General features: G+C 43.6%; 1 protein-coding gene, 1 long non-coding RNA gene and 1 other non-coding gene across 6 annotated transcripts; 1 reads left to right on the top strand and 2 right to left on the bottom strand.

Moving 5' to 3' along the window:
- Nucleotides 1-30,170: 30,170 nt before the first annotated feature.
- On the bottom strand, nucleotides 30,171-115,645 carry NETO1 (neuropilin and tolloid like 1). Of its 4 annotated transcripts, none has more exons than XM_037508410.2 (11): nucleotides 115,526-115,645; nucleotides 113,565-113,618; nucleotides 113,190-113,327; nucleotides 106,407-106,655; nucleotides 65,286-65,327; nucleotides 65,040-65,167; nucleotides 54,898-55,126; nucleotides 37,178-37,291; nucleotides 35,782-36,340; nucleotides 34,761-34,835; nucleotides 30,171-33,905 (listed from the first exon to the last, which is right to left on the bottom strand). In XM_037508410.2, exons 1-10 carry the CDS (start codon nucleotides 115,551-115,553, stop codon nucleotides 34,775-34,777), a joined length of 1,602 nt encoding a protein of 533 aa, XP_037364307.1. In that variant the 5' UTR covers nucleotides 115,554-115,645; the 3' UTR covers nucleotides 30,171-33,905; nucleotides 34,761-34,774. The 4 variants fall into 4 exon arrangements, with proteins under 4 accessions (XP_037364307.1, XP_037364308.1, XP_054549965.1 ...); XM_037508411.2 differs by having other exon boundaries at nucleotides 30,171-33,490; XM_054693990.1 differs by lacking the exons at nucleotides 113,190-113,327; nucleotides 113,565-113,618; nucleotides 115,526-115,645 and adding an exon at nucleotides 69,277-69,367 and having other exon boundaries at nucleotides 106,407-106,491.
- On the bottom strand, nucleotides 41,507-41,612 carry LOC119243920 (U6 spliceosomal RNA). The gene has a single exon (XR_005124901.1). It is a non-coding gene; the product is annotated as a U6 spliceosomal RNA (small nuclear RNA).
- Nucleotides 115,646-117,362: 1,717 nt separating the features above from the next.
- On the top strand, nucleotides 117,363-124,211 carry LOC129145665 (uncharacterized). The gene is made up of 3 exons (XR_008551584.1): nucleotides 117,363-117,486; nucleotides 122,788-122,857; nucleotides 124,010-124,211. It is a non-coding gene; the product is annotated as an uncharacterized LOC129145665 (long non-coding RNA).
- The last annotated feature ends 19,968 nt before the right edge of the window (nucleotides 124,212-144,179 follow it).

Below are 144,179 nucleotides of genomic sequence, written 5' to 3'. Positions count from 1 at the left end.
CCTGAATTCCCCCATTTTGTTGTAGATGGCAGTGTTAAATCTTCCCTTATGGCTAAACAATGTTCCATTGGGTAGCTAGACCACATTTCATCCAACCCCCTATCAGAGGGTACCTGGGATGTTTCCATGTGATTGTAAGTAATGTTGCAGTAAACACTGGACAGCATGAGCTTTTTGATGGTTTTATGTTCTTTGAATAGATGCCCAGGAGTGAGATTTCTGGATCATAAGGTATCTCCATCTTTAGTTTGTTAAGGTAAATATGAGCTTCTTTTAATTGCAAATATAACTGGTGGCCATATCTGAGCATTTGTAATTTTATATTACTATTAATATAGAAAAGATGCATTTCCTCTCTTTCTAAATACAAAGGATATGGATCCTTTCATCCCTTCTCTGCTGCAGGCCAGGGAAGAATGCCCCACAAGGTTTTTGAATTGTCACTGAACAGGACATTTTGCCTTTCCATTAAATCAATGGAATGACATGTTTGTAGACATATTTTTAAATAACCCTTAGAGGACTTCAGCTTTAGTGAAGCTACTGCAGAAGTTTATTTTTCCCCCTTTTCTACTACTAACCACTAATAAAACTCTGGATATTATAAAACTCTGAAGACTCTGAAAGGTGACGAGACAATAGTAGACCAGCTAGTGATCTTGAAATGCAAGGAAGGAATTAACTGAGTTCCTGAGCTTTCTTTTTCCTTGTGTGTTGCAGATGTGGAACTGGAGAGTTCTACCAACATCCAGAAACGTGAATGGGTACAGTCAAACAAACAAACAAACAAAAAAAAAAAACTTTTAAAAGTATGCATTCTGGCCAAATGTCTGGAATGGCCGGGAGCTCTGAGAGATAACATTTTAGTATTTTAGACAATAATCTCTCTATTCTAAACAATTATACAGTAAAAAAGGAGGTCCCATTTCACCACTGCATCACAAGAGAGTGAGGAGTTAAGACTCCACAGTTGACAGACCTTGACAGACAGGTCTTAACAGACGCCACAACCTTCCCTCTGGACAGAGCCATCCAGCTGGATAATAAATAATAAAGCTCCCCACACAGGAAGTCTGGATGTCCACAACACCCCACTGTGCTCTATCTAACCATTATAAGTTCCATTTTCTAGATGGAGAACTGGACTCAATAATAAAACTGAAGATTCCCAGGGAAGTTATTTTCAAGCCTAGCTTGAATTTTGGGCTGACTAACTTTGTGATGTTATTAGATTGGAAAACCCCAAATCGTCCATTGGAACAGATGCAGGATGTGGGTGACTCACTATGCACATAGGCAGTTAATGGCTCTTAAGTCAGAGAAGGCGAGTTCTGACCACAGACCTCCTGTCCTGGAATTTCGGCCCAGCCAGATTCTCATGGGGTTAAGGTAGACATGCCAGTGTGATCAGGTGGAGAACTCCATGGTATCCTTCCTACAGAGCTTGGCATTTGAACACAAAGTCAATGCTGTGTCTCCATTAGGAATATGTTGAGCCAAGACAAGCACTTCTAAATGCCAGAGTCTTATCATAAGCATTTCAGAAATCATTTTAAAAATACTAAAGAAGATTATTAGCCAGACACACAGAGATAAAAGACTTGTATTAAAGAAAATAATAAGGAAATTGGCAGGATATTTGCAAGCAAGCATGCCTTTGTTAAGAATATGAGCTCTGCAATTAAAAGAAGGCAAGACAATTCCCAGTGAAGTGACCCTCAACCTTTCAAATTCTCAGGACTCTTAGCTTTAAAATGGGCACATTAATAATATTCATTTCATAGGGGAGCTGTGGGTGTTGGATAGAAATGCCTGTTTGCTGAGTATGGTTCCTGGCAGATAGAAATCACTTAATAAACAGTAGCTATTAAAAAAATTCAAATGCCTACACTATTATGTACATTTAAGCAATAAGCTATATTAGAGTCTATTTCAATCCTCTTTCTGGATTTGTGGTGGTAATCTCATTGGAGTAAGTACAGATGCCAACTCATAATACAACTGGAAACCTCTGTAATGTTACAGATCCTTGGTACTTCAATTTACAGAAATGTGGCTATTTCCAAGATCTATGAGAATATCTCCAAGTGAGTTAATAAAGTCTTTTAATGTATTTTCTGGTATTGTATAATGTAGGTTTTATATATTATAAAATATTCTTAGTAAAGTTCCATTCATGAGGAATTCCTGCTTCTGAGGAGTGGATGAAGTCTGCACAACATTGAACAACCTGCTTCTGCCTAACCCTCAACCATGAAGTATGCCTTTCAGGAAATAGATGATGGAAGAAAACATTTTTTTAAAAATTTCAGCTCCCTTTTCTGTATGTCATTGTTGCCAAGTGTCACTGGGATGAGAAAATCATTCTATATGATGAGAAAACATTGATATGCCTGCAGCATACATTCTATTTTTACTAGAGACCTTTTAAATGCAAAATTGTGTCCCAAAGCAATGTACACCCCTCTATATGATCGCTCTGTATCTCCTGCCAAAACAATCGAGTAGTAAAGGAAAAAGAATAACTTACCAATTCAGAGGGATAGATAAGAATTTCAAGATAAAATGGAGTTTCCTTTCTTGAAGAAATTTAAAAGCATGAGAAATATTTATCTATTTTATCTACTAGATGGTAGACTATTATTTGTAGTAAGTAAACAGACAAAGCCTATGCATTTGTCCTGTTTGCATTCTAAACAAAATCTTGACACTGATTCTAAGATAGAAAAGCTCAGTTCTTCCAGAGGGATGGAGCCATAGGTATTCCTAGCACAGGGTTGTAAAAACTCTGAAATCCGAACAGGAAAACTGCCTAGTTTTAGCAGCTCAGTGTTTCTGGGGTGGGCGGGTGCTAATTTAGGTTAATGATCATCAGCTGAGTTGCACCGGCCCTCCCTAACCACCTCTTCCCTTTTTAACTATCTGCAGATGCTTACCCTCGCAGAAAAGGGGAGTGCTTCCAATGAGTCATGCCGGGGTTACTAATGTTGGGGTGCTAGTGGGGGTGCCTGGTGTCAGGCACTCACTACCCAAGACAACTGTAACTGCTGCCCTTGCTTTGTGGTTTAGCAGAAGTCACTACCAGTCACATGTCACCCGCGGGCATGACAGTCTCTCCCTGAGACAAGAAGCTCATCTCTTGAATTACACACCATGGAATAGACACGGATAACTGAAATGTCAGGCAAACCACAATGACCGACATTCAGAATGAGTTTTGCCTAAAAATCAGCCCACACATCAAAATCTAACTTATCACGTTTCTCCACAGAAAATCAATGCAACAAACCTAACCTTTGACAGCAGTTCCTTCTTGTTTCCAGAGCTTTGAACTTTTTAGTCTCCTACCATCTTTGAAGTCAGGTAATAAGCACAGTGTTATTATTTCTGTTTAAAAGAGAAGAAATCAGAGCGATGCAGAGATATCAAGACACAGCCACGAAGTGGCCATTCTCACTTTCTCACTGTGCAACGCTTAGCCAACCCTGCAAAATCTCCTGAGAATCTCTTGCTATTTTAGGAGGTGTTTATAAAGACGATGTCTGCCCTTTGATGTAGAAATTTAATTACCAAGGCCCATAAAATAAGTAGACAGTTTTAGAAATCTGGAAGTGGACAGAAATTCACGTTGTATGTATACATAGCGTTGTTTTACTTATAAAAAAGTGTGAACAGTCTATGTTAATAACTAGAACCAATGTTGTCTTTGGCAAAACAATAATAAAAGTTTTCTGAAAACTATAAAGACACAAATGCAGTCCTTTAAGATACGGCTGGTGCGGCTTGTGCTGCTATGATGGCTTCAGGAAAAGCATTGCTCGCGAGATAAAGCAGCATGGGCACCAGCTTACGTGCCCTCAAGCTTTCAAAAAGAAGGTGTGGCAAATGTAAAAGTGATTGAGCGGAACAGGTTCACACTTCCTCAGGTGTGTCTTCAGGCTCCCCACCCTCTGAGCACCCCTAGTTCTTTAACAAAGATCCTCTGTGGTCCCTCTCGCCCCTCCCTCTGTGGTCCCCACCACCCCTCCCCAGCAGCCTGGATTCCACAGTCACACTTCTAGGGTTAATTTGTTTTCATTTTTTCACTTCCTTTGTGCTTTTTTTGTTTGTTTGTTTGTGTGTTTGTTTTCTCTATTTCCCACCTACGAGTGAATCATTCGGTGTCTTCGCTCTGGACTTAATTCACTCAGGATCATCCCCTCCAGTTCCACTCATTTTCTCATACAGAGTATTGTAAACCAATGTTGCCTCAATAAAGGAAAACATACAGAAATAAGTGACTTACAGCATTATCCTAAGTTCCCCTTTGGGACAAACTTTTTGTTTTCTACCAGAGGGGGAGAGAAATAACACAGTAAGTCTAATTTGCCAAGGGAGCATAGTAGCTTCCACGTTGGTTCTGAAAACCAAGGCCTGTTGGGGAAAAAATCCCCTCTAAATATTAGGATTCTGTCAGCAGGAAAAGTACAATACTTGTGAGTCCCCTTGACACTATAATAAAGTAAACTTAAAACAAGCCCATAGAAGTGAGTGTTGAGAGTTGGAGAGAAGGAGGAGCCAGGGAAAAGCAGGATCCTCTCATTTCATGGAAAATTGTCAAGAAAAACTCCCATTTTGTGGTGTCCGAAAGGCAACAGTAAAAAACTCTACCATGTGAGTTTGGATGTCAATGGGGATTCAACAATACAGGTATTTCCCATGATCCTCAAGTGTTCAGTCAAGTCTTCTTGACCCACCTCTGCATTGGTGGGTGATGGCAGCAGTGCAGAGGGGAAAGTGAGAGCCTGAGGTGTTTCACTTGTATTTTCAAGCTCCTTCAGGACAAACCTTGTTACAAGCAAGCAAAGAAGCCCTTAAAACACAGGACTTTCTTTCATTTAACTGACAAAGTTATTTCAAGGACAACTTGAACCCTCTTGGATGTGGGGTATCAAGGAGTAGCTTATTAGGAAAATGGGGAGTTGTGTCTTCAGGCAGAGACCAGTCCAATGTGCTGCTGCTTGGGCCTCTTGACCCTCTGTCCACCACCCTTCTCTGGGGGTTTTATCCTTATAAAATCAAAGCAATCACTCCCACTTCAAGCACCATATCTACCGCCCAAGTGGGTAGAAGGAAAGTTAAAATTATAGGCTGCTTGAGTCTTATTTTTTTAATCTATTTATTTATTTATTTATTTATTTATTTATTTATTTATTTATCCATTTATTTATTTATTTATTTATACAAGAACCAGGGTACAGGCCAGAGCCGCTGGAGGGTGAGAGGATTCACTAGAGACAGAGAGGGGAACAGAACAGGCAGACCAACAAAATCTACTGCTGAGGGGAGCAGCGGTTGAGACAGGAAAAGTCTGCTGCTCCATGTAGGACCCTCCCTGGGGGCCCAGGATCCAACCACTGCTGCAGAGGCTGCTGACAGCTTCACTGCACTGCGCTCAACCACCTGCACCACCAGGGGAGGCCCTTGAGTCCTATTCTTTTTGGTCAAAACTCAGATGACTTTTACTCACTTACACATCTGCCACTGAGTCAAGCTGGCTCATGTGGCCATGCCTCGCTGGGGATGAACAGGATGGAGCACAGTGATGCTCTCCACAGAGGTGAGATTTAGGAGGAAAATCCTGGAATTGTGGCAACACTCTTCTAGAGGCTGAGGGCTTGGGGGTAGCTTCCTTCTTTTAAAACAGAGTTCTTAATTTGGACAGTCGAAAGGTGCAGAGAATTGAGAGTATCATTCTCCCCTTCATTTTAACAACCCTCTAAATTTTGCTCCCTTTCTTCATAGCAGAGAGTTAATTAATGCAAATGGTGGCTTCCTGGAATAGATTCTTTAGGTAAATCCCAAATGGATCTCAGGCTGCCAGTTAGGAATAAAAAGAAGGTTGTGTATAGTTACTGCATTCATTAGAATCCATCTGGTTACATGAAAGAATGCCAAAGAGTCCAGGAGCCTAAAGGATGTGTTTTATCTGCTGTGACAATAGCAACACGGAGGGCTCTGTGTCAAGGCACGTGATAAGCAGGATGCCAAATGGCTCACCAGACATTTCCTCCGGGCCTCCCAAGCCCTCCAACTCACCTTATTTCAAGAGATTATTAAATTCCATAACATCATGACTAGCATTCCTTTTTTTCTCTTTAAAGAGATGATGTTTTCTCCTGTTGGATTTGTTAGTGCTGAATAAAACACAGTCTTGCAATTGCAATCTGCTTTGCAGATGCTTTGGAATCTGTCTTATTTCTTCCACACATCCTTTGCTTTGTAGTCTTTATTGTACATTATGTAAATAGTACCAAACCAGCAATTAGAAAAAATGAAATTATATTCTCTGATATCTTGAAAGTCCTTGGAAAGTCATTTGAATTTTGCAGCCTTTCCTTTCTTATCTGTCGCGCCAGTGGTCTGCATTGCGTGGTCCTCAGGTTACTTTCTGCTCGTACCTCCTCCATGAGCCAGACCTTGGCTCCACAGGCTCCAAGCAGTTTTTTTTTAATTGTAAATCACTGATTATATCGTGCTAATGTAGACCACTGATTATAGTTTCCTCATTTTAGAGGGCAAAAAAGTTCTTCCCTTCACTTCCAGTCATTATCATTCATAAAGAAGACTGAGGAGGCAGATTTCTGCAAAGATTAAAAGCAAAAGTGATATAAAAATGTCAGCGATATAAAAACGTGGACTTGACACCTCGCACAACCTTGACGAGTGACTATTCCAGTTACTCAGCAGCAACTTTCCATTTTAGCAATTGGATCACCACAGTTCAATTTATAAATACACACAAACAATTAAATATTTATGCCTGAAGACAAATCACTGAAGACAAATATCACTGAAGACAAAATAACCGGGTTGCAGTATAAACAGGAAGGCGTTTATGCCAGACGGAAGCACGACCGGGCCCAGGCCCAAGAGGGCGGCGTGAAGCTCCGGGGCCCGGGGCCGGAAGTGCCCGTCAGGGACGCGACCTGACGGGCTGCAGCCGCTTCCTGCGACACCTTTGTCTGCTGCTTATGCCCGTGGGTCTGACCATGACGGGTGGGCATGTCTCCAGACAGAGGCTGCTTTGTGGGGGCCGCTATCGTTGCCTGCAGGCCTCCCGTTTTTATGGGGTCTGGGGGAGGCCGAGCCAGACCATCACTTCCGCCTAGAAGCTCAAGATGGCCGCGGAAAAACAAGATGGAGTCGGCCCAACGCCAAACAGGCTCCACGCTGATAAGGGACACAAAAATGTGCTCTGTACAAAAATGTGTGATGTGCCAAATTTATACATGCCAAATATGTATAACAGTGCCTCTGGGAAGCCCGAGGAGGTCTCCTGGAAAGCAGGATTTCTCTCAACCAATATCCACAGTAAACACTATTACCCTGACGATGGTGGTAACCAAAGCCCTGATTTTCCTTTTTTTTTTTTTGTTTGCTGAAGAAGAAGCAGCATTGGGTAGACATGATGAGATCTGGTCACTATAAGTGCTCTGTATTTAGTAATTTCATTTGAAAAATGAAATGATCACTGCTTTTCCTTCTGAAAGAATCATCCTTTATACCTAATACTTCTTCATTTTTCCGTGAATAAGTTGCCACAAAAATAATGATCTTAGTAAGTCAAGGAGTTGAAAATAGAAGTAAATAAGGACCTTCACTTAAATAGGCCAATGTTTATGTTAAAGTTTTACTATTTTGTCTCCTCCTCCCCTTAAATCTGCATAGTTCAAAACTATATTTTAATGAGCATGTCTAAGACCCTAATCATCTTTATATAAAGGAACGTGACTATAATTATTAATATTGTTAAACACTTTGGTTTTTACTGGAACATTTTAAATTTATTTATTTATTTATTTATTTAATTTTTTTTTTAGGTCTCTTGCCTCAATATTCATTGTTCTATTGCTGTATAATAATGCCTTTAGGTTTTCCTTCATTTGTGGCTTGGTGTTGATGAATTCTTTTAGTTTTTGCTTTTCAATGAAGCTCCTATATCCTTCTATCATTTTTTTTTATTAAATAATAAATTTTATTTTTATATTCCCCCATACAACTGCACATGGCCCCTTCTGACCCCAATCCCTCCCCTCCCGGCCCCCACCCCCCAAAAAGTGTCTCTGGTTCATAGTTTTTTGTTGATTTTGATTTTCACTTTCTTATAGTTATTCTTTTTCCTGATCCCTTATTTAAGTTTTCTAGATTCCTGCTATGAGTGAGACCATCCGGTATTTTTCTTTTTCTTTTGGCTTATTTCGCTGAGCATGATCCCTTCCAGCGCCATCCATGTTGCTGCGAATTGCATGTGTTTATCTTTTTGAATTCTGAGTAATATTCCATGGTATATATGTACCACATCTTCTTGATCCAGTCATCTATTTTTGGGCATTTGGGCTGTCTCCAAAGCTTAGCTATTGTAAATAGTGCTGCTATAAACATAGGGGTGCAGGTGTTCTTTGGAATGGATGTTTCTGTGTCCTTTGGGTAAATACCTAGGAGTGGAATTGCTGGATCATATGGAAGCTCTATGTTTAGTAGGTCCAGAAATCTCCACACAGCTCTCCATAGTGGTTGGACCAGTTTGCATTCCCACCAACAGTGCAGAAGAGTTCCTTTTTCTCCACAACCTCGCCAACATTTGTTGTTGCTAGTTTTTTTAATATGTGCCATTCTCACTGGTGTAAGATGGTATCTCATGGTAGTTTTGATTTGCATTTCCCTGATGACAAGTGATGTTGAACATTTTTTCATATGTCTGTTGGCCATTTGCATTTCCTCTTCAGAGAAGTTTCTTTTCAGCTCTTCTGCCCATTTTTTGACTGGAGTATTTTCTTTGTTGTTGTTGAGTTTCATCAGCTCTTTGCAGATTTTTGTGATCAGTCCTTTATCATTAGTGTTGGGTGCAAAAATGTTCTCCCAGTTGGTGGGGTTTCTCTTTGTTTTTGTTATTGTCTCTTTTGCTGTGCAGAAGCTCTTTAATTTGATGTAGTCCCATCTGTTTATCTTTGCCTTCACTATCACTGCTTTGGGTGATGTGTCTGTAAAGATGTCTTTGATATGCAAATCACGTAGTGTTTCACCTATATTTCCTTCTATGTATTTTATGGTTTCAGGTCTTATGTCTAGTTCTTTAATCCATTTTGAGTTGATTTTTGTGTATGGTGTGAGGTAGTGGTCAAGCTTCATTCTTTTGCATGTAGCAACCCAGTTTTCCCAGCACCATTTATTGAACAAACTTTCTTTGCTCCAATGCATAGTCTTTGCTCCTTTGTCAAAGATTAGTTGACCATAAATCTGTGGGTTTATTCTGGATTTTCTATTCGATTCCATTGGTCTGCATGTCTGTTCTTGTTCCAATACCATGCAGTTTTGATGATTATGGCTTTGTAGTATAGTTTGAAGTCTGGGAGTGTGATGCCTCCATTCCCTTCTTTTTTTTTCAGTAGAGCTTTGGCTATTCAGGGTTTTTGGTGATTCCATATGAATTTCATCAATAATTGTTCTATTTCTTTGAAGAATGACATTGAAATTTTGATTGGAAAAGCATTGAATCAGTATATTGCTTTTGGTAGGATGGCCATTTTAATAATGTTTATTCTTCCAATCCATGAGCAGGGGATGTCTTTCCATTTCTTTGTGTCTTCTTCTATTTCTTTTAACAGTGTTTTATAATTTTCTTTGTATAGGTCCTTTACCTCTTTTGTTAGATTTATTACCAAATATTTGTTTTTTTTTGTTTCAATAATAAAAGGGATGGTTTTTTTGATTTCTTCTTCTTCAGATTTATTGTTTGTGTATAGGAAGGCTACTGACTTTTGCGTGTTGATTTTGTATCCTGCCACTTTACTGAATTGATTGATAAGTTGAATTAGTTTTTCTGTGGAGTTTTTGGGGTTCTCTATGTATATTATCATATCATCTGCAAATAGTGATAGTTTGACTTCTTCTTTTCCTATTTGGATTCCTTGTATGTCTTTCTCTTGTCTTATTGCTCTGGCTAGGACTTCCAGTATTATATTGAAAAGCAGTGGTGAGAGTGGACATCCTTGTCTTGTTCCAGATCTTAATGGAATTGCTTTCAGCTTTTCACCATTGAGGATGATACTGGCTGTTGGCTTGTCATAGATGGCCTTTATGATGTTGAGGTATGTTCCTTGTATCCAAAGAATTTCAAGGGCTTTTATCATGAATGGGTGTTGCACTTTGTCGAAAGCTTTCTCAGCATCTATTGATATTATCATATGGTTTTTATATTTCTTTTTGTTTATGTGTTGGATAACGTTGATTGATTTTCGTATGTTAAACCATCCTTGTGTCCCTGGAATGAATCCTACTTGGTCGTGGTGAATTATCTTATGGATACATTGTTGGATTCTGATAGCTAAAATTTTATTGAGGATTTTTGCATCAGTGTTCATTAGGAAGATTGGCCTGTAGTTTTCCTTTTTTGTGTTGTCCTTATTCGGTTTTGGTATTAGTGTAATGTTGGCTTCATAGAACGTGTTTGGTATTGTCCCTTCCTTCTCAATTTTTTTGGAAGAGTTTGTGAAGGATAGGCACTAATTCGTCTCTGAATCTTTGGTAGAATTCATTTGTAAATCCATCAGGTCCTGGGCTTTTGTTTTTGGGAAGGTTTTTGATTACCATTTCAATTTCGCTGCTTGTAATTGGTCTGTTTAGGTGTTCTATTTCTTCTTTATCTAGCTTTGGGTGATTGTAGAGTTGTAGGAATTTGTCCATCTCCTCTAGATTGTTGAACTTGTTTCCATATAACTGTTCATAGTAGTTACTGATTATTCTTTTGATTTCTGCTGTGTCCGTTGTGATTTCTCCTCTTTCATTTATGATCCTGTTTATTTGTGCTTTCTCCCTTTTTTCCTTTGTGAGCCTGGCTAGGGGTTTGTCTATTTTATTGATTTTTTCAAAGAACCAGCTCTTGGTTTCATTGATCTTTTGGATTGTTTTTTTAGTTTCAATTTCATTTATTTCTGCTTTGGTTTTTATTATTTCTTTTCTTCTACTGGTTTTGGGTTTTTTGTTGTTCTTTTTGTAGATTTCTGAGCTTCGAGATTAGGTTGTTTCTTTGAGTTCTTTCTTGTTTTTTGATGTGAGCTTCTATTGCTATATATTTTCCTCTTATTACTGCTTTTGCTGCATCCCATACATTTAGGATATTAGTGTCCTCCTTGTCATTCAATTCAAAGAATTTTTTAATTTCTTCTTTGATCTCCTCGTTAGTCCAATGGTCTTCCAGTAGTGTGGTTTTTAATCTCCATGAGGTAGGATAGTTCCTTGCCTTCTTTTTATGGTTTATTTCTAGTTTGATTCCTTCATGGTCAGAAAAAATGGTTGGTATGATTTCAATCTTGGTGTATCTGTTGATGTTTGTCTTGTGCCCCAGTATGTGATCGATCTTGGAGAATGATCCATGTGCGCTTGAGAAAAATGTGTACTCCGTTTTTTTTGGGTTTAGTGTTCTATAGATGTCTGTTAAGCCCAAATGCTCTAGGTCCTTATTTAGAGCTTTAGTTTCTTTACTTATTTTTTGTCTTGTTGATCTATCCATTGTTGATAGTGGTGTGTTGAAGTCTCCCACTACGTATGTGTTTTCTCTGATGTCTGTTTTCAGAGAGGACAACAGTTGTCTGATATATTTTGGTGCTCCTTCGTTTGGTGAGTATATGTTAATGAGTGTTATTTCTTCTTGAAGTATTGTCCCCTTGATCATAATGTAGTGACCACTGGGGTCTCTTTTTATTTTTTTGAGTTTGAAGTCTGTTTTATCTGATACAAGTATAGCTGTTCCTGCTTTCTTTTTTGGTCCATTTGCTTGTAGGATTGTTTTCCATCCTTTAACTTTAAGCCTATTTTTATCTTTTGTAGCTAAATGTGTTTCCTGGAGACAGCAAAAGGTTGGGTTTTGTTTCTTAATCCAGGCTGCAACTCTGTGTCTTTTTATTGAAGAGTTTAGTCCATTTACATTTAGAGTTAATATTGATATGTTAGCATCTGTATTTGCCATTGTGTTTGTCTTTCCTTTGATTTTATTTATTTATTCTTTTAATAACTTTTTTTTTTTGGGGTCTTCTTTCGTTGTTATTCATCCCTCTGAGGTTCTGGCTTTAGGATTCCTTGTAGTATTTTTTGGAGTGGGGGTTTAGTCGTAATGAAATTCTGGAGTTTCTCTTTGTCTGGGAAGGTCCATATTCTTTCTTCAAAGAGGAAGGAGAGCTTTGCGGGATAGAGTATTCTTGGTTGGCATCTGTTTTCTTGGAGTCTGTTGACTATGTCACTCCACTCTCTCCTTGCCCGTAGTGTTTCTTCAGAGAAGTCTGATGTCAGCCTGATTGGTTTTCCTTTGAATGTTATCTGTCTCTTCCCTCTTGTCAGCTTCATTATTTTTTCCTTGTCCTGGATTCTTGGGAGCTTTACTATTATGTGTCTTGCTGTGTTTTTCCTTTCGTCGTGGAAGTTTGGTGTTCTTGCTTCTTGTATATCAATTTTCAGCTCCTTCTTCGCATTTGGGAAGTTCTCTTCAATTATCTCCTGGAATATTTTCTCTGTTCCTACATCTCTCTCCTCTCCTTCTGGAATTCCTATAACTCTTATATTTCCTTTCCTCATGGAGTCAGATAGTTCCCGAAGTCTTTCTTCGTTCTTTTTCCTTCGTACTTCTCTTTCCTTTTCTGTTTTGGTTCTTTTTATTTCTGTGTCTTCAAGAGTATTTATTCGTTCTTCCATTTCATCTATTCTGCTTTCATTGCTTTTCCCAGAGTTCTTTAGTTCCTCCATTAATTCTTTGATCTCTTGCATTTCTTTTACTTCCCTCTTTAGGGACTCAATTTCATTCTTCTGACCATTGTTTTCCCTTTTTAGGGACTCAATTTCATTCTTCTGACCATTGTTTTCCCTCTTTAGGGACTCAATTTCCTTCTTCTGATCATTGTTTTCCTTTATGACTTCTGCCACTTTTTTAATCAGGGCAATTTTAAATTCTCTTTCTGGAAGGCTCAGAAGTTCTTCCATGTTACTGTCGTTGCAATCTGGAGGGTGGTTTTCTTTTTGTGGTGTGCTTCTTTCCTGAGGCGTTGTTAGGTTGCGTGTGGTTCTTCTACTCCCTACTGTCTGTTTTCTAATTTGTCGTATGCATTGGGACACTGTGTTGCTCGGACTGGCCATCATCTTGGGTGAACTTCTCCGCTCCCCTCTGGCTCCTCCAGGAACCATTTCTGGCTTCTGGGGGGGCTTTCTGCTGGTTTCAGGAAGTCTTTACTGAAGAAATGTCCCTTTTCTAAACTGGCGAAGCGGGACGCAGTCCCTGTACATCCGGTCTCAGGCACACACTTCTGTGTGCCCGGTCTGCCCCGGACGTGGGTGCCTGCTCCCTCTGTGGGCTCCGACTGCTGGTTGGAAGGGGCCTGGCGTGGGCTAACTTCCCAGCTGGCCACTGGGTCCTCCAGAAGCCTTCTGCCCTTTTCAAGAAGTCTTAAGAAATTTCCCTGCTCTATGGGGTGTTAGTGACTTTTTTTCTGGTCGCTAGGTGGCACCAGAGATCTCTCCTATTGTCCTTGGGGGGCTGTTTTTCAACCCCCCCACCCCCGTGAGACAGGGAACAGAGAGCGAGAATGGTAGGGTACACCTCAACGGCTTTGGGGTGCTGTGTCTGCCTTGTGCCCCACCGTCGTGGAGAACCCATGCCCCGAATTTTCGTGCCCCGGGTCTCAGTTCAAAGCCCTCAGGTCCAGGACGCGGGCTGTAGCCCAGTTCAGTGGCGTGGGAATGGCGCCTTTTGCACCCCGCTCCCGTGCCTGGGCGCCTGGTTCCTGCTCACTCAGGGAGGGACCTTCACGTCAGTGAGGGCCTCTGCGCGTCTCCCCGCAAGCCTAGGTCGTCTCCCCGCAAGCCTAGGTCGCAGGCGCGGGGACCTGGGCATCCGGGATCCCGGTCCGCGTTTGCTTTTCAAGCGCGCCAAGCGCGCCGCTTTCCGCACCAGCTTACCGGCAGCCCGGGCTGTGTGCGCGTCTCCCGGGGTCTTTGTTCTTCTCTAATGGCGCCCGGAGCCGTTCGCTCACCGCCGCAGCGGATCCTGCAGGGTTCGCCTCAGCTCCCGTTCACGGGGTGTGGTGGCTGCAATAGTTCCTTTCCACTCCCAGTCCCGCTTGCTGCGTCGTTTGTTCTTGTGGGCCGTTTTGGTTTGTTGTTTCCTCCTCTCTGCTGGTCGGAGAGTGCCGCCTCTGTGGGCGGGGGAGGGGAGCAGGGTTCTGCGCTTCCCTCCCTTCTGGTCCTCTTTTATGGCCACTTTCTTCTTCGGGCAGTTCGCTGGCGTCACCCGTTTATCTTCCGTGTCCCACTTTTCACTGGGACCTGCCACTTTTCCTCCCTATTAACTTTTTTTTAATGGGAGATCTTACTCGCAGCGTCTCCTCGCCGCCATGTTGCTCCGCCCCCAACATTTTAAATTTAAATTCACTCTGCTATCCCTCCTGAAGGGTATAGCTCTAGTCCCAAGGTTCCAAAAGGGATTAATAAAAAAAGACAAGAAACCCCAAACATCCACCTCATTCTTGGGAACTTTTATGATGTAAAATCATATGGACCCAAGTCTCTCAAAGCAGTGCAATTCAGCTGGGTTAATTGGTAAAAAGTGTCTATTCATACATAATGCATGTTAATTATCAATAAATAAAGAATAATTTTTGAAGAAGAATATGGGAAGTCATGACTGGAATAATGGTGAAATTATAAGGCTGGGGTGAAGGAGTTTACTCTCTCAGTATATAATCATTATGCTCATAAATTCTGCAAGCACTTACTGGGTATAACCCGCATTAGAAATTTCACTGGGTTCTTGTGATAAAACATAGATAGAATCATCTCTCGTCTCAAATATTCAAATACAATACAGAGACATAACTGAGGGGAACCTGTCACCCTGATGTTATGGTAAATGAACTTATGTCCATGGGAGCAGCACATGGCTGAGAAAACCGGGTATATTCTAGGGTGCAAGGAAAGACACTGATCCTCTTAAGTGGCTGCCCAGGGTCAGTCTCACAGAAGGAGGTGGAGGATATTGAGAATCTTGGGTTAAAACAGAAGTTATTGCAATGAAAAGGGAGGCTCTGAAATGCCAGTTTGGCACCCAAGAAACAATGATGCCAGAATGTTCTTCATCAAAAGAAAGACGGGTTCATCAAGAATGTCAGACTGGAAGATGTAGCTGTCTAAATGTCAGTAGCAGCAACGAGGAGAAACAATATATTTGTGATTCAGCAAGGACGCGCTCAAGTAACAGCAAAGGTGCTTGAAGAGAAATTCATTGTGCTGCATGTTGTTCCACAGTGGCCTGAACAGACTGAAGCTAAAGGAAGCAGCAAGTAACCCTGGAGATCATAGAACAAGAGATAGTGGAGATGGCAAGGGTGGGGGTGGCTGTCTCAGTGACATGTGGGCAATTTGAAAATAGACCCAAAGCAGCACCTGGCAACAGTGACAGAAATTTAGATAATTTCCAGATGCACGCATAGCCTTGGACTTACCTCTGCTCTGACAGAGCAGTTGGAAGATACTAACCTTCTAGAAATCTGAACTTGTCTTCTCTCTAACCTGGTCCCACTGGTGCCAGTTCTTGGCTTTCCTCTCCTCTTCTGGTGACTACAGTCTCTCGAAGTCAGAGGCCATTCTTTATCTGCTCACTGTTGTCTTTCCACACCTAGCATGGGGCTAGCAACATTTGAGTTGCAGGAGTGAGTGGCAAGGAGATATTTTTGTTTACAAGAAATAAAATTGAACAAGACTATCACAGTGAAAATTAAATAACCTGGCTTCTGCTTACTGTCTGGCCCAGGTCCCAGCAGAGAGTGGAGAACACACCTCTCCCTTCATAACCCCAGCAGCAGCGCCCCCTCCTGGGAAGGCCCTGGGCAGGCCTCCTTACCTGGAGAATGCATTCACCTGGAGAACTCATTCACCCAACTCAAGAGTCACCTGAGAGGTGCAAACACAGTCAGGACACCTGCCAGCCTTCATCTGAGATGATAACGGTTGTCCCAGTGAGGTCACAGGAGGTGTACAGATGAGCAGATCTACAGCAGACGAGAGAACTGACTCGAGTTTCCCTAGGACGTCAACTGCCTTCACGATATTTGGTCTATACTTATCATTAATACTTAGATATGCTCAGGCAGCTCGAATCTGTGGAACCATAATTATCATTTACTTGTCTTCCTCATGAGGAAATGTTCGTATTTAAGTTTCTAGGTCCCAAGAGAGGTGTCTGACATGCAGCCTGCACTCATAAGCGTTGATTTAATGTACGGATCCGTGACTGAGGGGCTAAGCAGACGTGCAAGTATGTTCTGAAATATAAAAATGAAGAGCATTTACAGAGCACCCTTACTGCAATCTTCATTGTGTGTATAATGCAAAAATATATAATTACATATAAATGATAATACTTTATTTACCAAAAAGATTTGTTTTCTTGTCTTGTTAGTCAAAAGTGAGATAAACAAACACGCTTGATTTTTACCAAGAGCCCGAGAGCCAGTGTAGCAAACACTCAAATTGTCGAAGCGCTGAGAGAAAATCTATGTTCTAGCATTACTTATGTTTGTTAATTAAAGTTTTATATTTTTATTTAAGTTGAGATTCATTTCAGAAGCAATCTGTCAAATTATTTCTGGTTGGAAGACGGTACAAACAGTGACTTTATTCTGAGACACTCTGAGAGCAGGTGGGCGGGAGAGAAGTTTCCGCTTTAAGGACGAAATTGAAAAGTTGAGTTTCTTGTTGCCAGCAAGGAGACTCTTACATAAGGATCTTACTACCTTTCTTGTAAAGGATGCAGGAAAAGGCAGAAGGAATGACAGGCTACCAGATCTCTAGGGTGAAAAGGAAAAAACAGAACCGCTGCTTCATGTCTAGCTCACTTGGTTGGGCAAACAGCGTCTGCGGAACGACAGAGCCATCAGCTGGAGCCCATCGCGGGGAGAGGAACAGCGCGCAGGCCTCGGCAGCAGGGCCAGCTGGTGATCAGGCTAAGGTGGGGCGGGGGGGGGGGTGTCTTTTCAAAAATGCTAAGAAAAGATCCATTTCAGAAAGCAGCGCTAGGGGCAAAGCGATGAAACTAAGTTTTCATTCCAGCGCGCAGATGTTGCAGAGAAAGAGCAGGGGCTGGGGGAGGCCTGGAGACCGGGGAGGGAAGGGCCAGGAGCAGGTGCTACTCTAACCGCAGACCTGTCTGACTTGTTATCATTTGCACAAACCCTGCAGGTGGGCACTTCGGTTGGATGAATTACACAGATCGCCACGGACTCCGGACTCCGGGGGCGGGAAACTGAAGCTTTAACATGCCACGGACATCTTCAAGGTGAGGTTGAAATTCCATGTGTGGGATGCAAAGACCATTCTGATTCGCTAGGAATTTAATGGGAGTACTTGGAATAGCAAGGCGGGTCCTGGGCCTTCACACCTCACATGAGGATGCCTTTCCGAAGCCGCCTGGGCCGGCTCCGCTTTCCAAGGCCATGAGATGTTCTCCCAGCAGGGCAGGGGTCACAGCCTGCCAGCCAAGCTGAGCTGCACCGCAGAAGAACGCCTGGTGTCTGAAACCACAAGGCTAACGTTAACCACTGATGTCATTCCCGGGGTTTACCAGGCTTACAAGCCACCTGGTAGGAAAGTAAATTGATGTGTACAGCAAACATAATATACTCTCTTCACACAACACCCCGATGTCACTTGTATGTTCATTCACTAAGCATCCCCAGGCGTCTGCTCCGGTCCGGGGCCAGTACCAGAGCCTGTGTCTGGAGACAGCATTAAAATCGACTTTGCAGGGCCTCCCCGGTGGCGCAGCGGTTGAGCGCTGGGTTGCGAAGCTGCCCGCAGCCTCTGCAGCGTCGGTTCGATCCCCGGCTGCTCCCCGGCCACCTGCGAGGGTCCCACATGGCGCGCAGACCTCTCCTGCCGCCCGCTGCTCCCCTCAGCAGTGTGCTTCGGTCCTTCTGCCTGCTCTGCTCCCCGCTCTGGCTCTGGTGGATTCTCTCACCCTCCCGCGCTTCTGACTGTACCCAGTGCTTGTATGTATGTATGTATGTATGAATGTATAAATAAATAAATATTTTAAAAAACAAATAAAATAAAATCGACTTTGCAAAGCCCTTGGAGCTTTCCCTGCAAGGTTGGTCTTGGTAGGGAGCTGAGGAAGAACACGGGAATGAAACATTTTTTTTTTATTCTTTAAATTTCTACATGAAAACTTGGCAGGCCCCCAAGGAGCATATGTGCAGGCAAACACCCCCAGGTAGCTTCCGTCCTGGGTGCCGTTCGTCACTCGTGGGCACAAGAGCAGGGCAGCCGGCATGCCAGGCAGAGGAGAAACGAGGCATGACGGTTGCCACTGCAAGCGATGCTTGTGTCTGGGAGGAGGTCTCAGCCCACTGTCCTTGGCACTGCGAGAAAGTCCCCTACCCTGACCACCGCCACTGTCCATGCCCCACCTGGTTCTTTCGACCCTTTTCTTGGGAATATTATAACCGTGACAGCGTATCTTAACCAAGATCACTATCACTCATTTCCAACAACACACTCTCTGCGACCCGTGATGATCCACAGATTGGCCGGATGACCAGAGCGGGTTTGGTCACTTTATTGTAGGTCAAATGATCTGTGTCTCTCCTGACAGTAATTCCACCAATAACCTCTTCACATCAGTCTTAGGAATAGTCTTTTACCCCCCCCCCCGAGGCCCAGAAAGGACAGGAATAAGTAACCCTGCAGCCGAAGCCAGGCCGATGGTCGTTATTTTGTGCATCTTGAGAGATGGCAGAGTCTCATCACGTAACAGCATACGCTGTCATAGGAGGCTTCCTCTTCAGAAGACTTCCTCCGCATTAATGCCTGCGACAGTGGCCATGACTGTGCCTTCATTTTTTTTCAAAGATGTATTAATCTATGCATTTAAGAGCTGGGGTACAGGCCAGGGGTGTGGTGGTGAGAGGATTCACCCAAGACAAAGCGGGGAGCAGAACAGGCAGATTGACAGAAGTACACTGCTGAGGGGAGCAGCAGGTGAGTCAGGAGAGGTCTGCTGCACCATGTGGGTATCTCCCTGGCTGGGGATCAAACTCGAGCTGCAGAGGCTGTGGTTAGCTTCATAGGTTGTGTCTTAACCCCTTGAGCCATCAGGGAGACCGTGTGCTTTCATTTTTATGTTTATATTTCTTTACTCTGTGCACTAGAAGCTCAGTCACCTCCCCTGCCATGAAAAGTTTAACTTTTGGCCACTTGGTCCACAATGAGACCTTATCTTTATGATCTGTGATCCTGTTCAGGCTTCTTCAGTGCTTCGCTGAAGATGTTATTTTCATATTTTTGCACCATATCACCTATTACAAATAATACATCATTTCTTATAAACTCGGGGTTCAAGCTTTCAACTCAATAAATGGTAGTATTAAAAAGTAAAATACCTTGTCTGTAGTACATAGTTTGAAAAATGTGGTCAACATGTACTGGAGTCATATCATTGTCGACAGAGGTTAAATCCTTAGTCTCATTCCTAGGTATTAATAAGAAAATCTTTACTATTTCTGTTTATATGAGGTTAACACTCTTTCACATCCACCTCTTATCCAAAAAATACATGCAATTACTCTTTTCCCAAGAGCACTACTTGCTCTATGGATAAAATTAATTAAAGCTTTTTCTCCTGTCATTTCCACAGGCTCCTTTGCATAGGTTAATAATTTTTCTGATGCTTACCCCCAACACACAATCAACTAAGTAGAATTATGTGAACTTAAATCATCTTCAATTATGTTGTGGGTAAACATAGACATATATATGCCAGACTTCTAGCTTGTTCCACCCAGTGATCATTTTTTCATCTTTCAGAAAAGAATCATGGCAGCAATACCACAATTGGCTTTTTATTGTATCAATTTTTATTGAGGCAATGTTGTTTGACAGCACTGCCTATGACTTGGGGATAAAGGACTATCTCTCAAGATCATGATGTTGGTTAAGCCACACAGCAAATCTTCCACCTGTGTTTGGATTTCTTCAGGAAAACAGAATTTCTGTGGCATTGCAAGAATATGGAATTATATTTGGGAATTAAGGATTCCACGAGTGCAAGAGGCAGTGGGGTAGTGGGAGTCTGAAAGAAGCCAGTCTCTCGAATGTGCTGATGGTGCACGGGAGCCTGGGGGAAGGAAATTCTATGGGGACTCAACCTGAGAGGGTGGGGGAAGAAAATATTGTTTAAAAAAATAAATAAATATATTTTTTTTAAAAAGCCAGCATCTCGAGGTGTCGGCTCCGTCCAGTCTGCAGAACCCAGAACTTGTGAGTGCAGCTGGGGAGCCGCTGGCTCTGCCTGCAGTAGCTGGGGAGATGAACAATTGCCATCACCTTCCTCTTCCCTGGCCCTATGTGAGCCCCCATCAGTGACACCCTCTAACCCAGAGCCGACGGGGAATGGATCTCGTGAAATCTAGTTTCTCGTCCTACTAGAGTGTTGATGATGTTTCACTAAAAACATGTAATCCAACATAATTCCTATAAAGAGAAACAAATAACTCACTGTTGATGGAAAATGAATTTGTCGTAGGGAGCCTGACGCAGGCAGGGCTCTGAGAACTGGACAAGCCAGTAGACTGCTTCAAGGCTCCGTGGACCTGCCTGCGAGATGGAGAACATGGGCCTATCTTCCATCAGATTTGCAGTCAACACACATTAGATAAAACAACGTGTTTTCAAAAATCTTTTTTACCATTCACCTTATCTTATGCTGTGGCAAGCTGTCATCTTTCACCGTGAACCTTCTCTCTGAGACATTCAAGCCCTGGGTGTCTGCTGTTGAAAAACAAGCCTCTCCTGACATGTCTGTGTGTCCTGCCTTTGCTGTGAGTGATCCGCCCCCTCCATCCAGCTCCAGACCTGCCTGGAGCTACTGGGTCAATGGAGTCCGTGTCTTGAAAAGAAATGATGTCAAGTCAGGTTCTACAGGGGTCTTGTGACTGCGGACACCACCTCACGTCATTCCATAGAGAAAGCTCTAAGAACACAAGTGGTTATTTTTTTTTTTTTGTCCCGCAACTCCCATCAGGAAATTCTCATTGCATGTTTTCAAGGAGAATTGGTATGTTCCATCTCTCTGTGTGCCTGTTTCTCCTCTCTCTTGGCTCCCTGAGTTAGGAAGAGTGGGTTCCAGAGCAGCCGTTAACACTTTCTTTCCCACCCATGAAAACGTCTACAGGGTAATCAATGAGAAGTAATGTGATGCCTGTTTGAGATGTTTGAGATAATAGAGTCTGTGTCCAAAGTTTAAATTCAGCCCCCAAAATTTCCTAGTTACATGATTTTTTTAAGACTTATTTATGCATACAAGAGCTGAGGTACAGGCCAGAGATGTGGGGGGTGAGAGGATTCACCAGAGACAGAGCGGGGAACAGAACAGGTAGATAGACTGAAGTACACTGCTGAGGGGAGCAGCAGGCGAGCCAGGAGAGGTCTGCTGTGCCATGTGGGTAGCTCCCTGGCCAACCGGGGATTGAACTCGTGCTGCAGAAGCTGTGGATTGCTTCATAGTGCGGTGCTTAACCACTTGGGCCACCAGGGAGGCCCCCTAGTTACATGATTTGGGGAAAGTTCCTTAACTTCTTTGGATATCATTTTTTTCATCTGTAAAATAGAGTTAATAATTACTTTACATGGTCATCATGAGGATTCATTGGACAAAGCCTTGTAAAATCTTAGAACATGGCCGCTCACAAACTGAATATTCAATGTATTTTAATACTTCAGCTCAGGGCTGGCTGTTTTGTTGGTTATCACTCTTTTGAGATCAAGCCCAATCTTCTTTTTGTGTCTTCACAATTGCCTAAATTTACTAGAAAAACAGTGTTCTCATAAAACCCCAATTGAAGAGTATCAAGAGTATTTTTGTCTGCTGTGCATGTATCATAACAGGCTATGGTTTATCTGATTAAGCCAGAAAAATGGATCTGTCTCCCTGTGTCATCATGAACTGCAGGGAATCACAATTCAAACAGGCCACAGACTAGGTCAAAATTATTCAGTTCACTTTATCAGCCTCATGGAGTCATCTCCCTTTTTCCATGGGATAAAAATTTGATGGTTGAGTTTAAAAAGCTTAAAATTCTTATCACCAGGTGTTTAGATTTGAAGTCACTCCCTGTGGAAAACTGAAGTTGTAAAATTTTAACTTTCTGAGTTCTAGGACTGATTAGTTAGCATTGGTTGCTAACCGTCATCAGACATGCTGGGAAACGCCTAGAACCAGGGCAGAGTGTCTGGACCCTCTTGAAGCTATCAGGGGACCCACCTGGGTCAACTGTTTGACAAGGACAGCATTCCCAAAGAATTATAAAGCGTGTTTTATAGTCATATAGAATTTAATACCTTATGCTATAGAATTAATATTCCAGAAATAACCTAGCCAAATTCTTTTGCTCTTGTGTGACAGTTCATGAGGCAACGATGTCATAAGTTCAACAAAAGAATCTCAAGGAAGTATTTTAAAGTGTCCTTGGCAATGAAAGAGTTCCAGTTAAAACCCACCACAGTTCTCCAGTCTGTAAAGCAAAAATCCTACTAGGCACATCAGTGGTGGGATTTGGTAAAGGGCCTCTGCGCCGCAGGTTGGAAGGTGTCACAACAAGACAGGGGAAGGTGGTCACAGGGAGGGAAGCAGCCCCGGGAAGCCTTGCCAGCCCCAGGACTGAGGCACCAAGGGGGCTTTTCAGAACCCAGGAGTTTGGGGAAGCTCCTGCGGGGTTGTGTGTGTGTGTGTGTGTGTGTTGGGGGTATTGCAGGAAGCCACACTTCACGAAGAACAGCCTCTGTGCTCAGGGGTTGGGAGGGCATAGCCTCTCAGCTCGTCTCTTCTCCCCAGCGCCTGGAGTCTCAGCTGGGAAAACCCTCTGTGTCTGGAATCAGCTGGTGACGTTTTCATTCACGTGCTGGTGGCCGGTTCTGTTTGGAGGGGGCCCCGCACAGCGTGGTGGTCTTGGAGGCTTCTAGAGAAGCTGAGGACACAAAGCCAAGTGTCCCAAGAGAGCCAGGTGGAAGTTTTGCCACCTCTTGTCATCTCGTCCTGGAGGCCCCCAGGGACTGTGGGCGAGGACATGACATCTTCTCTCAATGAAAGGAGCTTCAAAGACACTTCGTAAGAACAGTTGGGAGGCACAGCCCACGATGAGGATCACGATGCTCATCTTCAGGCTAATGGGAAAGCGCTGTCAAGGCTTAAGCCACAACACGACATCAACAAACTTAGAAAACTTATGATTCTTATTTCAGCTTGAAAACAGATGACACGGGAAGAGAATGGACGAAGAACAGTGTGAAGAGTGCTATTGTATGGATCAAGAGAAATGGATTTTTGAGAGAAATTATGGAGACAAAATCCATCGGGCAGCCTGGCCTGCTACTTGCACAGGTCATAAAAGATGCCTCCTGTGAAACCCAGGTGCCAGGTGGAGAAATTTATGAGTCATGGTGCCATTCATTGACATAGAGAACACCCGGGGAGAAATCAATATGAAGGAAAAGGTGATAAGTTTAATTATGAAGTTCTTGGATGAAAATTGTTTGAGACATTGATTATAAAACCCATTGTGTGGAATTAACATTCAAGTACCTGAAGTTCAGAAGAGAATTACAGTATAGAAAAAAGCTAAAAGTATTAATGTCATAAAGATCAATGTTTTTGTTCCTCAATTTTCATGATGTTATCTAGAATTAGAAATGTATCTTACAGGGCCTCCCCGGTGGCGCAGCGGTTGAGCTCTGGGTTGCGAAGCTGCCCGCAGCCTCTGCTGCACCGGTTTGACCCCCAGTTGCTCCCCGGCCACCGGAGGAGGGTCCCACATGGCACGTGGACCTCTCCTGCCGCCCGCTGCTCCCCTCAGCAGTGTCCTTCGGTCCTTCTGCCTGCTCTGCAGCCTGCTCTGACTCTGGTGAATTCTCTCACCCTCCCCCACATCTGACTGTACCAGGTGCTTGTATAAATAAATAAATTAATTTAAAAAAAAAAAAAGAAATGTATCTTACCATACTACCCAGCAACAGAAGCATGATAATTACCCCACATCGTCTTCACGCTGCTGAATGTGCTGATATTTTCTCTTCTAGTTGACTCACATGCACATAGTCCCATATGATGATTGCAACAATTTTAATTGAAAACCACTTCCATAGATGATCACCAGAATTCACCTTCACAGAGAATAGATTAAGAAGAAAACAGGACTTGAACAAATTCCAGGACAGAACCCCATAGTTAGATAGAGTAAGAGAATTTCAAAGAGTGAAGACAGGGCAGATATGATAGAAGGGAAAAAAAAGAAAAATCATTTTAATGCCAAGTATGGATGATCTTTTCTTATTTAATTAGTATTAATTTTGATGGAGTAGTGACATGAACTTCCCGATGGGTGAGATATAAGATGATGATTTGAATTGCATATGAAATGAATTAGACGTTTTCTACAGTAGTTGAGAACTAAATAAAATTTAAAAATCCAGTAAATGAATTAACTGTACAAGTTTTTCTGATGGTTGCTATGGCTAAATAAATGCATTTTCATTTATCGATCTGTCTTTCTACTTATCGATCCATTGATCCATAATTATTATACTCTTCTCTAGTTTTCATCAGCCTTTCCAATGAAACATAGGCTAAGGTAGGCTGGTAGGAGATGAGAATCTTTGTACAGAAATTGCTGTAGAGATCAGAAACTTCAAAACTGAATAGCTTTGATGGACAATAGGTAGAAATTGAGATTAATTAATATTGTGATCATACAACAATACTCACATCCTGTAGTGCATAACTATATAAATGCATATAACCATTCACTAATCTTTTCTATCTCTCAGTAGAAATCATGGAATTTTTATCATCTATGAGAACCATTACTTTCAAAAGCAATTTTATACTTCAATGAAATTAGAAAGTCTTAAAGGCCTGTTGCTATATTCTACACTACTGGCATGTCCTATATTTTATTACTTATGACTCAAATTGTCAATTTAATTAAAATGATTAAATTATGAATATGAAAGCAAATCAATTATGTATTTCATTTATTTGAACAGATACTCATTTTTCTAAGAATTGCCAGTGGAAAGGTACACATTTACAATGTTACAGATTATAAAGAGCACTTATAAGAGTTAGAAAAATGCTGACACAATAATACTCAGTTTCTTTTATTTTTTAATTTTAGTAGCATTGCAATCTAACCAGTGTGCATCCTTGAAAATCAACATGTGTATATACCACAGTAAATTCACCATCAAAAGTCAAGTTCTATCTCAGCAGTACAGGATGATTTATTTTATTGTTTTTCAATATGATGTAAATAGGTGAATTTATTGGGGATTTTCTTTTAATCACTGGAGTAGGCTCTGCATTTAGGAAGAGGCTTGTCCTTGCACTCATCTCATTGTCTTTCAAATTTAGAATCAGAGAGACATAATTTAACTTACACACATATCAACATTTTAAATAAAACACACCTCGTATTAGTTCAAAGTTTGCATTAAGGAATACTTGGCTCTTACCTTGAATACTTACAAGTAGGTCCAAGGGTGCAATTGACTATGTGGCAGTGACCAATAGATGCATTCAGTGCTTCTGGACCAGTTGGCTGAAAATTGAGTCTGAATAACTATAGTCTGTGTTCAAAGCACCAAATCAAGAGACACAATTTCCCCTTTTAAAGACATGCATTGGTACTTTTTCTCTTACATTTATTAGAAAGTAAATAGGACTTCCCATCTTTATTCAATAGTTTCAAGTCTCTTAAATTCAAAAATACTTTTCTTTTTATATAAATAATTACTAGTATTTATTATGAGTTTTAAAGAAGTATAAAAATAAAACATTTGGTTAAACATGCAAAACACAGCATTAGAAGCAGAATTGATTTGTTAGATGCATTTTAAATATTATTTTTTAGAATATTAAATTTTTGGCTATCATCTGACATTCATAGGAAGAAAGTTATTCTTTAGTAGGCAAGAGCACGAAATAAAGGTATCTACATTTTAAAATTTATATCCCTTTTCCAATTTACCTGTCATCTAACACTTTGGGGGAAAAGAGATAAAAGCAAAATCAAACTTTGCCTATCTGAACATAAAATACAAAACCCACGTTTTCATTATTGTGCATGGAACTAGATGCCATGGGCTAAAAGACAAAAAAAGTATATTTTGTGAAATTTTATTTTTATCCTTAAAGGGAAAGAAATGACCTAGTCAAATGAAATAGGGATCACTTAAATTTTATGAGGAAGAAAATATATACCACACTTTAGTGAGAAGACTCTGTTACAAGTGTAATGTGATTCCATTGTCTACTGACTACATAATGTTGCAGAATTGTGTATCATATTCCCTCAGGTAACTATTTATATAAATTGGTACAGTTCCCGAGCACAGAGAATAAGAGGTTGAGGAGTATTGCAGGCAAATGAGTGGATCTCAATCAAATCTGCCACCAAAACATAATTTTCTTTAAAACCAGAACACCTGTACTTCAGAACTAAACTTAAAATCAAATTAGAAACTCTTATTCTAACAGTGCTTCCAAATAACGGAACACTTGAAATATATCCCTTTAATCTCCATGAGTGGTCTGTTATTATCCAACAATAGTGCTATAAAAAGTACACGTGGATTATGAAGAAATTAAACCTTTATTAAAAAACAATTACAACACTTAATAGATAAACAGCTTGCTTCAGGGAGAAAGTGAACTCTTCCAGGCTTATTTACCTTTTCATCTATACAATTCACATCCAAACTAAGCATAAAATTGGTACTAGAAAGAAATTATGTTATTGCATAGTTAGTAATAACACCAAGGAAAATATAACCATCTTTCTTCCCCAGTTTTCAAAGTTAAAAATTAATTGTACAAATGTTCCTGCTGTGTAAAAAAACCATCAACATCTCCTGACAGGAAAGGAGAATTGATGTAATTGATGAGATTAAGAAAAACAGGTGTTACATTAAAAAACTAGCAACAACAAATGTTGGCGAGGGTGTGGAGAAAAAGGAACTCTTCTGCACTGTTGGTGGGAGTGCAAACTGGTCCAGCCACTAAGGAAAGCTGTGTGGAGATTACTCGACCTGCTAAAGATGGATCTTCCATGTGATCCAGCAATTCCACTCCTAGGTATCTACCCAAAGGACACAGAAACATCAATTCCAAAGAGCACCTGCACCCCTATGTTTATAGCAGCACTGTTTACAATAGCTAAGCTTTGGAAACAGCCCAAATGCCCAAAAATAGATGACTGGATCAAGAAGATGTGGTACATATACACCGTGGAATATTACTCAGCATTCAAAAAAGATAAACACATGCATTTGCAGCAACATGGATGGCGCTGGAAGGGATCATGCTCAGCGAAATAAGCCAGAAAGAAAAAGAAAAATACCGGATGGTCTCACTCATAGCAGGAATCCAGAAAACTTAAATAAGGGACCAGGAAAAAGAATAACTATAAGAAAGTGAAAATCAAAATCAACAAAAAACTATGAACCAGAGACACTTTATGGGGGGTGGGGGGCGGGGAGGGGAGGGATTGGGGTCAAAATAAGGGGATTTCAATTCTATGGGGAATATAAAAATAAAATTTATTTAAAAAAAGAAAAAACAGGTGTTAAAGACTCAAAATAAACAATATGGGAGGTTGGGGAGGGGACGGAGGAAAGAGAGGAGAGATTTGCTTTAGTTTGAGTATCATTAATGCAGGCTCACTGGCATCCACATCAAGCTGAATATATTTTCTTTTCTATCAAATAAGAAAAAGTCCTCAATCCATAAGCAAGTAACATAATTAGCTGTTATGTCTTTCATTCCACTTTAGCCAAGAAGTATTTTTATTTACTTTTCCCTTTTAATCTAGGTGCAGTTATCTAAAATTGGTTCATGAAAGGGACAGAAGACATGACTGTCTCTGGGGAACTTCAAATACATCTACTGCACGCAGGGGATGGGAACGTGAAATGAAGAATCTGCGCACACGTTGAGCCATTTAAAACTTTTTCATGTAACTTTAAAATCTAAACTTTAATTAAATGCTGCCCAGAAACCAGCATTCTTTTCTTCAGTTATGGCAACCTATTGTTAATGAAAATACACACTTTATACTTTTCTAAAAAGTGTGCGCAGAAAATGGCACGCGCCATGGCAGCCGCTCTGGGCACCTTTTCTGCGCTCAACACCGTGGGCTGCTCCGCCACGTGGAAGATTTTCAACCCGGGAGCAGGGTTTGCATACCCTGGGCTACATTTTGAATAACGCATTTGTCCAGATTTCCCCTCCACGTCGTATCTCTTCAACCAACCAAACCAGACACGTCCACGCCGTCCCGAGGCGGCGGGAGGCGGCCAGGATGCGGGGCGTCCACACCCGCGCCGCCGGCGGGTTCAGGCCGGCGCGCGCCTTGGCACCAGCACATGAAATGGTTTATTATTTAAGTGTAATTTTCTTGACTCGCCTGCCTGTGACCCACCTGCGCCGGCTGCCCTCGGGGGACACGCTGGGTCCGCGGAGTCCCAGCGCCCGCCGGTGCGTACTTACAGTCTCCAGGCAGCAGATCCCCCCACGGGGCTCCCCCATCCTCAGCCTCACTGATGCCGGCGGAGGCGCTTCCCGGCTGCTGGACAGAGTCCCCCGGCCACTCCCCGGCCCCGGCCCCGCTCTCCTCGCGGGGGGCGCGGTGGCCACCGCAGGCGCGCAGGGAGGGCGGGAGCTGCTCGCTGTGCTGTGCACGAGGCCCTCCTGGAGACGCCTGAGGTGCCCCCCAGGAGGCGCCCGGTCCAGGAGGGCCCCCTTGGGGAGCAGGAACGCACCGTGGTGCCCGGCTCCTGGCGCGTCCTCGAGCACCCGCGCCCCGCAGCTACCCGCGGGCCGCGCCCCAGCAGGTGCGCAAGGGCCGTGTCTGCAGCCCCGGCTGCAAGTGGGCCTGGAAGCAGGACCCGGCCAGGCCGCGGGCAGCGATGCTCAGGGCAGCCCGCGGGGCTGACCCCAGCCGCGGTCTGGGCTTGGAAACCTGATTTGTCTTTCAAGTGTGGGGGTTTCCGACTGACTAGGGCTGTGGGGGCCGCGGGGTTCCGTGTTGCTCGCTAAGTTGATGAAATAAAATAAATAGGCCAGAGATGGGGCCGGTCCAGGGGGAACGAGTCAGGGGCCTGGAAGCCAGACACGCCCCAGCGCGGAGAGAAACCTGGACACCGGGCCCCACCATGGCTCCTGCAGAGGCTGTGCGTGCTCCGGGGCCATTAAAAATTAATTTGCACGTGAGTTATTGATAAACGATTTATTTATAATGCGTTCTAGACTATCAGTAACCTTCCAAGTCATTGCCATTGGGTCCTCCACCAGCGCAGGCTGGGGCAGAGGTGCGGCTGCCACCAAGGACCAGCTTCCTCTGGGAGGCACACTGCGGGGACCTGCTGCCCCTGGGGGCGCCCCTGGCTGGCTGGGGCCGGTCAGCTTGGGGCCAGAGCTGGGGTTTTCACTCCTTGTCATGCACTGTTCAAAAAGGACTGCAACACTCTCCCCCTGTCTACATGGAGACCATCCACCATGCAGCGTGTCCTTACCTCTCCCCGAGCTGCCAGGGGACAGGACATGCTCATGGGTTGACCTGGGATGCACCGACATTCCTGTCGACGCATGAGGGCGAATATAGAATAAACGTTTCATAATGTGATATGACAGGAATATTTTCTTTTAAATAATGTACACATTTTCTGGTCCTTTTTACATTTTGTGTCCATATATGTGACTATTAAAAAGAGGTCAAAAAACATTCCCTAAAAATGAACCATGGAGCTAGACAATTACACAGGCAGGAATAAGAACCTTCTGGAAAACAACCTTAGTGAATGGCAGAAGTCTGAAGCACGCTGAGTTTATTATTCATACCTTTGAGGAATTAAAGGCATATGAAGGGGGCTTTTCTTCATAACTGAGCACAGGGAAACACAGAACCAGAGACCACAGTGAAAAATGAGATATTGAATGCCTGACATCAGTTACCTAGATTTACTTTTATTACCTTGTCTGACTTAGGTGAATAATATAATTCAGTTAAAGGAATCTGTAGTATAACCTAAGAGACTCATTAACAAAATTACTCAGGATAATTCTATATGAACAAAGGACTTCAGATTTATTGAATAAGATTATTTATAAAAACATATTTCTGGCAATTTTAACATTGCATTTCATTTTGTTACTTTCTTTAGCTCTTAGGAGGGGTATTGGAAATACTAATTAAATGGATAAGAGGTTTATAGGTAAGTCTAATTTTTGAATTCTTTCATCTTCTTAACAATTTCTTGGCGGGGAATCTTTGCCATGAGTGTGAGCACAGCAATGACCAAAAAGCAAATATGCAGTAGACAGGACACAGAAGCCAGCTCACTCCCTGGCCTTAGGCAACCCTAAAACGCTTCAAATCATGTACATTGAGGATTCAGATAATTTAAAAAATTTATTTCCAGGGGAATCTGACAGAATTCATTGTCATCACTGAAACATACAAACTCCAAAATAAGGTAAAATCTATCATTTATTTTACCACCAAAACGTCAATCATTTGTCATTACTCTAGTAAAGAAAATAGGAACCAGTATCACATTTTGAAATTGATTATGATATTCTAAGGTCGAGAAAAACTCACTTGTGGAATTTTTTAAAAAGCTATCAAATTTGAGGAAAACCCACATTTTAAGGAAAATGATAGAAAAGCTCGATATATAGTTTAAGAGAACATTCAAGTAAGTTCGAAGACCAAACTTCATTAAGCACTGAGAACAGAAGTTTATGGAGTCAGACACGCTCAGACATTTGTACTGGAAAAAAATCATGTGAGACAGAAAAGCCAGTCTCTCCACTAGATGTGCTGCTCTCCATTTAAAGTCCAAAGACACTGACCTCCTGTTCTGTTTATAGCCACATTTTGATTAGCTAATCAAATGGAAGTTAATTATGACAACTTAAATATTATATATGTTGATTTTGAAATCTGATGTATAAAAATTGAATGTTTATAAAATCAGGTACAAAAAAATCACCTTCCCAAATCAGCGTGCCAGGCTTGAATTGAACAATGAACAAGCACTTGGATGAAAGTAAAATGCTTAATTTAGGGCTTCCTAAGTGCTGTGTTGGATGATGTGCCTCCCAGATTTTTGGAAGTAAATTCTAACACAGAAAGAAAACAAAAACAGCTATTTTCAAATTAACTTACATAGTATTTATACATTATTGAAAAACATCTTATGGAATTAATAAAGCACTTGTGTACGTTTGGAATTCACTTTATCAAAAAATATAATTATTTATCAAAATAACATGAAACATCTTGAAATCTTGAAACATTTCATTCCTTACCTACTCAGGTCTCCCCATTTGAATGTAAACCACAAATTGACATGGAGTCGGTCAATAGAAGTTTTTAATGCGTTGATTGATTTCAGTCTCATGGAGCCAAACTTCCCCAACATCCAGTGTCGAGACCTACTGTCAACAAGGTGCCTCCCTGCCCCAGCATGGCCACTATTTTGTCTTCTGATTTGCCAGTGTCCACTGTTAGCTACCCTTGGTGCTGTCACTGAGACCACCCGAATGAAGACATTTGAAATAGTTTTGTTTTCCCATCGAGCTATTGCACGGTAGATATATGTAAGCTCTCTACTTTTGTCATTATAGTTTGATGTTTTAAGAGTCTCCATTAGAGGATTTCTGGTGCAATTTGCAATGAACCAACAGGTCAGAAGAACCAGTCGGAAGCCCTGTCGATAGCTCTAGGACAGTGAAGGTTCAGGCGTCTCTAATTTATTTTCCCTGTTTCTTTTGTTCTTCTAAGCCATGTAGATCACACTTTTTGGTGATTATTAATTCAAGGTGTAAAGATTTCTGTATATAGAGAAAATAATTAAACAAATGGCGAATCACTTCAAAACATAATCTTTGACTACATTAACTTTGAATTAAAGGGCGATCAAGGCAGTATGGTAATGAATAAACCACTCAAATAAAAAAGTCTCCATTTTAACAGAAGCAACGTGTATAAAAATATGTAGCAAAACAATGAAAATAATCTTTACCATGTTCAAAATTTTGTTCTTCAGTTGATCAAAATTATGGAAGTAGTTATTTCAGTGGATTGACAATTGCTTCAATATAGATTATTCAGAATTGCTATAATAAATCTTTAAATTTTCTATCATCAAATTTTATTTTCTTTCCCTTTTGTTTCTACAATACATGTGAAACTGAATTCTTAACAAAGAGGTATGTGAGGACACAACTGTAGAGTAAGGTCTGGCAAGCCTGGGCAAGTCACAGGTTTGAACTCTCATCCGCTGGACGGCTTTGCTGTCAGAACGACAAAATGCCGTAGAACTCAGCAGAGTTTTGGAAACACAGGGAGGCAGATTTACAGTCCTTCTGGTTTGAAAAATTTATTTTCTAAGAATATACACTCAAAGTTTTAAAAGTTCTCCCTCCTAAATCAAACTGTATAGAGTCTGTGTACAACTCGATAGCAAAGATAGGATGTGATTTTACTTTCATTAATTAAACCATAACTGGTGAGCTTTTGGGGAGCATATGTGTGCGTGAGTGTTAGTACAACTCAGAACTGTGTAATGGGCTCATCCAAGAGACTGAATTTCAAGCACTTAAAAAGACTTTCCCATCCTAAAAGGAGAATCTATTTCATAAAATCTTAGAAATCAAATTTTTGGAGAAGTAAGCCTCAACAGGAAGGGACAACCTCTACCCTCACAGGTGGGAAGAGTTGATACAAAGTGTGTACGCAGGTAAGCCAGTTTTCTCTCTCTCTCTCTAATGGAAGAAAACATGTCTCTTTACTCAAGTTAGGAAATTATTATACATTTTTATATATCTTTATATAAAAAGTTACAAGTAGCAAGCATAGGACACAAGAAATGGAAGAGTAACAGCAGTATTGGGGAATGCATGCTTTGTACAATGTGTCTAATAAAAAGGGCATTTTTTTCCCAACTCAAATATCCATTACTGACATGCAGGGTGTTTTCTCAAACTGTCAATTCAGTCATATTGCTAAATGCTTAACCAAAACCAAAACAAAACAAAACAAAAACATTTCTATTGAAGGGTCGGGATGGTTAAATACCTGATTTCAAAAACTATTTCTGAAACTCAGTATCTTCCTTTGATGTAAAACAGAAAGGAAACTGGGGGAATACAGGAAAGACCCCAAATGAGATTTTTTTTTTCTTATTGCCATCCAGTCCCTTTCCTCATTACTTCTGGTTGCATTTAATCATGACACAACGACAGATGTTTATAGTCCATAAAACCTCGAGCTGGTGTTTCCAAGGTCCATAGATTCACCTTTCCCGTGGCATGTTCAAGATCCCTCAGGAACCACCACTGTTCCCAATATATAGTCTATATAATGAAAACAACGCACATGTAATGCACAGCTCATCCAAAGTCCTGTCTGCTCACATATCACACCAGGTACAATTATCGAACAAAGACATGAAACAACATAGAAGCCATGTGAAACCGACAGTAAAGAGAAAGTTGGGATAGTCTTAATCAGGAACTAATTTCTTCTTCAAGTTTCCAGTAAATCTCAAAATGTATTTAAAAACTAAGGAGCACTTGGTGGCCAGCAACCAAATTACGAAATGAACATATCATTGTGCAGCAGGAATGTCTTGCCGAAGGAATAACAAATGTCTGTGATTCTTAAGTTTGGATAAAGGCAGTGGAATGAATTTAGAAATACGTCCACTTTTCACAACTCACTATAGAATTTTCTTTTCACAGTCCCCATGTTTGAATAAATAGTTCTTCTCTGAAAATAAAACACAGTTAAAACATTTTCTCGCAATGAAAAACGCATACAAATACACCAGTTAGTCAAGATTATATAGAGCATGGAAAAGCATTCACCTAATTCAAGAATAGTTGATAGGCTTGCAGAGTTTTGCAGAGATTAGCTGTCAAGCAAATTTAATTGGAGACAAATGAGTCTAACAGATTTTATCAAGCGCTAAAAGTAAGTCATTATGGTATCTGATGACAGATAGATGTGCACACACACACATACACACACACGACTGGCACTGACAGAACATTTTATATTCTCAAGCATTCAAATTTTATATCATAAAATTTGACATAACATGCTGAATTTAATTTTGGAGAAAGAAGCTGTAATTCATGCAAAAATAAAGAGCACCTGAACCATGTGTAACTATCAACAGTACTTAGTGTTTGAGTTTTGAGTTAAGTCAATAAAATTATTACCATTTTATATACTGCCTTCAGCTATATTAAGAAAATGCTCATTTTTTACTATGAAAATCTTGGATTTCTTCTGGTATTTCCTTGAAGAGTTCACTAATTTTTGTGTTTTTACCTTAAAACATAAAATTTAATAGAATAACATCCTCTTTAACAACATTGTAGCACAATGCTTGATGGCAAGAATATTAGTGTTTGTTTCAAAGCTATGGATGGTAAGAATCATCCTTCCATCAGCATTGCATCATTATATTTCTAATTACAAGATGCTATGAAACCCATGACCTCAAGAGATGATGAATAAATACCATGGTCCCTAAAAAAAATTACAAGACAGTTGCAACAGAACAAAACAAAACAGAAAACAACAAGGCGGGAGAAGGAACCAAGGGCATCGGCTTACCTGGAATTTTCTCTCTAGACCCTAGTTGTGTTGTATTCAGATTCGTGTTTGCTTAGAGACCCAATGAGGCAGAACCTGGAATGTTATGGCTATTTCATTCAACAAAGTCATATTTTGCACATAAAATAAATATGCACACATATATTTACTGAAAAGCATTCTTAAAAATTCATCAAACTGTGGAAGTGGATTGTTTCCATTCACATGCAGAAAAAATATTAAATCAGCTAAGAATATTTAAGGTTTTGAAGAGGTAAAATGAATTGAGAACGAAAGTATGTTTATAAAACAAATAAACGCTAATAAGCATGCAAAACAAGACATTAGTGGACTGGGTTTGGAATTTAGAACAAATTTATTTCTAACGTTAAAATATCCTTCCTCAAAGTTTTTACTGACTTAGGACTAATAATAATAATACTCTACAGATAATATATTGTCTTGTATGAAAAGGGAAATGAACCAAATGCTTCTACGAATCCTTGCTTCATTTAAATATAAAGGTTTAGTATTGTAGCAAAGCATGCTGTCCTATGCAATTGGTAGTATAAATATTATGTGAAATGTGGAAAAAGTATTTTCATTTTCATACCAAAAATATGCTATGTTGCAAAATATGTCATCTTTACATGACATTGCTCAGCAGGATGGGTTAACCATCATGGTAAGGCAGCTGTCCCCAAATGTCATTTCATATCTTAAGTATATAAATATTGTTGGGAGCCACCTTCATGAGCATGTGTAAAAAAGTGCCATGGACATTAAAATCATGTTTTTGGTAGAAATAAATATTGCCTATGTGTGGTAGTAAATGAGGTGTGTCTTTGGTCTGCCTGAGCGCACATCCCTCTGCAGGTAGGCGGGACTTAGCAAGAGGATGGCTGGTGCCAGGGAGGACACGGTGAGCCACCATGCTTTCAATCATTAAGAAGAAACTGAACTATGAAGACACAATGGAACATTCTGGAAGCATTTCAGTCCTCAGGTTATAGTTGTCATCAAAAACCCTAGGGATACTGACCGCTGGACGGCTTTGTCGTGTCGGGACAGCCTGTGGCTGGTGGTGGGCACCTCTTCAATCTCATCAATGTCACAGGCGTCGGCCGCGTCCTGCGAGTAGTTGTGTTTCATGACGAGAATGTTCCTTCGGTTCATGGGTGGGATGAGGGGCTTGACGGGCTGAGGGGGCATCTCAGTCAAGACAGAAGCATCTCTTGTGCTGAGGTTGCTGCGGCTGCCTTTCGTGCTGGACAGCTGGGATCCACAGTGATGGTCGTGAACGCATTTGGAGGAAGACCTGCGCAGTTTATGGTAGCTCTCCAAGTCGTCGGGCACGTCGGCGAAGTCGGCCGCGGCTCCCGGGCCTCTGAGCGTGCACAGCTCGTAGTGTGGAGGCTCGAACACCTCCTGGAAAACTGTCTGGTCAAAGTCCGATTTCCTTTGGACGTATTTTTTACGAGGCTGTTTTATCTGCACGATGACAGAAATGATAATAAGGATGATGACAATGCAGGAGGTCACGCCGATGACAGTCCCGCTGGTGTTGGTCAGCTGGTCCAGCAGGCTGGTTTTCCTCTTCTCTACAGGCGGGGGAGTGCAGAGAAGAGACAGAAGAGATACACCCGAGTTAACGGTCCGCTCAGAACACAGGTGGACAGCTTTAACATGAAGGTGGAGGTGCGGAGCATTTTTACAGGCTCAAAGGAATCGAAACAGGTATGTTAAAATGAAGCACAAAGATTCCATTTTCACAAGGGCCAGGTCTCCTAGCCTAGCCGTGACCCTCCAGGGCCCCGCAGCCCTACTTTAAAGGTTCATGTGTGTTTGCAAAAGGGTTCCTAAGACACCTCGCATGACACCTGGGGATCCACTGGTTAGAAACACTGAATTCAAGTTTGCTACTGCTGTGATCTGCCAAAGTGCTTAATATGATTTCAGCCTCTTGAACTTACTGCTATTTGCTCAACATCACTTATCATCAGGGAAATGCGAATCAAACCCCAGCGAGATGCCACCTCACAGCCACGAGAAGGGGCGATAGCAAAAGGACCAGAAACAAGGGCTGGTGAGGATATGGGGGAACAGGGGACAGAGGCAGGTGTGGCAGGAAGCAAAGCTGCCTCAAGCGGCCCATTCTCCTCCCCGTGGGCCTGCAGGTCCTGTTAGGCGACATGCTTCACAGGCATTCAAGTGTTCGGGTGACCCGCTGCAGTCATGGATGGGGACACTTCTGGTCTGGTCACAGCCCGGCTGAAGGCAGAGAAAGGCTTCCAAACCGATTCCAAAACAGGCCCGAAAGTTCATAAAAGCCTCTAACGCCTCTACCTTTAAAACTGAAATATAATAATCACTGGCATAAATTTCCATCCCACCCTACAGACACAGGGATTTGGCAAATTTTACGGACTAATCTTTACCTTTACAATGATTTTCATCCCAAGGATACACACAGTTCTGGAGTCCATTGCACACCAGCGTGTTGTTAATACACATGTTACTATGGCAGAAAAACGTATTGCCCTCACAGGGAGCTGGAACCAAGAAGAAAGAGACAAAAAAGTTATAACTGATGCTAGGTAGCAAATGACATTACAAAGAGGCTAGAATGATAATTTGTCCTCATGCTGAGATGAACAACCCAGTCTTTTCCCAGATGTGTTGCCGTAGTGATGATTATTTCCTGGGGGATGAACAGAGCTGGCTGGCCTGGGGTTTTCGTTTGCAAAAGTGAAGTGCATTGTCAATACTGCTGCTTCTTTTACTTTGCTACATTCATTTGGCAGAACTTAAGTGACTACATGGATAATGTTATGCTTCATGCATAAATTTTGTATGTATAAATTCAGTTTTATTGTGCAAAAAGAACTTTGAAAAGGACATGCTTTCAACATATTAATGAAGGTTATATTAACTAAGCTATACAATAAACAAACTCTGAAACAGTATTTAAGCATGTGGGAAAAAAGCTAAGAACCTAAATTTTTTGGGGAAAGCTAACCTCGAACAACATAAAAAAGAAATGTATTATGCTCATCAACATTTAACATCTACCCGGTGATGAAATTAGCCTACTTTGCATATTATTTACACATTGTAATCAGTTTAGGTCTAGTGGACTGTGATAGCTTTCAATGTATGTTTCTGGCTCTAGGAGGTAAAATAAGGAAGGCATGAAATTTGGTTATGTAAATATGAGAAATAGTGGCTAGCTTAAAGTAGCAAAGTAAAATGATAGGTATGACTTCAATATTAGGAAAATACATTTCTTTTTCAGAGTAATAGAATATTTATGATAATCATGAGGGATTATCGTTTATAGACAGTGCTTTAAAGGTATTTTTTGTTTTTACCTTTCTAATCATCCCATGGATCTCATAAAATGCAATTTTATTGATTTTTTTTAATAATAGTTCTGTGACCCTTTAAAGGATAGATATTCTAAAAGAGCATTATTATATGCAAAGCACATCATTTACAGTGGTTAATCAACCAGGAAAGATTTAATGGTCAAGAGCATCTACACATTGCATGCATTTGTAATGAATTTTTCACCTTAAAAACTATATGCTGCAGGTATTTTAGAAAGTTACCATTTTTAGTGTATTTAATATATTAATCTGAGCTGGCAAGAAAATACCCTGCAGAAAGCCTTTTGGTATAATTTAACATGGCGAAAGAAGTTCTTTTCCAAAGAAACCATAACAATCAAGTCTTGAACACCCATATTAGGGCAAAGATTAGCTCAAGCAAAGTAATTCCTTCTGGTCTTCAAGTTCCCTCCCCACCCCCCCACCTCCACCCTCTTTTCCCAAGAGAACAGTTTCTTCTTCCCTCTGGGTCCCTGGTTAAAGAGTAAAACAAACAAACAAACATGTAATTGTTGTTTAAAAGTAGGACAAAAGGTTGAAAATATGTGTCAGTCATGATGAAAATGATCATGTTCAACACTTTACTGGGCTGGTGACCTTAAGCGTGTGTAAACCACTTTTACTGTAAACTGTGATGATGGATCTGTTACTGCAAACTTCTGCTTTTTAGGAAGTACCCAAATTTGAATCTCTGTGGTCAACCGTAATAGTTTTTGTAGAACTGATATGGTCTGTTAAGCGGATAATAAGTGTTGTCAAAAAATGTGTATACAGGCCAAAAGGGGAGTTTTTGACAAATGGATGAGAATGGCTACAAAACGCTTTAATAAAAGCTAGGGAGAAAAAAAAAAAAGCCCTTCAATTACCTAGTAAATTGTGGTGATTTTGAAAAATACAATTATCCATCAAGTAAAGACTATCTTTAAAGAATCATAAATATTTATCAACTTTCCCAAAAGTTGGAAAAATCATTATAATTAATGTTAAACAGGATGGGTTAGTAGAAAATTAAATAATGTGAAGTGTAATACCAGTAGTAAGATGGTAAGAGCACAGGGATTTGAATTCTAAATACTCTGATTATAATTTATTTTTGTTTCAACTGCTGAGTGGTTGTGAAAATGTCTACACTCAATCAACATGTGAGTCTCCATATCATTAAATCCTGGCGGTTTAACCAGCAAACAAATCTGGCCATGGTTGAGGAACAAATGTGGAGACACTTAAACATTCTGAACATAAATGCATTTAGTTTCATGGACACCAAAAGTAAAACACACTGAATTCTGGATTTCCTTGATTTTGTGTCTAGCTATTTCTCAGAAATGCACATATGCCATGGCTCAATTAAAGATTCTGATTTCTCTTTCCTACAGAGGCTTCCAGGCGCTATTGAAACCACATCACAACAGTATTGTGTATGCAGTTTTGAAATATTATTCCGATATACCAGAAAATTCTTTTTCTTAAATCCTGTTTGAACGTACAACTTTAAAAGAGTTTAACCCTTAGTAAACTACCATTATCTTTTCTTACAAGTTCTTTTAATTTTTAATCTCTCAGGTGGCTCAGCAATCTAAGGCTTAGAGAAATATCCAACTGATATTTTTAACTGATTAAAATGTCTTAATCAAAGGTTCACCCTGGCCAGGCTAGCTACTAGCCTATCCCAGGGAGCAGGTGTGTTTATTTGTGGAGAATTAGCAATCCAAGCCACGGCCTCCAAACACATTACATAGTGCGCGAGTCCCAGAAATGAAATCTCAGCATTATTTCTTTGGCTCTTTTACTCTTGCTGAGAAAGCACATACTCCACTAATTTGTAGAGGATTTGTTCCACTTAAAAATTCAATACAAATTGTCAAAGACTATTACCTCTTAAAACCAGTCTCCTTATATCCTAAAGTTACCTAAAAGAGAGTCAAGCAGAGTGAAGATTTGCTTACAATAAAGTGGCAGCGAAGAAATACTCAGAATTCAGAGCACTTCTCAGGCCTTCCACAACCAGAAGCACCAACTTCTCCCTGGAATTGGTCTTCAGTTGCTCTCAGAACAGCCCAGCCTCACAGCAATACCAACCCCGAAGTACGCAGGGAGGGCTAATGGTCAGCGCTTTTTGTGTCGAATATTTGTGTCTGTAGACAAAGGGCTCTGAACTTATGTGTGGAAAGAAAAACCTGCAGCAAGTGTCCATTTTTTTTTTTATACCAAGTACATAGTAAACACACCTTTCTCTCTAAGAGGCTTCCTGAAATGAAGACTTCCTAAGTTAATTTTCTAAAAAACAGAAAACAGAGCTTACGCATATTAAACACATGGAAATGCAGACCTTCATACGTGCTCTATTACCTGGTGGGATACTTAGATGTAAAAGCTGTGATTTTCCTACATTCATGGGTTAAGAAGACCATGAAGACAGCATGTGTGTTCCAACACTACATTGTAAAGAGGGATATTCAGACCCCAACTTGGAGAACCAAATCCAGGGAGTAGAGAATAGATCTTGGGCTCCATTAGAAAGGCAGGAGTTTTTCTGAAGTTTTTAGTGATTCTATAAAATTGAGACTTGGGTAAAAGTGGCACGTTTTCCTACAGCTGTAGTGAAATTTTCAAAACAGAGAAATAGAATACACAGATCCAGAGCTTGAGATTATAGATAAGTGGCAGAGGCTCAATTTTAACTTTTAATTTGAAATATCTTCAGTGACTGTCCAAATACTTCAGAAAAGTCTTTGGTAACTCACAACTTAATGCAACATTTTCCTCTGGTGTATCACACCCATAAAACTCAATTTTCTCTTTCATATTCTAACTACTAAAATAATACTTTTGTGCAACACTTATACTTTATTTTTTTTTTACTATTTTTTAAATAATAACTGAACTTAGTGTTCATGGAATATCACTTTTCTATCGGATTCTACGTTTAAATCTTTACATGTTCCCATGCTGACCACTAGGTGGTGGGCTTGCACTGCTTGTCCGTGAAGCTGGAACCCTACAGGCACCTGGTATCAGGGAATTTTATGTATATTTATTGTTGATTCTTAAGAAATAAAAAAAAATTAGCAGCGATAATCAAAAGCGTTTTTAGTAAACATGAGTTAGATAAGAGAGAAAGCATAGCAACCACAACAAAGTTTTATTTAAAATTTTAATTAAAAAAAAAATCATAGACCATGCTACAATGTTAAAGGTCCGATCTTAACCATCTTCAGGATTGTGTCACAGGTTGTACAGATGATTGCTTGGGGCTTAATTCCAATTCTGCAATTAAGAGGTTTTTAGTTTATAATTCTAAAGTCACTAATGCTCCTTCTAACTACTGTGTGATCTCCTTTCTCCCTCCACCCCATTTTATTTATTTTTTATTATTTTTTTAATATGGAACACATCACGAAGTCATGTGTTATCCTTGCTCAGGGCCAAGCTCATCTGGTCTATGTCATTCCAATTTTAGTGCATGTGCTACTGAGGCGAGCACCCCATTCCATTTGAAATCCAGAACTCCACTAAATAAGACTCAGGAAACATTATAAAATGGAAATAAGAGCCAGCATTTTTCTCTCTGATGCACTGACACTCAGATGCCTGTGGTCTGGTTCCCCAGCAGCCACTGCAGAGCAGCGCAAAGTCAAAGAACATCACACTTCATCAAGAACTCTGGAAATAAAAGTGGGTCTTGAGTCTGTTTTCTATTTTAAAACTCAATATATTATCTAAATAGCTGCCTGGGGCCAAGTTCAGGTGCTGCCCTCAGGCCCTCCAGCTCTACCCAGACTCTGCTTTTTCCACACATCCTCCTGGCGGCCCTCAAATTCCTTTAATGTCTTTGATTCAAGATTTGTCAGAAGCTCAACCTCCCCTTGCTCCATGCTGGCCTGTGTGGGCACATCTCTCTCTCTCTCTCTCTCTCTCTCTCTCTCTCACACACACACACACATACACACACTCACATGATCACACACTCAGATCCCCACAGTCTCACAGACACACTCATACTCATGCACACTCAAGCGCACGCCCGGTGTCTTTGGGTCTTCTGCTTCTTTTTTATTGCTGGAATTTCCTCAGCCTTAAATGGACTGGAAAGTGTCACACACGTGCAGAGAAGAGGCTTTGACACGGAGCCTCCCATTACCTGCCCTCACTTCATGCCTCAAATTCAGGTTTTTTTTTTTTGTTTTTTTTTTTTTTTTTTTTGTGGGGCCCTCGCCGGTGGCTGGGGATTGAACCAGCGCTGCAGGGGCTGCGGGCAGCTTCGCAACCCAGCGCTCAACTGCTGCGCTATCAGGGTGGCCCCGAATTCAGCTTTTATCAGCCTGAAGGCGCTGATTATTTCAAATTTCCTGACACTCAAGATGCTCTCCTGTCTGCTAGTTTCTTTGCCTGAGAGATGGAACAAAACTTAAATAATTACATAAATAATTACAAATATGTAAATATAACACTTATCTAGAGTGCAAATGCCTGACAGCAGAACCCAGCATATTTGAAAACTCAGTCACTTAGACGTGTGATAACTGGGTCCACCCGGGGGGATAAAATGGGCATCCCCTGCCCGCTCAGGCCCCTCAGCCCACGTGTGCGGACCCTGTCCTCAGCCCTAAGAGGCCCTTCTCTCTGCCCACCCCCTCTCCTGGGGGAGCTTGGCCAGACCCAGAGTTTCTACACCGTCTTCTTAGGGGCTGCGCTGCCCGGGACTCCTGCCCGGCTGGCATTTATACCACACAGACCAATTCCCCCGAGGGCCCACTAGGCTTCCAGCTGCCACCTCAGGGGGAACACGGCTGAACAGGCTGACTGGGACGGCGATCACCCCAGCACCCTAATTTGTAAGGAATATCTATACTTCTCTCAATGAACTTCATGGGAAAAATGTCTTTACATCAGCTGTCAATGCTGAGCAAGCATCCGCAGATGCAAAGACTTCCCAACTGGATTTAAAAACGTATCGTCTGCAGCTGAATGTATTTTAACAGTGGTTTTCTAATCACAGAAAAAGACGCAAGAAAAATATCAAATGCGTTTGACCATCAGAACTGCTTCCAAAATAAATGTTTTGTTTTGTTTCATTTTTCCTAAAATCAATGGGAAAACTGCCCCTCGCCAAACTACGCCTCCCACGACCCTCCAGTAGCAACGGAGGGAATGACATTTGATATGAAAAATGTCGACCAGATTTGAGGCCAGAAATAGATTTTTCCATCTCCTTTATCATCTTCACACACTTTTTTGAAAAATCAATATCTGCTCCCAAAACCTGTGTCCCGGAGTGACTGAGTTATCTGTCAAAATATCCAGCATTGTCAAGTGAGATAGTCCCTCTTTTTATCATGCAAGATATTGTATTCACAGCCTCAATTTGATCTCATTCATATTCATTAGATGCCCTAAACTTTCTCTTAACATTGCATATTCTTCCTGTTCCTAGGACATCATACTAAGGAAAGAGAAACAGCTTCAGGAGAAAATTCTATTCCTTCTATACAGGCTGTTTCCTTCATAGGACATGAACCACTTCATGATTTATCCATTCCAAGAAATTACTATACAGTTTTATACTATGATTAGATCTGTCTTGGATCAGCTAAGAGGTGATTTATTCATTGTATGTACTGAGACGTGACCTTAATTACAAAAGGATACTTCATTTCTTTGGGGTCTGACTCCAATTATTAGCAGGACTTGACCAGGTGGCCCAGAGTTTGTTTTCATGGCCGATGCACACATATCTGCTAGAATTGGATATTTGAAACCTTAACCCAACTCCTGTTCTGGAAATGACTATATTTGGTTTCATGATTGAACATTCCAACTCCGCAAGTAAGGACCTGGCAATAAATAAAGACTAGAGTCAGCACATACAGACCCCATGACCTCCTCATGTGTGGTTGCTAGTTTGAAGGCTCACAATTCGTAGTGAGAGTCCCTTTCCAAACAGTAAACACAGCCTGCCCATTTTCAGTGACAGGGACAGACTATAGTAGCTACGAAGCCAGAATAAGCACATCAATATCTACTAGATCCGAGGGGGCTATCAAATATTAGAAGCTTGTTGCCTTCATGCTTATCCACTGGATCCCTGGGAAATGCACACTTTAGCGAGACAATGTGGATCTAAAATTTTGAAGGAAAAGTATACGAAATTGTCTAAATAATTCAACACATAAAAACAGTAGCCAATTATTTAAATTGAGACTTTAGTGTAAAACATTACGTATGGAAGCTGATCTTCAATTTTAATTTTTCCACCCACCTATGTATCTATATGCATGACATTGCTTTAGCGACTTGGTAATGACCAGGCCAGCAACATGTGTCCACCAATACTTGTTGACAGTTGTTAGCCTTTGGGTATATTTGGATTCAACCATGTTGAAAGAGAGGGAAATGCAGGGGGAAGTGGGGGAGTGAGAATCCCTGGCCGACAACACAATTTTGTATGATTGTCTTTTGTTCAAAAGCTTCATTGCTACCAGCTGTAAAGCTTCCTCGATTTTATGGAAAAGGAATTGAGGCTTAAAGATAAAGTGTTACAGGTAAGAAAGTGGTAGAATAAATTGACCAGATGTTCCTACACATTTTTCATCCTATTTCAGATTTTTCAAACAAAAAAATCAATTTTCAAATGACCATTTGTGATGTTATTTCTGAACATGCTTAACAATAACTTTCAAATTCTGAATACATTTTTTCCTTTCCGAAGTAACATATTTATATTGTAATGATACATTTGCTTCTTTCATATTTTTCCTACAGTAATAATTTAATTTTTAAATAATTTCTTCCTAAGGAAGAATATTTTTCTTTGTTTAAGGTTTATTTATTTATACAAGAACTGGGGTATAGGCCAGAGGCACAGGAGGGTGAGAGGATTCACCGGATACACAGTGGGAAGCAGAACAGGCAGACTGACTGAAATACACTGTTGAGCGGAGCAGCGGGGAGATAGCAGAGGTCTGCCCCGCCATGTGGGAATCTCCCTGGCCGGCCGGGAAATGAACCAGCGCTGAGGAGGCTGCGGACAGCTTCACAGTGCTGCACTCAACGGCCTGTGCCACCAGGGAGGCCTGGAAGAATATTTTTCAATAGTGGACTATGAAACAGCCGTTTAGATACGCTATTCCATTTGGCACGTGGACCTCTGGCCTTTAACTCAGCTATTTTTCTTTCCTTTCTTTTTTTTTTTTTAAGATTTATTTATTTATTTATGCATACAAGAACTGGGGTATAAGCCAGAGGTACAGGGGGTGAGAGGATTCACTAGAGAGTGGGGAACAGAACAGGCAGATGTACTGAGTCCACTGCTGAGGGGAGCAGCGGGCGAGCCAGGAGAGGTCTGCTGTGCCATGTGGGTCAGCTCCCTGGCCGGGGATGGAACTCATTCTGCACTGGCTGGCAACAGCTTGATAGCTCTGTCTTTAACCCCTGTGCCCCCAGGGAGGTCCCTATGTTATTTTTCATAATTCATGCTGAAGAGTTTATCAGTATAATAACGACAAAGAGGCAAAAACAAAGGGAAACTGTCAGACGAGTTGTGGCAAGCTCAATAATGCTCCCCCAAGTCCTCACTATTCCCAGAGCTTGTTACTCTATATGGCAAAAGGGAACTTCAGAGATGTGATTAAATTAAGGGTTTCATGATGGGGAGATTGATCTGGATCACCCAGGTGTGGCCAGTATAACCCAAAGTCCTGATCAGAGAGAGGCAGGACACCATGGACAAGGGGAAGTGACAAGAGCAGAGAAAGATGTGGAGGCGTGACCTTGCTCGTGCTGAATAAGAAGCTCCGAGTCAAAGAAAATCAGGGGGGACCGCTCCAGACACGTGGGAAGGTGAGGAAGTGTGTTCTTCCTGGGAGTCTTCCCAGAGAAAGGGGCCTGCTGACCCCCTGGTTTCAGCCCAATGAAACCCATTTTAGATCATAAGTTTGTGTAGTTTTAATCACTGTATTTGTGGTAACCCGTTATCACAGCACTAGGAAATGCACATGGCCGTTTCTACGTGGTGGCTGATGTCGGGGGTCACCAGAACTCTGTAGCCGCCCAGTGCGCTGTGAGGGTGTGGAAACACAGCATGGGAAACACAGCGAGACATCTGAGGTTGGGAAGCAACAGCCTTCAACAGAGTCCTCAACCTCACAACTTACGAGTCAGAATTTTCTGAGAAGTAGGTGAAGAGCAAGTTTTGTAATTATCTACATTGTAGACATTACCGTAGGATGATAAACATGTCTCAAAGTGAAAGCTTACTGATGACGAGGTTAACAGAACAGCACTAGATACTTAACATTCAGGGTCAAGCTGATGTTGAAGTTTTTTGTTTTTTGGGGTTTTTTTTTTTTTTTGGCACTGGCTACAATTTTATCACATCTCCTGAAGAACAAAATTTAGGAATAGAAATAGTCAATGCTGGTCAACAGAGTTAAGTCATATGTGAAGTAGCATTGACTGAAGTAAGACTGACATTTGGATCAGCCCCTGTGTTGACAATGGCACATCAGGGCCTTCCTGGTGGTGCAAGGGGTTAAGCACAGCACTATGAAGCAATCCGCGGCCTCTGCAGCACGAGTTCGATCCCCGGCTGGCCAGGGAGCAACCCACATGGCGCAGCAGACCTCTCCTGTCTGCCTGCTGTTCCCCTCAGCAGTGTGTTTTGGTTGGTCTGCCTGTTCTGCTCCCCACTCTGTCTCTGGTGAATCCTCTCACCCTCCACATCTCTGGCCTGTACCCCAGCTCTTATACACATAAATAAATAAATCTTAAAAAAAAAAGGTACATCACTACTTTGCAGGTATAGTCTGAAAGTGTGCGGTGGTTGTTGGGTTCATTCAGTTGCTTTACTGCTTTATGGGAGGGGAGAAAGGGCTGTGTAAAAAGTGCCAAGTGAGGGAGAGAACGGACCCTGGACTTCTGGTGATGACAGGATGCAGTATCTACAGATGACGCAGAGGCTGCCCTGAGACCCCTATGATGCCATAAACCAGTGTGACTTCAAAAACAAATCACACAGCATAACACCAGGCCTGTGTTTTTCTGTTGGGTAACAAATGACGACAAACTCTGATTCAAGTAACACCCATTTGTTACCTCACAGTTCTGTGGGCCAGAGCTCTGAGGAGGCTGGTTTTCTCGTCAGCTCTCAGGAGGCTAAAATCCAGGTGCGCAGCCTGGACTGGGTTCCCACGGCAGCACACAGAGGCTCACCCATGTTGTGCGAAGAACTTAGTGCCACAGGACGTGGGACCGAGGCTCTTGCTTCCTCACCAGCTGTCCACTGGGGTCATTCCCGGCTCCTAAGGAGCACCCCCATTCTCCACCTCATGACCCTCTCCTACAACGCAACAGCGTTTTCTTTTCAGGCCAGAGGGTTTACTTGCTACAACTAACAGTCTTTCTCCTTAATTTACCCCTGGCCTGTAAACCTTCTTTTAATAGAGTATAAAGACTATCATCAATATTTTTCTGGTATAATCAGACCAACCAGAACAATCTTCTTTTGATTAATCCAGAGTCAACTGGCTAGGGCCCTCACTACTTATGCAAAATCCTTTTGCCATAGAATGTGACAAGATTGTGGAGACATGAGCCCCGGCAGCTCCTGACTCACAGGAAAAGGGAGACAGGGCTGGTGCCAGCAGATGGCAGGATCAGGCTCGTCACACAGCCCTGCCTATCAGGGTCCGCCTGCTGCCCCCAAATGCTTCATTTTCCTTATCGATGCAAAATGCACTCGCCCTCCCCAGGGTTCGTCAAAGTAGCATCTCATTACAACAATTCCAAGTTCAAAATCTCACCATGTAAATCATCCAAATGTGGTGCCTGAGACTGCTGAATGCTGAGCTCCCATCCCTGCATCCTTGGGTTGAAGGGGTGCAGCTCCTCTCCTTCAAGCCTTGGAGGCAGGTTACCCTCCTCATCACACCAAGAAGGGCTGGGGATAGGACTGCTCAGCATTACAGAGATTCTGGTTCAAAACAGGGGGAACAGAGAGAACATGGAAGTCCCGGGTTCAGTTCATAAACATTTTGCACTCCAGTAGGATAAATGGATTTCTCTTGACTATGTTTCAAGTTTTAGGAAGAATCCTCTGTAGCTGCAGAGGTTACCCTCCTGGCTCTAGGGAGGTTCTGTTCTCCTAGTCAACTTTCCTTTGCCAGGAAAAGTGACAGTCAGCAGTTGAGTTGTTTTGTAAGATTGCCTCATGCCATTAGAAACTTGGGGTTCCAATAACCTCTTTTCATGCGGTGCACTTGTCTCTTTCATTCCAAGCTCACAGCGTTTCTGTTGAAAAGTCCTCCTCAAGAACCCTGTGGGCCTTGCTTGAAATTCACTCATCGGTTACTGAGATAAGCTCTTCACTCTCCTAAGCGCCTGCTGAGACGGTTGAGGGTCACGTCTTCCTGGAGGCGCCATGGTTCAAGGTAGAGGGTCTGCAGGGCACAACCCTGACCTCTCGAAAGCACCTTTGAGCTTCTGAACACTGTGATTCGGTGCTGTTCGGGTGGTTTAGCGAGTCTGTGCAGTCACACACTCAGCCTTTTCTCTCTACCACACTTTGCACCATCATGTCTGATTTTTAACATATTTGCCAGCCGGAGAGGTGGGAAATTTTCAAAGTCATCCAGTTCTAATTCCATTTTGTTTAATAGTTCTTCCTTCGGTTTATTTCTCCCCTCTCACACGTTACTATAAACGGCAAGAGGCGCAGGGCTGCGCTGCCCACGCTTCCTCGGTGCTTACTTAGCTGTACAGCAATGTGTGTCACTTGCAAGTCCGCTGGTGCAGCCCTGCAGGACGTGATTTCACTGAGCTTCCTGCCACTACAACCAAGGCTCGCCCCTCCCCCAGTTTCTAATAACAAGTGCCGCCTTCTAGCTGAGCTCTCGGCAGCCCGCCAAGTGCAGGTTTATTTTAACCATCTGTCTAAGGCATTTTGGGCTTCTTCTATCATGCTTCTCATCATTCAGCCAACCTCTAACCGTGGCTTGATCTTAAAACTGCTTTGACATTTTTGCTATCTGACACGGCAGCACTTTCTTCACCAAGACCCACTAGGGATTTCTAGGGCTCTGTGACAAAACTTAGCACCCTAAAACACACAGTTCCTATCCCACAGGATCAGAAGCCCAAGCACCGGCTCTTCTGCTAGGATCAATCAAAGGTTGGCGGGGGCTGTGGTTTTCAGCTGGTTCTCAGGGTGCTGTTCCTGCTGATTCAGGTTTTGGCAGAGGCAGAATTCGGCTCTTTGTGGATAAATGACTGAGTGTTCACCCCATGTTCTTGTTGACAGTTGGCCCCAGGTGCTCTCAGTTCCTAGCTTTGCCCCTCTTAGAGGCAGGCAGTGCACAACATGCCTGTTGGCTTCTTCCCCCAGCAGTCTCACCTTATTTTAGAGAGCTCACCTGATGAGGTCAGGCCAGCCACGATTCTCACCGGATGAGGCCATGCCCACCCAAGATAATCTCTCCTTCAGTAAACTCAAAGTCTGTGGATTAAGGACCTTATTGACATCTGCAGAAAAACTTTTGCCATGGAATATAACTTAATTATTGAACAACAGCCCACGTGATTCACAAGCTTTGCCTTTCTCAAGGGGAAGGCTTGGCAAGAGGCTTCTATACCAAGAGTAGGAATCTTCTGGTTCATCTCAGCACTCTGCTCTCCACTCAATTCCTCTTGAAGCTTAAATTTTATGGCATGTATATTTCTTCATTGTAAGTAGACGTGTAGTTTATACTCTGTATCATTTTGCCACAAATTAAGATGAAATGAAATCCATTATCTCACTTCTGCATATTATTGTGAACAACAGTCCCAGGAAGTAGACAATTTGCTTTCATCTCTTGCATGTTTGTGTTTAACAGAAGCATGCTACTCATTAATCAAGTATTAAGTGATTGATATTTTACTGGGCAAAAGCTCTAAATGAAAGCAGAAAAAACTAAGGTGGAACTGCAGAAATCAAAACAAGATACTAGTTATGTTATTATTATGTTATTAATTACTAGTTTTGTTAACTGATTGTGATTACTACAAATTCATGCAACACTGGAAAATATTGAGCAGGTAAGTCAGTTTGAACAGGCACATTTCACTAATGTTCCCATACCTCTTCCATACTTAAATAAACAATGCCCTCAAAATTGGCCAAGAATGTTCATAGAAAATAAATACAGTCAAATTGAAATGATGATAATTATTGAAATAATCAATTTATTTTTTAAATTGTTTGATACTTTGAAGCAAGATTGACGACACTGTACCGTGAATAACTAAAATAAAATGTGACATACTTTTAATAATCAATGTGATCATTATCCAATCTACTGCCTATTTGTCTCCAATTGGATTCTTTTTCTTTATCTGCAGTCTGCTCTCATTAATATTTGTTGATTTTTGACCCAAGAAAGACAATTCATTACAAAGACTAAAAACTTTAGTCTCAGAACACACTCACATGTTAAGTCCTCTTTCTTAGAGAATATCAGCTAAAACTAATACTGAACACATTGAAGGTCTTTCTCGGGCATGCCTCACTGCCACAGAACACCTAGCTTAGGAGTGGTCCGAGGCTGCGGAGTAACGCAAGAGCCACTCACCACTCAGGTTTTTAAAGAGGCTCTGATTGAATTACGCAAGCGAGGACCCTTCAGCAACAAAACTGACTTTCTCCCAGGTCCTCAGCCTTCAAATCTATTTCATAGGATCAAGTCCAGATACCATTCCTCCAAAAAAGAAAAAAGAATCAGTGGCAACCAATAAAGTTCATTAATCAGGCAACAGCATCTGACGAAGTAGAGAAAAGACAGAACGGAAGAGTTAGCAAGTCAGTAGAAGCAGAAGTGTGATGTTTATGTTGCCATTAGGGGAAGTTTTAAACCAGGGCTATTTTTCAAATTTCATTGGGGAGTAAAATAATCCTATTCCATGATTTTATTCCTCTCCATTAGCAGTATTAGAGAATTTTGTCATCGCACTCATTAACATTAAATTCAGATTTTATGAAATGCTCCCACTATGGAAGTAAAACCTAAAAGGCTGATGACTTGTGATAAGTTCTAGACCTCTCTTGTACAATCACACTCACTCTTCTGGAATTCATTCAGATGCGAGTGTAAAAATAGGAAGATTTAAAACTATTCCTATTTGCATTCATGAATCCCCAGATGAGGCCGCGCCAGAACAGAAGCCCCTAGCTGTGATTTTACTTCATTCCGAAGCTTGCAGACACATGAAGGTCCGCACTGCGTGACTACAGTGGGCTTGGTTTGCCCACACATGCAGCAGGGATGAGGGACAGACATCGCAAGGCGCTTAACTCCTAGGGGATGAGTTCCAACTACGTGAATGATTCCTAAGCGCTACCTACCCCAAGCATTCCTTCTCATTTTTCTTCCACTTTAGTTCATCATCCTCATCACCTTTGAGATGGTGGGAGAGCTGCTCATTCCCGCAAAAGTTGCAAAGTTGTGCACAAGAGGCTTAATGATTTTTGCAGGCTGGTCTTAGCTTCCCCCCATCGCGGTTACCAAGTCACAAAGCATGTGGATAAGAGGGATCTGGGAAAATTGGTTAAATCCCCTGGGTCTCTGCTATTTGTCTGAATTCATAAAATGGTTGGGAATGGAATGTATGATCTCCAAACTCTCTGCTAAGCCCTACAAACACCCTCTGACTCCAACATAAGCCATTTTGACAGATATTGGAATGTTGGGGGCGTGCTAATCACTCTCAACGCTGCACAAGGACACTAGTGTATAAATGCAGGAAGCAAGAAAAACATCAAGGTAATTTCTTATTTTCAGAGTAAGGCAAAGATGTTCATGGATTTCACATCTCTAATATTTACTCCATCCATGTGTGGTAATGTAAGGGGTGTAAGGTTAGAACTAGCCACTGAGTGGTAGCACTGGTAGGATGAAGTTCACTTATTGTCTTTAAATTTTCATCTATTATCTATAATACCTGGAATTCAATGCAAAAAGACCTAGTCTACACTCACCTACTTTATCATGTGATGGTTTTGATCTTAGGCACGTAAGAGAATTCTGCAAAGTTTTAGCCTATGCAGATAAAACAAAATATCATAGCAAAACTTCATAGGCTACATGACAAAGATAAATTTCTTTCAATTGAAGCTTATCATAAATTCATGAGATAATCATAGAGTGTGTCACTGTCGCACATTTCATGCCAAGGAGCATGCCATTCACCCACCACGTAGGGACACAAAGGGTTGGTGCCTCCATCCTATGGAGGAAGAATGTTCCATTTCTCCTGAATTTGTCATCAAAAAGTGAATGACTTGAATGACTTCTAGAGATGATTTAATTACATGCATGGAATCTTTATCTTTTAGCACAAATAAAAATAATAAAAATGTTTCTATTGATATATGCACATTAGGACATAATTCATCTTTTCCTAGGTACGTAAACTATTAAAGACTCACTGTTCTTCAACCCATTTTAGGGTTGAAAGGGGCCTTAAAAATTAGGCAGCCCATCCCCCTACCCAACATAGATGACTCCACACCATTCGCAGCTAATCAGCCCTCCATCCAGAGTCTATCTTTTATGGAAATCCACTAAAGTTTGAAATACAACAGATCCTATGAGGTAGACAGACATTTTCCTCTAGAGTGTACTCAAATGTTTTCCTATAATTCACCTGAAAAACACTAATCTTACCTTTCAGATATTAATCCACATCATTCAACATCAGTTATCACATTTTGAATTGAAAAACTTCTACTATAGACATCTCTGCCCCTCTGACCTTTTCTCAGGATACTAGATGCTTCTGCTTCCTGGTCAACTTCTACCAATTGATTACTCTCCTCACTGATGACAGCTAGACAAGAACGCTGGGTTGGCTGGGACAGAGAGAGACCACAGGGAAGGATGAGTGATGAGGTGATCACACACATACTCTGAGCCTGGGTGACTGGGGTGGAGGAGCTTAGAGAGCAGAAGAAAGGTAGAAGACGTGCCACATAAGGTCAAGGAGGGGAACACGTGGCATATTCTATGGGATTTGAGGAGAGGTGGATAAAAGGGCTTTTATCAGATGTGACTCTGCAGTGTCGGGAGGAGGGGCGAACCATAAGGGGTAACTGTGCAGCTCTTTGGACTTATTATAGCCCCAGGCCGTGTGATTTGCATTTTGACCAGAACAGCTTCCCACAAGGCTATCTTCTTTGGGTTGTTCACTGGACATTCCATAATAGAAACTAAGTAAGATATTTTTCTCTATCATTTAAAAACGTTTGGCTTATACTGAGTTTGAAAAAAAAATAAAACCTTAGAGAGAGTAAGGGACCAGAGTTTTCTATCTTATTGTTTTCTATCTTATTGTTTTTCACCTGAGATTTGAAACATAAGACTATATGTTTTAATTTATCCCTATTACACTTATGGTATAATTTTGATCCAAATTGCAGATTTGTGATATTTTTAAAAACTTGGGTATATGATTGAACATATTAGCTTGCTCCTCCATAGCTGTATCTGTTAAATTAGATGGTTCTCATGAGGTATGTTATTATCAAGAAGATAAGAATGTTGAATCAAGTACCTTTTAAGCCCTCACCACAGGCAGGAATTACTGCATAGGAGGAGCAATCAGCACTAAGATGCTGTATTGTGAAAACACTAAATGTTCTACTGTGTAACCTGAATTTCCTCCTATTCCAGTCAAGAAAATCAGGATTTGTTTTGGACCAAATACCTCGCTGAAATAAAGCCACACTACATTTTGATCAGCTACTGAAATGAAAGCATAATAGCATGCTGTTTAAATCTGCAACAGTGCTGGGCGAGATATTTAACACACTCAACAACGGTATCAAGATTTAGAAAGACTGAGTGACATTGAGTCCGACAGTGCCCTTGAAACCCAGCTGGGTAATTAGAGGGGAACTTAAAGCCAAAACTTTTTGTTCATGATAAAAAAGAATTTCCTAATACTTTTAGCATTTGTGAATTGAAAAAAAAAAAAACATTGAATGTTGTGTCTATAATTAAGAAATCCTTGAAATTTCAAAAACATTACATTGTCTCTATTCAAAATGTCTAACTTCAAAATACAAGGTCCTGAAAGCTGAATTTCTCAGGGTTACTTTTCATTGGTATAAATTTATTAAACATGAATTATTCAGGGTTTTTAGAGAACATTCCAAATATATCTATTAATATGAGTCATTATTTGTTAGAACATAAGTTTCTGAAATTGCTGGGCTTTGCATATATCTCTGCATATCACCCTTCGTGGCATTTTAAATGTTTTCTGAATTTTTTTCGGTTGACTCTCTTCCCAAACATCTCTCTTAGCCAACTGTAATTGGAACTCTGCAGGCACAGAGCTATTTGAAATAAATAGAACTGCAAGAGAAACTTAAAAAAGAAAACCTACCAAATACCTTCATGCAGCTTTTTAAGATTGAAACTCAAACTTCATCACAAGCTGCTGCCTCAGTTCCCAAAGCTTGGTGAGAGCTAACCCAAAACCAAAGTCAACAGCATCCGGCTGAACAGGGGGCCCTGTCTTAGATTCCCAGGCATGTGCAGGAATCAGGAATCAAAACATGTTGGTAAATCTCTGCTGTGGCTGGATCCCCATGAAGGAAGGAAGCTGGGGGCTGCTAACACTGATTAGGGAGCACCCAGCTGTGCTCAGCCAGCATGAAGAAAACACATTAAGGGCTTATGAGTCGTGCAGCTCATGACACATTTGAAGGACACGGTCAAGGCAGAGAATCTTACGTTCTTGAAAGGATGTGAAGAGCATCTGGAAGCGGCTGTTGCGGCTGCCCTCGTCGGCCCAGAGCCGGATGACGCCCAGCCCGGTGCGCAGCATCACGTCATTGGCCACGGTGCTGCAGAACTTGGCCTTCAAGTCCTCCACCGAGCTGCTGCCGTCGTACACCGCCACGAAGTTCCTTTTGCACTCGTTGGAATTCTGCATCTCGTAGTCCAGGAATCGCAAGTAGATCTGCAAGACCACACAGGCCATCAGGTCCCGCTCCCACAGGAAAGCAGTTCAGAACCAGGCGGAGCCTCCCTGCTCTTTCTCATGCTCACAAACCAGTCTTGATTGCAATCAATCTTATTATTCCCCCTGCGGATGGCAGGAGGTAGAGATGTATGACTAAGAGCAAGTCGTGATCCATCTTTTTTTCAGATGTTATTATCCTTACTCTACGCAAATGTACCATTTTCCCTTGGCTATTTTTACCCAAATGATCCTTATTCCTTCTCAGAATGTACTTGAAACCAACTATGACTTTTCCTGTTTCTACGGTATTTTAGGTTGATCAGCACAAACACTCCCCATCCATTCCCAACGTCTTCCGTTTACTTCTGGAAAGTATGGAAAAATAAGTTGTATCCACACCGAAGGAAACCAGAATGGTGTCTAAAGATAGTCTCTGATATTACTCTGCTTCATTTTTGAGGAGGAACATATTTTTTCAAAAGGCAGAAGCAATCTATGATCGCCCTTACATGAGTCATTTGTTTAACTCCACATAAATAAAAATGAACACTTAATGAATTAAAAGCACTGCAAACCTACTTTACAGGTGGCTTTGAAATACTTTCCATGGCCCTACAAAGTTTTCTTGTCACCTTTGGATAAGAAACTCAGTCTCGGGGCCTCCCTCGTGGCACAAGGGGTTAAGACGCAACCTATGAAGCTGTCCGCAGCCACTGCAGCACGAGTTCGATCCCGGGCCAGGAAGCAACCCACATGGCACGACAGACCTGTCCTGTCTCACCCGCTGCTCCCCTCAGCAGTGGATTTCAGTCAGTCTGCCTGTTCTGCTCCCCACTCTGTCTCTGGTGAATCCTCTTGCCCCCCACACCTCTGGCCTGTACCCCAGCTCTTGCATGCATAAATAAATAAATCTTTTAAAAAAATAAAAGCTCAGTCTCAGGGGTTACAGAGGGGAAACAGGACAGAGGCCTCCCACTCCCAAGCTCACACTGCCTCTGCAACGTGCTGCTGTCTCGGTCCGTTTTATGCCAAGCAGATCGCTCTTGACTCTGTATCAACACACTGAATGAGATGAGTCAACCAGAGCAAGGCCCAAAGAGAAGCGGCTCATCCATTTAGCCATCAGTGCTACCCGGGCCGGACACTCGTGAAGGCTGTTTAGAGGGTGAGGCTGAGAGCAGGGGCCCTGAGGCGAGGGACTGGCAGGCTGTGGCCGGAGGAAGCACTAGCCCTCTGCTCCAGGGGGGCGTCTGGGATGGAGCCGGCCTTCTCCATGCTTGACACGCTTTCATGTGAACTTCTACAGCCTCTGCCTCTTACCCAGCCCTCGGTAAAGTAACAGGTATAGACTCGGGATGTGCATTCCAATGAAATATTCATCTCTCATCTCTCTATACTCGTTTGTCTTCATTTATTTTATAAATTGTGATCTCACAAGATATATTTCCCCCAGCTCCAGTACATCTGCCCCAAATTAAAAAATCTCAATATTTCGGGGCCTCCCCTGTGGTGCAAGGGGTTAAGCACCGCACTATGAAGCAATCCACAGCCTCTGCAGCACAAGTTCAATCCCCAGCCGGCCAGGGAGCTACCCACATGGCGCAGCAGACCTCTCCTGTCTCCCTGCTGCTCCCCTCAGCAGTGGATTTCAGTCAGTCTGCCTGTTCTGCTCCCCACTCTGTCTCTGGTGAATCCTCTCACCCCCACATCTCTGGCCTATACCCCAGCTCTTGTATGCATAAATAAATAAATCTTCTTTTTAAAAAAATCTCAATATTTCAATTAAAAGAAATTTCTTATGCCCTGCATGTTCTCACTGAATCAGACACTGGTCCTTGTTAACTCCACCTTCACAGCATTTTCTCTGTCTCCACTCCCAGGCCCACACCTCTCAGTGTTCCCCCCTGGCCTGCCTGATCCCAAGGTCTGAGCTTTTCAGTCTCTCCCACCCCGCCAAGTGCAAGCCAGTCAGTTACATTTCTAAGACAGGACTATCTTTACTAAAATCTTTAACTGGCTTCCTAACTGTTATGATAAAAATGTTTAAAACCTGAAAACAGACAAATGTGTGCTCCGTCCCATCCCCAAACATCGCACAGCTAATCTGAGGCCCGCCGTGGCTCACGTACATGATAGCTCGGCAGGAAAAGCTCATCCTCCATTTTCTTCCTTCCATCTTCCTGTGACTTTTCAAGGTCTGTTTCAGTTCCCTGCACAAGGCAGATGGCCCAGGCCCCCAGCCCCCACCACGGCAGAATGTTCCCCGCACCCTCCCGATGAAAATGTTCTGATGAGCACATGTTTAGCGTTCGTGCAGGTTACATGCACTTACGCTACGCTGAATGTTCCTGAAAAGCCACAGCAGCAGATTCTTTTCATAATGTCAGCATTAAGCCCCGTGTTCATGTATTAGCGGCTCCACAGAAGTGTGAGTGGGTGAGGCCTCAAATGACTGATGGGAAATTGTTCTGCTTAATTTCATTTGTTCAGCTCCCATCAAATCTTTAGTAGGCACCTCTATGCTGGATTTTGTTTTTGGTGCTATAAATAATGACCGTTATATAGAATAACTGACATTTTCTTACTTGCAGTGGGAAATGATATGCAATAATTCTCACAACAAGGTATTTATAATATGACTGTAAACTATGACAAAGGGGCATAGCCAGGCCTGTTGCAGACATGCAAGGCACTGACTGAAAATAAAATGTGAAGTCCCCACTCAGGAAATGCCATAACTTGAGGAGGAGGGACAGCAGCAGAGACCAAGAGGAAGCGGACGCAGCTGAGAAGCCATGGGAAGTGTGTGGTGTTATGACGCCTTGTGTGCTGAGCAGCTTTTCCTAAGTAAGCAATCTGGAAGCCTTCCTAAAATTTCCAAGTCCTTTGATGCTATCTTTAAATTAACTGCCATAATCCAGCCTTGAAGAACACAAGACATTAAGAAAGCCCACATGGTCTGCATTCTAAGGGGACTGCATTATTATATTCTATTGAAAGTGCAAATATTACACACTGAGTCCATCTGTGATCTACTTTTCCCAACAAAGTATCACATTCTTGAAAACTATCCAGGAAATTCCCCAAATGGCTACTTGAAGACACATCTGACAGTGTTAATCCTACCATATTTTCACTGACTAGTTTCACTGACTGATTTGTTTTTCAAATTTCCCGGTGATTCGTAAAATGGCAGGCAGCTTTCAGACGACCTTTACGGAGAGCTGGAAGAAAGGAGATAAAAGAGCTGGCTCAAAGAAAATGAGCAAACCGATGGGGTCCCTTAATGGGGTTCAATGCCTGATCCTTGGTCTAAGGCTTTTCTCACTACACCACATGGTGCCCCACCCAAGTTTAAATAAACAAATGAAAACACTATAAAAATATATTGGGTTGGGTCTCCCTAGTGGCGCAAGGGGTTAAGTTCAGTGCTGTGAAGCTGTCTGCAGCCTCTGCAGCACGAGTTCAATCCCTGGCCGGCCAGGGAGCAACCCACAGGGTGCAGCAGACCTCTCCTGTCTCGCCCGCTGCTCCCCCAGCAGTGTATTTTTAGTCAGTCTGCCTGCTCTGTTCCCCACTCTGTCTCTGGTGGATCCTCTCACCCCCCACATCTGTACCCCAGTTCTTATATGTATAAATAAATAAATCTTTAAAAAAATAATATTGGGTTGTTGGAAAAGTCATGACACATTTTTGCATGGAAAACAGAAAAAATATGTCATGAGCTTTCGACAACCCTATAAATACCTATACAGTCTCAGTAGTCTTATGAGGTAATAAACTTGTTAAAAACAACAAATCTGCCATTGGTGTTTATATTTTCAAATCCTATGCAGTAACTCTAGCACACAACTACAATGGTAAAAATACATATTAACCAACTAGAAAGCTGATGAGGGCAAGTGAAAAGATTCTTTTTGAGGAAATAAAGTAACTCTTGCCTCCAATGTTCTTCTGAGGTGATAAAAATTAATCACTCTGCCCCAGGAAAAAATATTTCATTGAAGTAAAATCGTGACTAATCCAAGAAAGATAATCAATAGCTTGACATGTTCAGTGTCTAAGAGATTTGAACAATTATTTCAAGTTTCTTCTTACTCTGCATGAACAAACACAACTTCAAATGGGAATTTATTACTTGCATTGTATACTGGCTATAAGGAGAGGAGCCTGCTAATACATTTGAGCTTTGGAAACACTAAATCACTTTCTCAATGTGACCCAGCCCCTTAAGGTGCAGGTGGGTGTTGAACAAAGGTATGCCTGCAACAACGTCGCTCCTAATTATCATACTATGGACATTTAAAAAAATTCTCATGGACTTATATTCCACAAAGAAAGTTCAGATCTTAAAGAAAGAAAACTACAACAAAACAAAAAATTAAGTAACACACCAACTGGAACCATGTCCATCTTCCCCATGGGACTAGGAATGGGGTCAACCATCTGGACATCAATGAGTCGCGGTGAATAAATGTGCTCCGGTCTTACATCTCCTTTACACAGAGGGTCACTGTGGAAGAGGGTCACTGCGACAGCTCCCCAGACCTTGTGCACACCTAATCTGTGTTTTTCACTTGCTTCCGGAGAGTCCATGTTGTCCACAGGCGGTGGCTGATTCGCATCCTTACATGCAGTGCACGAACTAGAGTCTGTTCAATGTGTCTGGGTCTTTCTTATAAGACAGAAGCCTCTTTAGAGAGCAAATGAACAATAAATGTCACTAGATTTTGTAATATTCATTTCTGAAACATTCAATTATTTAAAAAAAAAACATGTTTTCAATTTTCTGAGGAAAAAAATGGTCACCTACACCAATGGTTTTTGTTTCAGTGGGAACAGAGCTCTACTATAAAGTCAAATTCCATTGGCCAGAAAAGTGGGTGATGTTTTACCCCATTAACAGGAGCTGTATGTGGGATCATATAAAAGGCCCCAGGTCATGATGATTTAAGTATCTGTCTCGCCAACTTAAAAGTTGGCCATAAGATCACCAAGAAGAAGATCTGCCATATGACGATGGTTTTATTTAAGGGAGAAAACTGGAGTGTTTTAGTCTCTCTGCAGAAGAGAAAATGATAAACAGAACAATATATAACTCCAGTAAAATAGTCAGATTACAATCTCTTCTCAGTGAATCATTTTGATGCATTCTTCCTTCTAATCAATCACAGAGTTTTGAGCTGACAAAATGATTTATTGAATGGGACATGGGCAGCTTCAAAATATGCAAGCCATTTCTAGTAACATCTGCCTTTCCAATCACACTAAAGAGTCTGCACTTTTTTTTTGTATATTTAAAGCAAACAAATCTAACTAACAATTTCCCAAGTAATTTATTTGCAAATATTTAATTCCAACCATTCGATCTGGTCCCCCCCACCCACATGCCCCAATGATATCCCGATGACAGACATCGGGCAATTATTTAAGACTTGTCAGACGGTTTTCTCCGTGACAAATGAAAATTAAACTTCCAGTCTGCCCGTGTTCTCCCTTCATTTTAGTACAACTTTGGACTTTTATAAATAAATACACAGGCTCAGGAGTGTGTGCCCCAGGATTTTGTAGCTACTGTTTGGTGACCACACCTGCCAGGTTATCAGTTCAGGTATGATACCCCAAGAATCCGGAGGGCGACCCCTTTTCTTTTATTTGGAAGAGAAAACCAGAAGGGCATACTCATTTCGAAACATTAAAAAGACAAACATCCTAGGATTAATCCTGATGGAACTATATTGTGTACAGACTGGTATTAAAAGATTTCAAACCCTTCTGAATAGTCCTCCACCATCTGACAACACAAAACTGGGATTTCGTTCACACACAAGTTTGAACAGAAATGTCTTCACTGATCATTTCCCAGCCAGTTAATATTTTCATTTTGTTTACCCACTTTTATTCTAATTTTTGGAGACGAGAGCAGACTCAGCCTTTGGAATCCTGAAATTTATGCTAGTGATGCACAACCTTTCACACCCTTCATCCATTGCCTTAGTTTTCTCCTTGCTCCATAACAAATTCGTACAAATTGAGCAGCTTAAATAACGTCCACTTCTCTCAGCGTCTGTGGGCCAGGGCTGCAGACTGGGCTGTGTTTTCTATTGAGACTGTAGGAGGCTGGAAACCCAGTTTCTTGCAGCTCTAGGTGCCTGTGTCCCCTTGACGACTTAACCAGGGACTGATCTGGGCTCTTAGAAAGCTCTGAGTTTCTCGGTGGCCCCTTCATCCCAGCCAGAGAAACCTCTGCTTTGAAAGGGCTCTGAGGATTAGATTAGACACACCTGGATAAACTGACTTTTAATTAACTCAGAGTCAACTGCTTGGTAACCTTAATTATACCAGCAAAATTCATCTTGCCAGGTAATTTAACATAATCAAGTGTGGGATGTTTTATCAGATTTTCAGTCCCAGAGACTGGGCTGAAAACCTGGGGTGTTGTCTTAAGTTCTGCCTCTGACCATTACATTCATTCTCACTATAAAATATTGACTGATTATATTTGTCAAATTTTGATGCCAATTTTATCCTAATTTCATTGAAAACATTTTTGAATTAAGTAACAGCACATGAAAATTTAATTTGAAAATTTAGATGAATAATTTACTAAACGCTCGAGTTTTATTCCCACAAGACTTTAATCATTAATTATCTTCATTTGTACACTTTATAAGCCTTGTGACTTCTCTCATTTTTTTCTTTGTCTTAACAATTTTGACAATTTCCCCTAATAGTGGCTGAGTAACATCACACAGTAATGGAAATCAAGAGACAGAGTTCTGGCTTCAGCTCTGTTATTAACTGGACAAATATTTGGGCAAGTCAGTTATAGATTCATCCAGTGTTTGTCTTGGAAGTAATTTAATATTAAATCTGCACCCCCCAAAATATCCCTTATTTTGTTATCACACAAAATCCCTGCAAACTTTGCTTGGGTTCCTCCTGTGGCGTTACTTTTGATTGTTGGGTAGCTCATTATTAAAACAAAAACAAAGAACTTTCCCAGGTGGAACCCAAAATTCTATTTCTTTACTGTCAAGTGTTAAGATAAATGCTAGTACAAAATCTTGCAGATTAAACCTACTTTCTTATTCCTGTCATATGACAAACGGCATGTTTGGAATTTTTCTGCATGGAAACCAGTTCATTTTTTCCAGAATTTTTCACAGAATGAAGGTTCAGTTGCTTGGCACCGAGTATCCACCTGGATACACATAGGCCCCAGTAATCAAGGAACGGGCACCCAATAACTACATGCGTTGACCCTCCAGCATTCTCCCCGGGTGGCTCTCTTCTGGACCAGGTTACCGGCTGGTCACCCTCACCCCCTTCCCTAGACGGGTGCTCAATAGCTGCTTACAGAGGCATATCCCCCCCACCCCATGTGTTAGCCCATCTAGACCTTGTCATCATCGGCGACTTATCACCCTGATAAGCGAGCTCAATCGTGACTGATTTCCAACCTTCATTCTGACCCTAGTGTTTCAAATTCTAGGATCTGAATTAACCTGTAATTCACATTGAATTACAGGTGATCATCCATATTACTATTCTCAAACGAAGGGAGGATTAGCTATTATATTTTCTATTTGTCCAAAGACTTGAAGTAATACATACTTTGAATGAATCTTATTAGAACCTACATGGGCACCGTGGCCCTCTCCTGCCAGGGGTCAGTCGCAGGTGGGTTCACATCCCACCACGTGCCGCTCCCGATCTGTCTTGGGCTTCCAAGGTCTGTTCTCCTGCGCTGCTAGGAACCCCATGAAAACAGAAAGCCCACGTAGGCAGTAATTTCCAGTTCGGCTTCACTTCACAGAGAGGCAAAGGCACTTCCTTCCTTTCCTCTAACCTTTAATTTAACAGAGAAAACCTGTCACAATAGAACATCTTTGTCCCGCTCTGCAGGGGCCTCCCTTGGTCACAGAGTGCCCGATGTGGTAACACCCAGGGGCGCTGGGTCTTGCTGTTCTGGGACTGGACAAAAGGCAGCCTAGTGACCAGCTGGAAGAAAACGGGGCGTGCTCACACCCCAGCCAACCCGTCTTCCACATGGCCACGGCATTGCCGTGTGGCCCCAGGAGGAGGGGTTGCCTGTTTCCTGCAGAGCACTTTCACTCACAGCATGCGCACGTCGGGGAACCCACGGACGATGAGAAGAGAGCACAGTGCCCGCCACGTGGCTCTGGGCCAGCAGTGCGGGGATATTTCCACTTTAGTCACCAATAGTCTGATTCTTTTAAGGAGGTGGAATATCCTGTTGTCTTCACGATGCAATCAATCCCTTCAGAGATGTGTTCAGATACACAGAGACCCACTGGGGTGAAACGAGGACCTTGACCTTGGTCCCTCAACCCCTGGGGCTGGGAGTTTGGGGAAAGCAAGCCTTGCCTCACCCTAGGTGCACACCCCAGAGACACACCAAGGCCAGAGCGAGGAAGGAGACCAGCCAGCACCCCCAGGGACGAGGACCCACCACCCCTCCGCTCCCCACCCTGACATCTCCATCCATCTGCCCCATCCCAGCCTCAGTGGCCCCGACGGCTGTCCCGACGTCCTACTGGAGTCTTCCCCCTGTGGGGTCAGCCCCTCTGTACCTGCTTTTCAGAACACTGATCTGACCCCCCACTTTCGTCGTCCCTCTCTCCCACGTGCCCCCACGCACTCAGGGGGAGCCCCGGGCACTCAGGGGCTGACAGGGCTCTTCGGCATCATGCCTCACTGGCCATGTCCACAGCGGTGCTTTTACGTGAACGCGTGTAATTAACTCCTGAAAAGGCATATTCCAATGTGACCCCAAGACCTCAGACCCCTGGAGAGGTCCCCCCTCTTCTCCTGACACATCCATGTCTCATTAGGATTCGGGGGGATCCTGGCGGCCATTTCATCCCACCTTAGACTCACCTGACGTGGCCGGTGTGGTCTTTCCCTTCAGCCGACCACACCCTACAAACACCTCAACGATTGTGGCTCGTACCGTGGATTATCTTGTCACGTGGTCCACTAAGAATTGAACTAGAAACATGCTACCAGGGGCTGCCATCCTTCTTCATCTCGCCAGCAGAGTGCTTGAGTTTACAGAGCTACTGGAGCTATTAAATAATGGATGGGATCAACCTCAATCCACAGCCGACTAGAAACGTGCTCCGTGAGTGCTCGCGGGGCCTGCTCCAGACGGAGGCCCGACCACGGGGGGAGGGGCGAAGCCACACCCGGGGCCCTGCACTGTGGTGTGACCCCCGGCAGAAACCACTGGCCCCCAAGATTTCTTAAGAAATGCCCACAGGGGATGAGTTTCGTTGTTTTGAAGAAGTGGCTCCAAAAGAGTAGCCTGAGGTGGATCTGGTCTCCAATCTGTTGAATCTAATACGGATGACCCCTCCCTAGCACTAAAGAATCAAGGTCATCAAAACCAAACCTACAAGGGGGGGCTGTCATGAAGAAAACGGGGCCCTGGTGATGCTGGGCTGACATTTTCTCATGAGGAAAATCAAAAGCAGCATAAGGGGCAGTTCAGCTCTGCCTCTCCCCGCACAGGGCGGCCCAGGCTGGCTGCATCTGGGTCCCGGGTCCCCCAACTTTAGCCCAGGTTTATACGCTGGAGACGTGTGATTATGCAAACCCTTTCTCCTGCAGATACGATTTTTGGTTAAAAGGCAAAGAAGCTGCAGAAACTGGGAATAAGGGCATCAGTGGATTCTACTCGGGGCCACAGCTTCAGTGGGACATTTCAATCCATTTTTCCAGAGACGTCGGGCTACATCCGTGCCCCTGGTCCGGGTTCCCAGGCCATCTCCTCAGAGCCCTCTCTGTTTTATCTGTGACATCAAAAGTCTCATTGACCAGGGGAAACCAGCGCCCGCCAGGGACCTTCCCGAGCCGCCCGTGGCGACGAGGCCGTAGGACTGACCTTGGATCGCGGCGGGGCTCGGATGTACCATTTGCAATCCACGGCCTCGCTCGCAGAAGCTTTGCCTTCCTTCATGATCTGAACAGACTCCACAATTCCTTCCGGACCGCCCATCTCAAACTCACAGGCTGGACAACAAAATGCCAAAGAAACATAGAAAAATGGAGCTTGAATAATAAACTAAAAGCATATTTTACAGCAGCAAGCAAAGGCCTCTGAACATTGTTAAATAGCCACTTTACCAACCTGGTAATGGTTTCAAAGCTCCCAGGTCCTTAAAGTCAGGATCTTAAAAATTGAGAAAAAGACAATTAGTCTTATTCTGCATTTATTACTTACAGTGATGCTGAGTGATACATCAGTCACCTGCTCAGGATTCTGCCCTCGTAACCCCATCAGAGGAAAGCAAATGGTTCAATAAAATTACACGAAAATGTGAAGACTGAAATGTTAATTCGTGTATTATTCCTGGATTATTTTTACTGAGCTAATTTCATTTTATAACACTGCATAAATTCCAGAATGTTTATCATTAAAACAAGCCAGGTTTAAAAAGCTTCCTTTGCCGCATCATCAAAAATCTCACTCATTACCTATAACTCCACAATCAGACAGGAGTTTTGTAAAATGTATCCATAAGTAAGTCAAAATTTGGGTAAACGCTCATCTATTCCAGATACAATCATTTTGTCTGATTTAAAGCATTCTGTAAATTGTTGAGACACAATTTTTAACTGAAATTTTGGAAGCACAGAGTGAAGCCACCAAGCCCAGGTCTCCTCTCGCCAGGCAGACTGCACCGTCCTGTTTTCACCAAATCTGCTTCCCTAACCTCATCCCAGGCTAGTTTTCAAAGTATCCTCAGGTCCCTCCTGTCTACTCAACACCCAGTTTTCCTCTCAACTTACCCCCAGCTCTCCGCTCATCTATGTGTTTGGGGGCAAGCCTGATTTACTGCGAGCCTTGAAGGGTTCTGATTGTTAAAAACCTAAAATGGCGGCCTCTTTTGCAATTCCTGGCATTGACTTTTAGGTAAGTCGGCAGCCAGTGTAATATACAGGTAAGCCTGTGGCCATAAAAGTACCAGGGAGAATCACCATGACGATGCTTTCATTTAAGGAAGAGCTTCTGGAGACTTTTTCCTCGATCCAGGGACAAGGCATAGCCAGATCTCCAGGCTACGCAGTGGACACACTTGTATGACCCACTGGGATCGCCTGTGATGCCCAACTTGGGAAGTTACAGAGGCTGACACAGATGTTAGCCCTTGTGGAGAGCAGACGAGAAGCATGGAGGACCTCCAGCCCTCAGTCATGCTGGGGCGGACTAACCCTTTGGGGCTACACTGCTCTGCGCTTTCACTTGGTGAAACAACAGATGCCCCCTTATAGTCTATTACTTGGGAATGGATTGTCTTTTATTTATGGGCAAAGCCATCAACGACTAAGATTTATCTTGGAGACACATGGTATCCAATTTGAAAGATGATGGTGAAATTTAATTTCTTTCCACGACTACGGTATTAGCTATAAACTCTTACGATGTTAAAGGTAATTTGTGAGACACTGTTCACCAATGGTCCAGGGCTGAATGGGAGAGGTGAGTGCTCCTTCTGGGTGAATTAGTTCTGGATGTTGAGCTCGTGTGAGGGCGTGTGTGTGTGTGTGTGTGTGTGTGTCCTCATGGGATTCTCTGCAGTGAACTGCAGCCTCATGCACACTGCCTGTTGTGTGTGCTTATTTCCACCAGATGTGCTTGTTTGTGAAGCAATAGCGTGTGTGATGCAGAGGAAGCTTGCATTAGCAGTGCGACATCTGAGCCCTCAGATGTCCAATAAGAAAGCTAACTTTTGGGCCTCCGTGGTGGCGCAGTGGTTAAGCCTCAGCACTATCAAGCTATCCGCAGCCACTGCAGCCTGAGTTCAGTCCCTGGCCAGGGAGCTACCCACATGGTGCAACAGACCTTGCAGTGTATTTCAGTGGATCTGCCTGTTCTGCTCCCCACTCTGTCTCTGGTGAATCCTCTCACTCCCCGTAACTCTGGCCTGTACCCCAGTTCTTATATGCATAAATAAATAAAATAATTCTACAAGAAAGCTCACTCTCTTATAGGATACTATCAACATGAGGTGATCCATTTTGAATTGAGGTGCAAATTCCTTTGCAAGTTGTTTTGAAAACAAATCTTTTACCTTTGGGGAGATAAAGAAGAAAGAAATACCTATAGACAACTACCGTGAAAGAAGCAGAGATGAGGACACCATCACCAGTGTGGACGAGGATATTTCCTAGTAGAGATTTTTTTCTTCATCTGAATTAATCACTATTTGGTTATTAAGACATGTATAATTAATAGCTACTGTGTGCCCAAAACAGAAGCATGTTTTCTACAGAGTCTCAGATTGGTTCTCACTAGTTTTATTGGGACTGAAGGGACCCATCATATTTTTTCCTTATTTTTATGGCGAGTTTGTCCTCCCCAGTTAGCTGGAGCCTTTATTATTCACTGATTATACTCGCTTTACTTCTCTGTATACGGCTCAAGAGTGCCCATTACTACTAGTCACTGCCTCCCCGGTGATGAGTTTCAGCCTTCCTTGGCTGTCCCTGTGACTAGTGTGGAAATGTGGTCGCGATTCTATTTTCTGGTTTGAAGGCTAACATTTGTCATTTTTATAACTCTCGCCAGACAACGTTGAGAGAAATGCCAGTTCTGAAAATTGAAAATTTATTTTTGACTTTGTATTAATGGTGAGAGCACTTATGGTTACAAAGCAGACACACACACACACACACACACACACTCACACACACACACTCTTTGGGTCAAGTTTCTGCAACTCCATTTGGATCAGTCTCTAGTAATAACCTCAGTCAAGCAATGGATGGTTCACGTGACCTGCCAAAACAAACAAAACACAAACAACAAAATAACTTTTTCCAACAGCCTGTATTGTGTATAAAAAACACGAAGAGTGATTTATGGCCGTAGGTTGTTCCGGGCAACGCCATAAATTAGCAGCGCAATGAAGTCGGATTTCCTAAGCAGTGCAACAGACATCTCCCCAGACCTATTCTCCACTACGCAGCCTGAATAAACTTTAAGAAATGCCAATGTCCACATTTAAGAAATGCAAACCAAGTCCTGAGAGTCACCTGGCTTTCCGTCACCCTTAGAACAAAACTACCACCATTTCAGTGGGCTCTGGCCCCCACGGCACCCTGGGCACCCACAAGCCAGTCCCTACCTTAAGCTCTGTATTTCAGTACCTTCAGCACAAGCTCTATCCATGTGGTCTGAAAGGCAAGAATTCATTTTTTTTAAATATTTATTTATGCATATAAGAGCTAGGGCACGGGCCAGAGACGCGGGGATGGGGGTAGGGGGATAGTGAGGGGATCCACCAGAGACAGAGCGGGGAACAGAACAGGCAGATTGACTGAAACACACTGCTGAGGGGAGCCATGGGGAGACAGGAGAGGTCTGCTGCGCCATGTGGGTTGCTCCCTGGCTGGCTGGGGATCGAACTTGTGCCGCAGAGGCTGCGAACAGTTTCACAGTGTGGTGCTTAACCCTTGCACTACCAGGGAGGCCCCAAGAATTCATCTTTTTTAAAAGCTGAGTAGTACCCCATTGAGTAAAGATACCCAAACTCTTCTATCCCTCATCCAGTGATGGCATTTGGGGTGTTTCCAGGCCTTAGCTATTCGAGCAGCCTGCTATGAACAGGGGGTGCAGGTATCGTTTAGATTAGTTTTCACGGTCTCGGGGAAGGTAATACCTAGGCGAGGTCTTGCTGGGTCATATGGTATTTCCATTTTTAGATTTGTAAGGAAGGCCCATGCTGCTTCCTGACTGTGCCCAGTTACACGGGGCTCCACTTTCAACGCGTCCCTTTCTCTGGCTCTGGCTATTGGGGTCTTTGCAGAAAGCTGGACCTTCCTTGGTCTTCTTTTCTAAACTCAAATGATATTTCCTCGGAAAGGTCTTCCAGAGGACCCGCTCCAAAGTAATAGCATCTCCAGTCCCTCTGATCCCTTCAAGGTTTCTTGGTTCACATGTCACCATTATTTTACTATTTGTTCATTTCCCAGCTGACTGTCTACCTCCTATTACGGTGAATAAAGTGTTAGCTTGTGTTTTCAAGAATGTTCTTAGGCGGCAGGCTTAGAGTGTAAATGATGCGGCTTTCAGAGGCTCACCCAGGTTGTCCCCAGTGATTTTATTGGGCACTTACTCAACAGCTTCCCTTTTCTGGGCTCTACTCCCTGTGTCCTCGCTTTTGTGAAAAGCTCACTTATTCTGGAATGTTGACGCTTTTCTTGATCCTACATGGAAACACAACTAGGATAAGTACATTTTCTGTCTTACTTTATAATTACATACATATGCACATATAGGTAGTTGTAAATGCTTCTAACTCTTAAAATATTTTCTAAAATTATAAGTATTACAGAATTTAATATTGCCACTGAAATAAAGTTCTATTTATGTTTTTCATTTTTCAATTTGAAAATTCGGTCATGCTGATGTACAGCACGGCCCATGTACTGTGGGTATAGGCGCCCTTCTAACACACAGGCCTTTTCTTCCCGCCACCACCATATATTTTTTACTGTGAAGTATGGACATTTATCATAGAGGAAGGTGCCTGAAAGAAAAGACTCACTTCTCCACTATAATTACACTGTTTACTTCTAAAGTTGGAGAAAAGGAGGGCACTGCTATCACAAAAGGCCTTTTATGGAAGGGTGGCACTGATATCACAAGAAGGTCCTTTATGGACAGGAGAAATCTATGATCAATAAAACGGGAAAGCTGCACATAAGAAAGGAAAACACTACCTGCCCGTCAGCTGTCTACATAGGAATCTTTGATTTGTTATTATTTACACAGAAAAATATTTCCTTATAATATTGTGGCAGCTTGTTTGCAACACTCTTTTGAGACAAATAATTGCTAAAATGTACTGAATATTTTAAAGGCAAACATCATTAGCTTTTCCAAAGCTAAAAATCACTCTTTTCACTGCAAAATAAAAATGTAAAGTCGCCTAGACACCTTCGAGAGTGGCTGCGCATCCCTGTCTGGAGAAGGACACGCAAGATGCGCGACTGGCAGAGCCCGGGCAGCGGCCACCACCGCCAGGAGGCCAGTGCAAGGCCAGAGCTGCGTCTCCCAGCACAGACACTCACCCACTTCGCCTTTAACCTTGGGAGACAGAGTTGCTGTATCGCCTGCAGAACTTGACTTTTGTCCAATGCAAGGACGCGCAGACACAGCTGGGCTGACTGTCCTTGAATTCAGCCCAGGTCAGCATGAGCCAACCGGCAAAGGTCTTTCACGTGAACCTTGGCAACGGATGCTCGCAGCGCTGAGCTATTTGGACTGCTGGCTGACTCTTGAATCTTATGGCTTATTCTAGAACATCTGTGTTGACATTTTCCATTGACAGCACAACAGTGATGGTGGATGAAGCTGCCACCGCCTTAATACAGACCGTGTCTGTGGGGCCAGACCTCAGCCCTTGTATTCACTGTATAATTCGGTCCCACACATTTGTGGGGGTAAAAAAAACTATTTTCCATAACAATCTCCTTGATGAAGCAATTACAGTTCCTAATGTTTAAAAACCTAGTGTCGGTACATCACTTCTGCAGGATAAATACAGTAATCTGTTGACTTGAAGAAAAACAACTGTCAATACTTGCTGCCAGTGATAAAATCCAAGCTTCAAGCATGGAATTGTGTGTATCTCACAACATCTCAATACTGAGAACAGTTTTAAGTGTGACTGTTGATACGAACAAATATGATTTTTGATATTGAATAACGAGATATGTCAACATTGTAAAGTCTGCACAGCAATGACACAGCAGTGATTTGACACATCACTGTCGAATCGTAATCTCTGCTGTTAAATAATCACGCTTGGGTAAAAGAACCATTTGAAGAGAGAAATACACTGATGTACATTAGTGTAGCTGAATATGAAATAGTCATGATATCGTGCAAATTCAGCACCTACACTGGGGCCCTGGTGCATCAGTGGATCTGAGGAGGTGTCACTCCTTCCAAGCAGAGCTGGAGAAGCTCTCAGTGAAGCTGTGGTCTTGTCCAATGCTGGTGCCCTTGGCAAGGGCATGAGAGCCCTTCTGCCAGGAACTAGCAGTGCGCCCGGGCACGGGGAGCCAGCGTGGGACTGAAATAAAGAGCAAATGCCGTTTGCCAAGTGCTGCCACTGCCAACCGGCCAGCAGGGGCCGGGCGCGCGGTATCTCTGGATAACTCTGAGAGAAGCCTGTGGAATGATCTGAAGAGAGTGAACTTGTGCCAGTCAGATGAACGGGCTGGAGCTGTCACACTGCATCTTCACAACGCTCAGGTCCCTTCACCAAGGTCAGCAGCACTGCGTCCTGGCCACCCATGCTGCCACCCTGCAAATCAGCCACTTAGAGCCACGTGCCATGTGCAGTGGTGCAGAAAGGTTGAAATTAACAGTATACAAAATGAACGTCAGTCGAGTTTAAAAAAAAGAAATTAGAAAATTTAGGCAGTGAGATTATGGTAAACAAGATATGGACCTAAAAGTGAGAGCGAAATATAATCTCAAAGAGTATCCTGGGGCGGGGGGGGGGGAAGCTAGGAGAAGCAAGTAGGATGCAGAACGACACCCCGGATGATCTCACTCCTAGATGGAAGACAAAGAAGCAAAGCAAACACCCAAAACAAAACGAATGCTAGATTCGAGAACAAACTGCTGGTCACACGAGGAAAGACTGTGGGGGCTGAAACAAGTGAGGGGGTCAGTTACCCAGCGGTGGGTGTCCTGGGCCTTGCTGCCAGTGACCGTGCAGTGCACACATGTCAGAGCAGAAGGCTGAGCACCCGGAACATGTGACGTTACAGGCCACTGCTGCCTCTATCCTGTAGAGTAGGCCAAATATTCACTTTGTCAAGAATTCACCAGAAAGTTTTAATAATGCTGAATTTGTCTTATGTAACAGTTATTGACAGATTTCTACCTGCAAAGGCATCAACGGAGAAATTTGCTAAATCTGCAGTCTCTTGGCTTATTTTTCTCTCTTTCAAATACGCACCCCGAAAGTTATTTCAGAAAGAAGCGTGCAAATAACCCAAGGTTTCCCCAAAGTAATGTCTAAGGCAATATATATCAATATATATATTTAGGAGAATTAGATACCTCCTGTTTCGTCAAAGAGTAAGATTAATGGGATCTCATCAACTTCCTTCCCTTAGACTTTTTATTTTTATCAGTCATTAGCCTGGTCCTAATTACCTGAGCTGAAAACCTGAAAATCAAAATTCATTTGAGAACCTCACACTTTGCTTCCATCAGAAAGACACAAAAAGCTTTCAATCACCCTGTGAAATCTCTCCCCACCAGCTTCCCTTCCCCATCCACTGTGGTCTTGTTAGTCCCAGACTTCAACTCATCAGGGCATCGGAATCCTCGGGGCTCCTTTCCTCAGCCCCTCCTGCCTCCAAGGCTTGTCTATAATTTTTGAACTAAGTTGACATAAAGTGAAGAAAGAAATCCTGAGATAAATGATCAAATTATTGTTGACAAGACTGCCAGGACATTAAATCAAGGTGAAAGACGTAAGTGAAAGACGTATGGTTTCTCTGAGGAGCAATCAGACCACAATCAATGGTGACAGGACAGTCTTTTCAAGACGGGTAGACGAGAGCCCCATGCAAAACGATGGATCTGAAAGCTTATGTGACACCACGTGCAAAAGGTAACTCAACAGTGGCCCAGAATATACATGAAGACTAGAGCTAGGAGGGAAGGAACACAGCCAGGAGCTTCAGGACACTGGTTTTATAGTGGTGGCTTCTTGTATAAGACACTAAGGACATAGGTAATATAAGAAAAAATAGACAAATTGGACTTCATAAATATGAAAAAAATACACCCAAAGTTACTATTGAGAAAGTAAAAGCATCCGCTCGCAGAATGGGAGGGCATGTTTGCAAATCATATATCTGATGAGGTACCAGGATCTAGGATCCCTGAAAGTCAACAACAGAAAGCAAACAACAGGATTCAAGAATGGACATAAAACTTGAGTAGACATTTCTCCAGGGAAGATACTCAAAGAACCAGTAAGCATAAGAGACATCTACTCAGCATCACTGGTCATCAGGGAAGCGCAGATAAAAGCTATAAAGAGGGACCACCTTATACCCATCAGGGTGGCTGCTATGGAAGGGCGGGCAATGCTGGTAAGGCTATGAAGACCCAGTAACGCGCGTGTGTTGTCGGTGGGAATGGAAACTGGTGCAGCCACTATGGCAAAGAGTATGACCGTGCCTTAAAAATATTAAAATAAAAACATTACATGATCCAGCAGCTCCACTTCTGAGTTTATATTCAAACGAATTGAAAACAGGGACGGAAGAGACACTTGTACATGGCGTCCATAGCAGCAATCCTGACAATAGCCACAAAGTGGAAGCAAAATAAGTGTCCAGCAGGGCAGGAACAGATAAGTAGAGCGTGGCATAAGCAGACAATGGAATATTATTCAGCTTTTTAAAGGAAGGAAATTTCCCAACATGCTGCTGTATGGAGGAAACTTGAAGGCATTTTGCTCTTGAAAGAAGCCAGTCACGAAAAGACAAGCACTGTACAAACCCACTTGTAGGAGATACTTAGAGTGGTCAACAGCACAGAGACCTGGAATTGAATAGTTGACAGAAGTCACAGAAAAGGGGACATCGGGAGCTATTGCTTAACGGGGCTAGAATTCATCTCACAATACGAGGATGTGGAGACGTACGGTGGGGATGTTCCCACAGTGTTGAAAATGCCTGTCACAGCACGCATGGCGAAACCCTTAAGCTGGAAATTTTTGGTGAATTTGACACAATCAAAAAATGGAAAAAGAAAAGTGAAAAGGAGTCCTCTCCCAAGACAGGCTGGCAGCTGCCAAACAAAAGGACTAGAAGACAATTCAAGACAATACAAAGAATTTTTATGAGGACATAGAAAAAATGATCGTTGGTTTTGAGAAAATTAATGAAGTTTAGGGGGGTGTCTTGTCAAAGTTAATAGCAAAATGAACCCTGGAAGTATAAGAACATCCTACTGTGATGAAAAACAACAAGGAAGGGATGGCTGCACATTGAGCAATAATCGCCTGGAAATGAGCAGAAACCCTCATGGCGGGAGCCCCTCCCGCTGGCTCCACTTGCAGAGACTCGGAGTCAGTAAGTCCTTCCAGGGGAAATATCCGATTCTCGGACGTGCCTGCCTCTTGCAATTTCAGGCTATTAGGGCAGAAATGGACAGAACCAGATGTGATGAATCCTGCCTCCGGCCAGGGCCTCTCGAGACCGGGGCCCGCGGCCCAGCCCCGCAGCCTGCTCCCCCGGCCCGCTCGGGCGCCTCTTCCTCAAAATAAAATCACGTAGTTCCGTTTCCAGAGCAAAGTCTCCCCTCCGCTATTTGACACTATTCTCAGGGAAGCAAGGCATGAGTCAGCCTCATACGTTAGCATTTTAAAATTAAACGGGAGGCATCTCGCTCCATCCTAGAGGGTCCGCTGCTCGCCGAGAGTTAGGGTCACAGTCAAGGCAAACGGCTCCGCAACGCTGCTCTTTATGTGACGGTTTTTCCTTGGGAAAAAAGTATGTCATAAGTTATTGTTTGTCGTACCTTTGTAAGGACCTATGTTTACCTTTCAATCAGGCAAACAACCAATACAGTCCTTGAATGGCCACAATGGTCCGTGCAAGTGATTGTGTGATTCTCCACTATTAGTGACTTAGAATATTCAGAATAAAGCAAACTCTGAAGACGGAAGTGCAGGTCAGCAGAGACGTGTGTGTACATGCTGCACAGAAAATGTTGGGGGCCTTTCTGGTGGCTTAGGGGTTACACCTCAATGCTACCACTGAGACGGCCTGAGTTCGATCCCCGGCCAGGGAGTGACCCACAGGGCGCAGCAGCCCTCTCCTGTCTCCCTGCTGTTCCCCTCAGCAGGGAATTTCAGTGGATCTACCTGTTCGCTCCCCACTCTGTCTCTGGGGAGTTCTCTCACCCCCGGCACCTCTGGCCTGTACCCCAGTTGTATGCATTAAAAAAAGGCAGTAACACACATACATATAACACATATATTTTAAAGACACTTTTTTGAAGTATTTAAAACTATTAAAACCTTTAATATGATTACAATTTCCTTCCTGAATTTGTTAAAAAATTCTTTCCTTAAACACTGAAATTTCTTAATACGAACTGTTAAGAAAATTTTCACATAGTGAGACACACAGCCACAGTAAAACACTATTAGGCATAAAAAACAGTGTGAAATGTAGAGAAATTCTGTATAAGATATACTGAAAAAAAAAGGTATACTTTTTAAAAAACATAAAATGTTGATATATATTTGATACGAGAAAGACTAATGTTAGATAGTAAATGCAAATATGATAGCAGGACTTACTTGTGCTTAGCTCATTCAATCTAATTAAACAATTCCCAATCTATATTGCAAAATTTATTTTGTGGGTGAGAGATGTAGACATTAACAAATCAAACATGTGGACAGCTCGATTCTGGCAACAGAAATATGTAAAGCTTCTGTTTTTGCTTCTGTACTAGAAGGAAATGAAGACTGTATTTTGCATTCAAGACAGATAAATGGGAAAACTCAAAATTGACACACTAATCCAAAAAATTTTAGAGACCTTTTGACCAACCAAAGCTAGTCCATTCATGTTCATTTAATTTACATCTGGACAATGAAAGAAGATTAAATTATGTTTACCTTTCATGTTTTAGGGAAAACCAACAAAAACACGAAAAAAATTAAGTTTTATAAATGCCTGTTTCTGGTTTCCACTCATTGCAGCGCACCTCACTGGAGAGCAGTTAAAAGAGTAACACGTTGGGAACACGCAGATTGGAAGGCAACTCCAGTTTCAAGGTTCTGGAGCACTATGCACCTCTCCATGAACAGCTCCGTGTCCCTAATGCTATGTGTCCCTAAAGCTACATGGTGCAAGGTCTAAGATTTACCATACGGGGGTTGTAAGGAGAAGGCAGGGGGAGGCATTAGTTCTGCTCCCCCAGGTTACAGCTGGACCTGCCCTGGCTTCCCATCAGTCTTGTCAAGGATCTCCCTGAAGGTGAGGTGGGTATAGCTGTCACGGTGTTTTCCTGCTGGGGTCTGACCACTGTGACCACAGATGCCTGGAGCTAGAACCCATGAGGGAATATTCTGTGCAGAGAGGAGCAAAGGTCTAGGGTTCTCCTTTGACTTCGCTCGAGCTAGAGGAGATGGGTAGGCGTGAAAGACGGATAGAGGCACGGCAGGAATTGTCTGGGAGAATGGCTGGGGTTCAAGTCTCCAAAGGCTACAGAGGCAGGCGAGGTGGGCACCAGAGGGGCAACTGGTAATGGGCCAGGCAAGTGGACTCAGAGGGAGCTGACTCCTGTGGCTTCCAGTGCCAGGAACCTGCAGACCTGCCCCAGGCCACCGAGGGGAGCAAGCACGGGGCACTGCCCAGGCCAGTCCTGCAAGGCCAGCAACAGCATGATCAGGTGATGGCATGGAAGATGGGCAGTGCCACCACTGCCCTGCCACCCCGGGGGAGCAGGTGCCAGCAGACAGCCCTCTGCAGAGGAGGCATCAAAGGCCAAATCTTGAATATGACTTAAAAAAAAAAAAAAAAAGAACAAGAAAGGAAATTCCCTGGATAAGCATGAGTTGTCTCCTAGCAAAATCCTGAGCTTGAGTGAAGAAAATGATTTTGGTCATGGGAACAGAGAGACTTGTTTCTATCCCTAAGCTCTGTTCATCTTCTAACTATAAAACAGATGAGAATCATGCTACCGTTGTCAAAACAAACGAACTGCCGTAGGAATATGAAAAGCGAAAGACAACCTTGTCTCGCATGGATCTGTAAACTTTTTACAGATTATTTAACCTGCAGATGTAACCATGCTCCTGGAAAGACAAGCAGGACAGCAGCAGCGGTGGGAAATTCCCCAACCTCCTTCTTTCCAAGAAATAATAATATTCAAACCATCTCGCCACCAATCAGGCTGACTGGAACACGCACACCCCCTCATGCATGCCTGGCCACCCCCCACAATGGTGAGCTGTGATGCCAGAAATGCGTGCACCCCAATATATACCATCTGGCCCTTTACCAAAAGGACACAGCTCACCAGGCAGTGTTTCTGTGTCTGGTTTTATTTATTTTTTATTTATTTTTTAACGATTATTTTTTATGCATACAAGAGCTGCAGTGCGGGCCGAAGGTGGGGGTGGGGTGAGAGGACTCACTGGAGACAGAGCGGGGAGCAGAACAGGCAGATCGACTGAAATCCACTGCTGAGGGGAGCAGCGGGGAGACAGGAGAGGTCTGCTGTGCCATGTGGGTAGCTCCCTGGCCGGGGATCCAACTTGTGCTGCAGAGGCCATGGACAGCTTCATAGTGCTGCGCTTAACCCCTTGCGCCACCAGGGAGGCCCCTGGTTTTATTTTTAAAAGATCTTCTGGTTGTTCAGGAAAATATTCTGTTGGGAGCAAGGACTTGACTGTATTATACAATTTCACGTGTGTATTCTAGCATTTTGTTCTACAGTTATGTTTACTCATCCAAAACTCCTAACAGATATAGACTTTCAGAGTAGCTAGAGTTTTTCATTTTGTTTTCATCTTAGTAAACCGAGTCCTCACAGTTCCTAACATCCGCCTGGACCTCATGAAATAACTGCTAAAGAATTAATGTGCTCGAATCACGTTCAGGGACTTGGCTGAAAGGGCCTTTCTTTCTAATTGTATTTCCATGGCATTCTACTATTAATATGTTTCTCTTCTCATAAAATTTTTGTGAGCCTCAACCTTTGAATTATGATGTCAGATTGAATTTATAATTATCTGGCTAGCTATGTTTGGTTCAGACAAATGAGGTTCCCTTTAGAACAACAGACAATGTTCTGGGAAATTCTTATTAGCTACGGAAGACAGCATCAGATTTTCCAAATATTTATTCTATTTCTTGAGAATAGAAAGCAACTTTAATGACCATTAAGAGATTCTGGATGAGATGCAAAATTGCACCTTGATTTTAGAACAATAGAGCATTAAAAGAACAACAAAAGTTTTCAAATATTCTCGTGGGAGTTCTCACAGGGTAAGGACTCGCCAGCCATGAAATCAGAAGCCAACCGTGATGGAGATGGCGGGAAATCATAGACGCACGGTCCCTCGTCTCGGTGAACCTCTCTGTTGTATATTCTTACATTTCCACCCTTCCTGCATGTGTGTGGAGACATTTTAAATTCAGGGGTGTTCTTATAATTATTGTGTTGCCGGATTTTTCAAAAAATTCTGGCCCACATGTCACAATGTCTCTCTTTTTTTTTTTTTTTTTGATTGGCGAACCTACTCTGTTTATTGATATTGATTAGTGACATATCAGGGTTTATTTTTACCACCACATTTTTTGTTTTTTTGTTCTATACTTTCCCTTCAGTTTCTTTTCCTATGTTCCTGCCTTCTATTTAATGTATACATTTCTGTATTCCCTTTTAATCCTGGAAACTATAGATTTTTAATATACCTAGAGATTGTTCTCAAATGCGCACGTTCCTGATTTAACAGTAGCTGTGCAATGTTTGTAAAAGCTCAGTAACTGACTTGCAGAATTTTGTATTTATTTGTTATCTTCATTGTATCTGTATTTGTCTTGATGTTTGATATATTCTTGGTAAAATAATCATTTGAAATTGGCTCTGAGAGCCTGTTTCTTGTCACATAAATGACTAAGAGTGTTGGGAAGGGAAGCAGGAGGGCAGGAAACTGGTCTGAATGCAAAGCAGCGGGATGGGGTCCTTTGGAGCCTGACTCCTCCAGGCCCATCCAGAGGGGCCTGCGCTGTTAACAGGCGCCATCCTGGGCTGCTGGCCAAAACAAAGCAGAAGGATAACTTACTGTCTTTGGAGGAAATTTTCTCAAAATGAGCCTGCGTAGTGGCAATAGAGTAGAAGAGCCAGTGGAGGGCTCACAGAAAGGCAACGGCCGTCCCTGGACAGGGCCCCGGCAGAAGCAATGACAAGGCCTCCAGGCCTGTGGCCATGTAAACTAGGAATATGCTGTGATCTTTGTATGAATTTTTGGAGAAAAGGCATCTGTAAAAATAAGTAAATAAGGGCTTTTCAAATGAGGCCTCCCTGGTGGTGCAGGAGGTTGAGCGCTGCGCTGTGAAGCTGCCCACAGCCTCTGCCGCGCTGGTTCGATCCCAGCCGGCCGGTGAGGGTCCCACATGGCGTGGCAGACCTCGCCTGTCGTGCCCGCTGCTCCCCTCAGCAGTGTATTTCGTCAGTCTGCCTGTTCTAGTCCCCGCTCTGTCTCTGGTGAATCCTCTCACCCTCCTGCACCCCTGGCCTGCACCCCAGTTCCTGTCTGCATGAATAAATAGATCTTTAAAAAAAGGGAACTTCTCAAATGGCCCAATGATTTACAATGGAATTTTCATGTATACATTTGTTAAATGATAGAATTGAAAATTGGTAAAATTTAAAAAATAGCTACTCATTTTTAAGAACTGTTGAAAATATGAAATCACGGATCTAGAAGGTTTAATAGACTCTACAAAAAAAAATAAAGAAAAGAAAATCCATGCCTAGACACATAGCAATGGAATTGCTAACGCAGAAGATGAAGATAAAATCTTGAAGGGGCAGAAAGAAAGTCCATGTCAATTAAAGGGAATGACAGCTAGAATGATTGCAGACATTTCAATAGCAAAGAAACAAGCAACAGCCGCTCAAATAATATCTACCAAGAGCCAGGAGAAAATACCTGTCAACCTAGAATTGTCAGTCAGCAAATGGATCTTTCAAGGATGAAGGGAAAATGAAGACATTCAGAAAATAAGTAAACACTGAGATTTTATCTCCAAGAGACCTATTTTCAAGGAAATTTTGAGGATGTAGTTCCGAAAGAAAATGATCTGAGAACAGTCTCAGGAGCAAGCGAGACCAGGTGACCAAGATAATGGCAACAACAAACGCTCCATGTTTGGTAACAACGCAGCTGAAATGAGAAGTTACCCACAAACATAATTTCATTTAGAAATTGAAAACCGGCCCCATGTGCGTGCACCTCGACTCGGCTGGTCGGCCCGAGAGCCCCCGAATGCCCAGCAGCCCTCTCCAGCAGGTGGAGGAAGCTCAGGACCCGGGGGGACTCGCCAAGCTGCAGGCGCAGGGGGGAAAGGTGGGTTCTGCTCTCAGAAGAAGGGGGTTCACAGAACGGCTACAGCAGAAGATAAAGACTTCACTTCTCCTTAAGAAGATCCCCAACAGACTTCCTTCCAAAATTCACACAGGGGCCTCCCTGGTGGCGCAAGGGGTTAGGCACTGCACGATGAAGCTGTCCGCAGCCTCTGCAGCACGAGTTCGATCCCCGGCCAGTCGGGGAGATACCCACATGGCGCAGCAGACCTCTCCTGTCTCCCAACCGCTGCCCTGAGCAGTGAATTTCAGTAGATCTGCCTGTTCTGCTTCCCACTCTGTCTCTCGTGAATCCTCTTACCCCCTGCACCTCTGGCCTGTACCCCAGTTCTTGTATGCATCTATAAATAAATCTTTTAAAAAATTCACATATACGTTTATGGGTGTACTGTGAGCGCCATCTCTGGAAGGGAGCAGGTGGGTGTGTTCACAAGCCAAGGAACAGATACCCACTTGAACAGCCCTGGAGTTCAGGCCTCTCTGGCACCTTCCCCGTTGCGGGTCACGCTGACAGGGAGCAGACAGACCAGCCTCTTCCGCCAGCCTGGAGCGGACAGTCTGGCTAGTGTAGGAGCTGGCTGAAGCCCAAACCCCAAACCCCCTGTGGGGGGAAGCACCACTTGCTCCTGGACAGGACGAAGAGGCTGAAGTCCCAGCCCCTGTGGAGAAGGTCGGCAAGGCTTCCAAGAATGAAGCGAACTGAATGGAGCCAACTTCTGAAGAAGGTAACACGAAGACGTTACTGGAAGCTGCTATTTTACCTGATGGCTGCTCTTTAAGATTTTGGTCATAGATCTGATAAAATCTCGATTGTTGATAGTTTTAAGCTTGAGCCCCTTGGGCACTGCAGCGCTTTCCAGTTTTGGTTTTTACACCTTCATCCTTCGCAGCCAACTAAGCTGAGGCAGCCGGGGACTAATGTTGGGGGCGGGGGGGGGGGACGCTTAATAAAGTTCTTAGCTTAGTGAAAATATAAAAAAGAAAGGAATTGAAAACCCAGTTTTTAAAAAGAATGAGACAAAGAGGAAATTTTAAATGACTTAAGCCAAGGGTCCTGGAAGGCGCCGGCGAAGGCGGGTCATGTGCCAGGCGGGCACCCGACGCCACGTGTCAAAACAGCCAGCTCGCGTCAGGGTCACCTGCTGACCAGCAAGACCCCACCCGTGAGCTTTCAAGATGAACTTGACGAGCTGATTCTCAGTTTTGCATGTGTGGAAGCAACAGTCCAAACCCTCCAAGCCGCATCTACAGTTATTAAGAGCTATTTATAACCAGAGGTTTGCCGTTGTTGATCATCACCCCTGCTGTGCTCTCGCTGCCTCCGCTCATTGCCAACACACCTGACACGATTCGCAGTTGTGATACGGAAGCGTGTATTTTAATATCCAGCTTCTAGTTTAGCTGTTTAAAATAATGCTATGTTTGTTTTTACTCCAGCATATGTTTACTTTCTGGAATTCAAGCAAATTATCTGCTCCTTTGCCAGAAAGTAGACTGAAAAATAAATTGAATAAGAACAGAAGAGGAACCCCAGGGAACAAAACAATGTTTGGCCAGAGTCTCTCTGCCGCTGCAGTGCACACGCTGGCGTGCTGGAGCGGGAGGGCGACGGCCCTGCGCTTGCCGGGCGGCTGTCACATCAGAGCAGCTGGAAAGGCAGCAAGTGCCTTTGCAGAGCATGTGTGCAGGGGGGGCATTTTCTTATTTTAGCTTGAGGCGAACCTGCATCACTCTAGGATTTACCTGGTAAGTTAAGAATCTTCTGAATATTTTTGGAAAGTATCCACAGGGGGGAAAATAAACCTCGCTGAAAGACAGAGACTCCCTGATGTCCAAAAAGAGAAGAGTGATTTGGAAGAGAGAGATTGTCTCACTCCAGTCCTCGATGGACAGGCGGGGAGGAAATCAAAGAGAAGGTCTTAAAAGACCGACTGCTTTATCAAAACATCAAGGGGGGTGTGCATAACTCATCCTGAGAATTGGGGACGCAGCAGAGTGGATGAGGAAGCAGCCCCCACACGAGTTAGGCGCAGCAGGGCTACATTGGCAGGGGCCTGAAGGAGTGGGAACCAACCAGGCTGCTGGAATTGGCAAAAGCGGTGGCGTCTACAGCCACACGATCGGCACCCTGAACAGTGTTCAAACGCCCGCCACTGGGGTTGGCAGTCGGTGTGAACACCGGGGTTGGCAGCAGGTGTGAACACCGCCGCTTTCGTGGGCGCTGTGCACCACACCTATATTGGCCACTGAAAGGGGCTGAGGATCTTGGCAAAGATCCAAAGCAAGAATTGGAAAAATGACAAGATAACAAAGGTCATCACGGTTGAGGCTTGGCCTGCCATTCGTCAATACGAAGATAAAATAAAGACTGCCAGACGTCTCAGGCCACAGGGTGAGGGGCGTGGGGACGGATTTCCCCAGACAGGCGCAAACCATCAGAAAACTTGTCTCAATGCTGATCTCTAGTGGAACCAAGTCTTGCGTTAAAAAGTGGCACAAGATCAACTCTAAAGCACCTGCTGACTCTGCCTGGCCCCTCAAATTCAACAACCTATTTTTTTCCTCATCCTTCCATCACGGTATTCCTTCCACAAACAAAGCTCTTGCAAGATTATTCTACACAGACTATGACTCTAAGACTGCAACTATATTTACTACCTAGTTCTCTGCAATCTGAATTCTGCCTTTACCACTGCAGGAAAATTACCGGTATTTGATAGTGTTTTCTAATATTTCCTCTTACTGTAAAATCCAGTCAATAACTGTATCCCATTTTATGCATCATAGACTCATGCAACTTCACCAGGTCTCTCCCACCCCAGCACTTCAAGCACATTTTGCCAGAACATTCACCAGCCATCCACTCCAGTATTTATTTTAGGTTCTCAAACAGCAGCCAGTCAATTCTCCCCCAGCACACACTCCCCTGTGTGTCGTCTTTATCTTTCTGGACATTTTCTTGATGAGCGGCACCATCCACATCCATGAATTTTACAACCACCTCCATGCCAGTGACTAACACATTTGACTCTACAGGCCAGATCTCTGCTACATCGTCAAATTTTATTCAACAAGTGGAGCTGCAACAATGAATTAAAAATGACCTATTCTCCACGGAATTATAGTCTTGTGTGTCAAATATTAAAATACACTGAGTTGCTTGACTTACGTATTTCAAAATTGCCTCAAACCAAAGACATACCAAAGGAAGCCAGTGTCTTCTCTTCTCACATATAATCAGAGGACATATGCTATAAATTCTAGCATCGGCATAACTCTAGGAGTTAGATCTTCCTGCTCAGCCCCAACGCCACCACTACACATACTAATTCATTTGGATGTTTTACAGCTTCCTGAATCATAAACAATTCCACCCTTTTCTGATGTCTTTTGTATCTTGTGACTCAATCATGTTTATATGTTTCAACTGTCTTCACTTCCATACCGAAAATCTTTTGCTGGTTTTCATTGTTTCGAAACTAAACTCAAATATGTGGGCATAGCAAATACTGACTTTCACCTTGGCTAAGTTTTCCAAACACATAACTCATAATGTCTTTGTGCACAGCTTTTGTTCAATCAAGTCAAATCATTTACCTTTTCATTATGGAAGCAATATTAGTATTTCTGTCTTTGGGCATTGGGGTGCTGGAGTCTGGACAGTCTGCTCACGCCTTCCTCCTAGCTATCTCTTGGAAGGGTTTTGACATAATTTGGGTTTACCACTTGAGAGTGTTTGTTGCCTAACCTTGTCTGAACTCAGGGTCCTTACTTGAAACCACAGATCATCTTTATTGTGACAGAGAACCTGCTGGGCTCTTAGCTCCTCAGGTAGGGTATGAACAGGGTATGAGTTTTGATTTGTTACCTCCAATGTTGAGCATGTGGATAAATGAATAACAGATAGATGAATAGGTGATCGCTACAATTCCAAGTCTACAATGTGTTTATTCTTGCACTTTGATGCAAAGGTGCTTGGTCATCCTTGGAAAATAAAATAAAAAGGTAGGCCCTATGCTTTTCAAAATTCACAGCATGCTAGAATTTCAACAGAACTCAACAAATTTTTAGGAAAAACATTATTGTTTGCAAGAGCTAACCAGTCTCAGGTATGAAAATTACAGAGTGATTTGCATCAGAGTCAGAAAGATTGCTTTTCTGGGCCTCCCCGGTGGCGCAGCAGACTGAGTGCAGCACTGTGAAGCTGTCCGCAGCCTCTGCAGCGCCAGTTCGATTACTGGCTGGCCAGGAGCTGACCCACATGGCGCAGCAGACCTCTCCTGTCTTGCCTGCTCTCCCCTCAGCAATGTATTTCAATCCTTCTGCCTGCTCTGCAACCTGCTCTGTCTCTGGTGGATTCTCTCACTCTCCTGCGCTTCTGGCCTGTACCCCAGTGCTTGTATAAATAAATAAATCTTTAAAAAAAAAAGAAAGAAAGATTGCTCTTCTTTCAGGGTGATATAAACACTGCAGATTTTATTTGCTTACATTTATTTATTCCTCATGAAGACCTGCTTCCAAATTATACTGCACAAGAATTAAGAAATAGTCATGCAGTCTTCTTCAGGTTTTATTAACCCATGCACTGCATAGCTACTCCCAAGGGCCTGGGGTTGTCTACAGGGGATGCCACGGGAATTTAAAGAAAAGTCACCAGGGAAGGAAGATTTGGGGAAGAATGCTTAATGCAAGGAGCAGGGCATTTTCTTTCAATCAGCTGAAATTAGAGAGCTTACTTTTGATGAGGAATCTGATGAAAGGGTGGTACCGAGTGTTTCAGAGAAAACAAGTGATTATTATCACTTGCCTTTCCCCTAGCACTGTCTCTTTATTTATATTTTTTAAGATTTATTTTATTTATTTTGCATAGAAGAGCTGGGATGCAGGCCAGAGGTGCAGGGGATGAAAGAATTCACCAGAGACAGAGTAGGGAGCAGAACAGGTGAATCTACTGAAATACACTGCTGAGGGGAGCAGTGAGGAGACAGGAGAGGTCTGCTGCACCATGTGGGTAAGTTTCCTGGCCAGGAATCAAACTCAGGCCTTCAGGGCTGGTGACAGCTTGAGTGCTGAGACTTTAACCCCTGCACCACCAGGGAGGCCCCAGTTTTAGGTCTTTAATGACTAGGAAAAACTCCATGTAAATTTTTATATATAAAATCAAAAGGGAAAATGAGATAAAATAATGATTTACTTGTATAATCAATTCAGTCCAATAGGGACTGTGTTTCAGTTTATGAGTAAAGGTGTCACTAGGGACATGTTTTCACTGCCAGGAGAGAGATCTGGCCAATCTCATAACATTGCTGTTCAGATCACGATGAGGCTAGAGTTAGAGATGATACATGTTTTGTAATTTTTTAATTTACATTTGGTACTAAAATCATCTCCAACTTTCTCACTGACTGCAGAAATGAAATACTATCTTAGATTTTTACTGGCACATTTTTTTGAACAAAAATGTTAAATCTGTGGTAATGACCAGATACTGGAGATTAAAAGAAAAACAAAACTCTTCTGGGCAGGAAAGCTCACAACATGTTACCACAAACATCACAGGTGGAAAGAAAATGAATGGTGGAGTCGACAGAGATGAGCAGCACAAGGAGCACCTGCTAGAAGAGGGGTTTTCATCTGAGACTGAAGCTAAGGGTAAGCTGCCATGTGGTAGAACTTTCTCGATGGGTCAAACAGCAGTTTTGATGCTACACAGACTTTCTCTGAGGGTCAAGATGCTTGGATGCAAATTCTAGGAACTGGAGCATTCAGGGATGTTAAGATTTTATTCTGGAGGCAAAGAACAAACCCAAATGGAGTGGATTAGATCAACACCATGATCAGTTGTAAATTTTAGAAGTTTTCTCCAATAGATGTTTGGGTCATACAGGAGGGACAATTTTGAATAGGAACACAAGTCCAAAATCTTTTCCAGTCACTCAGGTAAGAAATTAGGGAGCCTGAAATTAGTAACGCACTGAAAAGTTGAGACAGAGACAAAAGAAATAATTAAAAGCTCTTCTGAAAGAGGGAGGCATTAGATGAGAAGGAATGATGACGGCTGACCGCTCAGTTTACTGCTTGCGGGACGAGGGATCGGGTGGGCTATACTCCCAAGTATGAAATGCAGAAGGAAAACATAATTTCTTGGAAAGGGAATGTTGATCATCTTGAACTTGAAGAGGAAATGGGACATAGAAGTAAGCACAACAGTAGGTTGGAAATAACTGGGTGTGAAGGTAATACTTGAAGTATATTCTTCCATATGTTGACACTATGGTTAATGTTTGCACACAAATATGACTCACAGTTACATCTTTATGAATCTCACAGTTCAGTGGGAGAAAGAAAGTTATGTAAACAGATAATTACAATGCAATGTGAAAGAAGAGCAAGAGAGGATACAGATGTATAGACACAGACATCAATACAGATATTGTCAAAATCAGAATAGGGCCAAAAGGAGGTCCCTCATGCCAGGTCCCCACCCAGACTTAATATCTATTGCAGTTTCCTTTTCTCCCAGAAGCATCACCCTAAACCTATCAATATAGAGTTGCCCAATAAGTATCAATAAAGTCATTACAGGATGGGACTTCCCTCCTCTTTCTGTACTCAAGGGAAGGAAGTTGGCTTCACCTGAAATAATCTTTTGCAGAAAATCTTGTTGCACTATCTATGCCTATAAATACCTTGTTTTATGTAAGCCTGTGCAGGATCTAGACAGAATGCTGCCTGATTCATGAATCATTTAATAAAGCCAATTAGATCTCAAAACCTGTGAGTTGTGCTTTTCAGTATACTATGCACATCTTACCGTGAAAGCACTTAGAAATGACAGTTCTCTCTGTTGAGACAACAAGAGGGATGGTAGAAAAGGAAATGACCAAGGGTATTGCATTTAAAATGATTCATCGAGTCATCAATTCCATTCTGTGTCCTCACAGAAAAGCAATGGTAATTACGTGAAGTGATGTGGGTGTTAGCCAACACTCAGGGGTGACCGCTTCTCAGTATATAAGTATCAGCTCAACACACTGTCTACCTGAAACGAACAAAAAGTTGTAGCTCAGCCGCATGCCAATAGAAATAAACAAGCGTCCATCAAGTAGACCAGGAAGTCAGAACAATCTTTGCAAATTTCGAATAACATGGTGGCATTCCCGTACTTCTGACCTTTCAATATTTATCCATTTGCTTAAGATTTAAATTCAACTTACTATGTCATACAAAGCCATGCATAGTTTGGGTTGGCTCCTTCTCCAGCCTCATCATCTGCTGTTTCACTGCAGACGACTCATGCTCTAGTCACTCCTGTCTTCTCGCTCCAGGGCACGCCAGGCTGCTCTTCAGCTTGGGTCTGCGGCACAGGCTCCTGCCACCGTCTGGGACACTCCTGTTTCCTGTGGCAGCCTCTGACCTACCCTTCTCCATCCACTGACACATCAAATTCGAGTGTGTTTCAGGACAGGCTCATCCTTTCTCAGCAACTAGTCACATTCTCTTTACGACATTTTCTTCTCCATCTTCTCTTCTCTTCCTATTCAGTCTTTTCCTATTCACTTGCTCATTATAACTAGTAATCCTTTAAGACATGTTGAATACCCATAACTGGACATTCAAGGTCTTTAAAACCGGAGTCCAAATTTACCCAGATCACTGCTGGATTCCAGAGTCCAGCATAGCAGAACCTAACTCAGAGCAAGAATACAGTATTTACTTATTTATTTATTTTATGAATGGAAGATGCGTCAAAACGAGAGTGGCGGAGGATGGGACAGAAGCCAGGGACCATCGTCACAGCCACGATGATAAATGTATCCTAAGTGACTGGTTTTCTCTGGGGGATGAATACAATTAGGTTTTTATTTCACGTAAGTCTGGCAGTAATGGGTTGGATAAATGGAGAACAGGCATGTGAGTGAAGGGAGACAGGTTATTACACTGTGTCCGATGAGACAATCTAATCATCTGCCATCTACGTTTGCCTCATGAGGTGAGCAGGTAGAGAGGTCAAGTGCAGCGGGTTTAGGATTCACAAGGACTTGGGGAGTAGGATCAAGAAAATCAAATATATGCCATGTGACTTGTATTTGAATTTCTGGTGCAACCACAGCACTATTGACTAGGAACAAGGGAATGGAACACAGGAGGAGATTTAGGCTCGGGGGGTGTTTTCAATACCGGGTGTTCAGCTGGAAATACTGAGCCTATGAGTTCAAGTTTGCACATCATAAATATCAGGGCCAGAGCACGACCTGGCAATGCCTAGGAGGCAGCTTTGAATGCAGAACTTTGGAAATGCAGAAAGTGCAGGAAGAAGAGACAGAGGCCACGTGTGGTTGAAGAATAAGCAGTCACTGCATTTAGTCAGCAGGTTGAAGTCAACTAAAGCAATGTTCTTCCTTACAGTGAAGACACCCGTGATGCAATTAATTAACCATTTTCATTTCCACAGGAAGGACTGTGGAGGAGGAAGGACCAAGGGCTGCGGGTCAGACTGTGCGGGATTTTAATTTTCCTGCTATAATTTGCAAACTGGGTGACCATGAGTAATTTTTAAAGACTATTCAAACTTCTATTTTCTTCTTTGTGACATAGGACTTGACTTGTCAGGCTTCTCACTGTAGGCTTCACAGACCTACAAATTTCCTCTATTTTATTTCTGACAACAGACTTTGACTGATGGGGAATGACTTTCTCTGTCCTTGAATGAGTGTTTGGGAGACTCTTACAGCTGCCTCGTCTCCAGGACGCACTTCCAGATATTTCAGTTGTTTTAAATCCAACGATTGCACATCTCCAGTCTCAGCCTTCTCCACCCCCAGGGGCCTCTGAGCACCCTGCGGAGGGAGAGGGCTCATGCCTTTCCTTTCTGTCAGTTCCCTTGCCCTCTCATCCCCTGCAACCACCTGGGTGGGGAGAAAGCCAAGGAAAAGGAGCAAAAGTCGGCAGGTTCAGCTGCTGAAACGGCCACGTGTGCCCAGGCCGTGATCCTCGGACGCGCCCCCTCCCTGCTCTGGGGAAGTAAGTGCCGTTGCAGGAGCCACCCCGTCCGTGGTATTTTGTTATGGAACCTCAGCTGACGCCAGCAAGCCCCGAAGTTCAAAGGACCAGGCATAAAAGAGGGAAAACAAAACAATCTTGTTTTGAGTGATTAAGTCATCTATGTTTCAATGGAGAAACTGGTGAAGGGGAATAATGAACGGTTCTACCATTTTTGGAAACAGCGCTCCAGCAGGCCTGGATGACATCACCTTCTGTGAAGCCCTTTCATCAATGAGCAAGTGGGGACCCAGGGGGGAGGGTTTGCCAAGGTCACGTGGCCCATCCTCAGTCCAGGGTCCACAGGACCATTGAGTTTGTGAGTCCTCAAAGGCGACATCACATTCTCTCATTTCAGGAGAACACCTCAAATGTCCTTAAAACGCCTACTTCTTTTATTTCTTGCCACAGAAAAGGACAGACTCTCCCGCAGGTATAGAGGCAGTATAAATAGATACTCCTCACATTCAAGGGGCAGGGACGGTGGACTAGGCAGACTCAAGCACATTGAGGAAATGCTGTTATTAAGCTGCTTTGTTTTTAATTCAGCCACAGCCTTTGTATTTACCATAACTACATCCGTCCGTCCCCTCCTCCTGGAGGGCAGTCTTTCTATCTGTACTTTCCACACCCAACACACAGCAGGCACTCGTGAACTTCCACTGGTGGAGGCACAGAGCGTGTGTGAGGGATTGTGATGCTCTCAGAGTCGAAGTCACTGTGTCTCCCTAGAGTGCCCCAGGCCTAGAAGTACAATCTCCACGCTGCGTGCCCTGAAACCAGTGGGCTCCCCAGTCCTTGCATGTCATCAGTGCTACCTGGTGAATAAAATTCCTCATCAGGAGGGCTGGTTTATAGGGCCTTCTCCAGCCCGGACACTAGCTCAGAATAAACATCTGCATGGAAGAGGCACCAGACAGGAGGATGACGAGAGCGTTGAAGATGGTGGACAGAAGTGGGAAGGTCAAGAATGGGAGATAGAATGGACCACACAGTTCATGGTCTCTGTTTCCATTAGACTGAGGTCCCCTTTCTTCTGGATGGAAGCCAGACTATCTCTGAAGTCCTCGCTCATGGTCTAGCAACTTCCAAGTGCTGTATGCAGGCAGTTCATTGACCTACACCTTGAAGTCATCACATATTGCCCATGTGCTAGTTAAGGGGAACAACCCCCCCCCCCCAAACACACACACCTGACAAACAATCTTTGGGTGCCAGTCAAGCATTTCATAGTCAACGATCATTTTCCCAATGAAACAAGAAATAGAGAAATAATTATTGAAGATGATTGATAAATATCTCAAAAGTCTATCAGCATCCTAAAGAAATGTTCTACAAGGACACACTATATAACCCAGTAAGAAACTTGAGTTTGCTCTAACGACAAAATCAGAGGTAAAGATAAAAAAAAAGTGCTTCTTGAAATTGTGCTTTGGAATTTAACCCATGATACAGATGTAATATTGTGGCAAATGCAATTGGAACATCTATGTCACAGTGACATCGGTGCTTGCTCTAAGGATTTGAGACAGAATGGCTGACACTCGTCGTGACCACTGCAGGAGAGTTTCTAGAAGCTGCCTGGACACGAGGGGAGCAGCTGAAGGGGAGCAACCAAAGGAGTTCAGTGTGGGCCGGCAGGGGCCTGCTGGGGGTGCACTGTGCTGTGCTAAGTATGTCCCTGTGAAGGGAGGTCTTTGGAAAAGGCACCAGACAGGAACATGACGTGAGCGCTGAAGATGGAGGACAGAAGTGGGAAAGTGGAAACTGGGAGATGCGGTGGCACCCCTGGCCCCAGCAAGCACGTGGGGACAGCACAGAACCACCTTCTGTGAGATGCAGCTCAGCCTGTGGCTGTGTGGGTCATCGAGGGGGTGGAGACTGACGTTAGGTTTATGGAAAGACCGAGAAGAATTGGAGGTAAGGACAAGAAAGCACATATGGAGGGAAAGCAGCCATTTCAAAAACATAGCTAGGAAATTGGCTTTTTGATACTTGAAACAACTGCCTAAGGCTGCCTGGAGAAGCCTTTTGCCAAATCTGCAGGGGGCAGCAAGGCCTTTGCAGAGTCCGTGCAGCTGTGCTGAAAGATTTTTTTTTTAAAGATTTTTTTTTTTAAAACTCCACAGACCTGCAAAGCAGGACCTGTGGCGGGAAATACTCAAAATGAAGACGGCTAAGTCCATTATTATTTCAAGGTTTGAAATTGTCATTCATTTTATTACTAGGCGATGATATGTACAGACAGAAGGAATTAATCATTTCTGTGTCGACTATCTATTATCATGTACTTGGCAAATATGGATATTTTATTCATAAGCTATACATTATAAACAGATATCACTGTTGAGGAACCTTATTGATGATTAATTTATTATAATAATGATGATGCTAATGATGACAGGAAAATATTATGATTAAGACTTTAAAATTCCAGGAGAAATGGCTTTTATATAATATTGTGAAGATGTTGCTGTTGTATGAAAGATATTAGCAGATAAAGAAGAGATAAATTCTATGATTGCTAAGAACATCTCAAGGCTCCACAAAAAAATCAGAGTGACAAAAATTAATGTTTTTGAAATGTAGAGCCTGAGCGAATAGATATTTACTTGTTGGCACTGGGGCATAATACTTAAATGTACACACTTCTCGTGTTCTGGTATCAATTTTGCTAGGGAAACATTTAAACATTGCCAGTCTTTTTTTTTCTTTTAATGTAAAATAAGAATGACAATGTTGTAATGCCTCATAGTGGGCTATAAAAATCAAATGAGAAAAATGCAATCAAAGCACTGGCAAACATGCCTGGCATCTAAGATAAACATCTTATGATGAGACTGTAGAAAACAGGTATCACTCCTTACGTGTAACGTTGTTTCACTTAACTTTGAATCACTGACTTATTACATATTTTTCTGCTGGACAATTTTGTGGATAAATTTCTGAGAAAGGTATTTTACCAACTACATCGAATTGTGTTTGATAAGAAAGAAGTGGGTTTTTTTTTATTTTTTGGTAAATATGTGTGAGATTATATTCCAAAAATAGCATCCTCTCAGCCCAACTCTCTAAACTGTAGCCAAATAATGGACATTATTGGCATTTTACAATATTATACTTGCAACTGCAATAGTGTAAATCCTAATAGAATCAAGCCATAGATAAAGGAGATACTGTCTGAATGACAATAACTCAATATTAGAAAAGTGATTCTTTTATCTGCTGTCCTTCCCCATTGTATTAAGTTGGGCCACATGTGTATCTTCAGTTCTTGCAGGATCTCTGAAATCATCCTGACAGTAGAAATATTATAATATTTCAAAGGTATGCATAATAAATAGCAAAACCAAACAGAAAGATAAACCAAGCATTATTAAACGAACTTTCTTGAAATGACCGGGTCACGTCATGGGCGCGACAGCTGACGCCTGCCTGTGCATTTCAGAACAAGCGTAAGAAGTTCTGTTGTTGTAAGCAGCCTCGTGCAGCCAGTGCTTTCCAGAATTCAGAAGAAAGCTCCCACTCATGGGAAGACGCCAAGCATGAAACAGAAGAAATACTCTGCTCTTTCCTCATAAAAATAAAGTACATAAGACACACAAAAAGATGGGGACTTGACAAATCAATGGGTAAGGAAGGGGTCAAGGAAGAAAAGTAAAATTCCAAAATAAACAATTCTGTACTCTAATGATTCTAGCGTATTATAGTCCTTATAATAATACAAGCTGGCTGGGCTTCTGTGCTTTGCCCTTTAACTAGCTCACGCCTTCTCTCACTGTGCTTCTCCCCCACAGCTCCAAGTTGCTAAGTTTCTAGAAGGTGCCCAATAAGACAGCTACCAGCTGAAGAACAAAAGAACATTCTCTCTTCTTCTTTTATTTTCCAGCGTAGTGACATAACCGCTCACCAAATCATTGACGACCTCAGCATTTTATTTCTCTCAACATGCAGACCTAACCTGTCACTGCCTTCTGTTGTCCAAATTTGTTTTCTCACTACCTTGCCAGGTACTCCTCAAATCTCGGTTCTCACATTTTTAAACTGTGATTTATTTGTTTTATTTTTGTTTTCTGTGCTTCCATTTTCTCTCTACTTCAACCCATCCTCTAAATTCTGATAAATCACATACCTGCCATAATGTGATTAGTATTCAATTTAAAATATTAGTCAGTCCCCACCTCTGAGATTATGCCTGCATCCGTTCCATGGTGTACACAGTCTTTCTTTATCTGGATCGGATCTTAATTTCAGTCCTATCTCAACTCCTCTTTTTCAAAGTCACAATCTATTTTCCAAATGGTCTGAACAACTTATACATTTCACTAATCTGTTCATACTTATTGTTTTACTCATTCCACGTCTTGATTATTTAACTCCGCTTACTCACTGAAGTCTTCGTTCAAATACGTGTCAATAATCAGCTCAGCTAGACACTGATGAGGCAATGAAAGTTACAAGCTAGATATCAGGTTCCTTCCTTTTAACAAATTGGGTGTCAATGGGGAGAAAGAATTTCCTTTTTGTAAAGCATCTCACAAGGGTCTAGCGGAGCTAAGGCTGAGGGAAGCACAAGACACATGATCCATCCTGAGGACACAGGAGAGCTGGTCAGGGAAGTCCCTGTGAGGCACTGCCCTGGAGTCACAGCAGGTGAAGCCCCCATGTATCCAGGTGCCAAGATGCCCTGCATACCTGCCCCGGCATGCACCATGTGGGGCACCCATACCAGAAAGTTCTTTGAGGGCAGATTCCGCATCGAAATCATTTTCATATCTCAGCATTTATGGGTCAAGTCTGAGCCAATTACAAGTCAATAAGCACTTATTGCTGTTGAATGAATCTATGAAATAATGAATCAGAGGCTTAGAAATGACTCCAGGGAGCACCTGTCACCCTGGAAGTCATGGCAGCATCTGATGAAATTGGTAGGTCCCTAACCTATCACTAGGTAGCACGATGACAATGGGGGGGGGGCTCACGAGGACACTGCAGCTCTAAGAGACTAAGTAAAATGCTGTTGTCAAAGTCACAACACAAGAAACTTTCAAGTCAGAATTTAACTTAGAAAATGAGCCAGCACACCCTCTGTCTGACCAGGATTCATGAAATGATGAGATGTAGAAAGACACAGTTGCAGACATGTAGAAACAAGAGAGACACGTGGAGTGTACAGATCTAGACCTACATGGTGGAGATACAAGATGTGTGGATATGTAGACACATGTAGATTTATTATATGAAAATATTAAAAAATGATGACACTATAAGAGAATGAGTTTATGCAGAGATGAGTAACTGAAGACCGAGACATGGAGACCACAGCGTTGGCTTGGCACGTTGCCAACGTCCTCTGACAGAAACTAAGCATCCTCCACTGTATTTTGAAGGAAAAACCCAAAAAGTAAACTCTTTTCAGTTGAATGTGCATTATAAATGATGGCCTCAAATGATTAGGCATAAATATTTCATTCGTAGATAATGAGGAAAAAAGATACAAAAATCATATCCTGATAGCCATTTTACCTTGAGTTAACAGAAAGGCAAGCTCTTTTATGAATACTTTGTTAGCTAGAATGGAATTTGCAAGTAGTTAGAAGAAAAAAACTGTCTAATCCAAGCTAGGTGGTGAGAGGTTTAGCACAGATATCTCAAATGCCAAGACCGCCATCTTGAGCAGGAAACTAAAGACCTTATTTGCTCATGCATCATTGATTCTTATAATACCATGATTACATATTACATATAATCACATTACACATTACATATCACATACAAGCATATAACATTATTATCAAGCAGCACTCGCACAGTATAATATACAATGGGTCCTTACAATCACCACAGTTCTCCTATATTAAGGCTCATAAATAATTTAAATGGAAATGGTATCTGCATTTTTTTATCCTAAAAATCTGGGAGCTGATCATAAAAACAGAGCTGACAGCGTCAGAGGCGCAGGGTAGAGTCTGGAATTCAGCAGCCCAGAGAAGCGGTGAGTGCAAGGTAGGGGTCGCTGTCAAGGAAAGAGGTGTGCAGGGCAGCCCAATAAGTGAAAGGGGCTGAGAGGGCGCGGGTGGCCGGCAGGGAGCAGAGCAAGAACCCCGGAGGACACCAAAGAAATGGACAGAATGGAAACGATACCAAAGGCAGAACAGCTGTAAACAAAAACCAAGCCCAGTTGCACTATTTTTGAAATCGTCATTTTCTTAGAATTTCAAATTGAGCTGTGAAGACCATCTGAAGATGATTATTAAAAGAAAGTAATGGGCACATCCAAAAAAGCCTGGATTATTTCCTTACCCACTTATCAATTATCTATGACAGCAGATCTCTGCAAGACTGATTCATCTTAATGCCCATGGAAACCCTCTATTTCAGACGTTACCTATCATTGCCATGACAACCCTCATCCGTGCTGTCTTCCTTCACGAGCACAGCCACTGACCAGTCTGCACAGCCTGCTGTTTGCCCGCCAACTCTGCTCAAGGAAATACGTGCCTCTCGAAGGGCACCGGCCAGCACAGGAGTGTCTGGAGTTGGTGTAAGGTGTACTCATTTCTCTGTGGCATTTCTCCCTGAATCACTCCAAGAAACTCCTGGGGGCTTTGAAGTGCAAATTTCAGAAGAAAAGTTCCGAGGGAATAGAACCGATTTGAGTCATGATCAACAGAGGACAGAATAGAAGTGACATATTTTTAAGGAATCTGTCCTCCTGCTAAAATCGTCAAGTCGAGTTCTTTTGTGGGTACACGGATGCTGCTCGCGAACAGTCCTGCCACACGATAATCACTCTGTAACTCTCGGTCGCCTCGTTGAAGTGAGGTGTCTGGAAGTATCCGAAAGGGAAATGCCACGAGGATGCACTGAAGCAGAATTTCAAGCAAGTCAGCAGAGCTGCGGAAGGGCGGGACGCCAGCCAGCTGAGCGAGCAGGAGCGGACAGACAGGCCGTGAAGAGGCAGAGGCTTAAAGAGTGCCAGGTTCTACAAATAGCTATTATTGTCACAAACAAAAATACCGACGTTTCATGCACATCTTTGGAAAGAATTGCGAGTAGTTACTTGTTGGGATTTTAGCCATCCGGATGCATCAAGATGGCGTGCACATGAAACCACATGGTCTCTCTACACACACACATGCAGTAGACGCAGGGTATCCACTTCTGTGCAGAGATGTTCAGCAGGGACACTGTGTAGTGTGCAGGTATTCTACACAATCACAAAGGTGATTGAAATTTTTGAACTGATTATTACGTCGTCCATCCCGTCAAGAATTCTTGCATCACTTGTTTACTTCCCAGATCACTTCCCCAGTTCTAACATAACTGAAAAAATAGCTACGTGCTATATCAGTCCCTTTTGCTCCTATGACTCATCACACATTTAGGGTCTTTTACAAAATTTATTATCTTAGAGTTCTGGAATATCAGGTCTGAAATGTGTAGCACTGAGTTAAAGTTAAGGTGTTGGATCCCTTTCCTGGAGACTCTTGGGGAGAACCAGTCTTTGCCTATTTCAACTTCTAGGGGCCACCCACACACCTGGGCCCATGGGCCCCTCTGTCTTCTGCACCAGAAGGAGTCATTTGATTCTTGCATGACATCACTCTGACCCTGACTCCTCTGCCTGCTCACCTAGCCCACCCAGCATAACTTCCCTGTCTTTGGACCAGCCGGGCAGCAAACTAAATTCCATCCACATCTTTAATTCTCCCATCTTCCCATGTCCCAGACTTCCAGATACTGATATCTCCAAGTGCCATTATTTTTCTGTGATCCATAAAATATCAAGTCTATCCCACATGCAAAATACATTCATTCCCTCTCAGGGGCCCCAAAGGCTCCTCCCACCACAGGCTCACCCATACCTGATTTAGATGCACCAGATGTGGAGATGTGGACTATTGAGTTGAGGTGATTTGGATGTGGCTAGATTGAGGGAGTAGAGTGAAAGGGAAAAAAACAAATCTTCCGACCAATTTTGAGATCCAGCTGGAAAATTCCACTTGGTTTCTGAGCTTGGGAATAACCTTCTGTGATTTTTAGTTCTACTTCCAGGGCTCAAGGCTCTGAGCTCTGGGTATGGGGATGTGTCCTTTGAATCAGCCTTCTCTTTTCTTGGGAAAAAAAAAGGAATATATCTGCAGTTGAGCAGTTTAATCACCTTGTCTCTTCTCTCAGGGCCTTTTAGTTTAAGATAGCAATGTTTGCATTCTTAGAACATTCTTAACCTCATGTGTCTCTTGTATGTGTTGAGATTCACTCAATTAGCCGAGAGTCTCTTCCACAGGTTAGGTCTTTGCTAGACAATTCCAGCTCTATTTTTTACTCCTGCTGAGAGGACCGAAGGAATTTATGATTCACACATTAATCATTTCAAAGAGTTTTTTTTTTTTTTAAGACTCTGATCTTTTTATCTTTCCTGGGGATAAGTCAAAAGTTGCCCAACTATCACTTTAATTTTTTCTCGAGGGCATGTTTTTCCTATTCCATCCCAAAATGTCCTAAATTTTAAGTTACAGTCTCTCTCTTAACTGTAGAACATTTTGCAATCTAGCAAGTCATTAAGCCTTGATTCTTTCTGGTCTAAAAGCAATCCCAACTGTGTCTTTTCTCTTGTGTTTTCCTTTAAGTACCAAGAAGCTGAACTTTCAACACTTGAACTTGGAAACCTCTTCAGTTAAATATCCAAGTTCATTGCTTAAAAGTTCTGCTGTTTATAACTGTGGGACACAATGCTGCTACGCTTTCCGGCTCAATGTAATAAGGTTTCCCTTGCAGCCAAATACATGTTCTCATTTCCTTCTGAGCCTTTAAATCAGCGTCTTAAACATTCATTTTTCTACCAATGGTCGGTTTTTAAGATAGTCTTTCTAAGAAAGGCATAGATGCTTTTCCTACCATGCTCGCCACTGTAAGTTTTCCCTGGCAGTTGCTAACATTCACATGTCTTCTAACAGCCTAGTTAAGGCACTATATTAAGAGCTTTTTCTACTATGTATCTCAACATTCTTCCAGCTTTTGTCCACTGTCTAATTCCAAAACTACGTCTACATTTTTTTGGTTAAGTTTTTACCAGTATCCCACTTCCAGGCACCAAAATCTGTAATTGTTTCATTTTGCTGCTGTCACAAATTACTAGAAACTTAGTGGCTTTAAACAACACATATTTATTATGTGACCATTCTGGATAGCAGAAGTCCCTGGTTTAAAATCAATCAGTGTGCTGGCAAGACTGTGTTCCCTTCTGGTGGCTCCAGGGAAAATCCCTTGCCTACTTTTCCCAGTGCCCAAAGGCTTCCCACTTTCCTTGGCTTGTTGCTCCTTCCTCCATCTTCAAAACTAGAATTGGAGTCATTCTTACAACACATCACATGACACTGAACTTCTGCCTCCCTCTTCCAAACAAAAGAAGGACTTTTGTGCTTACATTGGGTGCTCCCAGATATTTGAAACTAATCTCCCTGTATTGAAGTCAACTGGTTGCCATCCTTAATCCAATCTACTCGCTTAATTCCCTACTGTCATCCAACTTACTTTAGTCGCAGATTCCAAGGATTAGGCCATGGACTTTTTTGGGGGGTGGGGCTGGGAAAGTATTACTCCATCTACTACACATGATTTTTTCTTTCTCCTAGACTCTGAACTCACTGCACAGAAGATATAGTCCTATCCATTTTGAATGCCCACACATTTACATAATAGATCAATAAATATCTGTTCAGTAAATGTAAGTGACAAGTATACCTAGTGGAAATTATGTTGTTCTGTGCACTCACTGTAAGAATAGTAACATGAGGGCCTCCCTGGTGGCGCAGGCGGTTGAGCACCACACTGTGAAACTGTCCGCAGCCTCAGCAGCGTGGGTTTGATCCCGGCTGACCAGGGAGCTACCAACATGGCGTGGCAGACCTCTCCTGTCTCGCCCGCTGCTCCCCTCAGCAGTGTATTTCGTCAGTCTGCCTGTTCTGTTCCCTGCTCTGTCTCTGGTGAATCCTCTCACCCTCCCGCGACTCTGGCCTGTACCCAGGTTGGGGTCAAAATAAGGGGATTGCAATTGTATGGGGAATATAAAAATAAAATTTATTTTAAAAAAAAGAATAGTAACAAGAGTTATATTTAAATGATAACAAATTCCAAAATAGGGAAATATTTTGGATGAAGAGAATACTACAGTGGGTCATTTTCCCAAAAATTCCTTGATTTATTTTGAACATAAATAAAATAAAAATGAATCTGCAATTATCTGCAAATTGTTATGTAAGGAAAAGTTTGAAAGCTTTAAAGACTAGGTAATATTTCTTAGCCATAATATAGAGGATGTTTATAATTTGAAAAGCATCTTCCCTGAATATGAAATAATTTAAATACTAGTTACTAGACCAAGAAGACCAAGAAGTCTAGTAACTAGATACCTGGAAACATAAGCATGCAAATGGAGAGAGTGTATTTGAATTGTTCCAATTTTGTTTTATTTCATGAATGCTCATCTTGTTCAAATGATGCATTTTCTCTTTAGGACAAATGATGTGAACACAGCTGCTGACTGTGACATCAGGACTGCAACGTGACTGGGAAGAACAGGAATTATGATGGCACTGGGCGTGGTCCCAGCTGGTCCACGAGGCACCTCTGAGCCAATGAGCAAACTGTCCCCATTTCAGACAGGGCTCTGCTCCAGGGCATCGGAGTGTGGCTGGGCCCCAGCTCTCCCGTGCCCTCGGCTGACTGCCCTTAATGTCACAACTGTGCACCCCAGGCTTGAGAGAGGGATGGCCTTGGTGGCTGGGAACAACCAGCAATGCAAGGAAAAGCCAGAGATGGGTCTTTGGAGGGGAAAAGTGGGGAAAGTCAAGGAGAAAGCAGTTCAAGATTCCCTTGAGTTTGCAGCATGTGAGCCCAGGCTTTAAGTCATGAAAACATTATACCACAACTGACCACATCAGTACCAGCAGATATTAAGGAAGAACAAGAAATGAATCACTTACTGCAGCCTCAGATGAGTCGAAAGAGAATTTTATGAGAGGTAGAGGGAGGAGACACAAATCACCGTCTCTGGTCAGTGTGGACTGAGGGACGTTTGGGACAACATGGGGAAGCTGGACTGTTAAATTCCTATACCAGTTAATGGTGAAATGTGGGTACTATTGTATTATCCCTTGATTAAATTTCTTAATATAACAGTACTAAAAGTACTTGCAGTAAGTGATGTAATTAAATCTCTACTCTTTGTAGAAGGTGTATCTGTGGAGTGATTATGTAACTGAGAGAGAAGCGTCACTTCCACACAAGGTCGCAAACCCAGTAATGCATGATCTCCAGACCTTCCATTATCCTTAGGGTGAAAAGGGTGAATGAGAGAGAGAGGAGCTCCAAGGCCTCTTTCAGAGCTAAAGAAAACACATCTCTATCTGGAAATAGGTCTGGTCCAGTCCCAGATGTGCCATATTCCAAGCCCCACAGTCCAGCCCTGAGCCACTCAGTCAGTTAAGTGTCAACCCACCTAGACACTGTCCCCTCCTGGAGACAGCTGAGGGAGGCAGCCATCCCGTCCAGGGAACTTCTTAAAAATCTTCCTTCTCCTTTGCTGTTGCTTTCAATATTCTCTGCACAGATGGGAGCTAATCCTGGAAAATTCTCTCCCACTCTCAAAGTTTCTCCTGAACACCCACCTAGACCAAACAACATATTCATTCTTCCTCTCTCTCTCTTGATCTCTCTCTCTCTGTCTCTTTGGTTAGGGTGGACTGAGGGGCATTTGAGACATCTCTGTCTCTGTCTCTCTGTCTCTCTGTCTCTCTGTCTCCTTCCTCTACTATATAGATGAAATGGACCAAGCCACAGATGGGCTGGACAGAGGAGAGTAAGGGTCAGGCGAAGTTGCCCTTCCAGGACAATGACTGTTCCTTGTACACACTGAAAGTTTTCTCTCTGCTGTCACTCAAGTTTTTTACTTCATTTCTTGAAAATTATGCTTCGAGAAGAAATGTGATTTTTGTTTCTTACATTTCCCATCTGACAGCCTTTGCTAGGGTTGAAACAAGAATATTTTGAGTCTACAGGATAAATATAATAGAAAGACAACAAGTATGGAGCTAAATTTATTCAGTCAATTATTTCTATATTAAACAAACAAAGTATCTAATAAAGTCCTTTTAATCTTAGCCTTGAAAACCTTTTATTCTTTCATCTTCCAGTGCAAAATTCAAATTGAATTTCAGTTGTTGAAAATAATGATATTGGTAATAGGAATATGCCATTTTTAAAATCAATCTTGCCAGAGCATATTTCAGAGCATTGATTATCTAGACAAGAAAATTTGGGACTTTTCATACGGTTAATACATGGGCAGTCCCATTTCAGACAAAAAAGGGGAAAAGCACTCCAGTGAATAATTGAAATAGCATTTCTCATGACAATATTTTACCTAAATATTGCATTTGATTGAATATGCACAAAAATCTTTTCAAGACGATTTAAATCACTGCTCTGCATGTATACTTTGCTTTACCTTTGAAGTCAATTGGCCTGGAGTTTGAGAGGAGGCCAGGAATGGAGCAGTGAGCCCCCCACATCTGACCTCCTCAGATGAAAGAGGCCATTTAAGTACAAAGCACCATAAGGAAGTTAGCACAGCTACCTGCTCCACACGCTCCCTGACCGTGCCTAACTCTGCTTCGCCTGTCAGTACTTTGAGGCACAGGCATTGTTTCTACAGTAGAGTGTGCAGAATTTAATTGCATCAAACTAGCACAGGAAAAGTATCATCAAAAGAGGAAGGTTCCATAAATATCCCACTGTGTCTCTGTGAATAGCAGATAACCTCTCCCTTTGGAAGTAAAACACAAGGTTAACCACAGACATTTGTGCTGAAAGGGTTACTTTCCCCAAGACCAGAGCATTCTGGACACGCCACCTTGTTAAAACCTATCTAAGCCCCAGGACAACACCCTGGACTGGGGGTGTACACTCACTGCTCGATTTTTTTCTCTTGAGTTTGTATTTTCAAATAGCAAAGAAAATGGAGACCTGGAGGCAGGTAGGTGGAGGGAAGGGGTGTTCCCTACTAAAAGGTACCCCTGGTTTGAGTAAAACACATTGTTGAATATGAAGACATGGTGCCTTTTCCTTCTAATAAGTCTCCTCAAAATTATCTGCTACATTATTTCTTCTTTTTGAGTTTTTTAATCTTAAATAATTTTATTTACATGAGTAATACTAACAATAAATATCCTTCTCAAGAATTAAGTCATTACTAAACAGCTGCCCAGGTCACCGGCTCTCGCTCTTGGCCCCTTCCAGCCCTCCCCACTCTGTGCCCGCCCCCCCACCGTGGGGTGATCACTCACAGGAGTTTGGAGGGTATCATTCCAGTATTATCAAAGTACTTTTACCACAAAATAGTTTCTCATCACTTGTTTTCCTATAATTAATTTGTTCCAAATCTTTTCTTCACAAAATTATTGTCAATTAGGATGAGAAAAAGCTATTTCGTGACAATGAGCACGCTCTGCTTTGTGAGGGTTCTTGTTAACTTCTCTGTGAGTGACCCGTAACTCTCCAGTCATGCTGGACTTAGCTCCCTTCTCAGAGTGGGACTGACGATCGCCGAGGGGACCTCAGAGCCAGCTTTGTGCTCATCAGGACAGGTTTTCCTCCAGGTGCTCCCCAGGAGCCCCCACGGGAGCCGCAGCTCCCTCACCGGTCCCGAAGCCTCCCCCTGGCCCTGCGAGTCTAGGAACCCGCCTGTTTCTCTCTAATCGCCGCTCAATCTCGCACCTCCTTGCGCGCACTTGACTGTAATCCTGGGTGAGTCATCGCTGCCTGTGGACCTGGGAACAACGCGGTAGCCAGAAATAACCACAGCCCATAAAATGAAAAGCAAGGAAGCAGCAGAACGTGCCGAGGGACACAGGGGAGCGCCCTGAGCACAGCTGCTGGCCCCGTGTCTGGCTCTGCACCCACGCCCACCCTCCGCTGCAGCACCGCAGCCAGCACAACCGACGGCTGCCGCCCGCCTCCCGCCGCTCCAGGGCACAGAGACCAGGGCAGAGCCCAGGGTCAAGGGTGTTTTGTCAATGTTGAGTGAAGAAGAAAGTCAAAGAGCCTCAGATATGAAGAGAAACAAATGTTGAGATAAGACTTGACACAAATGAGAGCCCCAGTTAGACAAGATGGAAAAGGGAGCCTGGACGGGGAGCTGACCCACAGCAGTCGGAGACCCAGAGCTTCTTCAAAGAAAAACGATCCCTGTTATGGGGTAAAATCAAGCCCCTTAGCTGGATGCTATTAACCATGAATGCCACTGAATTAAGCTTCAATGAACACAACTTTCTAAAGACAATCTGGGCATCCGGGTACATTTGAAACAGGAAGAACTAAGCTGTGTGATTCTAAGAAGACTTACTGAAGACGCACCTTTTCATATGTGTGCAAATAATGTACATGCACGCGTGTGATTGCACCCCTGTATGTGTGGTCTGTCCTTTTAGCATGAGGGCTGAGAGTCTCCCCAAAGAGGGGGTGCCCTGTCAACTCAATGGCATTGAGTTTCTGAGACTGTGTGTTTCTAACACGCGGATCCCAGATTGTGGTTAGTTCCTAAAAACCACCCAGGCTTCCACTCTTTCAGCCTCATGCCTGCCATCAGGAGGAACCGGAATCCCCGCGAAGTCCAAGGCCCACTCACACTTAACAAGGGAAAGTGATGTCCCATAGGGATTAGCTTTGCACAGCCACCAAGACAACTCAGAGGAGAGGTCGTAATCTTAAAAATCTGGATACGTGTCATTCTAAGAACCAAGGTTTGCTACCAATAGTTGAGTGAAGAATTCATAAATATGCGTTGGTTGACAATCAGTTCTCAAACAATCCTGTGAGGTGTCAAAAACATCCTCTCTTCAAATGAAATTCCTGAGGCTTGGAACAGTAAGGGTCACGTCTAGAGTTTACAACAAGCCTGGAACAAGACAGCCAGGGCTGGAGCCAGAGCTGGTTTAGACCAGTGATGCTCACAGCTGTGCTGGGGACCAGTTCTGAGAGGTGACTGGGGGGGGGGGGCAGGCTCACCTCCAAGACGCTGCCCCTTGGAGATTTCAGCCACGCTTTGTCATTTTAATCATTAAAATTGACCTGAGGACAGATGCCTTCCTCCTGTCATTTGCTCAAATCACCACTTAGAACACAAAACCAAATAAAAGTTAAGCCAAGATTAAACTACAGCCTGCCTGACTCTCTATCCCTCTAGGCTGTCCACATCATCACGCATCCCTGCCCCCTCCTATTTCATTAACTAATTGGCTTCCCCAAACTGCCTCTTTATGGAATGAATTGTAGGCAGCGCCAGAGGCAAGGGCCTTGGCCAGAGGCGTCAGCGTCTGCAGTCTTGGAAGTTGTACAAGCCTCCTTCCACAGTCCCACTTGGCGCTCAGATGCCAAGGGCAGGTTCCTCTAGTTGACTAGAGTGAAAACAGCCTCCATCTATCCTTAAGCTTAATTTCATGTTCCCTTCTGATTCAACAGTTCAAGGTACGAAAAGCCTCTCTTCCTAGATGAGGAAGGTGGGGCTACAGAAACAAGGATCGAAGAGCAACAAGCAGAGAACAGACAGTAGCTGGCACGCCGCCACATGCCAGCCCAGCCACTGGACAGCCCGTGATGCTCACGTGTTAGGTGATGCAGACATTCCAGGAAACCCCACTTTTAATCCTGCGATCACAATGCCAGGATGACAATACACCTTGTAAATGCCTAGGCCACCCCAGGCACCGCTCCCCTTAGGTTCTAGTTGTACTCAAAATCATCACCTAAGGGCGGGAAATACCTCTGCATCCCAGCTCCAGCACTAACAATGTCACAGACAAAGCCATCAAGACGCCTGCACCTCCTGGACACATAGAGCTAGTCTGATTGCCAGATGTAAAACACCTGATCTCCATGAACAATCCAGCGTGGGCAAAGCATCATTACAACCGCAACTGCTTTGTGACATGATGAAAGTTCTCCTGGTGGCCCAGATCAGCAACTCCGGTACATGTAACAAAAACCATGAGATGATGACGGAAGGCGTCATGTCTTACACAATTTCAGTGGTGTGCTTGGAGGGATCCTCCCAGGCCCAGGCAGATTGTATCATGGGGTAGAAACATCGAAATTTTACCAAAGTTTCCAAGTTCACCTACTGCCTGTTATCACTTAAGTAAAACAGTATTAGCAAGTTGAAAACACACAGATGACGTGTAAACAATGTGTATTACATCATTTGGGTCATTTTTCTACTTAAACAAAGACTTCATGTCATCAGATCTCAATTGCTTCCCTGTGATATTCTTGCAGTTTAAAATGTAATGACCAATGTTTATTGTAATAAGTGCTAACTCATCATAAAGAGAGCCCGTCTACATCACAGGCCCGATTTAATATGAACAGGTCAAAAAAAAAATTGACATAGAAAGCGTAATTATGTAATTACAGATTCTGTCTGCCAGACCTTGCAAATGAATATTTGAATGCAAAGGGTCTCCATTTTCTTTTCATCCAAATTCTTAGGAATTTGCATTTCTAAAAAGAGATTAGACTACCTTAATCTGGGACCCATTTGCTTAAAAAGTCATAATTTTTGGAACAAATGAATTTTTTATTCAAGTTCTCCAAAGATCTTTTTGATGGATACATTTTACAATACTATGATTGCCTTTTCAAGCTTATTGGAATTCAATGTGTAATTAGTTTTTTTATTACAGACAGCCTCTCAAATTACACATTTCAGCATAATGGAAGTCTACTTAATTAAGTGTGTCGCTGATGACCACGCAGACCCCAGCATCATTACACTTTACCTCTGGTGTAAGCTATATTTTAAGAAAAACGTATTCTCCATTCAAAATTTATGAAGTGAAAAGACAGAGCGTTGAAGCTTTGGCTTTAAATTACACTGGAAAATTCTTTGGAAAACCATGAAGTTGTCTCTTTGAAGTTCTTGTAGTAAGAAGACAGAAAAACAAAGGAAGAACAAGATATAGGGAAAAGTTTAAACAAGTTCCAACTTACCAGGTGTGAAATTGTATCGGGCTGAAAATCCCATAGATTCCAGCTCTCCATCTGCGAAAAATTTAATCCATAGAAATCGTCCACTGGATTTTATCACAGGTGGATTTTGTTGTCCACAGAAACGTCCAATTATTGGAGAAAATCCAAAAGGTCCATCTCGAACCTCAATGTGATCAAACTTGCACTCCCAAGATGGCTCGATGGAGTACTTTTCATCAAAGTAAAGTTCTATGCACTGTCTTGGGGCAGCTGGAAAAAATGAAATGCCCTTTCTTAATTATTTTGATTTTTCTGATTCCACTCCCAGTTTTCTGTCTTACCTTCTATCAAAATTTGAGCACTGTGTGCACAGAAGTGCTAAGCAAGTATGCCATCCTTAGCATTTTAAGGGACAATATTTCTGTAAGAATGTCTCTGGGATGATCCTTAAAATGGAGGTCAGTGCATTAACTATTATTCTGAACGAAAATGACCGCCATTCTGATGTCCAACATGGAACTATCACACACGGTATTTTCTGAAAGGCTGCTAACTCAGTGGACAGGCATCTTCCTGCGACTTTCCCCATATTTCCTGGACTGCCCAGTGGTGATGTCAGACACAACTTGGGAGCTAGGCAGCAGAGTCATCAACCAACACATAGTCCCAGAGGTCCTAAACAGTCAAAGTGCAACATCAAAGATACCAAGAGTAGTTTTTCTACAGCGGAGGTCCCATCACTCTCGAGCTGACACTTAGGCCTCAGCCCCCACCGGGCTACAGGGTAATGACCAGTGCATTGGACACGTAAGGCCCTTGAGGGCGTCCAGGCCCACACATCCAGGGTCTTCAAGCCTTGCACACAGTCCAAGTTCAAGCCATTTCAAACATGCCATGTTTTGCACACCAGCACACTCTCTCCAGCACTCATGTCTCTCTCACTTCTTTAGTATCTACATATCTCCAATTTGTTCACCCCTGATGCATGCAGGACAATGTCAATTAAAAGAGGCCTCCTTTCTAAGTCCCCTTACTAGAGACAAAACCCATAGCCATTCACTGTCTTTTTCAGCACTTGGCACAGTTCTTGTCATTGAGGATTTCTCAAAAATATCTTTGTTGGGTGGACTGCAAATGAGTTTATTTTCACACGTGTTGCCATAGCTGTCTACAGAATCGTGAAGGAGACGCCAGGCCAGCAGCCCCGCCCGTTAACTGCAAGCCGGTGCTTTTGCTAGTGCGCCCCGTTCTCTGCGTGTCCATCACGGCTCCAAATCCTACCATGATTGATATGAAGGAATTTAAAATGTGCAAACTGGAAAATACTCTAGGAAATTATCCGGGGAGCTGCGGGACGTGGAAAGGGACGCTTGCAAGAGACAGAGACGTGGGTGGGAGACCGTGGCCGCCTTTATATTGACTTGGATTTTGATTTTAGTCTTTTCTTCCCAGACTTGCCTGTTGGCCCCTTTTCTGTGGTCCCCACCAGAAGGTGCCTGAGCCTGTGGCGGCTCCCGGGCCGGCCCTGCTCTGGGCCAATCCTGTTTGGCTGGACATTTGCCCCCAAGGGTGTGGGAAACTGGATGTTCCACTGAAAACTGTTTTAAACTATATTCCTTCTCCCCCTCTTCTCTCTGTTGCACACTAATTGTATTAAGGTTTGTTTTATTGAAAGTTTTAACGCATCGGAGTATGTTTTGTCTTTGTGGCAGAAGACAGGACTTGGGGGCCCCAGGGTGCCCCTCACTCTGCCTGCTTTTAACACGAGTCCTTTTATTCCTACCTTCCTTTCACCATCAGGGAAGGTCCCACACATTTGCAGAATTTTGCAGAAACCTCTCAGTTCCTGCAGGCAGCCCTCGGTGCGCGGGGGTGGGCCACACCCCGCGCCAGCTCCCCTCCTTTGCTCCAACACGAAGGGAACTCCACAATCCTGTGCACTAGGTGCATTTTAGAAAGCAGTGAAATCACTTTTTGACAAAATATGTGTCATGTAGTTCTTGCCATAGATTTTAGAAGCGAGTGATTATGGTGCACACGAACCATTTAAAGCGCTCTAGAAATAGCTCCCTAACTTGTTTCCTGCCCCTTCAAACGTCTCCATCCATAAACACCTTTCCCGGCAGCAGTTTCTACAAACCATCTTTGATCAAAACCTAAAGCTCTTCTTCAGTGAGTACCGCTGGGCAGGTAGAGGCCGACGTAGTCTTGCACCCAAGTAACGCACAGAACCCAAAAATGGCCTCCTGTTTGAGGGAGTTTTAAGACCAGGAACCCACCAAAAAAGGTCCTTTCCTGACCTAATCAGTTACAACCTGTGTCACCTCAAACCTCAGGATACTTGTCCCTCCTTCTTTTATATTTTTAATTTACCTTCAAGGATAGAACAATCTATTCTTTTCATATTTAAATAAGACAATTTGCTCTATTAAAATAAAAGACTAAGAAAAGAAGAAACTGTTTCCAGCAGGGCCCACCCTTCATCCTGCCCTCAGGCCCACCCACCCTCGCTCCATTTCCAGGACAGCCCCACCTGCATCCTGAAGTCCCCTCAGCTTCTGGAGTGCTGCAGCCTGCAAGCATTTGATTTGTTTTCAGCCTGCTTTTCATTGTTGTCACAACAAGCATTTGGGGTCCTCCCAGCCCACTGACCCGTCCCCACGCCCTGGCCTGCTGCGCTGTACTTGAGTGCACTGTCCAGCCCCTCTCCCTCCTGCCTTCCCTGTTATGTTTCTCCTTCCTCTGGGCGGCGGCAAGTCTTGTTTCCTAGCACTCTCCTCCGCTCCTCCCGCTCTGGGGGCCCTGCTATCCCCAAGGAGAGTTGTTACTTGTAAACCAGAGGCCGCTCTACTGAAGGCCACTGAGCCAGGATTCCTGGGCCCCGGCATCTGCATTATTTGAAGACTTGAAAACAGCCCTTCAAATACTCCCTGGGTGATTCTGTTCATTCCAACAGCCTCAAGACAATCTCCCAGTTCATGACCTACACAGCCCGGACTTCTCCATGGAGCCCACGCTCCATGGACGCGATCTCCTGAGACAGCTCCAGAGACATCAGCTCAAAACAGACGCGCTTTCCTTTAAACCCTCGTTCTGCACCCACGGTCCTTGCCCAGCCTGGCCATGCCGCCTAGCAAGTTGCCAAACCAAAACCTTTACCAGGGTCCTGGGGTTTCCTGTTACTCATTCTGGCATCTGGGCACTCATGGATCAGTTCCCCACAAACTCTCGCCTCTTCCTCCACTCCCTGCCCAGGCGCTTCTGTAGCTCAGGCTGTTGGTTCCCCTGGAATCCGAGGGCAAGTCAGGGAGAATCAGGCAGCCTCCAGGACAGTGCGGGTGGGGACCGCGGAGAATTCAGGAAGGCTTCAGAGATCAGGGCAGCAAGAGGAATGTGCTAACACTGGCCTTGGTTTCCTCCAGGGGATCCAGGATGGTGGAGTTGGGGAAACGGAGAGTGGGTTAATTAGGGCAGCAGACCCATTCATGCCAGGGGGAGACGAGAAGGGTCAGCACGGAGACCCGTGGGCGCCAGCCTGGTTTTCCTTCAATAGCTGATGGTTGACTTTCTCTTCCCTAGCATGCAGGGGTGCTCATCCGGGAGACGGGGCCATAAAGATAAATCTATCAAGCAAGGGGGAAGATGCAACACTCGGGGAGAGACACACCTGTTAGATAAGGAACGTGAAGATCCCCCACTGGGCAGCAGATGAAGTGAGACCCCTGAGAACTCACCAATCACAGAGAGACGGGTGGGGCTTTAGAACAATGAGGGAAAGAAGGTCTATGTTCCCTGAGACACGACTTCACTGTGGCTTCCTTGCCCTCCCTGGCCTGGTTTCACGGCCTGTTTCATGGCCTGGTTGTCCCGCTTTATTTCTGTTCCTTTTCTCCTCAATAAACTTTTTCTTTCTCTACACAAACCTGCCTCTTCGCGCTCACTGGCCTGAGCATCTGCAAAGTTCCTGCTGCGGCTTCGTGAGACACCAACCTGTGGTGGGCTAGTGGCCTGGACTCAGCGCTGCCCCTGCAGCCTGGGATCCGTCCCTGGCGGGGAGACCAGGCCTGACAATTCCGGTATCAACCTGGTCTCCGGCAGGGGCCCCAGTTTGCATCCTTTCCTTTCAGTCACTTGCTGAGCGTCTCCCTGTATCTCTCTTCCTGCCTCACCGCAGACACACCCCACTGTCTCCTAAGGCCATGTCAGAACTCTCACAGGCAGAGCACGAAATCCTCAGAGGCATCTGGTATCCGGGACTCACTTTCCCCCCTCACTCGAGGCCGAAGCCCCCGTGATAGGACGGGGTCCCCACCTACACCCCAGCCCTGAGCCGCTCTGTCCACGAGACTTTCTCCTGGATGTTCTTCAAGTCTGCCCGTAGCATCTCTTCTCCTGGGAGCCTGTGTTTTTTTTCTCTCCATCCCAAACACTGCTCACCTGGGGGGGCCCTCAGACTGCTTCCTGAAGGGGGCGCGTCCCAGACCATTTTGTCAGTGCATAAGACAAGTAGCAAGTCTATGTTGTCCAATCCCCTCCAACTGTGTCTAGAAAGGCGGTAAGCAGTTGCTCAGCAAACACTGTGTTCAATTAATGGATGAGAACAACTGCTTGTGTGACTTATTTCAAAAAGAGCCTAGAAGTATGATTAATAGTAAAGAGATTCTATTTATTTCCCAATTTTAAATTTTGTCCTTGACATAACTACAAATAAATGTGAACATGCGCATGACATTAAACCTTATGTTAGCAATGCTTTCTAATTCTAATAAAAAACATGAAAGCACAATTAACATGCAAAGATTTGTTTCTGAATTAATCTTTTTAAATGAGCCAACTAGATGATTTAATTATTTTTAATAATTTGGAGTTTTAAAATACTGTTGCTTCAAAACATAAATTATGTCAGATGAACTTAAGCGACATATTTAACCCCTCTGGTCCTAAGTGTCCATATTTGTAAAATGGGGAAACAAAATACCTACTTCCTATGATTAAATGCCTTTATATGCTTTATAAAAGTTTCTAATATAGAAGCATTGATAACAGATATATAAAATAGATGTGTGATATTAACCTGATAAAAAACACCACTAATTTTAACCCAGAATTTCCGTATTTCCATATTTCCTTTTCTATCAATCATGAGAGGAGGAAAAACTGCCAGAGCTCAGCTTCATAGTGTAACAGGGGGGTCCCCAGGAAAAGGGGAGGTGACAGGTTCCCTGGCCTACCCAAGGGAGGGTGGAGCTGAGCAGAGAGAGGCTGGAGAGGAGACTGGGGAAGGAAGGAAGCAGAATGGGGCGCAAGGAGGAGCCTGGAAGAGGCACAGGCAGCAGGGAGACTCGTGAAGAAGGTGCTCTTGCAGGGAGGTCAACAATGGCAGCGTTGGCCTTGATTTTGATTTTGCTCTTTTCCTTGTCTGGCTCTTTCGGACCCCTTTCTTCTGATGGGTCCCCACCAGAAGGTGCCTTAGACTTGGGGCAGGGTTTGCGGCCTCAGGGTCTGGCTCTGGGCCACTGCTGTTTGGCTGGACCTTTACCCGCGAGGGGATGGGTAACTTTGGGTGCTTGATTTAGAAGCTTCATCCTTCCCCATCCTGTCTTGCACACTAATTGTATTAAAGTTCCTCTCCAGTGAAGTTCTCACGCACTGGAGTATGTTTTGTCTTGATGGGGTGGATGGCAGAACCTATTTAGAGTGGGCAGGTTTGGGTATTTTGGGGTGCCCCTCTCCCTGTCCTGTAACAATAGCTTTCTTACCAGAACACACTCTTTTTCCTACTTCTTGCACTATGTTCTATCTTTGCACAAAGCAAAACTTCACGTACGACAAGGAGAAGAAAGTGCCTTAGGTCAAACATTACAAAGAGAAAACGAATTAGTTCGAAATAGAAGTTCTGGAAATCAGTTAAAAAGAAAGTGAGATCTTTGAAAGATCCATCAAACAAACATGTCCCTGATTTGTAAGTAAAGACTGAACAGGCATCGTTTTCTTTAAGGCATTTCTGCCTGCCTGCCTGTCTGGGGAGAGCGAAACAATTGCAAATTTGGAAATACTATGACCTAACACTTGCAAATTGAAATCTTCTGTCACAGAGGAAATGTTCACATATTTTTAAAAGCTGTACTTAATTGAGTGGTGTCTGCAGAGGTAACGGCAATAGGAAAATGTTCAGAGAGAAGCAATTCTGCCTTTCCGAGCTATTTACCATCCGAGTTGGGAGTTGGGGGAAAACGATAAGATAAGATAAGCATCAACACCTGGAATCCTGACTTTGGGCTCAGGTATGATAATGTCCCTTCTGAGCAGAAACCAAGGCAACTGGCATTCAGACTGATGTTCAGAAGGCACAGCGGTGGGCTTATGTGTGGTTTTAATACGTTTTCTGTGATTCATATTATTAAAGTAATGACAATGAACTTGTAATAATAATAATGAATTTTCAGTTATTCCAATGATTGTTAAATCAGTAAAATACTAGTATACAAAGGCCATGTTATGCCAGCTCTGCTCCCACTGCTTCACTTTAGAATTCCAAGTCAGTTAAATCAACTGGAAAACAAACTGAATTATGGACTTAAAAAAAAAAAAATTCCCAGAATTGCCTTGCACAGAACCCATTACTGATAACTTTAGTACTTAGCATGAGTCCAGATTTTACAGCTGTCACGGTCACACAGAGACACTGCTGTCCCTCATCTCCAAACACAGTTTCGGTGAGGGCTAAGGGCCACGGCCCGCCCAGGCAGAGAGGGCCAGGGAGAGCCAGGCTGCTGGACCTGGGGCAGCCAGCCCTGAACTCACCTTCTATGATGTAGATGCACTCTCTGTCAGGGGGGTACTTGCTGGGATAGTTGGGGGAGGTGAAGATCCCCCCCTCCGCATGTTTTGTCCAAGTTCCACACTGCACTGACTTCTGTGTTTCTGAGGTGATTTGCTTTTCTGTAAGAAAAAAAATTCAATAGAATGATCATCCCCTTTTGTCTAAAACTAACATAGAACATTCTTCTAATATCCATTAGTAAATTAATCTCTAAATGTTGTCTTAGTCAAAGCCAAGCAATTAGACATACTATAAAAATGTGCAGCTCTTCCAAAATATTAAGAATACGGGGAAATAGGAAAATGCAGGCAGAGGTCTCCCAGCCCCATCTAAGAAACACACACACCCCCACACACCTGTTCCTTTCTTGGTTGCCCCAGACAAGTGAAGGATGATTAAACTTGCTACAACTGAAACAGAAAAGAAAAATTAGAGACACATAATATTATTATACACTGAAACGCTGCAACTCTTTAACAGCATCCGTTAAAGTACAATTTCAAAGCAGACCGATTTTTAAAGTTACTGTTTTTTGCTAATGCTCTGAGTTGACTCCGAAAGTGCAAAAAAATGATCCAAAATGTTCACATCGGGAAAACTTAGGAATCCCTTCAGGAGGTAATGCAAGGTAAGAGTTGGTGAGACCCAAACTCCCAAATGCAAAAATTCCAGCTAAGAGGCCGTGTTTCTATCTCCTGGAGTCACCTCAGCCGGAGGAACACTTGGGGCCCACACTGCTCCCAAGCCAGCCTTCACAAAAGGCCCTGCCAGCATCTCCTCAGGAAGGAGGAGGCAGCAGGTACAAGCATGAAAAGGAGGAGTAAGCAAGGAGAGAGACTCCAGACAGATCCCAACACCTTCCCAATGGGGTTGAATATTAGAATAAGGAGGAAAAAAAAAAAAAAACTTGGGCAAATCCTACGCCAGTGGGGAGCTGGGGTGGGGAGGGGGAACAGGAGGCAAACAGATTAATGTGATTTAGAGGCATTAAGCTGCATCATAAAATTGCTCCTTATAAAATCATACTGAGCTACCAAGGAATCCCAGGCCTCAGCATTTTTAAAGCCCCGCTATTGATCTCTCTAACCATAACTTTGATTTACTCTCTATAACTCCCAGAAATAGGTGATTATTTTAAGCTAGGCGATTTTTACAAGCATTTTATCCAGACATTTTTTATAGATCAAAAACAGGCTGCATGCACCTTAGCAGCTATGTCTGCAAAGACCCCTAGAGCCCACACTGCTGTTTTCCTTCCAAATTTTGCATCACTCAACATTTGACAAAACCTACCGTCATCATTTCTGGGTTTCCCGCTTGCTACATCATTTCTACCTCTATTGTTGCCTATTCACCCAAAGGAGTTATCGGGTACCTCATCCTAAATCCACTTAAAATTAATTCGTGAAGGGGTGGGGGGTCATCACCCTGGTCTCCGCAGCGGGAGCCCACTCGGGGAGGGCCTAAGCGTTTTCCCCCAAGAAGCGTCGTGGACCTCGCGGCCAGCCTGGGGGGAGTCGCATCCCCGGGGCTGCTCTGCGCTGGCGCCGGGTCCTCGGCTTTTGGAGGAAAACGCAGCCGTGGCCGCGGTGCTGACGCGGCCGGGCACAACTTCCCCTAACTTGCCGGAGTCTGCGCACACGCGGGCGCGCAGGGGCCGGGCCGGGCCGGGCTGGACCGGGCCGGGCCGGGCCGGGCGCGCGGCTGGGGTTGTCTTTACTCCGCGTGCCGCCGCGCCGGAGCCGCCCGGGCGCGGGTGCAGGATGCGCTCGGAGCCGCGCCGGCTGCCGGCTGGTGTCACGGGTCCACAGTCCCCGCGCGCGCCGCTGCGAAACCCCGGCACACACGGTCCTATCCGGCCTCCTGCCCGGCGACTTCGGATGCTGTTTTCCTCGGGGGCCCCCCACGGCACGGGGACCCCGCTCCGGCAGCAGCACCGGGCGTCCCCGGCAGGAGACGTGTCCCCTGCGCGCTGCATTTCAGGTGCCCCCCAAACTCCCCGGCGGAGTGCGCGGGGCGGTGGGCCCGCGGCGCTCCCGGAGCCCCAGGAAAAGGGAGATTCCTCCTCGCCCCGCAAACTCGCGCCCCGCGCTCGCGCCCCGGCACCTGCGCCCCCGCCCGAGGCCCCCCGCGCGCGCCGCACGTGCCCCGCCGGGAGCGCCCCGCCGGCCGGACACCCTGTCCCCGCCCGGGCGGAGCCCCCGGCCCGGCCGCGGCCGCCCCCCGCCCCCCGCCCCGTCCCGCGCTGCGGCAAGACGGAAAGTTTCCCCGCGCCGGGCGCGCGGGGGCTGCGGGGCGCGGCGCGGCGGGTACTCACTGGGCAGCGCGCCGCGTCCATGGGTCATGTCTGAGCGATACGGCGGCGGCTCCGAGCTCCCCTAATTCCATCGAGAGACGGGGGCGCTTCCCGGGCGGCGCGGACGGGCGGGCGTGGATGCGCGAGCCGGGCACAGGACGCAGGGGCGCCGCGCGCGAGCGGGCAGGGGCCGCGCCGAGCCCACGCGGCGGCGAGATCCGAAGCCGCGCGCCCTCCGCCCCTGCCTGGCGCTCGCCCGCGCTCGCTCCGCGGCGCAGCCGGCACCCCCAGCCGCCCCGCACGGCGCGCGCATCACGCCCGGGCGCCGACCGCGCGGAGCTCCCGGCGCCCGCGCCCCGCGCCTCCTCCTGCCCGGGCGCCGCCGCGGCCGGCGGGGGACGGGCGGGCGCGGGCGGGCGGGCCGGGGCGCCCCGGGGCCGGGCCGGGCGGCGGGCGGGGGCCGCGACCGACGGCAGCGACGGGCGGGCCCGGCAGCAGCGCTCAGGCCCCGGCCGCGGCCGCCGCGAGCAGCAGGTCGGCGCCGCCGCGCGCGCAGGGGGCCCCGCCGCCGAGCTCCGCGCGCCCGCCCTCGGGCGCCCCCCGCTGAGGCAGGGGCGGCGGGCGCGCCGGGTCCGTCATGGGCTCCCCGGCTCCGCGCCGCCTCTGCGAGCCCGGGGAGGGCGGGGCGGGGCGGGCGCGCGGGGGGGCGGGAGGAGCGCGGCGCGCGCGGGGCGCGGGGGGCCCGGGGGGGGCGGGGCGGGGCGAGGGACAGCGACCGAGGGGCGCCTGAGTCACCGCCGCGGGCCGCGCGACCCTCCGCCAGGCCGGCGCGGGGGGGCGGGCGCGGGGCGCCCCGGGGCGGGCGCGCGGGGTCCGGGGCGGTGGCCGGGGCTGCGCGCCCGCGGGGCTCGGGGGCGGCGGGGGCTCCCTCGGGGGGCGCGGGGCCGAGCGCCCCGCAGATCCGCGCCGGGCCTGGCCTCCCTGCGGGGCACGGGCGCGGGGGGCGCGGGGGCGCGCGGGGTGACGTTTCCACATTTCCCGGCCGAGCAGCCGCGGGGTCCCCCCCCCCGCCCTCCCGTCCTCGGCCCGGGGGGCGCGGGCTCCGTCGGGGGCGAGCGCGCAGGGCTCGGGGCTCGGGCCAGGGAGGCGGCGCGAAAGTTTCGGGGCTCGTCACCCGACCTGCCGGCGGGGGTCGCCCCGCCAGCCGCTCCCGCCGAGATGGGGGCTCGCAGGTCACCTCCGCGCCCCCCGACGCGGCAGCCCCCGGGGCAGCCCCTCACCTCGCGCCCGGCCCGGCGGGGAGGCGGGCGCGCGCGGCGCGTGAACCCCGAGTTGCTGGGGAAACCGCCGCGGAAAAGCCCCGGCTCCAAAGGCCCCTGAAGGCAGCGGCGGGGTGCGGGGGGGTGCGGGGGGGCCTCCTGGACGCCGCCGCAGCACCGCGCCCCGCCCGCCCCGCCCGCCCCGGACTCGGCCGTCGAAGCCCGGCCTCCGCCTTGGCGGCTGCGGGTCCCCGGGGGCGCGTGGCCTCAGCGCCCGCAGCTGGGGCGCCCCGCGGCCGGACCCGGCTCCCGCGGCCGGGAGGGGGTGGCGGGCGGCGCCGGCCGTGCGAAGAACCAGGCTGTGGCGAGCGGAGCGGCCGCCAGGCTGGGGTCACCCCCAGGGCCGAGGGGAGAGGCCAGGGCCGGGGGGAGGCCAGAGCGCGCTCCAGGCGGGGCCGCTGCCGCGGGGCGCCCCGCGTCTCCCCACCTCCCCGCACCTGCTGCTGCGGCGCCCGCGTGAGCGCGACGCTGGGGGCTCAGGCGGCGGCCGTCCTGCCCTCGGACCCCGGCGCAGCGCCCAGAGAGGGGGGCCTCTCGTGATTTTAGATAAGGGCTAATGAAGTGACCCCCAAGTTGGAAGGGGATCCCCAAGGCCCAGGCATGGCCTCCAGGACTCCTGACACCCAGCTTTGGGGTCCTGGTATCCAGGCAGCTGCAAGAAAGGTAGGTAGTAAGGGGGGAGAGTGTGTGTGCGTGTGTGTGTGTGTGTGTGTGTGTGTGTATGAGCGCACGCGCATGAGCAAGAGCCTGGGAGGGAAGGGTCTGGTCGAGAGGGGAGAGAGAACGGCGCCAACTTAACTTAAGAGAACCAGGCCTCCTTGGAGAGGAGCAAAAGGAGGTGCAGAAGATGGAGAGGGGCGCAGGGGCGCGGGGGCGGGAGCCAGCGTGTGCTCCGCCCGCCTGTGAATCTGGGAGGAAGAGGACGGTGTGGGGAGCGCAGGAAGAAGGTCCCTGGGGTCCTGTGACCCACGTGGATTCTTGCACCATCTCAGGAGGGAGGAGTTGGGGGGCGGGGGGGGGGCAGTGCGAGGAAAATTCTGCAGCTGCATGGAAGCCAAAAGCTGCCCAACAACAGCAAGGCCGGTCAGTGACCAGTCGGTGCAGGGCCGGCAAGCGCACCCCAACGCGCGAGAGCCGGGAGCCCCTGGAGAGTGGCCCGCGGAGCCGGCTCACGGTGGTGTCTTGACATCTTAAATTGGATGGGAATTAATTGTGATGTGTGGAAATGTCTTCTTCACAAAAATAATAACGTTCTTCAGTGAAACGGTGACCTTAAATGACTGTGTCTCCCAGTGGCCAGTGAAGACAGGAGGAGGGGGTGGGCTTTGCTGAATCCACCCCTCAAGCAGCGCTGACCTCTCCTCGACACAGATCTTGGGAGCCGGCTAGGAAAGGCCGCAGGGACATTTTCCTAGCATGTGGCTCCAACAGGCAAATAGGGGAAGATCCCAGGGGCAAAAATAGAAAGAGACCCCAAACCTTTTATTCTCCTCTGCGTCGCTGCACCCTAACTCAGGGCCAGTGTGTCTGTGTTTCCTGTCAGCTCCTCCTGAATCGTGACCTCTCTGAACCCTGAGCCTTCCTGAGATACCCCTGGGGCTGAGGACTTGCTCAAACCTCGGTGCAAAGGGTAGTGTCCCTGCCCCGGGCGCCCCACAGAAACACACTCAAGTTCTCCCCTCCTGTCCCAGAGCCTGGAGGGACACCTGAGCTTTCTTTCACTGCTTGGTTCCTCCAGCGCGCTCCTGCAGCGTTTGGCTGCAACTCCTTCCTTGAAGATTCTATGCATGTTCCTGCTCAGATATGCAGAAATGCTTTGACCACGTCCTGCTTTCTTGGCCAACTGCTTTCTCACTCTGGAGTTCTGAGCCACCACTTGGTGAGGACTGGCGGACCCATACATTTTCCTGAGAAAAACCAGCCTATGGGCAAAGATCAGTTTCTCCCAGGGGAGGTTATGCACCCATGTGGCCGAATTTCAAGATGTGGTTATTTGAAAGGAAGACTTTCCAAAGTAACAGTGCTTGCGAGCTCAGAGGGCTGTCCTAGAGACCAGCGCTCCACAAGTTCTCCTTGAAATCGACAATATTCGTATAGATGAGGCAGAATGAATGCCCCTTGAGCCCATTTAGAGTGTCACTGTTTTCCTTTAAACTTGCACCTTGCGGCAATGAATGTGCAGAAAGATTTCCAAAGCCCTGAAAAGAATTGGTGTGGGACAGTTGCTCTTCTGCTTCAAAAGCATGTGGTATTTGTCTCCAAACAGGCCTACATGCGTGCAGCGTTCATAGACAAGTATGTGCTTTGGGATCAGAAAACAAAGACGGGGTAGAGATAATAAAGCTCAGACTCACCAGAGGACTTTCTTTAATCTGCAGTATTGGCATCATCTTCAATGTGACTAAAGGAGCTGATGCTACAGAAAAAAAAAAAAAAAAAGAAAAGAAAGAAAACAACCTAAAATCGTGCCCTGACACATTCTAGATTGAAAATTGCTTGATGATTTCCAAGTATGTTTTCATTTACTTACATAGTTTGGGTTGGAAATTTCTGTTTTGTCTTTTTATCAACAACAATATGTGCAGCAACATCCGTTTATCAAAATATGTATTAATAGGTGATTTGATGCCACGTAGTGGAATGTTTTAAAAGCATTTCTGCAATCCTTTAGCATAGAGCTGGTTTTATTGAACATTGACCGGCTCTGCGTGTCCTGATAGAGTAGAGCATTTTCATACAATCGAAGACAGTTAACATCGTGGAAATCTTATATTTAAATGAGACAGGATAGTCTATGAAGATGACTGTGGGAAAAAATGGCTTTCTCAGAAGTAGGACTATCTTGTATCATTAGGGATCTCAAGAATATTGGCAGAGACTTTCCCAATACTATATTCTCCACCCAGTTTCGAGCAGCATTGCCCGTGCTGTCCTGCATTAAATGACAGCAATGCTCGGGGAACAGTGTATGATTATCACTATCTGGAGAAATGGTAGAACAAAAAAAATTCCACAATCTATGCTAAAATTTTAGAAAAACTTTATTTTCCTTCTGACTAATATTTAATTAACAGTGGCTAATAAAATAATATCCAGATTGCTATTTATAATCAACATCTTACTTACCAGCTAGTAATCCATTAACCAGCCAAAGCTAGAAGAGCATTTATCAAATACGTGCCGAGAACAAAAGGTATGTTGCTCTGAAAAGGAACTGACTATGTAGGAGTATCAGGCGGCTACATCCACCGTGAACTTGGGGAGAAAACAAGTTTCCATCTCTAGCTGCAAAGAGGAATTAACCATATTTGGGAAATGTAAGCTAAGCAGAAAAATGAATCTGCATGTTCTCTGCCAAAACGTCCAGTCATGGGTACAAAGACAACTCTACTAGAAATCGCTAAATCAAGATATGTGAATGGTACTTATAGGTTAGATGTAATTTTTTTTTATCCTTAGTTATATAAACGAATTACATCACCCAAAGCTGCTTGCTTTGGTTCTTTTGGACATGTCATTTTATCCTGATGTTTCATTGGGTGTTATATGGATGATTTGGGGAGAAAAGTCAAAATCGACTTGATGAAAATAATTCTAAGCTTTAAGGTACGGCATTTTCTCTTAAACACAATAAAATATAGGGAAATGACCCAAATGTTTTCTTTCTTAGTAGTAAGACAAGGAGAGAAACATGAAATGCTTTCCCTCCCAGTTTGAAGGCAGCCCAAGCCAACGAATAATACAATTTTAGAACACCGTGATTCTACTGCAGAGTTTTAGGCCAGCAGTTACGATTGTGACTGTATTTAAAAATCATCAATACTTCTTAGTACATGTAACATTTAAAATAATAATCTTCAAAACAGTCTTCTAATTGAAAACATACACAGTTAATTTTCATTACCTCTCTCTGGGAAATAAAGTTATTTTTTATCGTGATTATGGGGCCATGCATCACCTCTCACAATTGCACTTCCTTCTAAAATGATCTCTTCTAATGGAGTGAAAAGAGATATAAGGTTGTTGGAAATAACACTGAGGCCCCCTCAGAAAACTGTTTTCATACAGTCCTTCCAGCAGCGTGAGCCTTTGTCAAAGGGACCCCTAAGCCAACGGGAGGCTTGTCATGTACCGTGTACGCATGGGATGCAGATTTGAAGAGTGTATGAAAAAGATGTTTGCTTTAGGTTTTGCTTGAAGAGTAGTGGCAGCATGCTTTGGTCTTAGGCGAACTAGATATTCTCATCAGGGCAGGGTATGAGACCTGAATTAATATCAGTAAAATCAGAGAAGTCCAAGTTAAAATTGTTTTAATTAATAACTGTAAAGCACACCAGGTTTTTGGGGGGCAAAGGTTAAAAGCTGACACTTTTGACTAACGTAATCTATTCAGTCCAATTCTGGGTGATCTGTGCTTCGCTGAAAAAGCCTGATATGGATCCCAGTCAAGCAACATCCCCAAATGTCAGCAGCCCTTTCACTCTGAATGAGCAAGTGACGGATTCCTACAATCTCCTCCACCCTCAAGTCCTCCAGGCTTCATGCAGGAAGCAGCCTCCACACTTCATTTCACCAGCATAGAGTGTCGCATCTTTGTCAACTCTTTCTACGATACCAGCTTTGACTACTTGGACTTAGCCCAGAGTTATGGTACATTAGGGCTTATCTGCCTGGTCTCTATATGCATTTAAGTTAGCTATCCTTGACCTCATCCCATATTGTCATTTGAAAAATTAAGAAAGTGAGGCCCAAAGGAATGTGATTTCCACAATGTCACTTTATTTGTCACATAAATGACATAGGTGGTCCAGGTCTTCAACCTCAACAGAGAAGAAAACAAGAACAGAAACTGCAATTCAATTTGGATTTTTTTTTTCCTGAGTTTGAAGGAAAGAACTAATGTTTTCTGTCATTTTCCCACTTAACCCAACCAGAGCATTCAGGTTTCTCGTGTCCCTGCTGGAATAAGTGTCTGTGAGGGCCAGGGCGCTCACAGGACAGACCCAGGCAGCAATTAAAGACCATAGCAAGTGTTCTATAGACAAAATCAAAGGAAGCAGAACTCCTTGGTTCATAGGAGATTAAAACGGTAGATGGCAGAGATGTCAGGTTGGAATCTACTGGAAAAAAAAGAGTAACTACTTATACACACATGCAAAGTGGCTGGGTAAACATCACACTTATCCAAACTGAGTAACAATCATATGATCTGTTAGAAGAAATGACAACTCCTTGAGATCTTCACAGTGTTTAAATCCGATGTGTAGACGTTAAGAAGACCCAAGTCAGGAACAGCTTGTTAGAATGTTAGGTCTGTCCGTAAGTAGATATGTTAAATCTACTTAAAATCCCTTACCCCGTATGCTCTCATCTCTAAAACTTGAGTGATAACACAGAGTTATTTCGCCCTGTGAGATGGCATATACAGCACCAAAAACAGGGACAGGCTTATATAAGTGAAGATTGCTATTTTTTATTTACACAAAGTTGACACGGCCACTAGGTTTAAAATTGGTTTATTTTATAGTAATAGATTACAGAAGAAGAGAATGTATTAGAAATATTGGTATAGCAATGATTGTTGTGGGAGTGCTAAAAAAAAAAAAGTGGGTTAAAATGATCAAAGTTGAAGTACTTTTCCCCGGCCATCAAACTGTAGGTTTTCATAACCTAAGGAATGAATGAATGAATCTCAGGAAATCTAAATCCTTCAATATCAGTATCTCCAGTTGGTTCATTGTAAGCCCTTATTTTCTCAACACTTTGAGGACACACCCCAATAGTTTTTTAGTAGTTTATTGGTAATACTTGCTTCATGTGTCTTTGTGAAAAAAAATTAAATTCTCAGTCACAGAAAAATTCCCCCATATCAAAAATATTTTATTGATATTTACATTTTATCACCAACTTGAACCTGGGATTGATTCTCAAGTCCTGCTAATAATTTTGTTCCTCTCAAAACAGTAACAGGACTTCCCCATCTGAGACATGTGATCCGTGACTGTAGCTGCTGATATAGAATCAATGAAGGAAGGTGAGGAACAGAGTTTTAAATCAAAGCAATATGTTATCTTCAGCTTAAGAAATTATTGCTTTCCTGTATTTGAACAAATATTAGAGCTTGAGGGTAGAGTGAGTCCAGCATTAAGAAAATAGAGCAAATTGAAGAGCCTCCGTTGTGGACAGACTGTTAGATGCACACTGTATTTTCCCTTTTGCTCTGAAATTCATTTTTATTTCCAAATTTGACTGATACATTCCTCAGGACATTTGTATAGTATCCATGGAAATTCTACCACAAGTTTCTACTCAACATGCAAACCTTACTCAGCTCTCAAAATGTGGGAAAGACTGGTAATGGATGTTTTAGCAGTAGAAGCCTACAACACCTGTTAGGGAGGAGTCCAGAGAATTCAGGGCATAGGCAAATTGACAAATATATTATTTGTTCATTTTTGTGTAGTCATGATAATCATTTTAGTGAGTAGTTTTTTGGGTTTTTTTTTTTTTTGAGTTTTACAAAAATTACTTTTCAAATCAAAAAGTCATCCAGGGAAAATTAAAGCTCTTATCTATCTAAAACCACTTCCTTTTGAGTTTTTTTTTTTCCATTTTAGGAAGATTCTATATTGAGTAAACAAAGAGTAGATTTGCAAAGGAGTGAGAAGGTCAGGTTGATCCGTGAAGTCAGTGCGCTATACTCGACACTTCTTACACTGTCAGGACATGTTTGCACAATGCCAGCTTAGCTAGGTGGGAACATGAGTAATATCCATTGCTTTTAAAAAGGATGAAAGATTTATAATTGTGATACCCAAAATAGGAAAAGAAGCATTCAATAAATAGAAATAGACTAGAATGATAGATAATAGATGGGTGCATGGATGACAGGTAGGTGGATGGATTGATGGATGGGATAGATACATGATACATAGATCAATTAATAGGTAGGTAGGTAGAAGAGAGAAGAAAATGGATATTCATGTGTTGAAATTTAATATCTTATTTTTGTCTATTTAGAATTTACTTTCAAGTACCAACCTATCTTTTTTAAATGAAAGATGTGTCTCATAGAAAATCTATATATTATTTTAAAGATAGAAACATTCTTCTTGTTACCCTTAGCAATAGGAATTTTTACAATAGAGTCTTAGTATATACCTTTGACTCATATTCTTTATTTTAGGCACATAACTCAGGATGGGAACAACATACATACGGAGAGGGGTGCTTGAAGGAAAACCTGCTCTTCTGGAATACTGAATGTGAAATTAAGCCCATCCCTGAAAACCCCATTTGAAGAAAACAAATTAAGGAGGGAAGATAATTTTTAAAGGCATTATTAAAATCTAACAATTCTACACTTTGCTTAAGAAATATACAATAAAAATTAAAAACATATATTGCTCCACCTCTACCTCCAGGACTACGGAGTAACTTAGGGATAGTCAACCAGTGTGTTAATTCAGTGGTCAATGTGGCTGGTCAGGGGTCGACATGTGGCCAAATGAAGCAAAGGGGGTAGGATGACACTATTTCTGTCACTCTTCAGGTGGAGCTCAGTGTCCCAGTCAGATGGGTGTTTGCTTTAGGACTTTACTCATGTGGCTGAATGGCCTGTTGGGCCTTACTGCTCTTACTGACCCTACTGAGCCTCTGAATAATGGTATTTATGCTCATATATATCTACACCACAGTGGATGCAAGTGTGTTCACCCCCAGTTTACCTGGGGGTAAAAGGAGTCCAGGGAAAAGCCAACAGAGGGTAAAGCAGAGCAGAAGCAAATTATTCCACATAATTGGAGCTTCTGCATTAAATTGTGCTTAAGTACCACTTCTGGGTGTTTCAGTTTTATGAGTCAATGAGCCCAGTTTTGCAAAACTCCATTTGGGTTGATTTATTGTCTTTTGCACAGGAAGGGGTGTTAATCGATGCATCTCGAGTTCAGCAATTTTTTCTGATGCTCCCTTGCAGTCAGGGTGGAGAGCAGCACAGGGGTGCTGGGCACAAACTTTCTGAGTTGTCCTATCAGGAGTGGAAGCTGCAAATGCAAAATGCAGGTAATCAGCTGATCGTTGAACTGTGTATCTATTCGCCTAAAAAATTCTAGCTTTGAATGGATTGATCTGTTTTTAATTGTGGTAAGAAGCCTAATGTGAAATCTACCCTCTTAATAAATTTTACTGTGCAGCATGGTATTTCTCAGTCTATGCACATTATAGAACAGGCCCTTAGAACGTTTTCACTGTTTGATGGAAACTCCATATCGCATCCTCTCACCCCCAGCCTCCCACCACCACCCCCCAGCCCCAGAACTCACAATTCTACTGTTTCCATGTTACTTCATAGAAATGGAATTAGGCCATATTTGTCCCGGGATGGATTTATTTTATTTTGAGTATGTGAATAGAATCTGCTATTATCATCATTTTATTTTTCAATAAAGCACAATATTTCCTCCAATACATGCTAAAATTAATTTTTTTCTCTGAATACACATTATCTAATTGACTTTTTTAAATTAAATTCTATCCATTTACTATTCATCTACTAGACTATGTACTGGGGGGGTCGAGCGCCGCACCTCACCATGTGACAGTGCTTCCCCCACCTCCTGAGAATGTCAATTCTGGTTATACAGTTTTAAAAACTGTGTCTAGGCTTGTCTGTATCGAAATTCAATATCCATGCGGGGGAAAAAAATCCTTTCAGGAATCCTGGTGCTTTGAGGATGTGCCCAAGACACAGGCAGAACGAAAGCGATGAGCTGTCACACGAGCATGGGCACGGGGAGAACCGGTGTGCAGGGAGCAGGCTGCCCCCTGAGTGACTTAGGACACCCCTGGCCCCGCGCTGGAGGCGGCCGGCTTGCTGCTTTGGGGAGAGGTTTAAACTGTAGACAAACGGAGGAAGGCAGCAGCTGATTTTGATCTGTTCTTTGTTCCCCTCGTGGTTACCTAAGACAGGGTCTGATACCTGGTGAGACGTGAATGGTAAGAGCACGTTTCTCCTCCCAGAAGGCAGGAGGCAGCGGGCACCTGCCGGAGGCCAAGCCCGGGCGCCCTCTGTTTCCACCTTAGCCAAGTGCCCCCCAAGACCTGTTTGCAGGGACGCGCGCGTTGGCGGCACCAGGAGTTAGCATTTCAGCACAGCGATTCCAAGAGGACACAGTGCAACCAAGGAGAGGTACAGGGTAAAATCAAAGTATTTTAAGGACCAGCCCATCCACGTTGGGGCCAGTCCCTGCGGGTCCCCAGCGTCGGCAAGGCCCTGTGGGGGTTCTTGGAGCCAGGGGCCAGCAGCCTCACGCGGAGCCTGGCACACTGCCCTGCACCTCTGCCAGGTGACCCTGAGTGGCGGGCAGAGTTCCTTAAGGCACCCCTGAATTAGGGGCCAGTGAACTATAGCCCGTGGGGCCAATCACAAACTCACAAACTCCATGATGTTTACTACCTAATCCTTGACAGAGAAACTCTGCCACTCTGCCCGAAAGACCCAGGGCCATGTCTGCTGCTGTTCAATGACCACGGACCACTGTGGTCCCTGTGGAAAAGGACCTTGGAGGGGCCTGGTTATGAGCCCTGACTGCAGTAGTCACCCCAGAGGTGAGGCAGGAAAGCACAGCCTCAGTTACACACAAGCCCACTGACCTGCTAACCCTGGTATTTCCTGTCTCCTCAGAAAGGAGAAAGCTGTCCCCAGACTATATGCACATGTCAGCCTCCGGGATTTGCTCGGCAGCCACAGGGGACATGGGGGCATGGCCTGTAGGGCAGAGCTGGTGAGGAAGGCGGGGCTTGCAGCCCTGGAAGGAGGCCCCGGGTTCTGGGGCTGCACCCCCTTGCCTGCTGGGGGTTGTCTCCCTCTAACCAATCCTGCTCACTGTTTCTGGGCTGCTACCTACATTTATTGGACCCTAATTAACATCCCTCATGTCACCGGCACCTCAGCTTCTATTCCAGAAAAGATAAACTATGACAGCCACCTGCCCGACTTGTTTGAGGCCAATTAAGCATCTGCTCTGATCTGGTGATGGGCGCTCAGGCATGAGTGGGGGTCGCTTTGCCTGTGAAATGTCTAGATTCACCAGATCCAGCACAGCTGGAGGCCTCCAGCTCTAAAATGCACGCCTCTGTTTTCCCCATTAGAGTTTGAACAACATCTAACAACCAAGCTTTTGCAAGCGTGCAAGGTTTCCCAGAGCATATGAGCACATATCACCCTGTCTTAGAGACGTGGTTGCCGGGCTGCTTTCAGGCCACGCTCTCCCTGCGTTCTGTCCTCCGTGCAAGCTGCAGGAGAGAAGCCTGCTAGGGCTGATGGTCGTTGGTCAATGTGGTCAACTGCCTTGAGGTCTTCGCCACTTAGAGAAGAGTGGGTCACAAGCCTGGAGGCGACATGTCCCTGAGGACGCCTTGTTTTCTTCCTTTTTAAAGACAGGGCTGAGACCTCGCAGCATTGCTAAGGAAAGCTAATAGGGGTTTGTTTTTATCTTTGTGAACCAAAGGATTAAAACTTACAAGTCACATGATTGACTTGCCAGGTTTTGGTTTTTGGTGTTTGTTTTCAAGCCAGAGCTGGGAGAATGTTCTGGTAATACGGGTTTGTGCTGGACACAGAGGGGAGCTGCCTGCTATCTGGACTGGACACTTGGAGACACTCAGCTAGAAGGTTTTCTGGCTCTTGTTGTGTCAGCCAGGTGTGTTACTGCACTTTGTGCCTGTGCGCATCCATTACTGTGTGCATCCATATCCTGTGTGCATCCATTACTTCTTTAATGTTCTTTTTCTTTATTTTGATCAAGCCAAACCCTCTTTGATGGGCATCAATGGCACAAGGAGATCGACTTCATATTATATAATTCTAATTAAATGCAGTTAATTGAAAAACCTACCCAAGTTTTTATTTGGCAGTTTTTATGACTAGAGCTTTCTAATTAAGTAGAATTTCCAAGGGATATTGATAATAGCATTTGGTTTAAAATTGAGAACAAAATCTCTTTACCTCAAGAGAATGAAAGCAGTAAATGGAGACCATATTTCTTTTTCATTAAAGAACAATCATGTTGAATCTGCTCTTAGGAATTTGCAGTGCAACAGATGACAGGTGTAGTTAAGCAATTAGCCTCCAAAGCAGGGAGGCGATGTCAGGCAGCGATGTGGAGTAGATGGTTTGTGAGGAACTGGCTGATTCAGTTAATCCACAAAATCCTTAATTGCTTCAAATGGTTTCAACCTATTCTGAAACTGCACCTACAAATGGAATTCAAAAGTTCCAATTAAAAGATTGCCAGCAGTCAGCATTGGGCTCCGGTGCTTCCTTACCTGTCTTTGCTATTTTTAATCCTTGCCTCTCTAATTGAAGAATGAATTAAAACAAACAAGCAGCCCAAGAGGTGGTCCAATCCTGCTTTTGAAAAGCTCAAAATCCTCTGAGCGGATGAGGATGTTTCCTTAGTTTTCAGACATCCCATCTTCCTCATTTCACATCTCATCTAGGGAGTGGCTAAACATCCTTTGTGTCAACTTTGCCTTCTGAATGCAAAAAAGGAAGAGCTGGAAACATAAGTGACTTAATCATGAGAAACAGAATGAGTTGAAGAGGGGACATCGCTCCCCAGAGGTTTGAGATGTGGGTGGTGCAGGGAAAGAGGACCACCATTCAAAAAACGTGTCAAATGTTCACTGTTTCTTTTGAAATGCAATCAAGACAGTCAGTTTTCATTCATTAAAAAAACTGCAAACTGGGGCCTCCCTGGTGGTGAAGGGGTTAAAGACAGCACTATCAAGCTATCATTGTGGAGCAGACCCCTCTTCTTGTCCATTGCTTCCCCTCAGCAGAGTTTTTCAGAACATCTGCCTGTTCTGCTCCCCACTCTCTCTGGTGAATCCTCTCGCCTCCCTGCACCTCTGGCTTCTACCCCAGTACTTGTATGCATAAAAAAATAAATCTTTAAAAAAATAAAAAAAAACTACAAACTGTATTCTAATTTTCAAGCATTGACTTGGATAAACAAATGGATGACTTACATTGCTACGAATTAAAAAAAAATTACATAACTGGTAATATAACAGAATCACCTAAGCTGGAGATTATTTTATTTCTCTCACTTTCCTTCAGTTTGTTTTGATAGGAGCCTCTAAAATATTAAACGTTGTTATTTGTATTCAGTATCAAAAATTCTTGCTCGAATTTAATGCATGATAGAGTGGGACTGATAGTAAAATAAAAACTGTATTTATACGATTGTATATTTGGTGGATGTTATACCCTATCAAAATATAATAAAGTCATCCTTTCATATATTACAAAGAATAGGAGAGCCTCTTTGAGCTTCAAGCTGTAACTATGGAAACAGCGTAGTCTTAAAAACAATAGCAAGTATTATCAGGATATGAAGTGAATCTTACAGTCTATTTCCAAACATAATAGCCACTTTACAACTTACTGAGTGTTTGCCAAAAAGGCTACTATATAAATATTGATAATTGAATTCAATAATCTCTTTGGCATTATATGGCACTGGGGATGTGACATGCATTCATTAGTATTATCAATTATTGAAATTGATAGCCATTTCAAATATTTTTAAATGTACAAGTATATGTAATAACCATTTTCCTTAAGAGAGGTTTATTTCTAAATATGTCTATTCTATCTATTGCTAAGACACAGTAGTCTACAGGGCAGGCTTCTGATTAAATTACTTTAAAAGTAATTTAAAGTACCTTGTTATGAAATGGACTGAACCTTTAAAAGGACAGAATATCAATGAAAACTTCAGAATGTTTAGTTACCATAGAGCTAATTTCACCCAATTCAATAAAATGCAACATTAAGTATTTATATAATTTTTATGACAGTGACTTATAAAAGATAAGGAAATGGCATTTTCTTAAGATAGAACAGAATCATTCATTTGGCACTAATGCAAGTTCAAGAAGCTATAATTTCTGTATATTCTTTGTGACATGGGAGGTACTTGTTCAAAGAGGGAAGGCCCTTAAGTAGAGGAGCAAGTCTGTATAGAGAGTCAATGATATTTTAAGTTATGGTCAGAATAAAATTTAGCATCATTAAGCTGTTAATGTTAAACTGAGGTCAGGTATGGTTCTATTTTTATGTCATCTTTGTTCTAGAATCAAATATATAATTTTGTTCTAGCTCAAGCTTTTGCAGTTAAGTGCATGCTCTTGTACATAATAATTGCAATTCAATTTACTCCAGATATTTTGCATAAGTTATCTAAAATAAATAACATTTACTTTTATCTGTTCTTTTCCTATGAACCAAACATTATGCTAATAAAATTGAGAAGCAGCACAATAAATAAGTACTTCTGAGATTCAGATAAACTGCTGTTTTAATTAAAACAATTATAAATACTAATGGATTGCTATTTACTATTATGCCTTTGCTAAGAGTTCCCCTGGCCATGAGAAAGTCATTTGAAAAAGCATATTATTGTTTTAAATTAATTTGACTAATAAGACTAGAGGATAAATAACACCAGGAGAGGAAGATTAGGAAGAGGTATGGGAAGTTATTAAAGGAACAAAAGATGGTACCGCCTTTCCTCACATGAGGAACACCTGTCTGTGCCAGCTGTGGTGCTTGGATAGCTTCCCTCCAAGTGGACATCCACCTCCAACCACGAAATGTGGCCTCTTTTGGAATAAGGTTCTCACTGGGAATAATTCAAGTAAGGATCTGCAGAAATGAGATTATCGGGGCAAGAGTATCACTCCAGTGACCAGCCTCCTTAAAGGATGGAGGTGGGGCCCTGGGGTGGGAGGCATGTGAGATGGGAGGAGGCAGAGGAGCCGCAGATTGTTGGGGTCCCCAGACAAAGTGTGAAGTCTGGAATGGTTTCTCCGCAGAGTGTCCGCAAGGAGCCAAGCTCTGCAACATCTGGATTTCAGACTTCACCCTCTCAACTGTGGGAGAAGACCCTTGGGTTGTTATAAGCCCCCAAGTGTGTAGTGGTTGGTTACGATGGCCTCAGGAAACTAACACAGGACTCTATCCATTACCATTTATATTTAGCCCTACTTTCAGCAGATTTCAAAAAGAGGAACACGCATGCAAGCTGACGTAAATGTGTTAATTAGGAATCTCCCCCCACCTTCACACTCATTCACAACATTCACTGGTTTTCAAAATTCATGGGCTTTCTATGTCTCAAAGTACTTTGCATTTCCTACCCAGTTGAAATCTTTAAATACAGAATAAGCTTAAAAACAGCAAAAAAGGAATGGAGTTATATTTTAAACTGGGGTTAGTAGAAGACACAAGTTTCCTTTCTGGTGTACTTATTTCAGTGTCTTACTATCACTTAATTTATTCTGATCTGCATGTATTGTACTCAATGGTATTTTAAAAGCAAGTTCAATATTGACCACTTTCTTGTGGTTGCTAAATAAATTCTCCCAGAAATTCTGTTGTGTTTCTGCATGTTTGTTAACAATGAAATATTTCTAGAAGTTTAGAAAACTAGACCACCCCAGTGTGAGGGACAGACTTATTAGAACCTGGTGTCCCTGTGACTATAAGTCTCTGCTTTAACTGCTATAAAGGAATTATAATAATAAAATGGATATTATAATGCAACGTGTCTGGGAAAGGAATCTCAGGCTCTCAAGGCCCCACAGAGCCTTGCATATGTTTTAAAATTAATTAATTTTTTTCTTATAGTGTTGTGATCCCCATAGTTCTGCCTTCCACCACTGTGTCACCAGTGAGCCTTTTGCATTTATGAGAAATTCGTGCACTTGGATAAACTTTTAGAAAGCAATTTAAAAATTGGCTCTGTGTACATTAAGAATGAACAAGATTCATGTTTCTATATATTGACTTGTTCATATCCTGCTTGTGTCTCCACAGAAAATAAGCCCCGTGAAGGCACAGAACATGTCACTTAATGATGTTCAACTCCTCGTACACGATGGTCTCTTGATGAATATAGGATGCATGAAGGAGCAAGTCTTCAACCCAACTGAATTTATAAAGTGTTTATTGAGTACCTTCTGGACATCAGACAGGCTGTCTGGTGGGGATCAGAGCCAGAGCTTCTGTGAGAACATGAAGACACCGTGATCCAGCCCCACTCCGGAGCCCAGCGGGGGCCTCCTGACCGACATCACCCGCCATGGCAGAATCTTTTATTTTTCAGATCAATTGAGGAACAATTGACAAAAATTGTACCTATTTAGGATATACAATGTGACTATCTGATTTCATATCTATACACTGGGTAATGATTGTCACAATCGATTAATAACTCATTCATCTCATAGGGTATCTTTCTTGTGTGTGGGCAGTGTGAACAGTTAAGATCTACTCAGAAATTCCAAGTATATTCAGAGTAATTAATCCCATGCAGGACCTTCGATCACCAGGACATTCTGAAAGGTTGTACACTTTGCCCTGTGTCTGTCCACCTCCCCACCCCCAACCCTTGGCAAACAGCAGTCCACTCTGTTTTCAGGAGCTAGGCTTAAAGAAAGATTCCACCTATAAGTGAGATCACACAGTTTTTTCTCCCTGTTTCTCATTCATTTCACCTAGTTTAATGTCCCTCGGGCCACCCACTGCTGCAAATGGTAGAATGCCTGTCTTTTAAAATGTTGAATACTATTCCGTTGTATGCATGTCACATCATCCATTCTTGTGCTGATGGGTGTGGGGACTTGAACCCTCTGATTCCTTTTCCAGCTGTTGCATTATAGCATCCATTGTATTATAATAATTCCTTTATAGGTCTTGTCTCCTTTAAGCAATGACATGGATTCTATTCTTTGTGTGTCCTCTGCTTTGTATTGTATCTGACAATTTCACATTAAACTGAGCTTCCTCTTTCTCTCCTATTCCAAACCTGTTTTTTATTTTTTTAGTGACATCACTATAATTTGGCTCATGTTAGTTAAAACATTCAGAGGAGGGCCTCCCATGGTGGCGCAGGTGGTTGAGTGCCACGCTGTGGAGCTGTCCGCAGCCTCTGCAGCGCCAGTTCGATCCCGGCCAGTCGGCGAGGGTCCCACATGGTGCAGCAGACCTCTCCTGCCTCGCCCGCTGATCCCCTCAGCAGTGTATTTCGTCAGTCTGCCTGTTCTGTTCCCCACTCTGTCTCTGGTGAATCCTCTCACCCTCCCTCGCCTCTGGCCTGTACCCCGGTTCTCGTATAAATAAATAAATAAATCTTTAGGGAAAAAAAAATTCATAATAATGTCCTAGTTCCTTAAGCTTTCAACTCATATCTGATTATTCCCCAGGCCAGACTTTAAGTAAATATCTGGCATCCACACTTTGAATTGAGACAATATTGTCGGTAAGTCTATGTGTTCCTTCATTTTTTGGCTACAGAGTTACTGAACTTTAAATCTTTATTTCTGTCAGACAGTGCGTTTGTACATGGTGGCTATAACCAATCCGGAATCTGCATAGTGCCTCTGTCTCTTTAACATCTGCTAAGTAGAGTGGATTATCTGGGACAAGTATTACTAGCCTTTAATTTGTGTAGTGAACTGAGGTGGCACAGGCATTGTTCTGGGGTGACGATATTTAACCTAAGGAATCAACCTCTGTAATACTTCATCTGCCTGTGAAATATCAAAATGGAGGATCTTAATTCTAGAATCTGAGACAAAGATAGCCTATTTGCATGTAGAATAGCATTTCTTTTCACCTATCGCCTTATAGTAGATCACTCACTGTCTTATGGATCCAAAAAATATTCTCAAATGCATTAAATAGGAAATCCAATTTGCTAAGCCAATGAAAGTATAAAAATGACTCATCATAATTAATATACTCTTCATTTCATCACCAGAATGCACAATTTACCAGAACCAGAAAATAAACTGCAATTTTAACACTTATTTTGGAGAAAATTTTGCAAAAATGGTTTTAATTGTGATTAATATTTTGTCTCCAAAAATTAGATTTTTTTTTTTAAAAAAAACAAGGTTATCATTGTGTATAACTGCAATTTCCTTTATTGAGATTTAGAAATATGTGATGGTGTTGTTATAATTTTTAAATGAAAAATTTATTCTGGCATAACTAGATTGACGGAGAATTTGCAAAAATGATACAAAGCCATCCTATTCCTCTCTCCCTGCCCCCCAGTGTCAGCATTTTCCATTACATGGCGCGCCGGCCACCAGCAAGAAGCCCACACTGCCAAGCCTGCCCATCAAGCCCACATTTTTTTATTTGCATCTCACCATCCCCAGTTAATGTCTTTACTTCCTTCCAATATTCTATCCAGGACAACACACTGCATTTAGAACATTGCTGATTTTTGGTAAATAAAATTCTCATAAGTAAATTTAAAATATGCATGTATTCATAAGATTGACTCTAAACATAAACACATTATTGTATAGATATGAAAACAAACCAAATGGGGAACATTAGACGATGTTTAAATGTTCAAGGAAAAGATTCTTCAAATATTTCTAGACTGTGAAATACCTCTTTTCTTCACAGGCTTTATTTTATCATCTCCTTGACATTTCTTTGTAAAAACTTCATCTTCTCAGCTATTTTTAGATATTTTGATATAAAATCTAAGAGCGACTTTTGAAAAATTCGTGAACTGCAGGGGTAAATTCACTTGTTTAACTTACAGAATAAGTGCATTTTAAAAATAAAATAATTTTCTCCTTAGCCCTTGTGATTGCTGAGCTGTAGGTGTCACGATGGTGGCAGGTTCCACAGCCAGTCCCCAGCCGCCAGATTCCTGTTTCACTTCCCAAATCCGAGTGCATTTGAAGCAAAACCTTTTCAATAATAGAAACCCTTAATAATAGAAACTCTTTCTCTGCTCTTAAAAAAGCTGGCGTGAAGGCTGAATTTCAATACATTGGACTTTAAAACATTCCATCTGATGGCTGCATCCCTCTACCTTTGGAACTGAGAGGTTTCCTAGCTTGGCGTGATGGGCAGGGTCCAGGATCGGCCTCCTCACAGGCAGCAGTGCACAACCTGCCTTCCTGGTTTGATGCGGGGTGAGTAGTCGGTGCCCGGAGAGCAGCATCCTACCTAGCTGCCAGGGCAGGGGCGCTTTCTGGGGAGCTGGGAGCAAGCACAGCGGCGTTTGCTTCCATGCCTCCTTCCCTGCTTCAGGTGTGTATCTGAAGGTGAGCGGAGAAGTCCCAGATGGGAGCCACAATTGAGAATAGAATGAACTTCAAAGTGCAGCCACTTCAGACTCTAACAAACGAACAAGGAGTTGTCCATGCACAGATGCCCTTAACAGACAGATGTGAGCATCAGCCCATTTGGGAGTTAGTGCACCGACTCTCTTCAAATAACACACCGGACATTTCAGCCAGTCAATGGCTGCTGTTCACTTGTTCCTTTAAAATAGGGAAACACGGAAAGAGCGAGCATTATTCTTACTGCACCCCCGCCTCGTGCATCTGTCCCTCCAGGTCTCCCTAGAATGAGGGCCTACCTAGGGGTGACTCTGGAGCAGAGCAACTTCAGGAGACTTTTATTTTCTCCTCCAACTGGAGGGCTCTGTTATTTCATTTAGTGTCTGTTTCTTTCAAGCAAGTGCTTAGCAGTCTGCAGCGGGGTCCACCCCCCAACAGCTCATCCACACATGGCCTTCAGGTGCTGAAAGTGTCCTCGGACACCTGCTGGGACAAGCCTGACCGCCCAGCCCAGTGCCTGTCACTGTTCCTTCCCAGATCCCCACTTCCTTTGACATGATGTATTTCAGGCTTCAAGCTGCCCACACAAAGCTGAGACAGACGCAGTGACTACCCTGACCACAGGATCATGACCACTGAAGAGCCGGAGAAGAACAGCTTCCATGTGCTGCTTTGATCCACATAGAAGAGCAAGTGAGGGCAGGACACTTTGTCCAGGAGGCCGTCACGCTGGTTACAGTTCCCATGCGGTGATCCTCCATTAAACCGTGGGGTTTCCTGCGTCTTGGAAGAATCCAGACTTGAAAGAACTCATTTTAAGTTCTTATATTCTTAATTGACACGCTTTTCACAGCCACACCCCTTTATCTCAGCTGGGGGACCATAGCCAGGAGGCTCTCCAGTGTGTGGCTGTTGCAGGGTAATAGCGGGAGGGCACCTTCCCCTCAGCTCCTGATCTCTTGGACTTGGAGGGATATTTTAGATTTTGTTCTTTATAACTAGAACATCGCTACTTAATTTGAGATCCAATTTAAAATTTAAATTTTAACATAACTGATCTAAATATTTTATTTCTAATGTATCATTCATTGTAGATGACTGTATTTCAAGCTCATTAAATGCGTATCCCTTCAGCTTTCTCCCTGTTGTCTCTCCCTGTAGGCTGTGGCCACGGTTTTTGGAAAGAGAGAATGTGGGCTGTGGGGAAGTAAATGTTCTGTCTGTCCCTTGTCACCCACATCTGAAATCAGAAGAATTCTGGCAATATGGACACATTTTAAGCAAATCGAAATCTCGGCCTCTCTCTCTCACACACACACTCTCTCTCCACGCGCACACACACAGGTCCTCATTTTTTTTAAATCAGAACATACATTTTGTACCTTTGCTGCAGCAGTCTCTAAAGGAAAGTACTATTATTAGTGCTGCTTGTAATCTATTTAATAGTGACTCTGGCACAGAAGCAGAAACTGATGTGAAAATGAGTCGACATCAGAGAAAGTCAATCTGAAGATTTGGTGGCGTTTCTTTTAGAATAATTTAAAAACACTACAGTTTGTCAGAGAGTCATTGGTTATTAACAGGCAACTTCCAATTTTGGTATCCAGTAGAAAGGTGCCCATAGAGGTTATAATATTATCAACACCTAAGATTATCTGAGGAATAAACAGGACTGAGCACTGAGCTAGCTGTGATATAACTGGCTTCGTAGACTTGGAATCTTGCAGCCCTTTCTGCAACTGAGTCTGCGTTCCCATATCTTTGGTCTTCCCAGACATTCAGTTTCTCTATTATGGTAGCTGCTCTGCGAATTGGTTTGTATTTGTTTCTGTTTCATTTATTATATGACAAGTAGATATTTCTATATTTATTTTGTGATGAGTAGCTATTTCTATAGATATATATATATATATTTATAATTTTTTAAAGATTTATTTATTTATACAAGAACCGGGGTATAGTCAGAGGCACAGGAGGGTGAGAGGATTCACCAGAGCCAGAGGGGGAGCAGAACAGGCAGACTGATGAAACACACTGTTAAGGGGAGCAGCGGGCATGGCAGGAGAGGACTGTGCACCCTGTGGGAACCTTTGCCGGTGGCCGGGTATCGAACCGGCGCTGCAGAGGCTGCGGGCAGCTTCGCAACCCAGCGCTCAACCGCTGCACCACCAGGGAGGCCCTATTTCTATATTGACCTCACCTAATTCTGGGTGATTTTCGAGGTCATTATTTGTGGAATGTCCAGGCCCACACACAATAACTAGATATCATAGATGGTTTAATAAATCTTTTCAAATTCATTTAGCCCGTTTTCAAGATGAATAGCAAAAACTGAGCATATAATAATCGTTCTTGATGTTTCCATGCATGGCCTTTGCTAAGCAGCCCACATTAATATTTTAAGAGTCTCTATCAATAGCCTAATCCTCAAAAATATGTGAGAGAGAAAACAGCAATATTTTTCTTGAATTTTAATAAATTATTTAAATTCTTTTTATAATAGTGAAGTAAGGAAAACGGACTTCTATGGGATTGTACACAACGGCCTCTGTTATTTCTCCCGTCATCTGAATATTATTCTGATCTTTCAACTTCTTCCCCACTCTCTTTAAAATGATGTTTTATCACGATTCTGTAGACCCCAGGTGACAGTCCAGCCGTGTTCTGCCTCACCTAGAGGTCTAGGGCCCACGCCTGGGGGGCTTGCCATGGGGACCCCCGGAGGCCCGCGGGCTCACAGGGACCCTCAGAGCGAGAAGTTCTGGGCTGGGTGCTACAAGGGTGTTCGCTGAGCTCCAGGGAGCTGTGCTTTCCCTGCTGGTGTGTGAATTTGACGCAACCTTTTAGCAGCTGAATCCCATTTAAGTCACTAGGCTCGCTATTGAACAGCAATCCGCCCCGGATTATTTTTCAAATGAACCGCTTCTCTTTTCAGCATCTCCCATATGATGGTGATGATCATGGTCACTGACGTTTCTGGAATATTACCATGCTAAGCACCTTGCACTTCTTATTATCTCCTTTATTTATTTTTTAAAAAAGATTATTTATGCCTGAGGTGGAGAAGAGGGTGAGAGGATTCACCAGAGACAGATGCGGAACACAACAGGCAGCCTGACTGAAATGCACTGCTGAGGGGAGCAGCGGACGAGACAGGAGAGGTCTGCTGCGCCATGTGGGTATCTCTCTGGCCAGGGATCGAACTCATGCTGCAGTGGCTGCAGATAACTTCCTAGTGCTGAGTTTCAACCCCTTCCACCACCAGGGCAGCCCATTATCTCCTTTAATCCTCCCACGTTTCCACAAGAAAGGGGACTCACAGAGAAGAAATAATCGACCCAAGTCTCAAGAACAGTGGTATGCCATTGATTGGATCCCAGGTCTCTCCAGCTGTCCAGCCCACTTCTTTGCATTTCTCCATCCTTGACACACACAGACGCGTGCATAGCCTGTGCATGAGGCTCCCTTGTCTGGTCTGATATTTCTTGATCTTACACTTCAGTCTCTCGAAGTTCACTATAAACACTAGCTCTGCCACTCCTCGGGACAGACTCCGAGCTTTGCGCTGCTGATGTGTTTGTTTCGCTGGCCTTTCGCACCCTAGCAAGTCAACTATAAAATACTGCACGAAGCCGTCAAGGTCAGAGCCCATGTGGCTGGTGCCCACGCGTGGCAAGCAGCAGCCTCATGGTCGGTTTCTTCATCTGGTGGACACGACCCACGGCTGCTGCTCGGTTCATGCTGTTACCGTAGCAGCAGCTGAAGACCTCGAGAGCTCAGTGCAGGGACACCCGCTGCAGAGAAGAGGCAGGAAAATGGAGAGAAGTTGGATTCCAAAAGAGGTTGTAAGGAAGCGGGGATGGACCACAGGTGAGCTCTGCAGCGATCGCAAGCGGGTCCCTGCTTCCCCAGGGACAAGCAACTCGACGGGAGTGTGAGGGGTGTGGGGGGTGGGGGGGTGTGGGGGGACTTCCCAAAGACAACAGCCAAGTCCATTCAATGTCCACATCTGCGGTGTCCGCCCCGTACAGAAAACACAACGTCTCCCTCAGGGAGGATTAAGGAAGGAAGGTGAGTGAGCGGAAGCCTATCCTCAATTCAAAAGCACCTTGTCGGGCTGAGTGGGATGTGGTGACACACCTGTGGTGGCAGCAAGAGACGCGGAGGGCCTGGGGCATGAGGATGAGACTGTGCCACAGACCCACAGGGCGCCCAGGAGGGTGGGAGAGGTGGTGATGCAGCCTCTGAACTCACGCCCAGGGGGCAGCTGCCCCTGGAGCATCTACCCTGATTGAGAGCCAGAAACCAGCCACAGCCCACCCGCAGCCCCTGCCTTCCGTGCAGGGGGCCCAGAGACACACACTTGACCCCCACTGTGCCCCCAGCACAGCCACCTACATCGGAGGGAACCGCCAAGCCTCGCTCCCCCTGGGGAGTGAAGGGTTTGGGCCCCAAGTCTGACACCACAACTGTTAAGACTCCACCCAAGGGCGAGCCCCCTCGCCCCTCGCTCTCAAGTCCGAGTGTCTTGCCTCTACCAGGCCCACAAACCCCAGCAGCAAAGAAGCAGTTGTGGCCCCTGTGAGGTCAGGGGCCCCAGTGGGGTCTGGGGCTAACTGCCCTGCTGCAAGAGGAGCCCCCTCTCAGCTCACAGAAATGCAGAGCGTCGCCATGGGGACGTGGCAAGTGAAGGATCATCGTTATGAGCATAAAACTGAAGTGGCAGCAAAGGGGGATGGTCATGAACCTCTTGTGGAACCCCTGGAGGGTCGGAGCAGAGAGCGGGGACAGGTCCTGAGAGCCCCTGGAGTCTGTCCCTCTCCAGAGCAGTGGAGCCACTTCTCAGGGGGATAGTTCTTTACGGCTCTCGTCAGCCGCCAGCCTGTGGGCACGGGGTCTGCACACCTCTCAGACCGGCTGCAGTCCGGTGCCTGAGTTACACCACTTTTTAGAGGCACGTTATCAGGACCACCAGCTCATTTGGATTTGGGGGGGCTCCCCGCACTACCAGGCTTTATCTGTCCTGGTCTGTCCTTGTCGGTTTATCAGCATCTTCCTAAACAGGTGACTGCTTTTTAATTGATAACTTATCAGTTAAACCTCTCTGCCAGGGTCATTATAATATCAATACACATGATGCACATGCGACAAGAAACAGTGCATAGAACGGTTCCATTACACACAAACACAAATAACCGATGATCTGTATCACAAATGTATAAATAAATGTTACAAAATTTTATAGAACACATTAGCAAAACTATATATACACAGTTTCCTGGCAACCAGGACAAGAAAAAAAAGATGTACTTTATGATTTAGTTATGGAAAGAGAATCATAATAGGTTACTTGACAGAAAATTTTTCCTCCTGACTTCAACTTCGAAGAGGAAGGAGCGGATGATGCTGCTTTAGTCACAGAGCAGTGAAGTGGTAGACACTCTTGAGGCCCTTTAGCTGAAAAATCAGAAACTGACTTCATTTGTTTACTTATGCACTAATCTTCCCCTCAAAGGCATCAACAAAATTCATTGAACCTGTTAGAATATTCTCCACCTTTATCAGTTTTCAGATGTAATCTAGGACACTGTTGAAATTTGCCACTTAACTACATTGTACCAGCAATTATAACCTTGTGTCATTTAAGAGGCTATTAAAATAATGAATTACTGCATTTGTCTCAGATCACATAGTTTAAGTGAAATGCAATTTGGATTCGTGACGTTTTCTGATGGGATATTGGATGCTAAACAGTAGAAATTAAATCAAGCTCATTTTAGGTAATATTGGAAAAATAAAACAACACTGAGTTTTGACCTGTTCTGCTGTGCCTGATTCTGCAATGACTCCACTGACACAGAAGAACACCTGGGACCAAATGGGATACTGGTCAGACTGAAAATCTGACGTCTGTGATATCCTTTCTTCCATCGTTTGATGTGAGTGCCTAGTTATTAGATACTAAAATATGTGTTGATGAAGAGGTCTAAGAAAAATAAAAATGAGCTGGAATAAATGTAAATAATTATGTTAATAACAAAATAATCCTCTAATATAACTGCCTCTGTGCACCTACTAGACATAGTCTGAAGAGCAGAGACTAGTAATAAATGGCACTAGGGCCATTGCCTGTCATCATGCTGTGAGCTGTGAGATTTGAGTGGGGATGTTTATCCTCTGATTTAGGTCCAAGAGTGTTCTACTCTGAAACCTGTTGTAAAGAGTCATTCTTTGTTCTGTGGATTGTTGTCAAAACAACTGTTGTGTTCCCATTGCTCTGATGCCTTCCTGTCTTCACCATAGCCCAAGGGTAGACTCTCCCAGTGCTGGAAACTGCCTGCCTTCCGAGTCCTTTGCAGTGGGTACTCAGAAAGAAATTATGAAGATTTCATTTATTTCTAGAAAGTTTTTTACACTTGAATTTCTTCAAAAATGATAAGAATTCATGATTTAAGAAAATGGCTTTAAATAGGAGTCATTGTCCCTACAGCTATCGGAAGATGACTTTCTAGCATTGTATTTTCTATAATTAAAAATAGGTATTTACCCAAATGACACAGAAACAGTAATTCCAAAGGGCACCTGCACCCCTATGTTTATAGCAGTACTGTTTACAATAGCTAAGCTTTGGAAACAGCCCAAATGCCCAAAAATAGATGACTGGATCAAGAAGATGTGGTACATATACACCATGGAATATTACTCAGCATTCAAAAAAGATAAACACATGCAGTTTGCAGCAACATGGATGGTGCTGGAAGGGATCATGCTCAGCGAAATAAGCCAGAAAGAAAAAGAAAAATACCGGATGGTCTCACTCATAGCAGGAATCTAGAAAACCTAAATAAGAGACCAGGAAAAAGACTAATCAATGCAAAGTGAAAATCAAAATCAACAATTCATCAACAAGCAACTATAAACCAGAGACACACACTACGGGGGTGGGGAGGGGCAGGGAAAAGAAGGACTAGAGTCAAAATAAGAGGGGGTGCAATTGTATGGGGAATATAACCAAAATGAAAATGCATACATTGTGCAAAGATGAAAAACGATGTAAGAATTATATAAATAAATAAAATATTTAAATTAAAAAATAAATAAAAATAACTCATCTAAAATAAATAAATAAATAAAAATATTATATTTCTTCCAAATACTGCATTTCAACAAAAAGTCCCCCAATATTTATTCTATACAAATTCACTCTTGGTTACAAAACAATGATCATTTCTGAGATTAAACATCATCTATTATCTTGTGTCACTTATATGAACACTAGCAAATCAATAGAGGACATAAGATCTTTAACTTTTTTATAACACAGAAAATGATGATTTGATACAGATATCACCCAGTGCTTTGAAATTTTATCTTATATTGAGAAAACAAAGTATTAGAAGACCATTTCAGATATACTTTTGTGAAGTTAAAAGGTCTGACTGATGTTGAGAATAAAGGATTCTCCTACGTGAGTCACAAAATTTTCAGTAGAAAATTATTGTTAACTTTACAAATGTGAAAAAGCATTACATATTAAATGGATGGCAATGGTATTATGTGCAGGGACATTGAATGAATAAGAATCGTAGTCATAGGAAGACAGTACCGCACTCTACAAAAAGAATCCTCTGAAGAAAAGGACAGAAATCAATGGAATTCACATTCAATTGAGCAATGTACAATGCAATTTCAATAAAAAGGCAGAGAAATGCCTTTTACGTCTAGAGACACAGTTAAGAGATGAATATCACCGAGACAGTTGTCTGAGTGTTTAGTAAAATGATAAGTAAAATAGCCATTCATGACACTTCCAAGACATGCAACCAATACAATGTTCTATCAAAGGTTATAAGACTCTTGATATCGATTTTAGAGCCAAAGAATCATATAGATAAGAAATGAGCAATAAATCATTTATCTTCTTGAAAACAGTCAAGAAATGCTAATCAAACTTTGAATGACACCTGCTACAGTCGATAATCTGAGAAGGTCATTCTCCCATTGCGGTATCAATCCAGAATCTGTTTAGAGTTAGCAACAAGAATTCTTGATTATGAGAAAAGCTGACTAAGTAATCATCATCAAAATGTTTTTGATAAGGCATTTAGGTGCACATGAAGCCATGTCCCTTTGATTTTTTTTGTCTTTGGAATAATCTATGACGTTATGATTAAATCTGGGTGTACTCTTCACTCATCAGCGGGCCAGCGGCAACTGCTGTGCTTCCTGGTGACAACAACTAGTGATTAATTTAATGATTTGGAATTCAAAGTGAAAATGTATGTAATAATATATGCAGAATTATGTGAGGATTTTTTGCCAATAGCATTTTACTTGTGTTCTAAAAATGAGAGAAAAGGCACATCTGAAATTTTTCAGGATATGCAATGAGAACTTTAAAAAATAATGTTCTCGCAAGAGAGGGCTATATATAAAGGGCCTCTCTAGAGTTGGGTAAAATAAAGAGATATGAAAACCAAGCGTCAGACATGAATCGTGAGGAAAGGAATATTGTAGAAGTTGACTTTGAGACAACTGGGGAGATGTAAACACGAACCTTTAGGATCCGAAGAATTAGCAGTTCTGAAATTACTTCTCTCCAGTCACCTGCCGGTAAGAAAGAAGGAGAGGGAGCTATCCGGCTTACCTCCTCTCATCAGATATTCTGGAGGGAAAGCAATAGGTTTTGTAAGTGAGATTGCTCCTATTTTTGAAATGCTCTTTCCAGGACATTCCTGGTGGTCTAGGGTCACTCACAATAGATAAACAAATCTGCATTGGGAAGGTTAGTGGGACATGGTTCCTTGGAAAGTGTCAGGTATGTTCACAGACGTTGTCAGCTGAGCGCTCAGTGTCCCCCCGCTGGGTAGGTCTCTTCCACATGGATAGCAAGAGCAGACACCCCGCTCAGCGCCTCCCCACCCTCACCTGGACCGGCGACCTCGCCCTGCTGGGACAGGACCTCAGAGCTTCTGAGCGATTCTTTCAGTTTTCCCGCCTTTGCTTGTGTCTCTTGAGTACTTTTGACGGGAGTCATCAGCAAACACTATACTTGGTAAATGTCAGGTTCCTGCGAGCCAGATGTGATCATCTGACGCTTTGCGTTAGCGCAAGAATGCATTTGATGATATTGTTGAATTGATATTACATGGATAAGTGTGATGTTGCGGTAAGATTTTATTTAAATACACCTT

This window comes from Talpa occidentalis, unplaced genomic scaffold, assembly GCF_014898055.3.
Source record: "Talpa occidentalis isolate TD23 unplaced genomic scaffold, MPIMG_talOcc4v2.1 talOcc4.13, whole genome shotgun sequence".
Classification (NCBI taxonomy): domain Eukaryota; kingdom Metazoa; phylum Chordata; class Mammalia; order Eulipotyphla; family Talpidae; genus Talpa; species Talpa occidentalis.
This window is presented reverse-complemented; position numbering and strand designations above follow the sequence as displayed.

Bases quoted from the DNA above. Each gene is read 5' to 3' on its own strand.
- NETO1 (XM_037508410.2), bottom strand. From the start codon at position 115,553: ATGACCCATGGACGCGGCGCGCTGCCCA. The intron at 55,127-65,039 runs GTCAGTCCTACG...GTGGTCTTGCAG, and splicing joins GAGCCCCGCCGCGATCCAAG to ATCTACTTGCGATTCCTGGA. The intron at 36,341-37,177 runs GTAAAGATTAGT...CCCCGCCTGTAG, and splicing joins GGATGAAAATCATTGTAAAG to AGAAGAGGAAAACCAGCCTG.